The sequence below is a fragment of the Haliotis asinina genome, chromosome 3 (assembly GCF_037392515.1).
Source record: "Haliotis asinina isolate JCU_RB_2024 chromosome 3, JCU_Hal_asi_v2, whole genome shotgun sequence".
In the NCBI taxonomy this organism is placed as follows: Eukaryota; Metazoa; Mollusca; class Gastropoda; order Lepetellida; family Haliotidae; genus Haliotis; species Haliotis asinina.
The window spans coordinates 86,256,343-86,374,192 of record NC_090282.1 but is presented as its reverse complement, the minus strand read 5'-3'; the positions used below and the strand labels follow the sequence as shown (position 1 = coordinate 86,374,192).

Here is a 117,850-nt window from a genome sequence, read left to right as displayed (position 1 = left end):
CTTTCTGGAGACCGCAATAAACCATCATCTTTATATTTTTTGTATTTATTTATTTTATTTATTTATTTTCATTTATTATGTTTTGGGTACTTTTCTTTCTATAATCCATTCTAAAAGAATCAAAAGTACTTCAACTATAAATCGTCTTTAACATTCATAAAATAATAAACAACAGCTGCTAAATTATCTCGACAAAATATGATAAAAGCACCCTTCCTCCACACCTCCACTTGTCCCTGTAGGTCCCAACCGTTGGCCCATGTCACCTTAAACACCCTTCCTCCACACCTCCACCTGTCCCTGTAGTTCCCAACCGTTGGCCTATGTCACCTTAAACACCCTTCCTCCACACTTCCACCTGTCCCTGTAGTCCCCAACCGTTGGCCCATGTCACCTTAAACACCCTTCCTCCACACCTCCACCTGTCCCTGTAGTTCCCAACCGTTGGCCCATGTCACCTTAAACACCCTTCCTCCACACCTCCACTTGTCCCTGTAGTTCCCAACCGTTGGCCTATGTCACCTTAAACACCCTTCCTCTACACCTCCACTTGTCCCTGTAGTTCCCAACCGTTGGCCTATGTCACCTTAAACACCCTTCCTCTACACCTCCACTTGTCCCTGTAGTTCCCAACCGTTGGCCCATGTCACCTTAAACACCCTTCCTCCACACCTCCACTTGTCCCTGTAGTTCCCAACCGTTGGCCTATGTCACCTTAAACACCCTTCCTCCACACCTCCACTTGTCCCTGTAGTTCCCAACCGTTGGCCTATGTCACCTTAAACACCCTTCCTCCACACCTCCACTTGTCCCTGTAGTTCCCAACCGTTGGCCCATGTCACCTTAAACACCCTTCCTCTACACCTCCACTTGTCCCTGTAGTTCCCAACCGTTGGCCTATGTCACCTTAAACACCCTTCTTCCACACTTCCACCTGTCCCTGTAGTCCCCAACCCTTGTTCCGTCACTCCCTCCTTCTACTTTATAGATAATCTCCATATGAACGTTGATGGCCATTGTGACTAATGGACATGTATAACTTTCAGTGGTCTGGTGACGGGGTGAACAATCATGAAAGACCTTTTTCTAATCATGTTAATTATTATCATATAAGAATACATATGTGTTCGGATTCATTCGTTACTTGGGACAAGCATGCAAACAATAGATGCAGCAGTCGTAGGTGGTCTAGGCACTCTACATCACCGTTCACGTCGCAGGTGATTTAACAAGCTACAAGACGAGGTTACAGCAGGAGGGTGACTGCAGGTACAGGGTTATATTTCCAGATAGTGTAATAAAGCCCTGGTACTGACTTACATGAACAGCTTAAGATGACGACCTCGAGAAAGAGCGAGTACAGGTGTAAACACTACCACAGAGGTAGATGAAAGTCATTGTATAGACGACCCACTGATATGAGGTGACTAAGTAGTATTTAAATATTTTGAGCTTAATACGCTGATAAACTTATATGAACACAATTCACGAGCAGTATTAAATTCTCCAACAAATGTTATTAGGCAACACAAATTGGCTTGCGTAGAGAGCTTGTTTGTTCAACAGTTATGTCGCCAAGATGTTTAGGTATTCGCCGGGGCGAAAGATAAAGTTGTAACTAATCTAAATAAATGTATCTCAGGTATGTACAGATACTCGGGAATGCACACAGCCTTAGAAAAAAACGCATAGCAACACAGATATTGACGGTCTGTGTATTCAATTTAGATTATTTTCAAGGCGAAGAGTATAGCCCACGTTAAGCTTCGCAACGCTCCTACTTTCCCATTTCACATTGGGTTTATCTCTTAGGGCACACTCAAGTCGTATACGCCGTAGCCGATGAATTTGTTTTCAAGATTTCCTTTGATATGACATGAGTATCACATTGTGTTGCAGACTGATAAATACACAAACCTGTTTGTTTTGTGTTGACAAAAAATGTCGTTTTCACTTCATAGTTCAGAAGCCTTGGGCAGTGCAAGTAGACACTGAAGAAACAGTACTAGGATACTTTGATGCTCAAGTATTACGAAAAGTATTAATTAGGAAGTTATATCAACTGCGGAATGTCATACCTGTTCGCTCGGGGCAACGAGTGTGGAACATGGATAACACGAGAAAAATGTACGTATCCAAGTTGAACGTGTAGCACGTGTAGAGTAGCGACAGGATTGTTCAAGGCGAACGTGTGGCACGTGTAGAGTACCAACGCAATTGTTGAAGGTGTCCGTATAGCACCTGTAGAGTACCGACACGATTGTTCAAGGTGGATGTGTATCAGGTGTTGAAGAATGACAAATGTGTCCAAGGTGGGCGTGCATATCTCATACATGTGTGTGTAATACAATCAAATCAACAGAACCAACACACTAGTAATCTCCGAAACAGTCAATATAAAGAGGACTGATTTCAGTTCGAAATTCCCCCGAACATTTACAAGCAACGTGACACTTATAACACCTTATTGAAAATATATACTGAAACGCAGATGTATCTCAATGCTATTTTCACGATTTCACGATTTTCCGAGAAAAAATCAGTGAGAAAACAAGAAGATTTGCGAAACAGTCATCAAAAACAGCTGTATTATAGACGTAACTAGGTTCACCAAGCAACACACATTACTGAAACGTAGCGAAATGAGGTGGTACACATAGATCGACAGTACGGAATCCACTGACAATAGAATATGAATTCAGTGATGATAGCGCCAATATCCAGATCACCTGCTCAAAGGTGAGTAACAGTTTCACTTATAGCAACACTTTAGTCATCAGCGAGGCTGAGGTGTCGGGATCGAACCCCCAGTGGCAGGGTATGAAAGACTTGGACTCTTTCCTTGTTGTCACAACCCCCTAGTGTGCAGTTCACAATCCTGTGCACTTAAAAGAACCCACGAATCCGTTGGTATATCACCACATTGTGCCCACATGAATACGTGCAAACACCTAGTTGTGGGTACAGCAACGTGCAGTAAACCTGGACAAAGTGCTGTACCCGAGTCTACCCAGCTGTGAAGTGGGTACCCCGTTAGGATGAGAGAGCCACTTTAATTTCGGTGCGCCTAGCGCCAAGAATTATATACTCCTGATTGAGAAGACGATGTGACGCTGAGATTGACATCCAATGACCGAGGGAAACAAATACCACTGCCTTGAGCAAGCATTAGTTGCACGGATATGTGCGCTAAATTAATATCTTATTATAATATTCTGCTATATTCATCCACATCGTTCAAGGAGAACACTGCACAACTGTCCTCCACTGAATCGTAAAAGAAACAATGTAAAACTGCAATACCTTACACTACCATTAATAACTCTCCCTACTGGGAAGGCGTTAATTCATGCTCCCAAACGTTCAATGTATGGCAAATAATTGCAAATATTATATGGTCTGGTCGAAACGTTCTGGTCAAAACGTGGTTCCAGTACATACTGGTAATACTAGTATTGTGATGAAAGTGCAGTGGGTTGTACACTATTGGTACACGCTGGTGCCTTAATACATCTCACAGAGTAGTGCTGACTATAGAGTATGAGTTTTTCTGTCAAATATTCATCAATAATAACAAACAGGATGTTAAAAATCTGAAACATCGTTTTGCTGTAGAACAGCACCAGCACTTGTGTCATAAGCACCTACTGTCAGTTGGAAATCATCTTCAAAATATGGTCCTTGGGGAGCATTAAAATTCATAGGAATTGACTCTATGTTCTCAAGAGCCGATTGACAGTTCCTCCCTAAACAGATTTCACACTTTTGCCTTGCACATTAGTGACAGTGACTCCTACGTGCTTGACAGCTTGACACATTTAACAAACAAGCCATACACACAGATAAAGCCCGTATTACTAAAGTGCATCTAGAGTCATATATATACCTGAAACTCGCTTGACTCTCTATCAGTGGAATCTGTGCTATCCAATACGTCACAATACGTCACACTATCAGTGGTTCTTGTCTTGGCTGCCTCTGATGAAATCATCAGTTCCTGGTGAACTCCAGAAACAGTGTTCATCCAGTTCATCACTGTCTGATTCTGTATCTACAGGAGAAACAGTGTCAACACACAGGATAATGTCAAATTTATTCACATTCATCTGACAAAGTTTGGTCTTTTACTACAGTCTGGTGTTTGTGAACCACAAAGCTAATTCCGTATCACTCACCTTCATATCAAAAACATGTTGACCAAAGCAACATATGTAGATGGGGTTTTTTTTCTTATCACATCTCGTGAATTCCTTACCTCCGACTTAGAAATATAAGGACTAGAACCAGAGGAAGAGGGAAGGTGAATTAACATTTCCTGATTAATAACTGTGCTAATAACAGCCTGGAAAACCAGTATGAGTGCTTTTAAATCAACGAATATTCATCAACGAAAGTTGCTGCCAGGGGTAACCGATCCACTTTGTGGGAGAATAGCCCTTGACATATTTTGCTTTAATCCTTCAGCAACATTCTCAGAATCTGACCTGTCGATTGACTTCCTTAGAAGTACACCACTTCCTATTAAACAGCGAAAGGAGAACCGCCTTTTCTGTTAGCAGAAACAGCGTTTGGCCTACGAGCATCAGGAACCAGTTCATAAACCCTCAAACCTGTGCTTGAGCAGATTGTTAATCAGAACTGTTATAATGTTGGTAACGGTAAATCACCACGCATGAACAATGTCGATACTCGGAAGGCCATTTTAAACTGTTCTCATCCTTTCCAAAATGTCAAAATTACTATTAATCGTCACGCCCAGAGAAGAGCAGAACAGGTCCAGTCTTCCTCGAAAGAGCATTCTCTGGCGGTTTGTGGTACCGAGAGAGATTCTGTGAACCAGCTGCCTACCTCCAGAACGGCCTATTCTGTATCTCTTCTCCCTCTTGACACAGAATTTGAGTTTTTCTTCTCCCATTCCCACTGTTGGCCACAATACTAATTTCTTTCAAGTCAACACATCAGTTGTTTCATTAGGCATATGTTAAGCAGCTTCATTAGTGAAAATGTCTCCGTCATCCTGGAAAGTGATAAACTTGTTCTTGGTATGATTCCTGTGCATACCTGTTTTGATACCAAAGTATCAATTCGTTCAGATTCTTTTAGCATAGAGATGAGTTTCGAGCGTTATAGCGTATTAACTCAAAATTGTCAGAGCATGTTCCCCTCATACACTAATAGACTCTGGAGTTTTAATCCATAGATTTTGACAAATGTGACAGTTTTGTTATACACATTGTTATCCCTAACCAGAGTCCTATTTCTCTTACGTGTTCCTTTCGATCTCAAACAGAAAATCTTAAAACCTTGGCAAACCACCATTCGACTAAGAAATGTTGTACAAATGACAATTGAATGTATGAATTTACTACTTTTACAGATCAATACAAATTAATGGAAAGTAAGTACAGTAAAATTACAACAGATCGCCGGATGTATAACATATAATAGCAATGTTAATAGCAATAACGCCTGTGATAACGTCACCGTTCAGCCACATTTATATGGGCCTTAGGCTGCATATCCACGGACAAAGTATCATCTCCCTTGGACCGTCAGATCGTGCAGATATCTATTTGTCCATTTCTCTTTACATTCTTCTAAAATGTTCTATATTACACGAGACGAACCTATGCTATTCTAGCAGATTCCAGATTCCACTCCGACAGGGATAGGTTTCCACACCACAGACCTCTAGTGAATCGTAACAAACACAATGTGAAAGAAATACATTAACAATGCAGTCCACATGACCCTGTTTTCCCTTGATCCGTCACGACTTCAAAAAATCAAACATATCACATATTAAATCGTATTGCAGTTTTGTATCGGGCCAGCAAAGATGGCAGGTACACATATTAATAATAAGGCAATTGTTTATCCCCGTTGTTGAGCAGAGATGTTGTATTAAATACATAGCATAATACAAGTACATTGGAGCAGGAATGTCAATTTTCATAGAATTGAATCTACATTGGTTTCAAATAAACTGTGTATCTCGTTACAGACAAACAGTGAGATAACGACAAACGTTACAAGATATCTCCATGATATGTTAAAGCTAAATGTTTTTGTTAAGGATTAGGTGCTGTAAGATGTGCAGGAAACCTTTAGCATATTTTGTCAAGATAGTTATATTTAAAGAAAACTCCACTTTCGTTCGAATTAATTGGATTGAACAAGAACGAAAACATGAAACAAGACTGAGGACATACTTTGCCCTTGATCATAATCTCCCTGTAAGCGGGATTGTCGGTGAAGTCCACGCTGACGATGTGCGACCAAAGCTTTGAGAACTATGATGCCGTATGTGTTTCCATCCCTGGTCCAGAACCAGCAGGACGTCATAGTAAGCCATGGTGCCGTGACAGCTTCAGTCTGAAGCAATGCTCAAAAACCACGCACCCTTTCCCTGTAAGCTTGACAAGACAGACAGCAGATCCTTATCTCTCCCTGAAAAGGTTTTAGACTGTCACGCAGACAGACACAATTTGGTGTTGTTAGGGATGTACTGGGCAGTGGTCAGACGATGAAAAACATGGTTCTGAGGCAGAGCGCGATTAGTGGTGTCCAGCTGGTGGCTGGTGATTGACAATGCGTCATAACTGTCTGCAACGTTGGCCTTTAGACAACCGTGTGATGAAACAAACGTTAGCCGGACTTTACTAGCGTTAATGCCGTTTACTGATGACACGGATAGCTATTCCAGACCCACTGTGGGAAGATGAACGATAGCATTGGTTATTTAACGTAGTCTCCCTCTCACGTGAATGTTACACTGAGGAATATGTTTGTAATGAAGAATATGCCAACTGGCAGGTATAACAAGTGTTTCAGAAGGAAGTGAAATACCATCTCACCATGCCAATAGACACATGTCCGAGTGATTGTTGAGATGACAGCTATGGCACAGCTAGGTGCGTTTGGTAACATTGGATTCGTGCTGCTTCTGTGTCGCTATTCAATATAGGCGATGGTTGCTAGATTTCCCCTTTGTGGACTGAGGTTATTTAATACAAAAATAGTATAATCTAGTGCAGAAAATAATAAAAACTACCACGCACAGTCGTTTGGGGAGGGCATACCTAACAGTATTATCACTGAAGTATTCTACCGACATTTCAGTTCGTTAGGTTAGGTTTCAGCAAATGTAGGTATATCATCTTTGTTACAAGTAAGCTATGAAATCCTGTCCACGCCTAGTGATGAGCTTGTAGCAGTACGTAACGCAGACTAACGACTGGTCTGTGAAATGAACAGACCAGTGTGTTCAACAAAATACCTAATCACAACTGCGTTCATCTTATAGCTACTGTACAGTTTATGTTAAGACAATCACTCAACACCTTGTTTCCTGAACAATAAACTGGCCTTCCCATTGGTTCGATTGACTTTCCAAATATTGCTTTGCTTCAAATAAAACTTTCTCATTCAGATTCTACCAAGTCGTGGCTAAAAGCCTGACATATTCGTCAAGCAGTGTGAAAAGAAGAGAAACTAATTTGATGTGCTACTTATTGTGCCACATAGAACGCGTATCGCAGGTGGATTCTGTTCCTGCTTGACGGGTGATCAGCCTTGGAATCCTGTTCATGCTTGATGGGTGATCGACAATGGTATTCTGTTCATGCTTGACGGGTGATCTGCTACTGTCCAATACTATCTGCAGTGTCATACCATACTGTATAGAATACAAATGGAATCACTTAGGATCAAATCAAATTCAAATCCAGTTACGGGACAAGATCCGACATTAACACCATGGCATGTTCCTAACCTCCTAGTTATCTGGACATCATAGTGTCGACACCGCAGGTCATACAGTTACAGCTATTGTGGCAAACCATGACAGTTTCCTACTGACCCACCCATGCAACACTCAAAGGTACACAAACATATCGACTTGGGTTCACAACGCAGGTTACGTTGGTGGAGATATGAAGTGATGAATGTGTGTAGATATAGACTGTCCGGATGTATTATAACGGCGATATAAAGTGATGACTCTTTAGACGTAGACTCTCAGGGTGTGTTATAACTTGCAACGGATATAAATGAAACGCATAGCAGATGTCGTAGTTGCAGCTAGCTTTGACTTTATTCCATCAAAGAACCCCACTAAATGTTCTGAATTGTTCACTGAGCAACCGCATATTTCGTCGGATCCGACTGACAATAGATGCACCTGCAAGTGTGCACCTGTGTGAATCAGGCAATGTTCAATGTATGCATATTACATATGATATAAACCTAGACATTCCTTTATCCAGAGACTGTGATGGGTCTATACAAATGATGTGACTCATTTCATTTTCAGTGTTACAAAAAATCCAATTATATATTATGTATGTAATCTGGCGAGAAAAGAGGCATGCAACATCGTGAGGTTCAAGATTTCTAGCCAAAGCGAACATGCATTGTTACCATTTCGTAGTTTTGTGTGTAGTGTACTGGGTATCATTTGTATACAGAAAGCATTTCCTTATACATCGATTGTCTCACAGTTGTGATTCTTAGTCTGACTCACAGTCCATGAACCACATTATTTCCCCTACTGCCTAGTCCTCTCTGCAATGTTAAAGCCCAAATGAAGCAAGTCTAGATTCTTTGTGCCGTAATTGCAGAACGCGGACATGAAGCAAACGAGCCTTCAGGACACTGATCGAGGGGACCCGGTGCCTGGCTTGTCGGAAGCTGTTAACCGACTACTAGTCTTTAGGGTGTGATAGAAGGTGGCATACGTCCCTTGGAAAGCGATAACAATTGCGTTCCATTTCTCTGTCACAGCAGCTTTTGACGAAGACTATGTTGTTGAACGAGGGCAGGAAGAGCCTTAAGGATAAAGTTTCCGGGTTCAATTCAGGGTTTAATTCTAACGTACCGGAAGTGCCACTGGAAGGCAGGGTCTAAGGAGGTTGTAAGTTTCAAACTGAACTTTGCACGGGCACTACCCGAAATAGTTGAATACGTTTCGTATCTTGTGCATTAGCAAGGGCTGCTGGGTTAGACACTTGCCGCACATGGAAATCACGTGACGCCACCGTGTGTGTATGGCTGTAACATTGCAGACAGACAAGCATGAGGCACTTCTCTTGCACATGTACATATAGTTTCGTGAACACAAAAAAGGTTATCCCACAAATACGATAATATATTTACCAATGGAAATCGAATGCAGAAACATTGTTTGTTCTCTAAAAACCACACCTGTGAAGTCATCCATATTCTGATATGAACAAAGTACATATTATAACTGGATCACAGCATCATGGCTGAAGGTTTTTAAGGAACAAACTTCAGAATCATCCCAAAAACGGTCATGTATCTTGATTCCGTGAATGTGGCATCGATACACACTGTACACGCCTACTGAAGAAGTGAAGTGTAAACATGAATATTTCACATCCTACTCCCTCGAGGTAAGCTGCACAGAAGTATTGATATGACGCACACTGAGAGACAAAGAAAATAGCATGGTGTCGCACAAGGTCTGGTGTCTCATGATTGGACATAAAGTGAACGGAAGCTACACATGGTATATTATGCGGGACTTGCTGTATGCCGACACAGTGAAACACTTTACAATTGTAGATATTCCATTGTAGTGTACTGTACTGTACAGCACTTCACTGTGCACTGTGACATAGATACAGTACCTGTAACAATACTGTAACAATCCCTTGCCAGTTACGATGTTTCACAGGCCAAGCAGTTATTATTTTGATCCTGGAAGTTACAGTACTGTATTGACCCTGCTAATTACAGTATTATACTGACCCTAGTAGTTACAGTTATATATTTGCCCTAGTATTTACAGTACTGTACTGTGCCCAGTAGTTAGACCTACATTGACCTTGGTAATACCCGCTCTATATTCACACTACCATACTGACCTGGAAAGTTACAGTACCATGCTGACCTATAGCTGATCGTATAGCTATTGTTATATGCTAGCCATCGTCTTCACAGTCCTGCACTAGAACTAGTAGTGACAGTACTGCACTAGCCCTTATAGTTACAGTACTACATATAGCCGTATAGTTACAGTTCTGCACTAGCCCTTATAGTTACAGTTCTGCACTAACCCTTATAGTTACAGTTCTGCACTAACCCTTATAGTCACAGTTCTGCACTAACCCTTATAGTCACAGTTCTGCACTAACCCTTATAGTCACAGTTCTGCACTAACCCTTATAGTCACAGTTCTGCACTGACCCTTATAGTTACAGTTCTGCACTAACCCTTATAGTTACAGTTCTGCACTAACCCTTGTAGTTACAGTTCTGCACTAACCCTTGTAGTTACAGTACTGCACTAACCCTTATAGTTACAGTTCTGCACTAACTCTTATAGTCACAGTTCTGCACTAACCCTTATAGTTACAGTTCTGCACTAACCCTTATAGTTACAGTACTGCACCAGTTCTTGTAATGCCGTGCTGACGCCATAATTTGCAAAACAACAGTCACAGTATTTTGTCTCAGTACACATCTTACCAACCTGAGTGATATCAGTCTGCTTGATATCAATCTGTGTGATATCGATCAGTGTGATATCAGTCTGTGTGATAAGACGAAACTTTTCTACCCTGGAAACATTGAAACATCAAATGAATATTTTGACGCAGTTAAGTTTTTCGGCGAGTTGAAATCATCCGTTTTCTCTTTATCGTACGTTTGTTTGCTGCTCAGCGCGGTAATAATCGAGCTTTATAGCTACTGTCTTTAAATAATCGAGTCTGCACAAGTGATCAACATTATTGGCTTCGATTTTTTCTTTGTGGGGATTTGGTGAAATGTTGACAGTAGTCTAGTGACGGGTCCTCGGCCTTGTGCAGTTATGTATAACATGTTAAATGAAGCTCGGAACTGCATCATGCATCATGCATCAAGCAAACATATATGTGCAGCTGACTGCCCTACAGCCTCTATAATTGCCCGGCTGCAGGTTGTCCATGGCTTCCCAGTGGCCAGGTAATCTCCGACTGACTCTGCTCTGTACAGTGTCAACCAAAGATTGTCTTCTTACCTGACCCCAGAAGAAACATTACACGGTGCTTCCGTTGCTTTTGGTGGATTTCTATAATAAATGACAATACTACATTCTTGTATGTGTCTGTGTGTGTGGTCTGTGTTTCAGGAAAGCCTCCCGGTTCTCGCGGCTTCTCGCGGCTTCTCCATAACAGCTCGTGAATCTTCTAAACATTTGCAAAATGTGTCCAAGATTGACTTTTCAGGACGAAATTTAATTTGGATAAGACAGTGGAGATAGGGGTTTAACAGTTTCCTGTGTAAACCATAGCTATTGAAGGGGAAATACTATTAAAATGCTCTGTTTTATTTCAGAACTCATTGTAAGCTCTCTTGAGGCATTAACTGCAAACACAAGGAGCTGATTGTTTTTCCATGTACAGCTATGGTGAACGTGTTTTTTATGTTCCTTAACGACGGATCTGAAAAACAACGGAGGTCAGGGTAGGTCAGGTTTACACTTGATTCCTGGTGCCGCCATGCCGCAGTTTCCTTAATTTTCCTTAATTCAGAAATAGCTCGGTGAGTTACAACGTTACGTTTGACTGCATGGATTGCTAGCTTTTCACGTGCAAGCTAAAAATTACATTTGGATCGATACACATTAAACTTGGTGATTTCTGGTTCATTTGCAATTTCAACCGACAGGAGAGTTTTTTTCCTACCGACTATAGGAGATGTGGTGGCCCAGTAGTTAACGCGTTCCGTCGCCACGATAAATATCGAGGTTGGATTTCTCTAATGGTGTCCTCAAAGAGGATATTACAAAACAAAAATTCCCTCACGGTCTGCATGTACTTGTAGGGCAACGGAACAGGTTTCGAATCTTCACATTAATGATGTGAATGAAAAAGAGAATTAATGTAAAACATGTCTGTAAGGCCTCGCGACAGCATCTTCTTGTCCAATTTGTCGTAAGCTTCCCTGAAACACAGACCACATACACAGGCACACGTGCGTTAGGTTACATGGACTGTACGGATGATAACGTCACAACGATTGCATAGTTGTGGATACACTGGCACATCCTGGATTCACGTCAGCCTGGTTGTAGCCCGCAGACGTGGACACAAGGAGGGTCACTCTACGTACTTGTTTCCCTGTATCGTTATCACTATCGGTATTATCACTTATGGTTGAGGAGGAAATACATCTAGCTAGGTGGCGGTTTCTGTATTTAACTGAATAATTAGAACCACAGGGAATTGTGAAGAGAATATTTCCATTGACAGAAAGTTGATGGATGGCAGATTTATATTCGATCCTGGACGTAGGGACTTAATATAACCGCGTGGATTATTGAACAAAACATGCAGTTTCAGCTGTGTGTCGAAAGAAAAAAATGTCATGCACACCAGACCTGCCTAGTCCGGAAACTAAACTTACCGGACACCGGGGAACCATTTATCTTGAATACCGACAGCTACGTCCATCTCGGAGACTGGTAAATCCGGACTGGCAATAAAACAATGAGGATGTCACTAAACATATGCTCACTACACTACTCTTTCACCCGATGAGGGACTGGGGTGGAAAGAAAGAGGGATGAAAAGAGGGAGGGGTTGGAAAGAGCTTTAGGGAGGGATAAGGGAAGGATGGAGACGGGTGGGGGAAGGGTGGAGAGAGGGGCAGAGGGAGGGGTTGAGAGAAGGAAGGATGAAAAGAGGGAGGAGGAATGCAGAGAGTAAGGGGGCATTAAACAGAAGTGAAGAATGGAAATGGGGAGAGAGGGATTGTGGATGGGTAGTGTGTGTGTGTTGGGGGGGGGGGGGAGTGTATGTGTGTGTGTGTGCGCGCGCCCGTGCTCGCTCGCTCCCTCTTATGAGGCATAGTCTTCTGACATAAAGTATGTCGTTGTGAATGACCCAAGTTGGAAAAATAGGCGTCGGTTGATCTAAGAGTTTTAGCCGTAAAGGAAATAAGTTGGAGGGATATTAAGGTATGTTGCTATGAAAAACACAGTGACAAACAGAATGTGAAAAGCAAATTTGCATCCTATCGCTTCTGTTGTAACAGAATTCTAATGTAAATTAAGGCGTCATCACCAATGCTATTTGAAAACCTAACGGTTTACCAGAAACACAAAATGCCATGGTACGTCGAAAAAGGACTGGTCTCCCATTGTTCAGAACCCGGCGAAGCTGGTCGATTGAAGAACCCCTGTGACACAATCAGTGCAGTTGCCTCGATCACGTAGGGCGCACTGCAGGACCTGGCAGAACGAAGTCTTAAACCGGTGGAACTTCAAACAGCAGTATGGAATTGGTGCTTGAATAAATGTCCCCATTCATCATCAAATGTGGGACTTTAACTGGATGAGAAGGACAGTTATGAGTTACCAATCGGACCGAGCCCACTGCACAAAGATTCTAAGCGAACCTAGTATTCTATCATTTTTTCACAAAATAATTTCGAAGGCTTCATGTTTTTCATATAAATCAGAGGCGTTAGTTTGTGGGCTTCTGTGAAGATGAAAGATGAAGACCCCGAGGTTCACAAATCATCTTTACACAGGGAAAAAACACCGCGACGGGTTACATAAACATTCATGATGCAAACGAAAACAAGGTATCATCTCAGAGCCGAAGGGGGCTTGAGGGGGGAAGAGACATCAGTGTTTTTTAGTATCTGAACGCCACAGTTCTACACAGGTGTAGAGGATGTAATATCGATATAACATGTGATAGATTTTGTTGCCATTAGTACTGTGCTGGACCAGAGTAGAGTGCTATGAATACTAAAATTATGTCAACGTCTTTGAGCTATGACTGATTGTGATTTTACGCCGCTTTTAGCAATATTCCAGCAAAATAACGGGGAACACCAGAAATGGGCTTCAAAATTTGGACCCATGTGGGGAATCGAACCCGGGCCTTCTGTGTTACGAGCCAACCCTTTAGCCACTAGGCTACTCCGCCTCCCCTCCACAGAACAGCCGGTTCCGATTGTCTTATTTTGTTTGCTTTGAAAAATTAAGATAGCTTTGAAAATTGTATGAAGAATTCACGAAAAATCTCTGATGACACCGGGTGTTTGGATAAGCCACAGAACTATACTGCGAGTTTCATGGGTTCGAATCTAGCATCAGTCCTGATTATGTACCTGTCAGCACCATATCCTGTTTCTAAAGTGTTCTTCGGTAGAAACAAAACGATAAATCCTGCATTATATGAGAGTCTGTTGCCTATGTTTATTGTCAGCTGACACTCATTTGAGTAAATGGATTTCTTCTATTGAGACCACAGACCCAATATGCTCATTAGTTTAAATAAACACATTGAGAGTTAATAAGAGACCGGTATATAGCGCAAACAGTTTAAATGATTCTATTCATTCCAAAGACCATCACGGATTCGTTGAACACAATAGGCATGAGACATTGAACATGTGACGCTCGCCTTATCCATCATTTTACGTTGTACTGGCTAACATGACGTATGGAATTAAATTTGATAAGGCCGGTCTTGTTGTCACGGGGTTACCTTTTCATTACAAGACAATGCTGATTAGTTCAACCCTCTTACTACCTTTCTCCTCAATCATCTTACAAATAATTGACTTACAATTCAACCCTTCCTATCCAGTTTCTAACATTTAGTTTGCCAATTCAGTCACCCTAAATTATCTAGCCCATTGTGACGTCATCAGGCAGATTTCGGAGAGACTGTGACACTTCGATTCCCTAAGGAAATATGTTTATTTCCATTATTCCTTCCGTAAGGGCAGCCCAGCGACAGCTGAGAGTACAATTACACCTGACTTCTGGGGGGCGTCTCAAAAATCGATTGAGGAGAAAAAGTGTAATGTGGTTAGGGAACTGTAAGAGGCCCCAAAATCGATTTGACAAACATATCGCGGTGCATGGGGCTCGGTGCGGTTACGATGGAGTGACTTGGAGGGTAAGCATTAAGAACAGGGTCTAATTCGGTAGCATTAACTTTCCAGTCGCTGACGTTTTGATCCCGTCCCTAAAGATATGGTGGTGTCCGCCATTGATTGTCGATTCAGACATCTTTAGTCTCGAAGATCAATTTCTTATTCATCTTCTTGAGTATTGACATCCGGTCTTCGGCATAAATAAAGCTAACAAGAATCTTAGTTCGCAAACTTTGACAGTCGACCATCAATTGCGATCTCAAAACATGTGGTACACTGGAGACATATGCAAAATCCATATTAATGCTGACAAGTCAAGGTAAATCAACGACTGGCGGGAATCTGCACGTGCGTACATGCAACGTGTTTAAGGCAGGGAAGTGCGTTATTCAGTACAGCTGTTATTTCTAAGGATTGGCGCATGTACATTCATGATATTTGTTTGTTTATTTGGGTTTAGATGGATTATTCCAGTTTAAGGACATGCGTAAGCGCCTTTCGTGCTTTCAGATTCAGCATCCATGCAGAGATGTGATACCCACAAAGAAACCTCCTTATTACAGACTGTGCAGATCCACATGAAACTGCCCGCATTAACGAGTGATTGAGTTAGTTAGTTTTATGCCAAACTTATCGGTAGTCTGTAAGTAATCAAGCCTAGATATGACAATCCAGTGATCAACAGCATGAGCACCGATCTCCACAACTGGGATGCGATGACATGTGTCAACCAAGTGTGTCAACCTGACCATCCGATCCTGTTAATTGCCTCTTTACGACAAGCATAGGTCACGGGTCAGCAGTAATCCGAGGTAGAAGGTTGACGATGTGTGTGACATGTTACCAGGCTCATGTGCTTGTGTATTACACGGAATGTATGTGTGCATGTGCTCTACAGTAATGCATGTGTGCATGTGTGTTACGGAAATGCATGAGTCTTTGTGTGTTGCGGGAATGAATGTGTGCTCGTGTGTTACAGGAATGCATGTGTGCATGTGTGTTGCAAAAATGCTTGTGTACTTTTGTTTTGTTGAAATGCATGGGTGCTTGTTTGTTGCGGGAATGCATGCGTGCTGTGTGAATTCACGAGGGCATTGTTTACTCTATGGCAAACGTTTCAGTTCAAGGTGATCGTTTCTAGAGATCTGGTTCCTTGCATTCTAATGCTTTTGTTTGTCTTTTTTTAAATAAAATAGTTCGTTGGCTGGTCACGACAAAAGGCGAGTTTGTGACACATTTCGCCAAATGATCAACTGATTGTTAATAATAATTTTGTAAGTTAAAACACCAATCGTCAAAGAAGACGGATGTACGTTCTTCAAAAACGTTCAAAATGGTTCATATGTTTTGACAGAAATGGTCATTGAGACAAATGCTATGATTGAATTCCATAAATCAGGTCGTGGCTATTGAGTATTGCGTGGAAACGGATCCAAAACGATACAAGAAAATTACATGTAGAAACTGCTATCTACGTGATGCACGTACAAATGTGTCGTGCACATGAGTAGAGACATGGACTCAAACATATCCAACCCAAAATTTTCATTTCATTACAAAATTTACCATGCAAACGAAGATTTAAAAATAATGCCAAAATTGAATGCACCTGGCAAAATGATGCCATTGGACGTTTAGAAACAGGGAGTCCCCGTCTGCCGATGCAAGATAATTTCAACGTCCACCAAAGCACCATATGTCGATTATGGCTTCGATATACCACTCCTGCTCAGGGCCTATTTATGGGGATGGTTCACCTTCGTCACCCGTTTGCTGCATAAACGAACACTGCAGAATAGGTGCCTGGTCTTCAAAGAATTTCCAACCAAACTATCGGAAATTGCATGAGAGAAGTGTAAATTCTGAACATTTTGTCCTCTCCTGGCACATCACTGCCAACGATAGTGTCCAACAAAACAACAGACGCGTTTTGTTCAACAATTTTGTACAAAGTTTGGATCCGAACTGCGTGGATAAGTTTGGCGAGGGAGCGTCATGGTGTGGGGAGCCATGTCCTACAAGGGTAAATCAGAGCTAATGGTGGTTCAAGGCAATCTTACAGTAAATCCGTATCCTACTTTCCAACCGCTACAGTGAGCTGTTTCAACACAACTACACACTACCCCCACACAGCTCGGGGGTGATTCTAAACCGCCACCAGCTGGCCAAGTTGCGACTAACTAGTGAAGACAATGGACATGTATTATTGTGTTATTTGTCCTGCTCCAGTAAGTATTTCAGCGATACGCGATGACAGATAACTGGCACACATGCTCCGGAGACAAGTAAATATGGGTATATGTATGTGCAAATATGTATGTGAATATATCAGTACCAAATTAATACTGCGTGGTTCTTCCAACGGCCAAATTTCATTATGTGTATATAGATGTATCCCACATGGAAAACGTTTGTCAAAAGGAAGATTAACACCAACTACTGCAGACTACCCCCCGCTAGGTGCCATCCGTGATTACGCCAATAATTGTCCCTGGCAATGTCTTCTGCAATTTCACATAAATCCTCTTCCGAGAAAACTTTCAACCTCGGTCAACGCCAGACACAACCATGAAGACCCTTGACACATCGAGGTTTTTAACAAGCCTAATGTGTCTTGCAGATTCTTTGTGTTTTATGCACATTAATCAGTCTTGTGTCATTGATGTTCGGGCTTTCCCCAGTGCTGAGAATTACGAACATATATGTTTCAAAAACCGAACAATTTCTCTTGGGCGTCATTGTATACGTTACAGCTTTAGGTTTTACATTCTTAGGTGTCACGCAAACATGCAGATATTAAGAAATTTTCGATTCTGGCCATTGCTATATCTGGTGTTTGTAATAGAGTTATGGGGGATGTGTGGGTGATGAGCGAATAAGTACATACAACAGAACACTCAAGAAAAGGTCACGTACTACAGGGGTCAAAGATTCAGTGTGCACTATATCCATACACTCGAGTAATGTGGCATCATGGTACCTATATTACCTGTTCGTCGGTAACACCGTACCTGTCAAAAACATGTCACAGTCGCTAATGTATGACACGTCTAGACATGGAGATGCCTAGCATGTTCTGCCGTTTAATCGGTGTCCCATGAACAGTGTCTCTATCAATACCCTACTGTAAACTTTGCCACAAATATTGGGGACGGTATGTCACCGTCTCTATCAACACCCTACTGTAAACTTTGCCACAGTATTGGGGACGGTATGTCACCGTCTCTATCAACACCCTACTGTAAACTTTGCCACAGTATTGGGGACGGTATGTCACTGTCTCTATCAACACCCTACTGTAAACTTTGCCACAAATATTGGGGACGGTATGTCACTGTCTCTATCAACACCCTACTGTAAACTTTGCCACAAATATTGGGGCCGGTATGTCACTGTCTCTATCAACACCCTACTGTAAATAGAAGCGACAAAACCATTTCCACATTCATAAGAAATGTCATGAGTAGATATTTGTTTCAGAGTTTTTCACAACTGTTGTGTTATTCGTAATCGAGTCTAGACCGAATAATCCACCTCATACGATGACACAGCATGTGTTTATGAATTGCTATGAAGAAGTGATGATAACAGGTGTTCGCGAAAGGGTAAACATGTGCTAAGTGTAGTCATTTGTTCACCTGAAATAATTCGGGAACATATGGTATGCCTGAATCAGTTTAGCGGGAATCCAGGACCCGGCAGAGTGAATAACACAGCGACATGCCAAGTGTTGTACAAATCTCGTTTCCAGTTGATAAAGATTCGTTCGTCAGTGCAATTCATTTGCTCATGTCCGGCAATAATGAAATCATAAATGTGATATTCTTTGCCACGCAATCAATCATGCTGGCGTCTCTTCTCCATCTCTGCGATAAGGCCACAATGTTACATACGTTTGTAAGATGACCCCGCATGGGAGTGAGGATCCGGAGGGGTCATGACAAACCCAGTCCCCTCCAGCTATCCCTGAAGCACGTTAACACAAGCTGGAACAAGCATAACATTCTTTACAATTTCGACAGCGCCATCTGGTGGGTTAATGTACCAGAAATGTATGAAAATACATCAAACTTTCGAACTTTCATATCATTTTTATTTGGTGGTGGGAGGTTGGGTGGCGCACACACTCTATGATAATGTCCTTAAGTGTATACGTTTCGAAACGAATGTAACTAATCGATGATAAATGAATGTTACCGACTCGTGGGACTCACGTACATGCCTATACACATTAATATATGTATATATGACAGTAATAAGTTGTGTAATGTAGCATTATTCTGTATTCCTCGTACTAATGTTCCCTAGAGTCAAGTAGCTCCAAACTGGGGAATCAGAGTGAAATACATACGTACAGACAATTTGATTATTTAAACTTGAGTATACTTTGTATCGTGAACCTGAGATCATTTGTTTGTGTTACTTGTTGTGTGGTTGTGTTACTTGTTGTGTGGTTGTGTTACTTGTGTCGTTGTGTTACTTGCGTATGCGGTGGGGGAAAACAGTCATGTACTGTAGGCAGTGAGTATTCTCATCAACCAACGTGTCCACTCAACAACGTCTTCACCGACTACCAACCTGTAAACTAGAATACCGTCTCTGTCGCTGTCCCACACGTGGGAGTGGACGGTTGTTGCTTCGCAAAGGACAACGCCGTGGAAGTGCGTACATGCGCATGGATGTCTGCTTGCGAGCCTTCTGTAGCCTCACAACTGATCCCAACCAACCTCATCAATGGTGTGAAGTGTTACGTTCTACTAGACTCACCGAACAATATCAAGATTGAGGAGTTTACAGATAGTGTGACTGTCTGCTGGAGGTGATCAGAGACGATTGAGGTGGAATCACACCCAACTCCACAACTGTCCTCTTTCAAGCTGTCAAAGCTGTTCAGAGAATATAATACAGGCAGTCCGATCTCGCCTTTTCCACCAGAGGTTGTTAGTCAACATGTGGACCGTGTCACAGCGGACTGGGGTGAGTGAGTGAGTTTAGTTAAGTTGTAAGCGGCTTTAAGCAATATTCCATCAATATTAGGGCGAGGGACACCAGGAATTGACTTCACAAGTTGTACCCATGTTGGTGCCTGGGTTGAGATGTTTTAATCGGTATTTGTATCTCTGAGTAGGAATGTGTTCCAATTATTGGACAATGGATTACTGCCGTTGTACAGACTTGTTCGAAGATCGATAAATTTCATGTGGTGAGTTGTGTGAATAGATACCCATTTTTAACATTTCCAAACAAATATCGAAACATATAAGTACATATCATAGAAAACTGCAATGTCAGCAAGGTCCAAACGAACCTACATACCACACACCCCTTCCGATCTCATTCCGCCTCATCAACAAAAGTACTCATGTTTTAATCTATTTTTGATGTGCATCTTGGTATTATGAGAAAATCTGTAATTGTTCTGTGTTGTGTGTCTCTTAGTGAACATGACCTAACGCTGAAATATTCTTAAAGTTTAGATACAACCAAAACACAAACATAGTTAAAACACAATTATCATTTATTCATGACGCATAATATACATTGTTGATTATGAAAAGAACGAATAAATAAAATTATACATGTATAATCGCAAATCAATAGTGCAATATTTTGTACTTGGGTTTACTGCATTCAACGAAGCACCCGGGATATCGAACCCAGTCAGAGCGGGTGGGAGAGCACTCAAGTGTAACGAAGACTGTCATTGGTGGTTCATTTGCCGATAGGCTCAACCGGTTCTTTGTTTATGGCGCAGAAGTCTGATAGGTGTTAAGTTCAAATTGCATTTGGTCAGTGATTAAAGCTGTGTATTGCATATTTTCAGAAGCAGACAGGCAGACAGGGTGTTTCGTTATTTTTCATAATCTTCATAAAGTGAATTTGTATTTTTGATAATTTATTACTGTCAGTCCACACCGAAAGGTATCAGAATCTGGCCTTTAATGTTGCACATCATCTTGTTCTCGGTAAGTATATGGAAATGTCAGGTGGCCTGCTACAAGGGCTTGAACCTAAGAGAGATTACTGCCACGTCGTTGTGAGGTGACAGATATACAGGTAACATCCCTCATTGTCTTCAACACCTGCTAAGTTCAAGTCCGATTAGTTTAACGAAAATCTGCCTCTACATAGCGTTACCATCTGTCACATATGATAGCATATGTTATTCATTGGTTACCTTACTGTCTGCAATGCGATAGCTTCTCTTCGTAACGTTTAATAATTAAGCTGGGTTAACATTTGGTTTACGTGGTCCAGAAATCACCCACATTGTCAGTGACCTATTCAAGTACTGAGTCACTGTCTAGTTTCGCCGCTCTGATATTAGCGGTTGTGATGTGATAATTCAAATATTCTTTAAATGTTTTTGCACGTCTATAATAGTGTTGTTAACAACCAGACCAGCAGTCTGTCAATAGAAATGTTATGGTCAAACAAAGGCGAAAAGTTTGTGGACGTCCGTGGACTGGTTGCAGGCCATGTCAGTCCAAACCTCTCCTAGACAGAAGGCAGAATCTGTGCATTAGTGGCTGTGTACACATTGTCAGTGAACGGATAATTGATAGCTTTGTAAACATCATGGAATTAAAGCCTGAGTGAATGCCATTGACTCCACCGTGTACGTCCACAATTAACATCTGGAATTTCGAAATCGGAGATGAACATTTCGTGGAGATCCTGACTAAATGGCTGCAGATAGTTCCCCTTCCAGTACAGGACGTCAGTGAAGCAGGTGACTGTTTCCTTAGATAAACGGACTGTTCCCATAACACAGATTATATTATACTTTTATCAGAAATGTTATTAACATTATAAAACACTAGTGACATTATTTACCTACAGAATGCATTCATGTCTAAATACAGTCACCGTCACATGCAGGTTTAATGGCACTGATATGCATGCAGGTTTAATAGCACTGATATACATGCAGGATTGATAGCACTCATATACATGCAGGTTAAATAAACATTGATATACTTGCAGGTTTAATAGCACTGATACACATGCAAGTTTAATAGCACTGATATACATGCAGGTTTGATAGCACTGATATACATGTAAGTTTAATAGCACTGATACACATGTAGGTTTAATAGCACTGATACACATGTAGGTTTAATAGCACTGGTATACATGCAGGTTAAATAATATTGGTATACATGCAGGTTTAATAGCACCGATATCACATCCCTCAGTCGCGATGATGGTGTGAGTTTCCGATGGAAATGTGCATATTTTACAAACGCTTCGTTCGATATTGCTTTGCGTGCTTCAGTCTCATTTTGCTCAATAAATCAGTTCATTTGATGAGTGAGTGAGTGAATTTAGTTTTACGCCGCACTCAGGAATATCCCAGCTATATGGCGGCGGTCTGTAAATAATCGAGTCTGGACCAGACAATCCAGTGATCAACAACATGAGCATCGATCTGCGTAATTGGGAACCGATGACATGTGTCAACCAAGTCAGCGAGTCTGACCAGCCGATCCCGTTAGTTGCCTCTTACGACAAGCACAATCGCCTTTTATGGCAAGCATGGGTTGTGGAAGGCCTATTCTACCCCGGGGCCTTCACGGGTAGTTCATTTGATGTGTTAACGTAGACTTGTAATGAGTACCGTCTTTCCATGGATATATTAAGAGTTGATTAGTGCAAAAGCCTCGTATCAATTGTCCCAGTTTATAATGTAAACGTCTTGCTGTTCTAGGACCACACTTTCTTACTGTAACGTATCTGTGCAACTGTTCTTGTTTTATATACTGACTGACTTACGGGGTGAAGGTCACAGTGTGTGTCACTAGGCACATACATTGCAGGAGAGTGTTCATGTTATCGCCCCTGCCCGAATATGTACACGCCTCTTTGCTACATCAGCTATAGGGCGACGGTCAGCAAATATTAGAGTCTGGATCAGACAATCCAGTGACCTACGCCACTGGGATAGGAACACATGTATCAATCAAGTTAGCGCGTCTGACCACCCGATCCCGTTAGTGGCATCTTACGACTGGCCTGGGTGGCTGACGATTATTTCTAAACCCGATCTCCCAGGTATGGTACTTCAAGAGATGGTAGCAACTGTACCGTCGAATGTGTGGGTTATGATGGATCACTGATTGCACCATGAAAGATCCGCCAGTATAAATTATAAACTCTTGACGCATTGAAAAATGACATTTGTGATGAATTGAGGCAACGTCACAGTCAACGTCTCATACAGTCAATGGGGGTCGGAGATGTTGCTCCAGGTACATCAGATATTGGAATGGTGCTTGTTTATTGATAAATGGGTCATGTCCTGCGCATCGCATGCCAAACTCGATTCCAACAAAACCAGACCACACGCAACAATGCTTGAATGCAGTACCACAGACAAAGGCACGCACTCACGCACTCACATACGTAGAGACACTCGCGCTTGAACTGAAAACACTCTTATAAACTGTCCATGGACTTGATTTCACGGTGATCATTAATATAACTTACTTCCCCCGAAGTCGCTGATGTGAATCAATATAATGACAACAGAGCAAAGTTCATTTCTGTTATGTTAAATTGCGATGCTTTATGTTTTAAATACACCTACTCAGGGCCATGCTATCTGTCTGACAACCCCAAAGTATGTATTAATGATTGTACGATGTGATTGTTCCGGCGGTGTTACCCCGCTCCATCTGGCTAGTGTACAATGCTTCAGGCTCCCGGATGTCGACCCTCCTCTGAATGAGAGGGACGAGTCACACAAGAACACTCAGTCATGTTAAAGTTACTCTTCACAGAGTGAAAACACACGACCTGACACACTGTGTTCCAATCAGGTTCAGTCTCTGTGTGTACTGACAAGCAAAGGGTAATGCCACTTTAAATGTGGTCAGAGTGGTATCATTGCTAACTTGGATGAGCCGTCATTAAGCAAGATGGCGTCTGTACGTCTGTACGTTGTTGTTCTGCTGTGTTCCATTCCATCACTGTCATGCTTCAAACGAGGTAAGATTCTCTGACGTTACTTCATACAGGTGGTACCTGGTCACTGATCCGTCCTTTGTCAGCCGTGTTATATCCAGTAATACAAGCATCAGGGAATGACATAAAGTCAGACATGGTGCAGTGTCTACTGTGTTATATCCAGTAATACAAGCATCAGGGAATGGCATAAAGTCAGACATGGTGCAGTGTCTACTGTGTTATATCCAGTAATTCAAGCATCAGGGAATGGCATAAAGTCAGACATGGTGCATTGACTACTGTGTTATATCCAGTAATACAAGCATCAGGAAATGGCATAAAGTCAGACATGGTGCAGTGACTACTGTGTTATATCCAGTAATTCAAGCATCAGGGAATGGCATAAAGTCAGACATGGTGCAGTGACTACTGTGTTATATCCAGTAATTCAAGCATCAGGGAATGGCATAAAGTCAGACATGGTGCAGTGACTACTGTGTTATATCCAGTAATACAAGCATCAGGGAATGGCATAAAGTCAGACATGGTGCAGTGTCTACTGTGTTATATCCAGTAATACAAGAATCAGGGAATGACATAAAGTCAGACATGGTGCAGTACCTAGTGTGTTATATCCAGTAATACAAGCATCAGGGAATGGTATAAAGTCAGACCTGGTGCAGTGTCTACTGTGTTATATCCAGTAATACAAGAATCAGGGAATGACATAAAGTCAGACATGGTGCAGTGTCTACTGTGTTATATCCAGTAATTCAAGCATCAGGAAATGGTATAAAGTCAGACATGGTGCAGTGACTACTGTGTTATATCCAGTAATACAAGCATCAGGGAATGGCATAAAGTCAGACATGGTGCAGTGTCTACTGTGTTATATCCAGTAATACAAGCATCAGGGAATGGCATAAAGTCAGACATGGTGCAGTGTCTACTGTGTTATATCCAGTAATACAAGCATCAGGGAATGGCATAAAGTCAGACATGGTGCAGTACCTAGTGTGTTATATCCAGTAATACAAGCATCAGGGAATGACATAAAGTCAGACATGGTGCAGTGACTACTGTGTTATATCCAGTAATACAAGCATCAGGGAATGGCATAAAGTCAGACATGGTGCAGTGTCTACTGTGTTATATCCAGTAATACAAACACCAGGGAATGGTATAAAGTCAGACCTGGTGCAGTGTCTACTGTGTTATATCCAGTAATACAAGAATCAGGGAATGACATAAAGTCAGACATGGTGCAGTACCTAGTGTGTTATATCCAGTAATACAAGCATCAGGGAATGGTATAAAGTCAGACATGGTGCAGTACCTACTGTGTTATATCCAGTAATACAAACATCAGGGAATGGCATAAAGTCAGACATGGTGCAGTGACTACTGTGTTATATCCAGTAATACAAGCATCAGGGAATGGTATAAAGTCAGACATGGTGCAGTGTCTACTGTGTTATATCCAGTAATACAAGCATCAGGGAATGACATAAAGTCAGACATGGTGCAGTACCTAGTGTGTTATATCCAGTAATACAAGAATCAGGGAATGACATAAAGTCAGACATGGTGCAGTACCTACTGTGTTATATCCAGTAATACAAACATCAGGGAATGGCATAAAGTCAGACATGGTGCAGTGACTACTGTGTTATATCCAGTAATACAAGCATCAGGGAATGGTATAAAGTCAGACATGGTGCAGTGTCTACTGTGTTATATCCAGTAATACAAGAATCAGGGAATGGCATAAAGTCAGACATGGTGCAGTGTCTACTATGTTATATCCAGTAATACAAGCATCAGGAAATGGTATAAAGTAAGACCTGGTGCAGTGTCTACTGTGTTATATCCAGTAATACAAGCATCAGGGAATGGTATAAAGTCAGACATGGTGCAGTGTCTACTGTGTTATATCCAGTAATACAAGAATCAGGGAATGACACAAAGTCAGACATGGTGCAGTACCTAGTGTGTTATATCCAGTAATACAAGCATCAGGGAATGGTATAACGTCAGACATGGTGCAGTGTCTACTGTGTTATATCCAGTAATACAAGAATCAGGGAATGACATAAAGTCAGACATGGTGCAGTGTCTACTGTGTTATATCCAGCAATACAAGCATCAGGGAATGGTATAAAGTCAGACATGGTGCAGTGTCTACTGTGTTATATCCAGTAATACAAGCATCAGGGAATGACATAAAGTCAGACATGGTGCAGTGTCTACTGTGTTATATCCAGTAATACAAGGATCAGGGAATAGTATAAAGTCAGACCTGGTGCAGTGTCTACTGTGTTATATCCAGTAATACAAGAATCAGGGAATGACATAAAGTCAGACATGGTGCAGTGACTACTGTGTTATATCCAGTAATACAAGCATCAGGGAATGGTATAAAGTCAGACCTGGTGCAGTGTCTACTGTGTTATATCCAGTAATGCAAGCATCAGGAAATGGTATAAAGTAAGACCTGGTGCAGTGTCTACTGTGTTATATCCAGTAATACAAGCATCAGGAAATGGCATAAAGTCAGACATGGTGCAGTGTCTACTGTGTTATATCCAGTAATACAAGAATCAGGGAATGACATAAAGTCAGACATGGTGCAGTACCTAGTGTGTTATATCCAGTAATACAAGCATCAGGGAATGGTATAAAGTCAGACATGGTGCAGTGTCTACTGTGTTATATCCAGTAATACAAGGATCGGGGAATGGTATAAAGTCAGACATGGTGCAGTGACTACTGTGTTATATCCAGTAATTCAAGCATCAGGGAATGGCATAAAGTCAGACATGGTGCAGTGACTACTGTGTTATATCCAGTAATACAAGCATCAGGGAATGGCATAAAGTCAGACATGGTGCAGTGACTACTGTGTTATATCCAGTAATACAAGGATCGGGGAATGGTATAAAGTCAGACATGGTGCAGTGTCTACTGTGTTATATCCAGTAATACAAGAATCAGGGAATGGCATAAAGTCAGACATGGTGCAGTGTCTACTGTGTTATATCCAGTAATTCAAGCATCAGGGAATGGTATAGATTCAAGCATTGTGCAGTGACTACTGTGCTATATCCAATAATACAATCACCAAGAATGGTATCAAGTCGATCATGGTGCGGTATCCACTGTTGTATCCAATAATACAATCATCAAGGAATGCTATAAAATAAAACGTGGTGCAGTGTCTACTGTGTTATATCCAGTAATACAGTCTCCAAGAATGGAATAAAGTCAAACATGATGTCAAACATGAAGTCAAAAATAGTGCAGTATCATCTATGCCATATCCAGTAATAAAAGCATCGTGCTATATCCAGTAATGCGACCATCAATAATGTCATAAGGTCAAACATGATGCGGTGTCCACTATGATATATCCAATAGTACAAGAATCAGAGAACGGTATAAAGTCAAACATGGTTATACCGGTAGTCATCAATCTTGTCAGTAAAGTTTACATAAATATGTCCCTTGTTACTCTGGGCGATATCATCAGGTAAGGAATCGTCCTACACAACAAGTTGTCACCAGGCACCACATGAACGCAGGCAGCACAGCCAGATGGTTACGTTTCATGAACTGCCCACTCCACGAGATAATTAACGATGCCTTGAATTGTTCTACATCACATGCCACACCAATGATGACAATCGTTCAATGACGTAAAGGTGCATATTTGTCCATGGAAAACCGCAACGTTTCAGATTCTCTGTTTGGAACATGTTTTGGGTGCAGTGAAATCTCATCACAGTGTAAGCACCTCCTTAACAGAACACCCAGTCCTCTAAACATGTATGGAATTGTAAAATATTTAGATTTTAAACGGTTTTGGAGGTGAAACAGCATCACATTAAACAAAATCCACACCGCTTACAATCGTGTGAAAATTATTTAAATATGTACTGAATTGTGAACTAAGTAAATTCTAGAAGGTACATTTTAATTCTGAGTTGTTTGATTGTTGGGTTCACCCCCACGCCCATGTTAGCCTCAGCTTGGGAATCTACACTTTGTCGCCCTGCTACGCTCCTAGATGTGTAGTGTCTGTAGACCTTATAGTACTTTTACCACACGGGAAACGGAAGGTGTACATTTATCTGCCTACCGTTCAAGATACCCGTATACTTCCATAGCTATCAAATATCATCATACATAGCAAACGTATCTCAAAATATAGATACACAGCGATGTGTGTGTTTTTGTGCGTGAGGATGTATCTGTCTGTGTTGTTCGTGTTGGTCATGTGTGTTGTGTTTGTTGTATGTATTGTGTGTGCTGGTCCTGTGTTTTGTGCGTGCAGCACGTGTAGTGTGTATTATGTGTGGTTACTTTGTGTGTTGTATCTGATTTCTATTGTGTTTTGTATGTATTGGGTGGGGTTTTTGGTGTGTTGCCTGTCTGTGTCCTGTGTGTGTGTTGAGTCATATTGTGCGCGTTGTTTGTTGTGTGTGGTGGGATGTGCTCGCACGGTCTTTCCTTTAATAAACGAGTAATTGCAACAGGACCAGATACATTCTTTGATTTGTATTTGGTGTCATGTATATTGTTGACAGTGAAGAATGTGTAATACCAACATTTATCTCGTGTCAAGTGTGTTACTTAATGGAGAGTGGAGTGTTTCCGGGGGTATCAGTCATTGGGAGATGGGTCAATGAGAATAATACCAACATTTATCTCGTGTCAAGTGTGTTACTTAATGGAGAGTAGAGTGTTTCCGGGGGTATCAGTCATTGGGAGATGGGTCAATGAGAATAATACCAACATTTATCTCGTGTCAAGTGTGTTACTTAATGGAGAGTAGAGTGTTTCCGGGGGTATCAGTCATTGGGAGATGGGTCAATGAGAATAATACCAACATTTATCTCGTGTCAAGTGTGTTACTTAATGGAGAGTAGAGTGTTTCCGGGGGTATCAGTCATTGGGAGATGGGTCAATGAGATAATACCAAGCATCAACACAATTATTACTGTCGGCTACATATTTGTACCCAATTCCTCTCAAAATCCATGCAGCATCTCTGACCAAAGCACAATATTATGAATCTCTATCAATGTGGCGAATTATCCTTTACCTTTGACAATAGAATTTTACTTTGCGTGTAGTTAACTGACCTTTACACAGTATTGTAACCCTAATCCAGTCAATAAACCTGACGCTTGCTCATATTTGTTGCTTGATATGGGTGTCAGAACATACAGTGAATCGTCGCTGCTACTAAACGGGACACGTTGTTCATCCATGTATTGTAACCATTCCTTGGCACTAACAATGTCTAGTCCCCTCTGTAACTAACACTGTCTGTGGTCATCTACGACGTCACGCCCTTGCGTCCCCTTACTTCCGAACACATGTCCATGGTTCTCTAGAACACTGTGTGTGTCTCTGGTCCTTTTAACATGTATATACATATATGACTGAGTGTGATTCTCACTGACACGAATTAGATCCTGTCTGAGACAATAAATGTGGCTCTGTGACGGTGTGTTGGTTCTATATGACACTGACTCCCTATGTTGTCTGATACCTAATACCGTGACCTCTGATATGCATATTAACTCTGTAATGCCTGTTTACAACTGCTCTAAACGTTCAGTGACCCTCGACGGCCTGAATAAAAAACACAACAGAAATGCTGTGTCGAGACTATTTAAATTTAATTATCATCCAGAATAACATGCAAGCACAAAAATAGGTAATTCAATCAGTGCCTTACATGTGAAGTCAAACCAAGTGTCAATACACTTGATGTCACTCTCTTACCAAACTGACTGCATCGGCAGAGTGTTTCATGGGTCATTTATCACAACAAAGAATGAAACATTTGTTTTCATAATTGTTATGCTGCCAAGGACTGATATACCTGCAGTTATAACAGCCAGACAGCAGTTATCTCTGGCTACTAGAAGTATTGCCGATATCTCAGTGAGTATTGTTTCGGCGAGTGCTATTTCTGTCCACTTTCTTCTAACCTCGAAATTAAATTTGTCTGAATATTTATGTACTTTAGGTCCCCAAACCTCGTAATTCAAATCACCTCGAAGGCTCTTGTGGTCTCAAACCTCGAAATTTTAGTACCTTGAAAATTTCCCTGCGAACGGTATGACAATACATAAGGGTTAGACTCTGTGGATGTGTGTTTGTTCTACATGACATTAGCTGCATTGTCTGATGTGACAGTACATGGGGTGTGACTCTGTATCTATGTGTTGGTTCTGTATGAGAACAACTACATCTGTTATCCGATATGCAATACATGGGGGTGTGACTCTGCCACTGTGTGCTGGTTCTTTATGAGAACAACTGCATCTGTTGTCCGATATGCAATACATGGGGATGTGGCTCGATAAATTGTGTGTTTGCCCTATATGACACTAACTGATTCTGTTGTCCGATATGACAATACATGGTGGTGTGGCCCTGTGACTGTGTGTGTGCTCTATATGTCACTAACTGCATCTGTTGTCCGATATGACAACACATGGGGGTTGTGGCTCTGTGAATGTGTGTTTGCCCTCTATGACGATGTTTGTTGTGCACTTTCTGACACCGACGGTGGCTCTGGTCTTCTATAACGCTGACTAAATCCCATGCCCCTTTCTCTGAGGTACTCCATTACAATGGCTATGTATGTAATCCATAATATTAAGTACTCCTGTCTTTCCTGTGCAGGTTATGATGAGCCTTTCGCTCTGGTCACGGACTTTGACGGCAAGATCTACAAGTACAGCTTGCGGGACAAAAGCATTGCACGCATCCCCGTGTCGGACTCTGGACAAGGGCCCGAGGCCATAGACTTCGATCCTGTTACTGCTCAGATATTCTGGTCCAACATAAGATCGGACAAAATAAAGCGAGCAGATCTTGACGGTGGGAACGAAAGGATCGTCAGATCAGAAACAGAAAGTAGGTTCTTTCAGAAATAGCTGAGGAATAAAAACATTGAAGTGTGCTTGATGTTCCATTGAGATACTCAGTACTGTGGGTCCTTTAACATCTCATATTAATGACCCTCGCATGTACATGAGCGTGTTGTCACACGCCAAGATTACTGCATCAGGATTTAGCACTGGTATTACGGTGTTTGAGCAAACTGTTGACCTCGGGAATCAAGAGAAACTTGAGGAACTTGCATTGACATGCAGATAAGGGCGTTACACCAAATGATATGTATTGCTGTCCTTTCTATACCCCATTGTAGATGTCGACATAACCAGTGATTTTCGTGAGAACACACTCAAAGGCCATGAACGACTGGCGAGTGACAACGTTATACTGCCGTTGCAGTTGAATGCAAGAGAAAGCTCCTTCCAAACTGGTGTTCCAAAGCTTCCGATATTTGATTTAAAAACACCTAACAAAGAATGTCCGTTGATTGATGTCGGTGGCTTCGTGTAGACTGTAACTACGAATTGTGAAAGCTCAGCAAGGACAAATGAGTCAACGCCACACGGCAATCCTCGAGTGTACCTATCGGCTCCTTGGTTCACTATATTCTCTTGAAGTGGCCAACCTGTGATCTTGAGGACGAGTTGGACAACCAGCAGAAGAACTCATGCCAACCATGGATGAAAGAAGCCAAATGTCGCTGGCAAATATGCACCAGAGCGGAAATGGACTATGTTGAAACAGAAACCATTTGTGTCTCTGTGTGTTTCCATGTGAGGCTCACATTGTATCAAAAGATTCCAAACCCACTGTCAGTTCCTCTTCAATCGATAAAGATAGTAATTTCTGTGAACTAGCATTATGTAATGAAGAACGTTTTCCTGCGAATGACAAGTTTTTTTAATCTGTATCCAAAACCTTTCAACTACATCATTTGTCAGATGGTGTGTTCTGAAATGATGATTATCTGTAAACACATGCTATACACCTGTAAGAGGTTCAAATACTGTGTATTCCCGACAGCGCCAAGAGGCATTGCCGTCGACTACATCAACCGTCTGATGTTCTACACTGAAGAAAAAGTAGACATCGTTGCCATGCTAAACCTCTCCAACTCAGACCACAAGATCCTTGTCCGTACCGGCATGGATCGACCTTTGGCCATAACTCTAAACATGAAGACGAGGTACGTTTAAACTTATTTATTGTCATGTATTATTTACGTGTCCTGGTATATGCACCCTTCCGACTATTAGAACAAAAGTGTCGACAAGTAGGACAAACCAGCTGCAGTGACGCTGCCAATAACAAGTGTACTTGTTGACAGAGTCATTTACTGGAGTGATATCGGGTCACCAGCGAAGATAGAGACGGCTAACTATGACGGGACTGGCAGAAAAGTGTTGAAGTCTGACGACCTGAGGTGGCCTATAGCATTGTCTCTTGATGAGACTGGTAAGGCTGCATTTTATGTTTCTTCTGACGTCACTGTCCAGCATTAGTTTGATGTTTCATAATATGGTTTCTCAGTAAGGGTACAGGACCTCCTTTCACAAACCTCTAAGGTGACAGTAAATCAGTAAGAAAATCTTAGTGCAATGTTACAGAATGGGAGTTAACTTTAGCAAAGACTGCTTCGTAAAGGGAACTACTTGATGATATTCTACACTGTAGATAGGGGTGAGTGTTCGGGTACGAGGGTCCATGTGAGTAAACGTCGAGGGTCCAATTCGTATGCGAAATGGATATTTCATAAGTGCAGAGTGGGTTTATTTTATGTTGGGAATGTTAAGTTCAGTGTCTACTGAGTCTATTCATACAATCAGGGTGCGCTTAGTTTGCCACCCAGTGGCGGTCTATTCTATCTATCTTCACTTTGTGAATATAGACAGGGACCATTGTATCTTCAGTGAGGGTCCATTGTATCTTCAGTGAGGGTCCATTGTATCTTCAGTGAGGGACCATTGTATCTTCAGTGAGGGTCCATTGTATCTTCAGTGAGGGACCATTGTATCTTCAGTGAGGGTCCATTGTATCTTCAGTGAGGGTCCATTGTATCTTCAGTGAGGGTCCATTGTATCTTGAATCGATCCAAACATTTCCACCTTCAGTCCGTGAATTCATACAAAGGTCCATTGTACCGTTAGCCTGCCATACAGTGAGGGTCCATTGTACCGTTAGCCTGCCATACAGTGAGGGTTCATTGTACCGTTAGCCTGCCATACAGTGAGGGTTCATTGTACCGTTAGCCTGCCATACAGTGAGGGTCCATTGTACCGTTAGCCTGCCATACAGAGAGGGTCCATTGTACCGTTAGCCTGCCATACAGTGAGGGTCCATTGTACCGTTAGCCTGCCATACAGTGAGGGTTCATTGTATGTTCGGTCTGCCATACAACTAGGACCCGTGTTTGTAGGCTCCAGATCACATTACATATCCTCAAAACACGTTGAAGGAACCAGGGCGTAATCTTGCGATTGGTTTTCTGTTGTGTTTTTCTACTGCAACTCTTGCTTTGACCCTGATTGCAATATATCCGCGCGCTTGGGGTAAAGATTCTGTTTTCATTTACAGCTACCAAACTGTTCTGGTGCGATGGGAGTAAGAAGAAGATTCAGTATTTAGATTTAAATACGTTGAAATCCACTGTGGTACTGTACAACTACAACAGCCACTACTATGATGTCCAATACGTAGACGGAACACTGTACTTCGTCGATCTCCTAAAAAGGTACTTCTGTCACTTCCTGCAGTGAGTTGAGGCATCTGAGCAGTATTTCAGTTATGTCAATACGTCTCCGTTCAGCCTTGGTGGATGGAAAGTCATGCAATTCAAAGACTTGTACACTTTAGTGGAAGCCAGAAGTTTTTTTGACAAACGCGTACACTTGGTGGTAGCCAGGAGCATGTGGGACATAGCACAGAGACCATAAGACGCTTAGGTTCAAACCATAGCCCTTGTAGACATGGGTGTAAGGTAGGTAATTTCGTTCACAAAGTTATCAAAGTAGGATGCATTTACTGTTAGCGCAGAACATCTACATCGTAGGTTTTATGTTGGTGGTATCAGACCAGTGATGTGACAAATGTTTTGCATGATTTTCCTGCAGAAACGTTTTTCAGTCAGTTGCGGCGACAGGCGGGAAAGTTACAACCTACCCCTTGGGGAAAACAATGTCCAAGTGGCGAAAGATAAGGCTGATCACCATCAGAGGTAAGCTGTCGTCGCGTATTTTATCACTTTCATTTCTGAACCCTCAACGTTCAACCCTCAACGTTCAACCCTCAACGTTCAACCCTCAGGTTCAATCCTCACTATCCTTTCACAATAAACAACTCGTTCGTCGTCCCTACAGCCTCACCCTTCACTCCTGATCACTCCCCCACCCGCCCCAACCCTGAACACTAAGTCCTAACACTCCACACACCTAACATCCCCTTGTAACTCATTTCTCATATTTGTAGGAGTACTGAAGTTTGTTTGTTTCGAAGCAACTGTCAATAAGTTGACGTCAAATCATTCCAGGAACTATTGTGAAAAAGGTCTCATGAATGTCAAATCGCCTCCTAGTAACCATCTGTCCTTAACAGACAAAATCATACAGATCGATCTATTGCTCATGAACAAGTGATTATGTTATCCTGTCCGTGTCACAAAAACGTCAGCACGGATCGCGGCAACATTGATGATCTCAGGGGTAAGTGACTGAGTATAGTTTTACGCCGCTGTTACCACTATTCTAGCAATATCACGGCGGGACACCAGAAATGGACTTCACACAGTGTACCCATGCGGGGAACTGAACACGAGTCTTCAGCGCTTTAACCAGTAGGCCTCCCCATGGCTCCTATAATCTCAGGGAATCGTCCTGTTACAGCTGATGGGTATCTACTGTTGTGGAAATTATGTGATTTGCCGAGTGTTCCAGTCGTCATTGACTAAAACCACCTAACACGCTGATTACTGTTATTATTAGTGTGTCAGGACATGACATGGGGGGAGAACTGCAGCCACAACTGTGGGAACTGCCAGCACGATGCGGTGTGCAACAAGGCTAACGGATATTGCCCAGGGAAGTGTAAAGCCGGATTCGCCTTGCCCACATGTCAGAAGGGTATGTAAGTTCATCATTACTGGAGGAGTCTTAATATTGCACTTTTATGGCCATGGGTGTGAGAGGTAGTTGGTACTACTGCCATCCTAGACCAATGTACATGAGCGTGCGTGAGAGGTAGTTGAAAGTAGTTCCGTCCTCGACCAATGTACATGAGCGTGTGTGAGTGGCAGCTAGAATTAGTTCCGTCCTACATCAGAATGTATGAGCGTGTGTGAGAGGTAGCTAGAACTAGGTCCAACAGAGACCAATGTTGGTTTGATAGTGATAGTCGATTGGCATACCGGAGTGTAATACGAACATCTCACTCAGACAGGACACTCTCACTAAGAGCCGTTCTTGCTTTGTCCCCTGATCGTCAGACAGGGTGACTACAAGTGCCATCTTTTAGTGTGGCATGACGTCATGTCGTGGCCTTGATCAAACCACTTCTCTGGGTTGTAGTTCTATCTATTTCACCATTTCACTATTTCTCCTTTCAGAATGCCCTGTTGGCTTCTTTGGTGTTGACTGTAGCTCTCTTTGTGGACACTGTCATAACCTGGAAACCTGTGACCACCTGACCGGCGCCTGCTTGTATGGATGTGCTGCAGGTTGGGACGGGAGAAACTGTTCGCGAGGTACGTACACATTGTACACTCTACATTAAATGCACACTGTACACGTAATAGATACACGCGTAATAGATACAAACTGTACACATAATAGATACACACTGTCCGCAATAATAGTTATAGACTATGCCCGTAATAGATACACATTGTGCACGTGATAGATATAAATTGTACACATAATAGGTACACACTGTACACGTAATAGATATACATTGTACACGTAATAGGTACACACTGTACACGTAATAGATATACCCTATACATGAAATAGATATACACTGTACACGTAATAGAAGCACACTGTACTATAGATATACACTGTACACTATATAACACACTATAGTAATAGATACACACTGCACACACAACAGACATACACTGTACACATGATACATATACACTGTACGCGTAATAGATATACACTGTACAGGATAGGCATGTACTATAAACAAAGGCGATATGCACTGTACAAAAGGTAAACTTAATGTTGTGCATAAGGCAGGCATATGCACAAGAGATAGGTATGCACTACACTAGGCACATGTACATGCACAAGCGGTAGGTATACACTACGCCAGGTAGATATTATATATGCAGCAAAGGGTGGACATATACAGTTCAACGGTTGACACGGCAGTACGTATTATGAACGTTTACATTGATTATATCTACTGCACATAAGAGCTGATTTGCAGAATGCCCAAAAGGAAAGCATGGTCTGAAGTGCTCCTCCAACTGTGGCCATTGCAAAGGTGGATCTCCCTGTATGACGTCCAGCGGAAACTGCACAAAAGGATGTGAGCCGGGATGGGACGGAGCCCAGTGCAAGGATGGTGAGTATCTGCAGTGACCTCAGGATGCACAGGGGTAACATCTCATGTAAGTACGGTGCGAAGAGGTTAAAGCTCAAAGACACGGGTTGTGTGACCAGGTTGTCGTACTCACTGAATTAATAGTGCGTGTGTGTGTGTGTGTGTGTGTGTGTGTGTGTGTGTGTGTGTGTGTGTGTGTGTGTGTGTGTGTGTGTGTGTGTGATTGATTGTGTGTGTTAGTGCGTGCGTAAGCCCTACTTATTTAAATATTTATGGTGCTTTTACGTTTTTCCAAACTATTCTCTAAAATAATTAAAATATACATCAGAATGCTTAAACGGGACCTTTGGTGAGGACTGCAAGTACAAGTGCCAGTGCTGCGATGGGTCAGTATGCAACAAGGTGACAGGACAGTGCCCGTATGAGAACGTCACAGTGAGAGGTATGTAGCCGTGGTATGACCGGGTCAAGGTCAGAGTACCCACAGTATCCGTCTTTCCTTAAGTACCAATGTATATGTACATACAAGGAAGCCAAAATATGTTTGACATTATGTCCCCAAGAGACAGCATCTGAAACGTTAACTGTTGTGATCAAGTGATGTGAAGACAATAGTTGGTAATCTGGGCTATTTGGGGGACGCTAAACACTGTTTCCATCAACTATGAGCAGGACACCTCATTGTGTTGACAAACAAATGCAATGCTGTGTATACCCTTGTGTATTAAATCCTGAGAGGTTAGAATGTTTAGTTCACTTGCTCCTTTAGTGATGAAACAAGCACATATTGTGACTGCAAATGGAGAGTATGATAAATGTGCAAAGTCACCCTCAAACCACAAGCACCTGCAGGTCACACTCAACTGATTAAGCACATCCCATTCTTAATCATCTTTCCAAAAGCAAATAAATATGAGTCTGGTTTTCTTTGAATGACACTTGACATAGTGCGCCTGTGATAGGTGTACACTAACGCATTGATAGGCTGGTCCAGTGAATTATTCTATAGGGGTGGACAAAGACACTATATTTGATCAAATTTTCTTGATTTTAAACGTTGTCAAATCTCCAGCTGATTCTATGTTGTTCTGACAGAATGTCCCGCCGACCGTTACGGGTTCAACTGTAGTACCCCATGTGGACATTGTATGGATGGCCAGCCGTGCAATGAGACTACCGGCAGATGTCCCACAGGGTGTGACTTCGGGTGGATGGGAGACGTCTGTAAAACGGGTAGGTGTCGACAGTCAGCGACTAGTTGAGTACGTCTGTAGGTGTACGTAAACATACATGCATGACTCTTCTACTTGTATAGTCTACGTTTTGAAGGAATGCTGTGTTCCACTGGGGTTACATCTGATGCTGGTATAGGGCAGTAAATACAGCTCTAGGCAAATTTGTACCTCTGTGGAATCTATGCCGAAGATCCCCATGGACCATGACATGAAAGTTGTAATAACGGTAAATTGAGCTGATTAAACGAGCGCTTCAGCCGAAATCAGAAATAAAACGCTGCCAGTTCCGTCAGCTATCTACACCTCTTCTCGGCGCAGTGCTGTATATAGATATTTCTAACTTGCAGAATGCATCAGCGGCAGGTACGGGGCTGACTGCGCCCAAATGTGCAGATGTTTCGGCAGCAACGTGTGCGACCCAATCAGCGGCCGATGCTACACAGGAAACGCCGGGGCGGCAAGACAAGTCAGCAACGTCCACATCACCGGTACAATAAATCGCCAAATACCCGCGTATACATATACTATTCAACTTTTAATAGGAAATATTCCTACCTTTACATTTATATCTTTTTTCAAATCATTATCCCCAATACATATCTGAATTTCGATTTAAACATATCTGATTATCCCTGTGTAAAGTTATACAGTATGTAGTGCAGCATAGGATATGGTTATCATGACGTTGTCACTTACAGTGGAAGAGCCACACTTTCCGCTCTGTAGCCATGGAGTGTATTCATGTCCCGAAACTTTGTAAAAATATATAAGGAACATTGTTCATACACATCATGACTGTAACCTTGAGATATGTTCATCTCTGCCGTTATTCCGCGCCTCTGCTTCCACATCTGCCACACCAGACTCGAGAAAGGCTTTAATTAGGGAACCAGGACTGCGTTTCACAAAAGCCTCCTAAATTTAGGAGGTCGTAGCCCATACGACCTTGTTTACGACCCTCTTCCGACCTCCTTTACGACCGTTTCACAAAGGCATCGTACTCATGTCGTACCACGGGGTCCTAAATCCATGTCGTACATCGTTTAAAAGGTACGCAACGCATACCACGAGACCAAACAGGCACCTACGTATCTTGTTATTCCCAAAGTATTTCAAAATAGAAACACGGTTTCTGTAACAATGTAAATATCATGTTTTTAATTGAAAGTACAGGTTATTTTATCGTAAAAATTGGATTCTCCCACTAAATTCTATTGAAAATTACAAGATAAATTGTATAAATAAGTTCCATTAATACTATCAGTTTACGTATAAGGTTTGAATTAATCGCTGTCCAATAACCTGTTCATGTAAAACTGCTTTGATCATGCATACAGGTATAGAGCCATTCAAAGCAATGAAAAGCTGGTTGGATGTCGGAATTTGTTTATAAAGTGCTACACACTGTAAAATCGGAATTTCTGTTTGTTTATATTTCATACTAGCGCAGTCTTTGTTTTCAAACGCAATATGTTTCGTTTCATTTTATCTAGACTGTTGGTATTGGTGACATATGTTATATCATGTTAACATGTATGGAAAATTCAGTGATGCATTTGTCACAGCTGACTATGGAATATTCGTGATGTAATAGGAGTAGTCAATACGAGATTTTGTAAACACTATCCAATATGCCGGAAAGCGCACTTAGGCGTTCGTGTGGGTATATTTTCGAAAGCATTCCAACCGATACTAGGTTCATCGGCAGATTTATCATTGGTAATATCTTGAAAACTGATTTCAGTTATCGTTAGCATGTTATCTTTTAAATTAAATTATCATAGTAATTATCCGATTTTCACATTTGAAATCATACTGTACACCAAAAAATGTTGTGAATCATGATTTCGTATTGTGTCAAACATGGTGTGTCTCTAACGTCAAGATCATCCACAGTATCCAACACGTTCGGCCTGTCTCAAAAATTTCTCAGGCCTTATTAATAAGCGTATTTAATTACTTGCAGTACATAACCGTTGACGCCATCTTTGTACTAGTAATGTTAACGACCTCCTAAAGTATTTACAACAGGTGAATCGGGGGTCTTACATGTGGGCTGTTTACGACAGGTCAATCGGGGGTCTTACATGTTGGTTGTTTACGACAGGTCAATCGGGGGTCTTACATGTGGGCTGTTTACGACAGGTCAATCGGGGGTCTTACATGTTGGTTGTTTACGACAGGTCAATCGGGGGTCTTACATGTGGGCTGTTTACGACTGGTCAATCGGGGGTCTTACATGTGGGCTGTTTACGACACAGTGTAAATGTACGAGGAAACGGGGTAAAAAGATAAGATGTGGTCTACGACCTGCTTTAAGAGGTCGGACCGGTAGGAGGGCTTTGTGAAACGGGCCCCAGGTAAGCTAGGTACAATGGAAAAACAGAATCCAGAAGGTGATAAACTTTCTTAAATAAGTGTTGATCCGTGTCCATGTTTCCAGATACCCCACTGACTACCGGCCTGTGTGTGATGATCGTCGTCCTGGCCATTCTCCTGGCTATCGCCATCTTTGTCATATACAGGCGGAACAGGTACTCCTCAACCACAACATTCGCGACGTTTACAGCACACTGCGACTTCTACAACTAATATCGAAGCAGCATGAAAGTGTATTGCAGTTAATTAAATCGCCATGTCACATACGAGTGTGCAGGTTGGATGTGTGAGGTATAAGAGAGGGTGTGATTATGGATCGCAAGTACTGTTTATGTTTTTATGGTTATATATCAAGACATGTTGACGCCAATTCATGTTGTTCAGCCAAATGACTTGGCGGTGATTTAATGTATCATGGATTTGCAGGTCATTTCAAGGACGGCCATATCAACTACAGTCAAAACATATTAACGAAGTTAGCGCAATAACCAGTTCCACGTGTCCCTTATAGCTCAGGCCATTTGTTTCATTCTGTGTACATTTCAGACATCAAAGATTCGAGGATGAACCGGAGACGCCCGGGAAGGGCACAACGATGGCTTTCACCAACAACCACTGTGACCCTCTAGTGACGATGTAACGACAGACGCGTCAGTTGAATCATCTCCATAATGGCGACTTGTACATACTGACCAAGTGCTTGAACTCTGCCCTCCCAGCTGAACGTTATCATTGACGTCTTCTGTGGTACCATCGTCATCACCGGCATGTTGTCCTGTAACGCTTTTGTAACATAGATATACAACAACCCGTCAGCTGCAAATATGCACATGTTCATCCGAGCTCTGGTTCTCCGCATCCGGCGAGCCACCTTGTAATATATCACACATCGCTTACCACAGAACATTGCAAATGTCTCTTGTTTTCTCGTTTCTGGCTTCCCCTTGTCCGACCGGATCCCAAACTGCCCTAGTCGCCAAACATCCCTTCTGATATTCACGTAGTAAAAGTGGCAGTGTGGCATCCGTCACAGCTGCCGGTTTTCTTAAATCTACATACTTATATAACATTATTTACATAGAAAGTTAAAAACAATTCATGCAACGTTGCATTATTGAACCCTCGCTCTCTCCACCACCAATTTTCAGTTTCAGGCAGCTCGGAGGGGATAATAAGTCTTGTATTGCATCAACAGGAAGCTGAAGGTAGTGCCTAAATATGTGCAATATAGTCCAAAACGATGTGAATATGTGCCTCTAACGAGAAATACTGTCTCCAGTGGGCCATTCAAATAAACTTGTTTTTTATATGCTATGTGTTATTCCTAGTTGGTGTCGTTATCACGCGGTAGATGATGTGAATGTCAGCAATATTTACTTATCCTATTCCTAGCCCTTAACATCAGAATTGTTATATTATGAATTTGTATAGTCGACTTTCAGACAGATGACTTGGGACATCCGTTTACACAATTATTGCCACGACCATTTTATCGGTGTGTACTCGGGTTTAGAAGATTAGCGAAGTGCATAATATGTGACTATTATATATAGTATATTAGGTGTCTCCCAATACCGTCATGTGTTGAAACTTATAGTGCACTAACCTTGTTACTCCGGACTGACACACACCCAGCTTACTCAACTGCCTGACTAAACAAATATAGGGGTAACTATTGAACTTATATAGTGCCATATCGGTATACAGTCGCTTAAGTATCGCAAGCGTCAGGTGCAAAAATGCATCGTGGATACAGAGAGGGGAGATTTTAACAGATTAACAGACATCTTTACAACTATACCTAAATGCATTAAAGGTCACATGTAACGTAAAACACAACTTTGCAGATTCTGGTACCTTTGGGTATGCATTTACCGAAACAAATCATAAAAAATGCCAATTCAACCTATACGCGACCTAAAAAAATCGGAGTTCAAACGTTTCACTAAATTCCCCCCAGCGCTGGGGGCAAAAATGGTTTCAACAGCTGTGCTGCGCTGCGTCCATACGCATGCGCAGTGAATAGATTCGCGGAGCTCGAAACAGTATGCGTGTGAGGTTGTGAGCAGTAGTCTAATCTTGGTTGTGTACACAAACAAGTAAATACTCTACTCGTTACGTAAAACAACTTGTTGATTGTGGTAAGCAGTCTCTGTCACAGAGAAAGCTCAGTGTCTGGTTTATTCACACCTATATGTCTGCCTGCCTGTCTGCTAAAGACAATATGCAATACACAGCTTCAATCATTGACCACGTGCAATTTGAACTTAACACCTATCAGACTATACGACATAAAGAAAACAAGTTGATTTATGACGCGTGCACCCGAGTCCCGTGTCTGCCACATTATGTAATTAGGCACGTGTGATACACATGACAGGTTTTTATGTCTGTGGGTTGCAAACATACTACATTCATTTTTTTCGGATGACTGGATCTGACGGAAACTGGTGCAAACTCTTGTCAGTTTCAAGTCCTGCTTTGTACTTGGACGAATGACAGATTCCAGGCACGCAGTAATTGACCATCTCTACTGACATGATTTTTAATTGGATCGAGCGCAAATTCAGAGAACATGTATTTTCCAAACCCAACATCACTCTGTACATTCTTCATGGATAACGACTTCTTTTAGTGTATATGATTTTGTTTGACAACAGTATATGAATCCACACTGAAACGACGCATCAAGTACACAAAAAGAAGTTGTTATCCATACAGAATCTTACTGTCTTGGGACTCGCCATACTTCTAAAATGCCCATCAAACAGATCATCTTTCTGTGCACACAATGAACCCTCAGCATATCAGCAATGAAACAGCCAATCGGAAACCGTCGTTACACTTGAGTGCATATCCACCCGGTATGACTGGGTTCGGTCTCCCGCAGGCTTCGTTTCGGAGGAAGTAAGCTCAAGTACAAAATATTGCACTTTTGAATCGCGATTGTACGCTTATAATTTTGTTTATTTGTTTTTTTAAAGCAGCAGTGTATATTATATGTCATGAACAAGTGATAAATGTGTTTTAATTATGTTTGATTTTTTGGTTGCATGTGACCTTTAAGGAAAATAGTTACAATAGGTTTTCTGAAAATTCGATGTAATCTGTGTTTATGAATGTTTGACACAATGACACAATCCTTGATGTCAGTGGGTGCCAGACACACCAGCATTCAACATACAGGTGTCTGTGGACGGCTAAGGATGGCGGTATGTGTTGTAAAATGAGTAATTGCCAACACCAGACCATCGTAGTCGGCCTGTTAGCCATTTAAAATTGTAATATTCCCCGCGTACAGTGTATGTTTGAAGCTTGCTACGAACAGTCAGAATGTGATGGTGTTATGCATGACAGTTGCATCCACATGCATGTTTACTGAACACAATGAAAATACTTCCAAAGGCCTAAGAGTTTCAAGGAGGGAAGAAGTGGTCAGTTAACTCGAGAATACCCCATCCATCCACGTCTACTTATACCTATTGAAATGTTGTACTTGGTCCGGAGGTTGATGAGGAGGGGGCGGAGGTTGATGAGGAGGGGGGCGGAGGATGAGGAGGAGGAGGGCGGAGGATGATGAGGGGGAGGGCGGAGGAAGGAATTGTTGACACTAATGTGTGTGTATTATTAATAGACTATTAGTAATGTCGAATGGCGTCAGTGTCCTTTCCCAGAGCCAGTTTGTTACATATGGAGTACTGTAGGTGACATCTCGGGTTCCCACTATCGCGACCTTTGGAACCAAGGTACATAAGCCACAATTGTGAAAATGTAGCCTCGTGAGAACATAAGAACTTACGGGAACACGAAAATACGACACTGGGACAAGTTGTGAAATCTCGTAATATCGATACCGATCACAGCACACAATCATTCAGAACATAGTCATACTGTACCATGTGTCATATTGGGAATTGCACAGTTTGATGTTGACTTCCATCTGAGATTCGAACCCATACTCTCGCAGCCGGGCAGCACACACATTCATCAATCTCACCTACTCAGTCAACGCGTCTGTCAGAAACAAATGGGAGTCTGACAACTGGTGGTCATCTACTTTATGTTCCCTTCTGTCAGGTGTAAACTGACCGTGATCCCATGCCTGAAAGCTATGATAGTACTATGAGGCTCATAAGGGCTGGCTCATAAAAAATCGACAAGTATTCTGAATGGTCTCATATTCCCGTGACGCTGAGCTTGAAATTAAGCTGGTGTTCTGGGTATCACAATGGCTCTATACCAGGCCAGTCAAAACGATTTTAAGCCGTCTTGTTAAACGAACATCGGTGTGGAAGCCTCTCCGTTGTCAACAAACCTAGTGACGTGAACAGATGAAGTTTTGTGATTCTGGGAAGCGTGGTACTCTCACTGTTGTCACTCGTGGTCACTCGTGGTCAGCCTGAACACTAGTTTAACGGTTATTGTTTTGCTGCTGTTTTCTGGCAAATCCACTGATAGTCAACGAACATCACGTTCATAGCCAGCATTTCATATGACATCTTCCAGCAATCATCAACAACGAAAGCAATTTTCCAAATCGAGCTGTGAGAGCAATTTAATGAAACTGTATATTTACAGTTACGCGTACACGTACTGTACGTGACTCACGCCTTAGATCGAAGCACGTACTTATCTAACATCAATGTATGGTGCACCTGAACGGTCCAATATATCAGTGTAAGCTAGCATAGACTGTACAGCGGGATAATTTGGAGTTACGAATTCCCTAGGCAGCAAAGTCTCAGCATACAAATTACGGATTTCCTCCATCTGACAACCAACAGTGCAATGAGTATGAACACGGCAGTGTAGCTGACAACCAATACCACGATGGGTATAAACAAGCTACAGACGGCAGTGTAGCTGACAAAAAATACCATGATTGGTATGAACAAGCTACAGACGGCAGTGTAGCTACAACACCAATATCACGATGGGCATAAACAAGCTACAGATGGCAGTGTAGATGACAACCAATACCACGATGAGTATAAACAAGCTACAGATGGCAGTGTAGCTGACACCCAATACCACGATGGGTATAAACAAGCTACAGACGGCAATGTAGCTGACAAAAAATGCCATGATTGGTATGAACAAGCTACAGACGGTAGTGTAGCTGACACCCAATACCACGATGGGTATAAACAAGCTACAGACGACAGTGTAGCTGACACCCAATACCACGATGGGTATAAACAAGCTACAGACGGCAATGTAGCTGACAAAAAATACCATGATTGGTATGAACAAGCTACAGACGGCAGTGTAGCTGACAACACCAATACCACGATGGACATAAACAAGCTACAAACGGCAGTGTAGCTGACAACACCAATATCACGGTGAGTATGAACAAGCTACAGACGGCAGTGTAGCCGACGACCTTTGCCCCGACGGCATCTGACTAAAGGTGTGTGCCGTGCAATTGTGAATTACAAGCAGATTGGTTATTTTGGAATTTCAGTTGGTGTCACGATGAACCCTGACTAAAGACTGAATAAGCCATACTTATGTACTTAAGTACTAAATATAGCTCAACAGACATTTGTTTGCTTAAGTATTTTTTTAATTCATCCTTTCAGGAACAAAACCATGTACTATCAAATGAGAAAAAGACATAAACCATGTACATCAAATGAGACAAAGACATAAACCATGTACATCAAATGAGACAAAGACATAAACCATGTACATCAAATGAGACAAAGACATAAACCATGTACATCAAATGGGACAAAGACATAAACCATGCGTTTGTATGCAGGGTCTGGTGGTATTTCACACTGACAAGCATATAACAAAAGACATTGTAGGAATATAGGGAAGTTATACGATAATATCAATCAAAGAGATGATACTATTCAGACCATAATCCAACAAATTTTATAAAATGACACTATAGACATTTGGCTACAAAAGCACGGGTGCGAGAGACCGACACTGGTGAAGTATACACCATCTGGCGTTCTTGTATACTCACGCTTTTAACATATTTCCACATAGTAATGAACTACATTTACAGAAACGCATGAACAAGTGCCCTGATGAAATCACATTTGTTTACAAGATATGTAGGTCATGGAACATTTGTTCACACGAGATGTAGGTCATGTCACATCTCTTTACAGTAAATGTAGGTCATGTCACATTTGCTTAAGAAAATGTAGGTCATGTCACATCTATTTACAGTATCCTGTAGAAATAGGTCATGTCACATCTGTTTACAGAAGTTTTTAGGTCATGTAACATATGTTTACAAGAAGGGTAGGCAATGTCAAATCTCTGTACAGGAACGTGTAGATGTACGGATATCACGTCTGTTTTCAGGAAATGTAGGCTATGTCACATCTGTTTAGAAGCAAGGTAGGTTATGTCACATCTGCTTAGAAGAAAGGTAGGTTATGTCACATCTGTTTAGAAGAGAGTTAGGTTATGTCACATCTGTTTAGAAGAAGGGTAGGTTATGTCACATCTGTTTAGAATAAAGGTAGGTTATGTCACATCTGTTTAGAAGAAGGGTAGGCTATGTCACATCTGTTTAGAATAAAGGTAGGTTATGTCACATCTGTTTAGAAGAAGGGCAGGCTATGTCACATCTGTTTAGAATAAAGGTAGGTTATGTCACGTCTGTTTAGAAGAAAGGTAGGCTATGCCACATCTGTTTAGAAGAAAGGTAGGTTATGTCACATCTGTTTAGAAGAAAGGTAGGTTATGTCACATCTGTTTAGAAGAAAGGTAGGCTATGCCACATCTGTTTAGAAGAAAGGTAGGTTATGTCACATCTGTTTAGAAGAAGGGTAGGCTATGTCACATCTGTTTAGAAGAAAGGTAGGCTATGCCACATCTGTTTAGAAGAAAGATAGGTTATGTCACATCTGTTTAGAAGAAGGGTAGGCTATGTCACATCTGTTTAGAATAAAGGTAGGTTATGTCACATCTGTTTAGAAGAAGGGTAGGCTATGTCACATCTGTTTAGAATAAAGGTAGGTTATGTCACGTCTGTTTAGAAGAAAGGTAGGCTATGCCACATCTGTTTAGAAGAAAGGTAGGTTATGTCACATCTGTTTAGAAGAAGGGTAGGCTATATCACATCTGTTTAGAAGAAAGGTAGGCTATGCCACATCTGTTTAGAAGAAAGATAGGCTATGTCACATCTGTTTAGAAGAAGGGCAGGCTATGTCACATCTGTTTAGAAGAAAGGTAGGTTATGTCACATCTGTTTAGAAGAGAGGTAGGCTATGTCACATCTGTTTAAAAGAAAGGTAGGTTATGTCACATCTGTTTAGAAGAAAGGTAGGTTAAGTCACATCTGTTTAGAAAAGAGGTAGGCTATGTCACATCTGTTTAGAAGAAAGGTAGGCTATGCCACATCCTTTTAGAAGAAAAGTAGTCTATGTCACATCTGTTTAGAAGAAAGATAGGCTATGTCACATCTGTTTAGAAGAAAGGTAGGTCATGTCGCATGTGTTTGCAGAAAATGCAGGCCATGTCACATCTGCAAACGTTTCATACGTTGAGCGACACCTGATCTGTCTGTCACTCAGCCTGTCAGAGTTCAGCCAAAATGTCCGGCCTCCAACCGAAGCATGGCACTCTCTGTTCTGCTGTTGGACGGGACATGTAAATGTTGATTTCCGTATGCACTGACAAATGCTGGAAGCTTTTTTATGTTCCACTGTACATCGTGATAAGACAGATTCGAATCTTGAATGGGAATCAACCCAACTAATTGCGAGAATAGCTTCTTTACTGAATAAGACAAATTCAAAACATACCAGGCATCACATCTGACCACTTCACCAAAGTGTGATCTGTGATGTCATATACGATTAGCTCTGGTATACTTTATTTTGTGTGTCAGTGTTTCCAATGTGTCACATATTACATGAACAGAGTCCCAACAGTCCCATCAGTTAGAGTGTCTATGTCCCGTTGAGTGTGACGTCAAAACAGACACACTGAAATACTTGAACTTACAGTGTATACACTGAGTAGGAGACAAGATGGCATCGGCATTTCTGGTCACTGTGTCAGCGTTGTTTGCTGCAAATCTCCAATGGCACCTTGTCCAAGGTAAGATAAGTTCGCGTTGTGCTTGATGGCTCCAATATGTCATTAATTCTAGTAACTTATGTTGAAGTGACCATGTCACATTTGAACAGGCGCTACTGACGTGTAGTAGCTTGGGGTTTAATTTCAGTGCCTAGGAGTAAATGAATAACACTACATGAATGGGAATATATACAATGATACCATATACAGTAACTGACAGACGGGATACTTGTACAGGGATCGATTACATAATTGCCTCAAGGCAATCGTAGGACTACGACATTCGTACGTCTATGATGAACTATACCTACGACTCCTCCTATTGCTAAGAATGTTTCATGAATCGGGGCAGGTCCTCTTTGGTTTTCATCGGTCATGTTAGGGATGGTGATGGACTCATAACAGTAAGCTTTCTATCTCAGTGATTTATCACAGATGAAAGGCTCATCTCATTAATAAAAGTGTATATATATGTGTGTGCCACCGTTATAAAATGTGCTTTTCTGCAGATAATGCAACGTTTCAGTGCAATACGTGTACGTTGTAATACATCTTATATTTGGGGTTACAGATTATATCATGTTACTACGATATTGTCATGACATTACATGTTACATGTGACCACTGTCCTCATAGTGTTGTGTATAGAGGTATCGGTTGTGTTATATGGCTATATATGACACGGGATACACCAGCTACACATTGACACATGGTGTTGTGTATCCAGGTATCGGTTGTGTTATATGGCTATATATGACACGGGATACACCAGCTACACATTGACACATGGTGTTGTGTATCCAGGTATCGGTTGTGTTATATGGCTATATATGACACGGGATACACCAGCTACACATTGACACATGGTGTTGTGTATCCAGGTATCGGTTGTGTTATATGGCTACATAGGACACGGGATACACCAGCTACACATTGACACATGGTGTTGTGTATCCAGGTATCGGTTTTGTTATATGGCTATATATGACACGGGATACACCAGCTACACATTGACACATGGTGTTGTGTATCCAGGTATTGGTTTTGTTATATGGCTATATATGACACATGATACACCAGCTACACATTGACACATTGTGTTGTGTATCCAGGTATTGGTTTTGTTATATGGCTATATATGACACATGATACACCAGCTACACATTGACACATGGTCACAAAGATCACATATAAGTGGGTACCAGACTTATATTGCCATATCAAAAGTCGGTAACTCATATATATCGTATTTAGCGTACAAGCTTGATGGAACTGATCTTGAAATACTCACACATGTTGAACCGAGTGCCACTGTATGACATATATCAAGCATGAACCACACGAATATAGTTGCATGGTGATATATCTAGCATTTCATTTCTGGTGGTTTCCAGTCACCTCCAATGAAGGAATGGTCCTGTTTAAACATAGTTTCTATGTGAGCTGCTGAAACAACTCATGTGTTGATGTATTTGCATCTTTGTCAATGATCTAAATGTTAAGAATGTAGTTTTCTTAGCTCAACTATATCTGTGGACCCTTTTACCCAGCAGTTTGTCTGGAAAGAGTGTGAAGGGATCCATCTGACTGGTGCTTTTTAACAGAACAGTTAAGTATAGCTGTAATATATGAAACTGATGAAAATATGTGAGGAAACGTTACGGCTGTTCTGTTTATCTTCATTCATAATCAGTGCCTACTTTTTTTACAGGCTACAGAAATGGCAGTGAATAAGCAGACATTGTCTTAGTTGTGGATGGGACAGTCAATTGCAATGCTAACAACGACTTCCTTGACAGAGCAGAACAAGGCTATTTACAGAATTCCGTTGTTTTATTTTATATGAATAATATAACACGTATGGCCTCTTTTTTAACAAATAACAGAGAAAAATAACATCCCTTTTATTTTAGGCGAGATCCCGATACCAAAGTTCCTGACGACAGTCACTAATGTGACTGTCAACAAAGGCTCACACGCCGTGCTGCCCTGCGCTGTGCAAAACATCGGCACGCTACAGGTTAGATTCGCATCCTAGCATTTACAACTTCTAAAGTGCTCAAAGAGGTCAAATTGCAACCTGCATGGAAATCAATAAGACTTTGTTATGTTTCCGCTTGTACTGCACTCGTGAAGATCGGCATCAGGGAACATACATATCGCGAATACATCAACCCATGCCCCCCTCGTGACCAGTGAACAACTAACACGTATAATGTAGGTTTCTAGGCTATCGGGTACGTGTCGTCATGTAGGATTCTATGGCATAAAGAACATTAAACCATGTAGGGTTCCGAGGCAACAGAAATATGACATTATGTAGGGTTCTATGGCATCAAGAACATGACATCATGTAAGGTTCTATGGCATCAAGAACATGACATCATGTAAGGTTCTATGGCATCAAGAACATGACATCATGTAAGGTTCTATGGCATCAAGAACATGACATCATGTAGGGTTCTATGGCATCAAGAACATGACATCATACAGGGTTCTATGGCATAAAGAACATGAAATCCTGTAAGGTTCTATGGCATCAAGAACATGGCATCATGCAGAGGTCAGAAACATGTCATCATGTAGAGTTTCCTTTGTCAACAACCCCATGGCATCGTGTATGGGTCAAAGGCATCAAGAACATGAAATCATGTAGGGTTCTAAGACAACAGAAACATGTCATTATGTAGGATTCTAAGGCATCAGGAAAGTGTCACCAGGTAGGATTCTAAGGCATCAGGAACATGGCATCATGTAGGGTTCCTTGGCATTAGGAAAGTGCCATCACGTAGGGTTCTAGGGTATCAGGAACATGTCATCACGTAGGGTTCTAAGGTACCAGGAACATGTCATCATGTCGGGTTCTAGGGCATCAAGAATATGGCATCATGTAGGGTTCCAAGACTTCAGAATAGCTACACCCCACGTTCCCCGCCTTCATAAGAACATGTCATTATCGAATCAGAGACGTCTGATTTTGTTGAACGATCTGTAAACATGGTCAGGTCTTGGGCTCTCAACTTCATCTAGAAAGTAAAAATACTCGGTACATCTATCTAAGGTCTTCTTGGAAGGAGGCTAAACGTGTCATTTAGTGGCAGGGCGTTTTCGGGGACATCGACAGAAATACTCAGTCTGTTAGAATACCTCCCGAAATACCAAACCATTACTAGTCAGCTGTTAAATATCTGATAACGCAACTGCGTGAGAATAGCAAGGCCAATCGTCCTGTAAACTCAGAAGGAAAAGTCGGATGTGCACAAATCAGTTGTCGTCATTCTTGTTTTAAATGAATGTCACTCGATGGCTTACAACTTTGAGGGAAAACGAAATATACTGGACAAAATAAGTTAAGGATGTGTACTTTAATAACTGATACTTTATCAGTGTTTCAATGAATAAATAGATCACTATTCTTAATTTCAAAATTTACAAACATCCGTAACTATTTTGGTCCAGAATAGATAAGATAATAACGTTTGCAGGACACCGTCTATGCCGAATACTGTAACACAACACCTTTGAGACAGAATGCTTCCACGTGTAAATTAGTTTTGATTCGCATTTCCCTCGAAATAGGTAATCTGGCGTCGTGACTCTTCCGTCAGTCCCTTGACTGTTGGTTCTTTGATATTCGTCGATGACGGCCGTATAAATGTACATTCTAAATCACCGGCCTGGAACCTCCATATCAGACAAGTGTCGATCGAGGACGCCGGTGTTTATACGTGTGCATTGTCCGGAAGAAGTGGCTTGAAACACGCAGTGTCCCTGACGGTGCAAGATACTGCTGGTATGAGAAATGTCGCATCAAAAGCAGGTAATATATCCCAGCCTTATCACCCATACCGCAGATCTTCACTATGTTGAAGATCAGTGCTTGTCACCATCCATTACATTGATAGTGGAGTAAACCGTGTTGCTTTTAGTGACCTGATACATTCAGTAGCTAGTCATACTGAAACACGAGTCTCATTAACTAAATCAGACAATGACTTACTTTTCAGCCGATCCGAATTTTCTCCTGCGGAAGTGAAAATAGACATCACCAACAACTATGGTTACACTGCATTTCAATTCCTTTTCCATAGAAAACTGGCATTTACAAATGAATTATACTTTCAGACTTTTGTATTTAATGGCGAGGTGTAGGCAGCATGGCTTTAACTAAGGAATCACAGACTGACCCTGTTAGATGAGGTCGTAAAATGATTCACAATGCATCTGGCTCACCAGTTACACGTGTTATGTGTTTTTGCGCTCATTCAGTGTAGTTCTGTAAAGCACAGTGAGACTGATGTAGCATCAATTCCGTAGCAGACCGCCCAAACCTTCTAGTGGCAGAGCTTCGTTTCGATATTTCCACGATTTTTCAGGTTTCCGTTTGTCAGAGCTCGCTGTACGACAGCACGCTGTGCGACGTGTTTGTAAGGATTAGAAAGAGTGTAGTTCTGCAATATACAAGTGCCTAGACGTATCTAATCGCCTGATTAATATGTATGTATCCACTTAAATGAATTAGTCTAAAACTTCTTGGCTTGTTATAGCACTAAGTTGCGCAGTAGGACGGAATCCAGTAAATAGGAAACGAGACTTTCTGCAATCAATGTTTTGACTTGCCGTGTAAAAAGAATTTCTGCATGGTGGTGTTGGATAACACTTATGTTTTCGCTCCTGAGAGCATTTGGCCCAGGACCTGTAGATTTTATTTCTTGCAAGAGTAATCAGATCCAACATTCAAAAGAAAGTCTACCCTTTAAAGCTACATTTGAATCAAACATCGCAAATGTCACCTAAATATTACCCCTCCTTCCTGACGCTGAACTGAACGCTTTCAGAAGAAGTTCTAACTTCAGTAGGCTGTATTAGAAAATTTAATAGCTGTCGGGAACATATTATTCAAAAGTGATAAGAGCGGTAGAACGTGTTTTATTGGGGGGGTTTTCTGTTGTGTTTTCTTTTCTTTTTGTTTTGTTTTGTTTTGGTTTTTTTTGTTTTTTTCTTTGTTTTTTTTTTTTTTCGTTTTTTTAATTCTATTTTTTACTTAAAAAAGTGACACGGAGGAACATATTCTTATTTTTATTTTCTCAGAAAAACAGTTAGGGACGTAGCAGATTCAGTCACACTCGTTCTTACAGACACTCATTCTTATGGTGGACAAATGGATGATCGGGACTGGGCCAAGTCAAAATGGTTTTTTTTCTAAATGGCAAATTGAATGAAAAATTGTTACGGGCACAAATAAAAGTGACGCGCTGATGCCCAAGAAAAATTTCCAATTTTTTTATTCAGCCTTATATATGGTCAGTTCAGTTCATACACTGAAACGTTTAAGGTATAAAATGTTATCTACTTTAATTTCGGTGATGCAGCATATGCCAGATGTACCTTCTGTTCAGTCTTTTGACGATGGAGTAGCATAATGATTAAAGCGTACGCTCGTCACGCTAATGAGCCAGGTTCGATTCCCCACACTGGTACAGTAAAAGTTGCCCAATTCTTGTGTCGCCTGCCGTGATATTACTGGAATGTTACTAAAACGCTGTGTAATGACCTTTTCAGTGCGATTAATAAAATAGATATTATTCACGCTATATTCAGGGTTACGGTATATGTAAGGAATTGTGTATTTTACGAAATGGGACCGAGAAATACATTATTTGTCGACAGGGAAATAAAGGTCTACAAACCGTTCTATGGAAATCGCATCTTTTTCAAGACGTGTATAGATAATTCTCTGAACGTGTTTGATGAACAGTTTAAGGAGTAAGTTATTTTCCAGGAGACATGATACTTTAAAAGAGTCGTCAGTTCAAAGAGCCGTGTCACCGCTGCAGTGTTTGATTATATGTCCCAGCACACACGTAATCCTAAATGAGATTAGTAATCAGGTAGGAGATTTGTGATCCCGATCGTTCTGGAACATGTTTGCTTATTAGTTCCAGGAGATTGTGATCCCGATCGTTGTGGAACATGTTTGGTAATCAGTTCCTGATCCCGATCCAGAACACTTGTTTTCTTAGCAGTGTTTAGTTCCAGGTATAACGATATCCGGTGGGCAATACGTGGAAGAGGGACATGCAGTGCGCCTTGTTTGTACCGCCACTGGAGTTCACTCTCCTCCAAAAGATATTGACTGGTTCAAGGATGGCGACAAGATCAACCGGCATGTCCGATATCTGGTCACAAAAACAATCTCCATGGCGAGGAGAACCTTAAACAGTACCCTGAACATCAACAGTGCCAAGATGGCCGATGCTGGATCGTACATTTGCAGAGCATCGGATCTTCAAATCGCCAGTACCAAAGTAAATATCATCAAAGGAAGTAAGTCGTTCTTTCTTCGTGGGTGGTGATCATGCTAAATCAGTCCCCTTCCATTTTGGATATCTGTTTTCTGATTGCTGGTGTACATCCGCCGACCTTTGAAAATCATGTTTTTGAATGAACAATGATTATATGTTGTTGCAGTTTCATTCACAAATATTTAATTCCATTGCATACTTTCATCGAATTCACATTTTCATTCTTTCACTTCATTTCAGCATCTTTATCTCACTCTTGTTGTATTACACATGTGACGTTTTCAGGGCACGTATTCTAACACGTGAATATGAATAACCCAATATGACACGCGATGTTGCTTCTCGATAAGTCCAGCACTGCTGGAAACTCAGCCATGCATGAACCACTGAACGTATTCCAGAGGGAGAGATCTTATAAAACACAGCACGGGGAAGCATCAGGCTGTCATCTTGGTGTGTATTACTACAGGTATTAACAGCGGTATGTTGAAAGATGGTATATTCTCAAAATATAGTCTTTTCGTGGTATAACAGACAATATACATATGCATCACCATCCTCGATCATATCCCCCACACTACCCCCTTGACCCATCACCATTCTCAATCACATCCTCCATCACAACATTATTGATCACATCCTCCACACCACCCTCTTGATCCATCACCGTCTTCGATCACATCCCCCACACCACATCCTTGATCCATACCAGTCCTCCGTCACACTTCCCTTATCACCTCCTTGACCCTTCACTGTCCTCGATCAGACCCTCCACACCCTTGACCCGTCACTACCCTCGGTCACATCATCCTTGCCACCCTCTTGACCCTTCACCGCCCTCGATCACATCCCCCTTACCACCCCATTGAATCACATCCTCCACACCACACCCTTGATCCGTCACCGTGCTCGATCACATAACCCCTTATCGCCTCCTTGACCCGTCACCATTCTCTATCCCATCCTCCTCAACACATCTTTGACCCACCACATTTCTCCATCACATCCGTCTTATCACCTCTTTGATCTATCACCGTCCTCAGTCACATCCTCCTTAACCCGTCATCATCTTCTACCATAGCCACCTTACCACATCCTTGACCCGCCACCCCTCTCGATGACATCCCCATATCACACCCTTGACACGTAACCATCCTGGACCACAGCCCCCTTACCACCTCCTTGACCCATCACCGTCCTCGAACACGTCCCCCATACTATCCCCTTACTTCAAACGGTCAAGAATACCGGTTCCGACATACATGTTTTAGCAAACTTCAGTCTGAAGAAGAACAAATAATTTGTAACTTTTATCCTTGCTTTTTTCTCCCCAGTTCATGGTTTCTGTGTCCACTGAATATTGCTGCGTCCACTTTGAATATTATGCCTTCAGTCTGAATCACCTGGTCGCAAACTGGACCGTAAAAGCACGGATACTAATGGAATTATTATACTGTTACGAGGCAATCTACGCTAAGAGCTTTTTGACACGAACAAAGGATCATGGGCTAATTAAGATGAAAGATAACATGACATGGCTAGTACCGTTTGAGGCGTTTTGTCTTTAAAGGTACTTTAAAAGAAGATCGTATGCCCCTGCCTTCTATCTACAGTTAGGACGGTATGTGTAGTTACTGGGGTTTTGTATGTAAATGAGATGAATCTTATGCCGGACAGAATGAATTATGTTATTGCAAAGCTACTCTTGAACGTTGAGAGCTTCTCATTTCGTTCCAGGTTTCCTAATTCACAGTTTTGTATCCTCTTTTTATCATTTCAGGAATGGGAGATTACCAACAAAAAGGGATGTACTACATCACTCATAGCACATATCCTTTCTTTACCGTGGAAGGGACCATTGCCATTTGTTTGATACTTCAAGTCACCATGGTTACATATTCACTCCATGTAAAAGTAGGGCTTGGAATGAAACATGTTTACCTTCCTCATTGGTTGTGTCATGAATAAACGTACTGACGAATAGTGCAGAACCCTGTGGCCACTACACCCCAGCAGTACATCACAGGTGGTATTACTGTGTTATGTTATATATATCAGAAGATGTACTAGTCTTCAAAGCTAGTTGTGGTCTTCTCTGTTTCGCTTAAATGTGAAACTCATGATTAACAAGACAGTGGTGCATTTTCAGAAATGGCTTTGACTAGTCACACCATGTATAAATTCAGAGGTCATGTTGATATTGGCGTATTTTTCTCAAAACACAACACATGTCACTCGTCCTTACGCCAACATCGCCGATAAATAATGTGTCTTTCCTAATGAGCGAGCTACTTAAACGCCAATATAGCAAAAAAATCGGATTTTGATTTTAGATTCCATTAGCCATCGACAGCAAAAGATTTTCAGTATAGTAATTAGCTATTCCAGTGTGGCCAGCACAAAGGAACCTCACACGAAGATGTAAGAGGGAGTCACACTCTTCTAATGGAGCTCGTACAGTTCCTTAAGGGCGGCGGTTGTGCTTTGATACAATCATACAGTGATATCATCCCAATGAAGACTTGACGTGAGTTATGATTTTACGTCTCATCGACAATATGTCAGCCATATCATGACGTGAAGATTTGCAGTATATGCAAGAAATGGATATCACAATGATCAGTACAACATTGGCAAGTTATCACATTTTCTGTCTAAAACAATTAATTCCACACATTAAAATACTTTATTCAATGAAATTTCAAAAGTGGGTCTGTTACTACTAATGTACTGTTGCGAGTGAAGGTGTGATATAAGGGGTATATAACAAACTCACTCGCACAAGGAAATGGATCACACAACAATAAAGGAGACGATTTATTCATACTAATAGAATGGAGGCTGATTCTGTCTAGTAAGCGTAAAGGGCAAACTCTTAGCAATCATGTTGTGGGCAAAGCAATACCTCATAGTTACCTCATTATTAAACCCTTCCAAAACTGTATACATCATGACTTCCTGGTTTCACATTGTCCATCCTTGTCACAGTCCCGACGTGGGTACAAGTTCATGAATCAACGCTGAACCTTCACATCATGGGTATAATATCAACTGGCAATAATGTCTAGTCCTCGGACAACTTCCCAACCAGTCTACCGCAAAACTGAGCTTCTCCCTATAAGCTGGCTGGCCACATTCAATCAACAGACAAAAGCTTACTTCATCACACCCCAAACTGTACCTCAAGTTCCATAAGTGAAAGGCCCCTCACCTCAAGCTAAATCTAATTACATCAGGTGTACTCATCACAATTTAAACTGTACATTATATTGGTATAATATGTTTCATTACTCATAACAGTGCGAGCTATAGACCATCCGAAAACAAAGTCAACCCAACTTGGAATCATGGTTGCTCACAATACTTCCTGCATAGATCCCAAACGCCGTCATCAGAGGGTAATCTTTTAACAATACTTCCTGCATAGACCCCAACTCCGTCATCAGAGGGTAATCTTTGAACAATACTTGTACTGTCGTAATAGTGAGTGTGCGAGTTAAAATTTAGAGTGACATCGACAGTATTTCAGCATACTGCAACTAGACAAGTGTTGCATACATCGTAGACACATATTGTTATTTCAAAATCTAGACATTAAAGAACTGTAAAACATACATCTAGTTTTTCACAGCTGTTGATTAGAACCAGTATGTAAATATATAAATATATTGCCATATTTAACAAAGCAATATAAAACGAGCTAAGGATCACCAGCAACTAAATGGAGATCACCACACTAGGGACCATGAGAACAGCATGGTCTCGAGCATGTCGTACATTATCCCCCCAGCAACTGGCTGTTATCAACAAATCGAGCTACATTTATAATAGTAACAATTCTACGAATGACGTGGTCTGTAAACTCCCTGTCTTCTCTGTAGCAGTCACTTGAGGTGCAGCATCTGGGTGCAACCACTTGTGGTGCAACATGAGGATGTAAGCACCTGTGGAACACTATAAGGATCAATCCCTCCTGGATTCCGCGATTCCGCGGTTGCAGAAAAAATCGGGGAATTTACCTTGCCATGCAGAAAAAAACACACTTGAGTGCAGAATCCGTGCAGAATGTGTGTATGTATGTATGTATGTATGTATGTATGTATGTATGTATGTATGTATGTATGTATGTATGTATGTATGTATGTATGTATGTATGTATACATTTAATCTAACACGTTTGTAACTATGATGATTGTGATAATGTATCACGTGCAAATTGCACAATCCTTACCACATTAGATATCCATTCCTGTGTTATGGATGGTCTCACATTCCTGTGTTATGGATGGTCTCACGGCAATGTTGAATTAACACACATTTTATGCAAGGGTTGAACATGTTCAAATTGGTTATCATTCAGTTTACTTGTACAACACGACTACTGTTGGTGAAACAGTCAGTTAGTGGAATTTACATAAACCGGACATGTCAGCCAACAAATGACCTCTCGGTGGACATACCGTGAAACATGTTGGAGAACGATTAGCCGTGTTTGTGTTATCTCTGTGTGTCATTTCATTATTACTAGCCTGAAGATGTAACCCATCCACAATGTGGAACTGACTGACTAAAGTGAAATGATCATCAGTACAATAATAGACATAAGTCACAAGATACATGTTGATACGAGGCACTAGAGACTGTTTAAAGACAATGGAGGATGTTTGCATGCTAATCAGCATGCATCAAGTTTAGTGTTCGTGCATTTTCCAATATCAGTTTTGTCACGGTGCAATGTGGAATTGTCTCAGACAAAGCCCATGTATTCCTCGCGCCGTTGTCCCAGTAGACTGTCCTTCTGGTACAGAAGGGTTGCTTCCTGGCGCATCAGCGACAGCTGTAATACAGCAATAAACATACTAATACTAAGACAAGGCGACATAATTCACACAACATAACTAAACATGCGGTATATATGGATCATCTAGCAATGTCACAAATAGTGCCGTGATCTTAAGTATGTAACAGATATAAACATATAACATATAACATATAACCGGATGCAGTAATCACTGATTAGTCATCGATACACAAACGTGCTTTGCAGCCATACGCACCTGCTGTGGATGGAGTTGGTTTCTTGGAATATGTTTCAGTTGCTGGATCTGCCTCAGTTTGTTTTTGATGTCTATCAGATGACCCACGTCTGTATGTAGGGCTGGCTGTACACATCTGACAGTCGACATCACATGCTGTTGAGGTTCCAGGTTCTGTGCAGGAGTGACAGCTCCGCGGTTGCCTGAATCTGTTTGTACGTCGCATGCCTTTGGACCTGACCAACCAAACCCAATCACGAAACTAACGTGCTTGTTTCGTAGAGACTGGCGTGATTCTCTTGTGTGGAGAGGTATGGTGAAAGCTGGTAATTTGTTACCGCCTTCCGTCTCCCATCGAACGCTGACATTCCATCCGTTTCCTGACAGCAAGCCTTCAAACCTTTGTAACAGATCCTGATTTTCTCTTATGTTTAAAAGTCTCTGAAGTTTGTAATTCCTAGACGCTTTGTTGTAATTCCTCAACTGATAAACATGTACAACACTTTCAATACCTTCCTTTTTCGTAAGAAAGAAAAACGGCCTTTCAGTTCCATGAGGACTTCTTTGTTGTCTGGGGTATTTCCTTTCATATGCATCCTTCCATTTGCTCAGTGCTTCAGCAAGTTTGACTGGTTTGGCAAGTTGATGACGCTTCCTGTTTGGGGTTGGCCAATGAAGCAGCAGCAAGAAGAGGTAAGGTTCAAGGTCAATGTATTTATCCTCATTGTTCACATCATACAGACGAGAGCTAGCCTCTAACAAAACAGCAAACGACGGTAGATCTGATTCTGATTGAGCGACATGAAGCAGGGCCAGTGCTGATCCAATTGCAATGCGACAATCAAATGGCAAAGGGTTTGACAAGTTCATATGAGTCAACCTGCAAATGGTCAACAAGATGTCTCTTGAATTTTCTTCCTTCAGCAGCTGAAGTAAATGGCGCAGCGAGTAAACCCCAAAATTTGTAACTTGGCGGCGACGTTTATCTGGAGTTAATTTTTCAGCTCCAGACAATGTGGGAGCATCCTCATCACCAAAGTACCGGCTGACTGTTTGCCTCAATCTGTCAATATTTCTTCTCTGAAAGAAGAAGTAATTCCGAGACTGGGCACCATTACCTTCCAGCTTGTATTTGTCAGCCTCGTCATCCAGTTTTCTCAGTGTCGTGAAAACATTTTTTTGAAGGGATTGCAACCACAAGTGTTGTTCCTCTGTTACTAGACAGAGCTCTGTTGGTGTTGGTGATTCGCCTTGCAGAAACATCCTCAGATTTGCTTTGTTCTTGAAATCCGGAATGAGGGACAGAGTATCCAGGAGAGAACTGCAAATGTCAACTTGCCCAAAATAGCCAGCTGCGTTACGATCGGTGGTGGTTTCCAAGCTGCTGAGTTGTTGGACCGTGATGAATCTTTTAGTGCCTTCATAAGCACATTCTACAGCTTCTTTCATAAGCCTCTTAGTGTCTTCAGAGTCTGTTGCCAACCCTGTCTCGAACAGTTTAGAAAGCCTGACTTTATAGATCTGTCCGTGAGTGTCCCACAAATACGAGTTGTTTGGCTGTTTATCTGTAGCTACAGATGCATATTTGATTGCCTGATCCCAATTCTCACATACAATGAACAGACGTGCTATCTGCTGAGCTATGAAGATGTCTGAAGTTTTCTCAAAAGTTTTTTTTAGGATCTCTGCAGCTGAATCAACATCCTTTGAGTCATAAAGCTCCTGAATCAGACGTGAAAAGGTTGATGGTTTTCCAGATGCAGTAGGTTCCCTCAGTTTCATAATATCCCTCAGGATGTTGAAAAGGTTTCTGCCTGCTACATCACTCCGCCATTTGCAAAATTCTGAATATAGGAATTCTAACATGACATCACTGAGTGTCTGGCCATCCCCTTTCATAAGAATTGTCAGAATCCACTTACAAAGTAACGGATTTATGACACGTAGAGATTTTGGTTGATCTTTCGTACTGGTTATTAGCATCCTCAATGGGGCGCTTAAACATTTCTCCCATTGCTGTCCTGTTATGCGCTTTCTCTCTGACATGAGAAGGTCAAAGCACGGAACTGGTACACCACGGTAACGGTGGTCATAGGCATTCAGGAGTGCTACATATTTCAGCAGAGATTTCTCCTGGAGTGACCTCATACTCAGTATGATCTCTTTTACAGTGTTTTCAATGTACGTTTGGCTGAAATTTTCCTTCATAATGTTTAGTGACAAAAGATTCTTTGGATTGGGACCCTTTTGTTTTTTGAAACTTTCTGTTAATTCTGAGTATTTCAACTGAAACCAGTTCTTTTCTTCAGCACTTAATTCTTGAGTCAGCATAAACATCATTCTTTCTCTGTTTGCAGGAAGACACGTTTGTCGATGGCATATGAGCAAAACACATAAAACACCAGGAAATCCTTGGAAGTGACTGCTTGCTTCAACTTTCAACAATTCAACCAGAGTTTGGAGTTTATCTTCTTCAAGATTATCAATCATCACAAGCACTGGATTGCCTTTCTCTTCCCCGTACTCCCATAAGGATACAATTTGTTTGTGAGATTCCTTGGAATATTTGTGAAGAATGCAACACCTGTACCTTTCCTTCAGGTCCCACAGAAGACGTTTTGCTGTTGTGGTGCCACCCGATCCTGGCTGGTGGTATAATGTCACTCGGCCAATATTTTCGTTATCTGAAACATTTCCTTTCAGTGTATCTTTCACATTCTCCAGAATACTGTCATGAATCTTTCGTGTAAGAACATGAGCAGAGTAGAAATTCACCCATGATGGAGGGTGACCTTCGTAGAAGTGTTTTTCTTCCTCCTTTTGGATTTTGTATTTTTCTTCTTCATCCATTGTTTCCATCTCACTACATGCTGTGGCACTTAATATCTCAAGATCACACATTTCATTCTGCATGTTCTTTGGAAGTACCGTACATCTACCAGTGGTTGTGGTCAACTGACATTCAGTTTTTGTCAGTGGGTCATCTGGACCTGTTATCTCCTTCATACATACATTGACTTCTTCCCACTTTACCGGAGTTAGACATCGGGTGTTCAGAGAAACTCTGTCTTCAACTTGCCTGTTAAATAGCTGTTCCTTCCAGTGCGCAGCTACAGAATCCGATTCTGCCAACATCATCCACTGATTCTGGAATCTCTGGATCAGTTCCTCTGCGGCTTCAAGCATAACATCATATTCTTTGGAAAGCAGAAGGTAAACAAGTATGGCCCTGTCCTTTGGTACCAGATGAGAAAAGTATCTCACTGCCTCTTTAAATCCCTCACTTCTCTTTCTCTTCCATTCCAAAACTCCCAAACCTGGTTTATCCAAAGGTTCAAAGCCATTACAGAAAATCCACGGTTTAAGATGCGATGATTCCAAGTCATCATTTAGTTTGTCATCTCTGGACATTTCACATTCTCTCTGGTCAAAATCGTCTGTAAGCCTCAGCTTAAAAGCCATCTTCCGTTCTTCTGTGAGGTATTCATATATACCTCTTTTTTGCCCGTCGGGATCAAAGTCAAAGATGCACACCCACTCGATGTCCGCAATGAAGGAAAAGCGAGCATGTATTTCCTGTTTTGACATGCTTTTGTCAAGAGGACTGATTACAAGAATAGGATATATATCTCCCATTTGTGCATCCCCGTCACAAAGAAACATGCGGAGTTGCTGAAGCATGTTCATGCCCTGTGCTGTTTTGGCCGCATATATTCTCTCAGCTTCTTTCCTGTTTTCATCAAGCTTTGACTTTGTATGCATAAACTGATAAACACCATCTGCACTCTCGTGATCTGGTGTACCCGATTTCAACCTGAACAGTTGTTGTTCAGATCCTTTCTGATGTGGTTTTATATACTGATCTTTTATGAAATATGCTTGATCCTTCACAAGGCGTTCTTGGGGTTCGACATCTATCTCTAGAACGTAGCCACAGATTTCTTTGTGGTCAATAACGTCTACATATTTGACAGGATGAATGCATGCCGAGGCAGTGCTTCGTTGATCTGAAGGAAAACAGTTCTGAATTGATTTGGCAATAGTGTCTTCACAATCCTTCCGTTCCAGTGTTATACCCAATACTTCGCCATGTGAGTGATTGGTATCCGAGCCATCATAGACGCCAAAGTGTATCGTACCATTAGTGCGGTCATTCATACATGCTGAGGCAAATTTCATGGTTTCCCATCCAATTGTCTCAAGAGCAGAGTCTTCATCTAAACCGTCAAGTGTGATACAGTGGTGGGTGGGGTCAATCATGTTGCCGGGACGTGTCTGGAGGTTTTCCAGAATCTTTCCTTTCTTGTACTTTTCTGTGCAGCCTGTTTGGGCATCAAACCTTCTTGCATATTCTCTTTCCTGCTGACAAGGCTCTATGGACACAACATTCCCCTGTAGTCCAGTCAGCAGCTCAGCACTCTCAATGAATTCATCCCTTTCCATTAAGATCTTCACTCTTTCTCCAAATTTCAAGTCAGGGAATACCTCCTTCATTGAGCTTCTGTCCATGGTCAAAAATACTCTGCCATCAATTTCCTCCTGTTTAAATATTTTAAGAACATGCTCATCAATATTGTTCTTCTTGAGCAATGGGGCTAGAAACTCACAAAGCTGGCCTGTGTCCATGTTCTGGATATAATCCACATGTCTCCCTTTGCTTGACTCTGTTGCTGGATGGAAAAGAATAACAGATAAAATAGACCCACAGCATAGGTTCACATTGGACTGCAGTTTACTAACAAAACAAAACAGAAAATGAGAAATGATATCATCTCATATGAACTTGAAGTATCACTAAGGGCTGTGCAGTTTCATATAGTACAGTATGTATAAATGCTAGCTGCCATGTTGTCGATGGACACTGCCACACACATTTACTGGAGTAGCATCATCAATCTCCGTCAACGCTTGATCTACATACCCGCTGCCTGACTGCTAGCTGGGTTACAGTCTGCATAACTGTTTCTCACTCTCTGGGTAAATCAAGACTTTGGTGAGTTTGCTATATATTTTGTGACCCATTGCCTCAGATTTTGTCTCACTTGTATTGTATTTGAAATCGTAATTGTGAAATTGACTTGTGACTTTGTATAACTTGCTCTCTTTGCTTAAATAATACAAAATGTGAATGTTTTAGACTTGTCTTTGTTCCGTTTTGCTGGTTCACAGAGGATTTCTTACATCATTTGTCTCGGCAAATTCTTAACCGTAACAAAATTGGGGGCTCGTCAGGGATAGAATTCATTTGACATTTGAAACCATTTGTGAAGTTCATTTTAAATTTGTGCAATTTTGCAGCAAGTAAATTGAGGAACCAGCAAAATGGTGTTTGAACTCGAGAAGTTCGTATTGTCCCCTGACTCTGAGACAATTAGTCAGTTGAGGAAATCAGATTTATTGCAGTTTTCTTCACATCTCAAACTTGATGCCAAACCTGCAATGAGGAAATTTCAGATTTTGAAAATTGTGTTGAATCACTATAATGATAATCGACACACAGAACTAGGAGAGAGTCAAGAACACCAACTTTCACCTCACCTGAAATCAGATCTGAAGTCAAATTCACAAAATGGAGAGGAGCAGAAGAATTGCCACCTATACCCTGAAGCAAAACATCTGAGTTAGCTGAAGACTCATCAGAAAAAGGCAAAATATCCTTCAAAATCAGAGATTGAAGTGTCCAGTATCCCTCAAGATAATACCGGGCCGTGGGGTAGAATTATCTCCCATAAGTGACACAGAACCCTTAGACACAAAGGGCAAAAACTCCTTCCCAACTACAGAATCTGGAGACTTACTCTCACAAACAAAACTCTCCCCAGAACCGCCTGGAAAGAAAGGCTTAGCTGCGATGGACACAAAAGTCAATTCTAATTCCTTTCTATTTCTGTCTCTTTCTAAATTCATGGAAAAATTTAAGGGAATGCATGAAATAGCTGTGACTTTTAATCTTTGAAACAGTAAGAGAAAAGTTCATACAGATGAAAAGGTTTATGTCAAGTGGTGAAAATCAATATCGGGTGTGTCCCCCATGTCTCTGGAGAACTGCTTGGCATCGTCGTGGCATGCTGCGAATGAGTGTATGAATGGTATCAATCGGAATTCTACGCCATTCTTCCTGGAGAGCCATGAAAAGTTCATCCAAATTGTTGGGTTGAACAGGTCTTTCACGAACATTGCGGCCAAGAACATCCCAAAGATGTTCGATGGGGTTAAGCTCAGGACTTTTAGCCAGCCATTGCAACACCTGGGCACCTGCAGCCCTCAGTCTGTCCCAACAAACATGAGCGATGTGAGGGCGGGCGTTGTCATGCTGAAACTCGAACATTCGACCTGTACACGCAAAGGGGATCACAGTCGGGTTCAAGATCTCGTTATGATATCGTACACCTGTTATCCTGCCATCAACACGCACAAGATCTGTTTTGTAGTTAAAGGTAAACCTGCCCCACACCATAACAGAGCCCCCTCCATAACGATCATGTTGTTTGATGGTGCAGGCACTGTGACGTTCCCCAAAGCGTCTCCAAACTCGAATTCGACCGTCATTATGGTCTAGTGTGTACCTGCTCTCATCACTAACCATGGTGTTTCTCCATTGACGTACGGTTTATCCTCCATGGTTCCGTGCCTACTGCAGTCTCAAGCGCTTGTGTTGCACAGTCATGTTGATTCCAACCAATGGAAGGCGGCTCTTTAGACCAGACGATTACGCACTGTATGTGAACAAATTCTGACGTTTGTTCTTCGCCTGAATTCCGTATTGATTTTGGAGGATGATTTGAACCTGTCTTTCAGGGGTGGTTTTCTTTTCCCTCCACGACCACGCCTCATTTTGACGTCACCAGTCTATCTCTATAGAGATTCCAAAGTCTGGATATCACGCTAACAGACTTGTGAAAAGTTGTTGCAACCTGTCGTAATGAGCTTCCATCATTAACCATGCCAGTTGCCTCCCATTTCTGTGCCAAAGTTAAGTACTGTCTCGCCATGTTAACAATGTTTTTAACCGTTGTGTTTGACAGTGCACATTCATGTCACGTATTAATCTAAGTGCATGTAACTTTAGGAGCATGTAGTGGACGTGCATGGAAAGCATTATGGTGAGTTTGAGTGAACTGCTCTTCACGAAAACGACAATACACGGCGCTGAATTTAGTAAACAGAAATTTTGAATTGCCCTACGAAACATACGTTCCCTTAAATTTTCACAATCCCTTGACTTTTCTTCACAAAATGAAGAACAAGAACCAAAGACTTATGAGGTGGAGTTTGACCTTGCAAGGGTTCAATCTTGTGATCAAACACATTAAAGGCAAAGACAATGTTTGTACTGATGCACTTACCCGGGTGTAAATGTATGAGGACTTATGATGCTGTATGTATGTATCTGCATTTTGTCATAGCAGTTCTGCAATAAATTTCTCATATTACTCATATTATTACATGTCATGTTATTGTGTTATTATTGCTATGATTGCTACAGGGGGAGAGTGTACGAGTGTATCTTCTGTATACTGTGTTATTAATTAATAATAATAATAACAAACCTGATCTTGTTCTTTTTGATAAAGCCAATGAAATTATTTATATCATTGAATTTTCTGTCCCTTTTGACAGCAACGTGATTGGCAAGATTCAGGAAAAGCATGATAAATATGCGGACCCCGCCTTTGAAATGTCTCGCTTGCATCCCAAGTACACTGTCGTCAGGATCCCCATTGTTCTAAGTGCCCTTGGTTTGGTACCTCCTGATCTCTTGGCGCAGATCAGGAGAGTGCCTCGATTCTCCACCGGGAGCACAGCCCTTCTGACATTCTGGCTAATGCAGAAGGCTGCAGTGTTGGGGAGCCTCCATATTCTCCGGAAAGTTCTTGGTGGGTTCGACTAGGCAGTGTTTCCTGGGAGAAGTCCCATTCGCTGTCTGGGCTGCGTGTAGAGGGGGTGAGAGCCCTGAGCTGATGATGAGCTTTACCGGCCTGACTGTGCCAGGATCACCCGAACCCTCTCTGCTGCATATCAATCTTAATCTGTGAAACATAATAATACGCATACAGGTGATGTTCCTCCGTGGTTTTGCAAAGGTCGCACAATACTTCTCCCCAAAAAAGGAGACTTGACTGATCCCCAAAACTTCCGCCCTATCACATGTCTAAATACTCAATACAAATTATTCACAGGGTGTTTGACGAACCTCGTGTCATCTTATTGCTCGTCCAATGAGATAATTTACAGAGAGCAGAGGGGGCGAGGAAGGGATGTTGGGGGTGCAAGAATCAACTTCTTGTACAGAAAATGATTTTGGAAGAGGCTAAAACGTTTCATCTCAACCTCTCCATGTGCTGGATAGACTACAAAAAGGCATATGACTCTGTCCCTCACGAATGGATTCTGAAGTCTCTTCAGTGTATTGACCTCCCTGAGCGACTACTTCATTTACTCAAGTCTTTAATGAGTTGCTGGTCGACTCAACTTGAGATGTATTGGCAAGGAGAGGTGCAGACTTCAGAATCTATTCCAATCAGAAGGGGAATTTTCCAGGGGGACTCCTTTAGTCCTTTGCTTTTTTGTCTGTCTCTAAATCCTTTGAGTTTTCTCCTCAATAGGAAGGAGGGTTACCATCCCGGGCCTCCTCAGCACAGACCCCCAACACCTCTTACTCATCTCCTATACATGGATGACATCGAGCTCCTTGCCAAAGGAGAGACCAATTTGAAAGAACAGGTTCTCCTTGTCGAGTCCTTCTCTAATGATATTGGCATGACATTTGGACTCGACAAATGTAATACTCTTCATCTGAGACGTGGCAAGGTAACTAATGATGCATCGGTCAGGTTACAAGGGGGAGGAGTTATTGAGCATCATGTGGAAGATCAGGCCTACACCTATCTTTGAATGCAAGTTCGAGACAAGCTCCAGAATGCCCAAATTCAAGATAAACTTCGGGCCGAGAATAAATCTCTTTTGAAGAAAATCTGGAGCTCCCAGCTAAATGCTCGAAACAAGGTCAAAGCCACCAATACTTTTGCTGTGCCAGTCCTCTCCTATTCCTTTGGAGTAGTTGATTGGACAAAACAAGACATCCAGGGTCTTGACCGCCTGACTAGAAGGATCATGTCTGATAACAGAGCACACCACCCTCGTTCCTCTCTTAATCGTTTACATATGTCAATCAATTCGGGAGGTCGGGGTTTGATTAATGTGGAAGCTCTTCATGATAGAATTCTATTGTGCACTTTCGCACATATTTATTTATCAGATGATCCTCTGGTGATGCATGTCAAGACTCACGATGAAAGCAAGGAATTCCACAGCTATTTTAAGCGTGCCAAGGTTGTTGGACACAATTTGAAATTTGAAATTGATTTTGTTGATGGCGATGTACTGCTGGATGGTACAGTGATGGGAGTAAACCAGGTGAAGTCCTTCACCAAGTCTGCTCAGAGTCGGTCCTTTGTGGAGAAGCTGTCTGAGAAGCCATTGCACCGAGTGTACATGCAGTGTGTGGAACAGAACAGCAATCCAACCGACTCCTTCGCCTGGATGAAGTCGGCTGGTCTCAAATGTGAAACTGAGTGCTTCCTTTTTGCTGCTCAGGACCAGTCACTTCCCACTCGCAATCGCCAGAATGTGATTCTTAAAGAAAATATCAATATGAAATGTCGTCTTTGCAATGAATTTACAGAGACTGTCCAACACCTTGTCAGTGGATGCCCTTCCTTGGCGCAAACAGCTTATCTTAAAAGACATGATGGCATGGCTCGCTGCTTTTACTATCGTCTCTGCCATGCCTGTGACTTTGACCCCAAGGTCCATCCATGGTACGACCCTGAACATGTCCAGGGCGTCCTGGAAAATGACAGCTATAAACTTCTCTGGAATAGGCCAATATACAGCCTGAGACGAATTCCAGCTAACAAACCTGATCTTGTCCTCTTTGATAAAACCAATGAAATTATTTATATCATAGAATTTTCTGTCCCTTTTGACAGCAACGTGATTGGCAAGATTTAGGAAAAGCATGATAAATATGCGGACCCCGCCTTTGAAATGTCTCGCTTGCATCCCAAGTACACTGTCGTCAGGATCCCCATTGTTCTCGGTGCCCTTGGTTTGGTACCTCCTGATCTCTTGGCATAGATCAGGAGAGTGCCTGGATTCTCCACCGGGAGCACAGCCCTTCTGACAATCTGGCTAATGCAGAAGGCTGCAGTGTTGGGGAGCCTCCATATTCTCCGGAAAGTTCTTGGTGGGTTCGACTAGGCAGTGTTTCCTGGGAGAAGTCCCATTCGCTGTCTGGGCTGCGTGTAGAGGGGATCACCCAAACACTCTCTGCTGCATATCAATCTTAGTCTGTAATAAAAAAAAATAATTATTACTGGGTCACAACGTTTGGGAGATTTCAGAACATGACACGTAGGGTAAGGGTGGTATTTAGGCTTTCCAGTAAGGACACCATGACGGTCAAAGATTTAGACTTCACACAACTCGAAAATAGAAATAGGTGTATTGGGGACCATTGATTAAAACATATATCCTAGATTCCATTCCAACTTGGAATAAATGGAAATAAACATTTCAGGTTTTAGTATGGTCGGCTTATCCAGGAGTAACAGATGTCAAACAAGGCTAAAAGGGACACCCCTGTTCAGCACTGCATCCACATTTCATCACATATGTTGAGCAAATGACGAAGTGGCAGCCATAAAAATGTTTTTCAGTGTGGCCAGACACCATTCCGGATGGGCCACAGCCATTTTGGTAAGCATAACTTCATGTAAAGTGCTACACACATAACACATTATTACTTGATCATTGCTTAATGGCGACAACAGTATACGAGGAACCGACGTATATAATCATTGGCTGCACTATGACACACTGCGTTTATCCGCCACAGTTAGGAATTTACATCTGAGAGGCTGCGCAATACTCTATGCGCATTTGTTAAGAGCGTTCCTGGTACACTCGGCCTTCAAAAGACCACATCACAAATAAGGTTATCATTGCACCTCAGTAACAATTCTAAAAGTCAAACATGAAACATACACGACTAATTGGATAATGAGAGCAGCAGCTAAACATTATCTTCCTCCGAAAAACACACATAAGGGAGCTTACTTAGTGTTATCCTCATTGCTCTGTCTCCCATGAGCACAAATACCTTCCTCTACACCCTATCCAAGACATTCGAAGACTCGTCACCCTATGATATGTGCTAATACAACAACCCAATCAGAATGCGCGTACTCTGATAAAAATATGTTCGACTACTTAATTAAGTCGGTTAGGGCTATTTATGTTACTGTTTCAAATATCGTGAAAAATATTTATCGGCATTTTAACATTACAGAGAACACAGTGAAGAGAATCGTGTTACAAAATCTGAAGACCTTTTAGGGCAGCAAACTGTTTGAGAGATCCAAACCAACATCGTCTGTTCACACAATGGCAACATTGTTTCACATTGGCCGTTTATGCTGATGATCTTGCGTGTGTACTTGAGATTTTACGTGCGCTTATAGGCATGACGCGTATACCCTCTGAAGATTCATTTGGTTTCCAGGTGTTTTTCATTTGTACATCGATTTTGACTTTTGTTAACTGGTGACAAACTAGTATAATCTAGAATGGTTACGAGTTTCAAAGCAATATGTGTATGAACCTACTGTGCTTACATTTCACCACAGAGGGCTTATTTTGACATGACGTCATAACATTTTCAGTGGATTTCATTGAACATAGGATACGGTGGACGGTGATGCGAATTCTTCATATTGAGATCTATTTGAAATCAATTTTTGAGTATCCGTATTGGAACTCATTACAGCTGACAGAAACATTTTAGAGCCGATTAAGTAGAACAATCAACTGTATTAATAAACAACAACTAAACGTTAGCATGTTTCAAGCACATATCTTTCTTTCTTTTAGTTGCCACAAATATGTTGAATTCTTTAGAGTGAGTGAGTGAGTTCAGAATTTCCACCGCTTTTAGGTCCGGGTTACAACAGACCTTCAGCAACACATGCTTGCCATAAAAGGCTTGCCCTACAAGGCGACTATGCTTGCCGTAAGAGGCGACCAACGGAATCGGGTGGTCAGACTCGCTGACTTGGTTAACGCATGTCATCCGTTCCCAACTGCTCTGATCGATGCTCATGCCCTTCATCACTGGAATGTCTGGTCCAAACTCGATTATTTACAGACCGTCGCCATATAGCTTGAATATTGCTGAGAGCGGCGTAAAACTAAAATCACTCAATCCACAGGCTTTGTTGTCAACATTTAAGTGTTTCCATGCAGGTTTTAAACAGTGTTATACCAATATAAACGTGAGTTCAGGCCACAGTCATGAAAGCTTTCAAAAGTCTTAATGGTGGACACGTGGAGCCCATGTACCTATTAACTAAACTGATCTGTTGATTTCATCTGTCTTTTGGCGACATATTATGAATGAAGAAAAATAAACAAATCGTTATCCACTTACCCGCTGTTTTTTGTCTTCTAGCTGTCCCTGGTGGTTTCAACATATCCGCCAAGTGAGGCTGGGTGCGCCTCAGCTGGGCCAGAAACACCTTATAAACATCGCCCTCTTGCAGCTCCTTGTTCCGAAGTATGTCTAGGAGTTTAATTGCTCTGTCTTTGCGAGTTGCCTCGTGCATGATTCGTTCCTTGTCATCGTCTGTGAAAACACGCTGCTCATACAGGTGCTCCACCAGGTCCTTGGCCTCCAGTTCATCGTGAAGCTCACTCAGTTTTTCCTTGATCTTGTTCCAGTCGGAAACCCGCATTATCCTATAAAGAAACATGTACGCAATAAGTCTCTGGAAACCTCAACGACTCCGGATCCGCGGTATGGTTTAGCCTATTCTGAAAATAACACTGCGATACTGGAATCTCATAACATAAAATACCCGAACAGAAGCGGGGATCCCTTCCGGTCTGACCTTGGAAAGAGAAGGGTTTCTTTTGTCTAAGTAATAAAATAAGAACAATTTATAAGCATTTTCAGGCATTTCAAACCTGCTATTTCAGCTTTAATTACAATCAAGAAATGTTCCACAATCTTTTAAATCTGTAAATCTGTTGTACGTATACTCAGTATTGTGTGGCACGTGTTAAATTAAAGATTGTGTCTACATTCACGATTACAACTGAGAACGTGCATTGCCTTAGTGTCTAAAATAGGGTTTTTGGTTTGTATTTCCTCATATCACGTTTCAGTTTCCTTGCTAGTAAGACAGGATATTTTTCCTTTCTCAAAAATACATAGAAATATTATACCATTTACGTTTCACAAGTGGTGTATTAAAAACCACTACCTCTTCCTTTGGAAAGATCTTTTTGCTCAAAACAATATTTGATCCTATATATTTGATCCTATCTAATGGTGATCGATCACCGCAAATGTTTGTGAGAGGGTGAGTTTTGTAGCCACTTTCTGGCTGCTTGCCGGGAACCAGTTCATGTGAAAAAAAACTAACAATAGCATCACTGTCTGTCTGAATCTGACGAGCTCGTTACCAATAACATGTGTACTGGACCAGCAAAATATGTATTTCCTTTACCGAACCTTTTCGACCAGCCGAGACAATCGTTCGTGGATTCAAGTCACAGAGACCTACCTCCAGAAACAGCATTCCTTATAGACTTCGACATTGTGGACTGATGTCAGTGTATCTATTTATGTATGTACATCTGTGGCACTTGACACATGTCAAGTTCTCTAGAAATGTTTTGACGGGGAAATGTCAGTACAGGTTACCAGGGAGAACAGCCATGACACACAAAACAGGTGCCTATTGTTCTGAATACAGTATTACACAAAGCACGATTTATAACCGTTTCTTGCATATCGTAATAGCTGTAGCGGGTGGTATCTCATCAGAGTTACACCCTGTGATCACTACCTCCATGTGCAGCTGATGGAGTAAATTGTAAATGTAAGACACATTCACAAATGTTTGCATACTTACGGTTCCCAGCGGTATGTCCTGTCAGCTTTACAACCTAATTACGTGAAAGTCTTACGCAACTGTGATCGGTCAGCCGCCATCTTGTCTGCTGATTTCAGTCGAACATTCGATACTTCTGAGAAATGAACAGGGGAATTCCCGGAATTTTAGCTAAGCAGCCAACCCGTGATCACTAACTGCATAAAAGGGGCACTGATCCGAGGCGAACCCGACATTGCAGTTAGACATTTCCCTACATATCGAGTGCACTGTATATCCTGTGAATACAATGACGAAAGTGTGTGTTATTTCCGGCATAGTGACCCTTGATACAAGATAGCCCAGACCACACCCAAACTGTGGGGGCGTTGGGGGTGGGGGTGGGGGGTGTCTCTGCTTCCTCTCAGTCTGTAATTCATTTGAAGTTAATCGTAGTGAAGAATAAAGCGGGTGCTCAAATTTTTAACTGTATGTGTCTACAATTGCTTGTGACAATTGAGTTTTGTTACGAATATTTTACACATTAGTATTATGTTGTTTTCTTTAGTACTGTTAGCGAAGCCATGAAACGTCACATCATGGATAGAGGGAACCCGGATAATCTACCGCTCTTACTCCAATAGGTTCCGTGAGTTTAAATTAACACAGTAGGGGAGGTAACCGCACATGATGCAGATTAAAAGATCTGCCTCAAAACGTGAGACGTGCATCAGTCGAACACAATGCAACCTGCGCCGACCATCCACAAAGTAGTCTTAGCGCAACGATCTAAAGGCTATGTTGGAAAATGGGAATTACAATCATTGTCGCTCTGAGATCGATTTGTGCAAGTGAGCCCAGCTATTTCTTCTGAGTGGGTCTGTATTGACGTAATATACTAAGTCAACATTCTTTGTCACGGTAACTCTTTAACATTTATATATATACTTCAGTCGTAGCTGGCAATATGAGGGCGGTCACTACTCGGATAGCTAATGTGAATATATATATATGTGTGTGTGTGTGTGTGTGTGTGTGTGTGTGTGTGTGTGTGTGTGTGTGTGTAGATATGTGGGTAGGTAGGTAGAGAGATAGAGAGAGAGAGAGAGAGAGACATAGATATATAATACTACGTCTCAAGATATATATAATAGCATAATAGCCTTCGTATGTACCACAACGAGAGTTAGCATATTCACTTCCGACAATATCTCTAAATCAAAACCTTGAGTGTTAACGAATGTATTACTATCTAATACTTACTTTTGGAGTCAAATGTAAACCTGATATGTTTTTGTAGAATATGGCCAAATCCAGCATACCGTGGAAGAATTTGTGGTATTTGTACTATAAGGGGAGAAGCGCATGTTTTTCAGGCACCGCACATTACACGTTTTATGTCAAGATCATTAATAGTTTTGCAAAATATTCTTTGGACTTGTAGACTTATTTTATTCTGATACACAATTTAACACCATGACATTTATTTGACGATGGTTTGTTTGCACACGGTCTTTGCGTATATTGTTCTTGGTTAACGTATTGTTTCAACTTGGCAGTTGACAAGAAACACAAGCAGGTGCCATACTTGTGAATGTGTACATGTTGTTGAGTGTGATGGATGAAATTGCCTGCCAAACGTGTGAATGTGTGTCGGTGTTAAATGTGATGAGTTGCTGTGCTCAGCATCCGATGGATGAATCTCATCCAACAAGCTTAGCCCCAGAGTAACACTTCTCAATATCTGCACACTGGAACTGATATGAGAACAGATCTAAGTCCATGCCCTGTTGTCTGCAGGACCCGTAGATCTGGTGTGTCCCGGCCTGCGTCAGGACCCGGATCTCACGCCATCGGCCCAGCCAACTGAGAGAACAAGAACAAATCAGCTTGTTTTCTTGCAGGTTGAGTGCTGTCAGACGTCCAAGGTGGCAGACGACGGAGTAGTTCAGGCTCTCGAGGGAGTTGAAGCTAAGGTCAATGAATCCAATATTACTTGAGTTTACGAATGTTTTCGTTTCAATTTCAGTCAAATTGTTATTACGCAGGAAAAGTAAATCCAGTTTCGGTAGATTGACAAACGTTCCATTTCGGAGTATGGACATCCGGTTGTGAGAGAGACTCAACGTTGTCAGAGACTGGAGATCGGAGAATGCTCCTGGTGCCATGGAATCGATGTTGTTGTAATCAAGACGGAGCTCGAGGAGGTGCAACAGATCCCGGAAAGCAAACTGGTGGACGTATGTGAGAGACGGGTTGTGCTGGATCTCTATTGCCATTGTGTTGACCTGGGAAAAAGCATCAGCAGGAACGTCGGTAATGTTGTTGTACGACAGCGTGAGCTCCCGGTACAGTTTAGGAGAAGAAGTGAAGGTGGGTATCTGAAAGAGTAGCATATCGAGATATGAATTCAAGCTGGATATTTCACTGTTAATATCGTAAGTGATCATGGTCGTCATGTGGACTACTAGAGCTGATGAGACGCACCAAACAGGATGCATCACTTGGTGACAAGGCAGTCCTTATTTATATAACGTCAACGAAAGAGGATATCCCGACTCGGGCAAACATATTAAGTCAAAATAGCGGAGAAACGAATAGAAACGGATGCTTGTACATCAGCTATGGTTTCAGGCATTACGGGTGACTATTGAGAGGGAAACAACAGTTGCGACAGCGATAGTCTATTGCAGCATACTAGCGACAGCGATAGTCTATTGCAGCATACTAGCGACAGCGATAGTCTTCTGCGACCAACAGTTGCAATAGTGTTGCAATAGGATATTTCTCTCCTTGAATAATTCTTATTGTCTCGTATGAAATAATTTCCCAGATGAATGTATAGTTTATATGAAATAAAACACGATGACGTAGTTTCAGTCTCTAATAACTGACGAGAAACGTGAAACCCAGATCAAGTAAACAGTCATGTTTGTTCAAGAGGTAGCAGGGGTGGATAACTCTAAATCAAAGTGAACGAATCTGGTAATACCTGCATTTCGCATATCAACAGTTAATTACTAAACTATCGATAGTCACATATACTATCGATGAATCCATGGCATTTTGTTTCTTCCATTGATTATTTGCTATTGGGTGACTCAACAACTGCGATCCACCGATAGTTCGACACAGCGTTAATGAAAATGAATGGAAAGTACGTTTGGCTCATACCGGTACCACCTGCCCCTCATACTTGGAACAAGTGCTCATCACGACAGGACAGTCAAGAAACGGATTCCATCCAGTGACACGATATCATTATGACACCTATTTACATTATTGGCTACGGTTATCTTGAAATGCTTAGTACGGCTTGCGTGCTAAATAATGTCATGGTTTTTTGTTTGTTTGTTTGTTTGTTTTGGGGTTTTTTGTTACAGTTGACTGAAAGTTCTTTTTCAGTATTTACACGAAAGGTAGAGAGGTGTTTGTTGACAGTAACTAGACATATGATACGTGACAAGTGGCATTCTTGCACAGTGCCAACCGATGTCATGGTCACATGCACGTCACTTCTAGTGCCACATATCATTTTCATCGCCACGTAAGAGCGTCACGAGATGTCCGGAAGGTCTAGGTGAATCTGCTCCTCGAAGTGTCATCAGAAAGCGCTCAAACAACGAATGGCACTCTCCTGTCACTCCCAGAAACGCCAACAGTCGACGTTTCATGTGGCACTCAGAACGAGCTATCGTCATGCAGGTGAATTTGAGGTATGCGTTTACAATATCTGGGAATAGTTTTACGAAACTTCTAAGCATACACACATATGATGTAAAACTTTAAAACACGAAACTGAATCTTTATCTTCAGGCACAGCCGGTGCACTGACGATACAAGATATCATCAGATAATTAAGGGTCACAGCTTGACCTAACCGTCCTGTCCACTATTGGATTGCTGCAATCTCAGTTCCACTATAAATTAGGAGATTAGGATGGCATGAATGTCCATCAAGTCAAAGTCAGTATATTCATGTTCATTCAAGTAAAATTGTTGCTTATTAATTGTATGCACTGCAACCACTAATTCTGATAGCTTAAATTATCACCAAGTAGAAAACGTTGTGCTGGAATTAAACGTCGATGCCAACCAGTGTCCGTGAAATAAAGTCAGTACCTACAGTAACATGGGATCCAACAAAGAATGGAGTCGGGGGACGACCCTTGAAAATGACTTAAAACCACATTGTTGCCATGCCAGAGGGGGGGAGGGGGAGTGTGTTCTCCCACCTACCTAGGGGCTGGCCCCACCCCCCTCAAAATAGCTGGTCCCGCTCATGTATAAGTCGTGACTTGTGTTCGGCCCCGTTTGTTGAATCTGTGACTGTGCCAGTACTGACTAGACCATCAGTCGTCATTTATTTATGTGCACAAGACCTGGATAGACCTGGAATTCGTAATTTCCCGTGTTCGCTAGACGTGTGAGGAAATCACGACAGTCTGTTGAGTTGAACTTGCATTACACGCAGATAGCCAACAGACCTACCTTGTTGAGGTTCTTCCCGTCACACCTGATGACAGCGTCGTCGCACGTGCATGGTGCTGGTGCTGGACATAGGTCAGATGCAGACACCAAAAACCATGGAAACAAAACAAAGCCCCAAACGCTCATGACTGGTAGCTACTCCAGGTTCCAGAAGTATGTTCTCGTGCAGGTTATCAGCTGTTGCCACCTGAAACAGACAGCTGACAGTGCAATCTTGACTGGAAACGTCACATGACCGACCATGTGATGTCATGGCGTGTGTCTGCATTGGTTGGCCGGAGATCTACCAGACAGGCCGTGATGCAGGAACCCACACTCTACCAGACAGGCCGTGATGCAGGAACGATGATGATGTGCCAAAGACGTTTGGAATAAAGCTGATAATTCCCACATAACTGGATTGGGCTCTGGGGTTTACTTACTAACGTACTCACTTACTTACTTACTTACTTACTTACTTACTTACTTACTTGTGTACTATTGGCTGTGTACTATTGCTGTCAGCACAAATTGTGGAAACCTTAACCTCATTATAACTCCATTTATTGTTGCTTAGTAACTTCCACAAAATCATATTCCCTTTAATGCAAGAAGCGCATTACAGACAGACATTGAGACAGTTTATTCCAGCAAAGGCCATAGGCCCAAAATGCATTCAAAATTGAAATCAATTGTTATAGTCGGGAGCACAGTGAAGTGTCTTTATAATAATCCTTTTAACACAAAATAGCTACAATGCAACATATTTTACAGTGTGTACATTAGTATTCTTGAGAAGATTTGCTAAAGAATATACAGTATAAGGCCTTTTTAACTATTTTTGGAATAAACATCTCTCTTAGTTGTGAATAGGAATCACATATAAACAATACAAATACAAATTCATCTTCAATACAGGATAGACCTTTAGATTAACATGATAAACAAAACCTTTGATTATAGTAAGTGTTGTTATAACGCCCAGTTTCTACAGCCACTTAAAACTTACTACACACGAATTGTGCTAAAACAGCTCTTCAGTGTTTAGAAAGGTTAACCGATAAATAACATTCGACATTTAACATCGATTTAAAATGCTGATAATAGTTACATGTAGGCGAATTACTCAAGGTAGAGTATCAGCACTGTTTTGAATTATCTGATAATCTCTATTTATATAAACTTATAAACCTCTTTACATCACCAACATCTTGGCTCAACGAGACATATCCAGTACCAAAATTAGAAAGACTTTTAACTTTTGATGCCCACGTTGTCTCATCATACAATGATATAAGCATAAGGCAACTTTGAAAAGGTAATCTGTCACGAGGAATATGCAGCATTCTGCACCAATATCTGATTACACGGGTCTCATAAATACGCCGCAGGGGCAGTCTGCCACGTTCACCTGGGCCATGGAATCACACGATGACCTATTTATTTTAAGATACGTTTTACAAACACCAAGCCGAACCGATTCAATGACTTTGTAATAAGACGTTCCCCGTGTTTCTGGGCCATATCATTATATTGATGTGATCAGTGCATCAAAGGTTTTGAATAAATCTGTACAGTTAATGTTTCCAGATTTCTTTTGAAAGTGATTGACTGATATCTTTGCCTTTCTAGCTTGACATGCTGAACATAATTGTGCCCTAATTATGAACAAGTTTCGGTATAAATCTAAACTGTTTCTTGCCTGAATATTTCTGTATGGCAGCCTGAAGTGCAAATATGTGGTCTGTTGTAGAATAGTTTTCCTTGAAACCAGCCTGATATTCACATATGATATTATTTAGATCGCACAAGGTTTTTATTTTTTAATTTAGAATTGATGCAAATAATTAACAAAGGGAGTCAATGAGGGATATACCACGATATGTATCTGGGTCGTTTTTGTCGCCAGAATTCAACAAAGGGCAAATACTGCCCTTAGCCTAACAAGGGGACAATAGCCAGAATCATTATTGGATTTGAAGAGCAGTGAGAGTAGCTATAGTAGAGAGACAGCAATTCCAACTGGACCAGAGGCTTTACTGGTTGACAGAGAAAGGATATTTGGAGATATTTCTCTTTCGGAAAATGTTGGTTCAAGAAAGAATCGGTGTTGCTTGTACAAGCTGTAGACTGTAGAAGAGAAAGTAAATGCTCTGGTGAGTTTTGTGGAGTACTAAGGAATGACAGATTTGAGAATTGGTCTGTCCACTGTTGGCATGTGATCTTAGTTGAACATCGTCCGGATGATCTGCAATTTAGTTTTCGAAAATAATTTAGGATTGACGCTTGCTGCTACTAGTTTACCTTCCTATGTGTTTTGGCACTGTCATCTTGTTTGTTTGAATGTGCATTTGAAGAGAGTTCGTTGCTGTCTGAAGATACTGAAGTCTGCATTATGACCTCTATGGGCTCGGAGTGCTTTATGTTTGCCATGCTTCAAGTTTTCAAACTCCTGATCCCATTAAGATGGTTGTGTTCTAGGTTGCAAAGGAAAAAAGCCATTATCTATGGGTTTTTTGTGTGATCGCCTGCTTTCAGAATAGCAATACCAATACATCCTCGATATCTCCAGGGTATACGTTCCGATAAGCCTCCACTTTACCCTCGACGCATCTACGGCTCTGCCAGATACATTTATCACCTCCCTTGGCTGTCTTTTTATCCAATCAGGTGTCTACGCTAGGAGGTTGAGCCATATGGTCTCTGGTTGAGCGAACCAATCACAGCTCACTTTCGTTTTGTACATTATCTAACCGATTAAACTTGGCAACAGAAACTATGCAGAGGTTCTCTGGAAGAGTGAGTGAGTTTAGTTTTACGCCGCACTCAGCAATATTCCAGTGGCGGTCTGTAAATAATCGAGTCTGGACCAGACAATCCAGTGATCAACAATATCTGCGCAATTGGGAACCGATGACATGTGTCAACCAAGTCAGCGAGCCTGACCACCCGATCCCGTTAGCCGCCTCTTACGACAAGCATAGTCGCCCTTTACGGCAAGCATGGGTTGCTGAAGGCCTATTCTACCCCGGGACCTTCACGGGTTTCTCTGGAAGAGGTAGTTCTTGCATATGTTGTTTTAAAGTTTCGGACCTGTCAAATTGAGCAAACCTTCGCAGTTGTGACCGCTACCTTTGTTGACACTGGCAAGCTCTGTTATAACAGCGGCCTAGCTGATTGGCTACTGTGAGAAGGCGGAGCCAGCAAAGGGAGGTAATAAAATTATCAGGCAAAGCCGTACAGGCGTCCAGGGTATAGTGGAGACTTATCGGAACGTATACCCTGGAGATATCGAGGCTGTACTAATAATGCTATAATGCTAATACAATGAAAGGCTGCTTGGCACCATCCCCTTTCAGCTTCACTGATCCAGTAATTTCACATTTGTTGAATATGTTGAAGACTTAATCTTTTCAGAGAATGTACAACATAAAAATAATGTTTATGGGCCGATTACCATCTAAATGCATAGCAAAACTAAATTCAGTTTGACTTAAAATGACTGAACTCTGTCACCGGTTCGATTTGCCTCGATAGAGAGCGGTCATATTGTGGGCCGCGGTGTCCAGTTGATTGGTCTGTTGTTTATTCAGGCTACATGACGGCGGTCTGAGAGAAGTCGACTAGTCGATCCAGTGATCAGCATCATGAACATCCATCTACGTAGTTTTGGATGCTTGAACCATGTCAGCGAGAGTGATCACCCGACCCGTTGGTCGCCTGACTTGCTGAAAATTAACCCGGACCTTCAATGGTCGACTGTCTCTAAAGGTGCCAAATCCTAACACATATGGTCAAAATGTGTAAGGTCAGTTAAGGACCCTATCGAAACCAAACAAGGGGTTTCGATGGTCAAAACAGGACCAAAGCATTTCTAAGAAAGACATGTAATTTCTGCCATTATTCCATGAGTCCGTGTATGTATGGTGTAACGGAGTTTCAGTAAGTAAACATATGTTGAATTCTTTTGGTCTTCAACTGCTTAACAAACGGGTTCCCGCACCCTGTGATCCCATGTGGAGCAAATAGGAATGTCATCTTGAGTGCGATATAGCAGGAGAATCTACAGTTTAAAATATGTTCAGTGTGTTCTGTGAGTATACGGTCACAAAAGGCGACACTGGCATGGTACTGATCACGGGCCAAGGTGCGGTTCAGCTTCGTCGGTAGTAATCCATGCTTGTCAGAGAGATCATTCTATCGTACTTGGTTGATGCGCGTTCGAAAGTCTTTCAACCTCAATCATTACTGATTGAACAGTTAAGTATAGTCCAGTAAATGTCCTTGTGGGAGACACATAAACGAATACTGACAGAGTATGGGTGACATATCCTAATAGCAAACAGAACCTATCAGGCGACGCAGTACTCGTGTGGAGGATGACATACTACTCATTACTGTCAATCACAAGTGCAGTCCATGTCAATCTTTGACCAACAAGTGCAGTTGTGGTCAATCTCTGACCAAGTGCAGTCCATGTCAATCTCTGACCGACAAGTCCACAGTCCATGTCATTATCTGGCCAACAAGCACACAGTCTATGTCAGTCTCTGACTAACTAGTCCACTGTCCATGTCAACACCTGCCAACAAGAAAACGGCCCATGTCAACCTCAGACCAACAAGCAATGACATCAGCACAATACACTTTTAGGCGGCCTTGTCAATAAAAACTCTCAAATGTTTTTTCTTTGTGTTTTATTAAAAATATTAGCTGACAGCTTTCAGCTCCACTTCAAAGACCAAGGTGCTGTTTGGTGGAATGGGTCCCTGTCGCTGCTTCCCATATCTGAAACACAGACGTTACCATGGTAATATCCAGCTGATGATCCCTGGCGACCAGGTTTTAAACAATATGATCTGAATTCTGTGAGGTTGTCTTTCTGATTCATCTATCGTGAGTTTTGATGGCAGTTTTGATGACACAAGAAACACATGGGTATATGAATGTTCAAGGGGGAACCTTGGTTGTGTGCTGTAGTGAAGAATATAAAGAGTGCACTCACCCCATTGAAGGAGGTATCACTAGTTTCCTCTTGCCTCCAACCTTCATACCTGAAACATAATTGTGTAATACATCAATTAAAACCTAACTGTTTTTTTCTGGGGGTACTAAATGAATGGATATATTCCACAAGTTAAACTGGATCTTCTGTGAAAGGGCTCTTCCTACGATTATGATGAATGTATACATAGAGTGTTATATCCCTGCATCCTGAGGGTGCTACTACTCACCACTGACTCCAACATCCCAGCCACGTATCACTTCACCTTTGCCCAGTTTGAACTTGAATGGCTTTCCACCTTTACAGGAGTCAAACTGTTTGCCATCTTGTAGCGTTCCAACATAATACATCTGGGCCTGAACATTGAACAATCTCACAATGAACTGTAATGCATGGTCAATGTTTCATTGCAAGAAATATTGCCTTGACATTTCAAGAAAGGAACCTTTCAAAATTTCCCATTAGACCACAGGACCAACGAGTGAACAATAATTAGTGGTGCCATCTGTACTTCTCTAGTCCAAAATAAGACATAATTTTTCACTGCCCACAAGGACAACTGCAAACTTATTATTTAATGGTATTTGTGCATTACTACTATCCAGGGACCAAAGGACAACCGTAAATGTCACACAGGCACCAGAGTGCATGACAACATGACATGGGCACCTGTGACAACTGCAACCTGATATACAGAACTCTGAATATAAATATTCTGACTCTCAATTATCCCATGTACATGTTGAGGGGGAAAGAAACAATACACCTCCACCAAGCACATGACAATACACCACCACCACACAAACATGCTAAAAAACACATGACAATACACCACCACCACACAAACATGCTAAAAAACACATGACAATACACCACCACCACACAAACATGCTAAAAAAACACGTGACAATACACCTCCACCACATAAACATGCTAAAAAACACATGACAATACACCTCCACCACATAAACATGCTAAAAAACACATGACAATACACCTCCACCACATAAACATGCTAAAAAAACACATGAAAATACACCTCCACCACACAAACATGCTAAAAAACACATGACAATACAACTCCACCACATAAACATGCTAAAAAACACATGACAATACACCTCCACCACACAAACATGCTAAAAAACACATGACAATACAACTCCACCACACAAACATGCTAAAAAACACATGACAATACACCACCACCACACAAACATGCTAAAAAACACGTGACAATACACCTCCACCACATAAACATGCTAAAAAACACATGACAATACACCTCCACCACATAAACATGCTAAAAAACACATGACAATACACCACCACCACATAAACATGCTAAAAAACACATGACAATACACCTCCACCACACAAACATGCTAAAAAACACATGACAATACAACTCCACCACATAAACATGACACAATACATCACCACACAGACACGATACGACTAACACACAAGACACATAACACATACATCTGCACAACACACATGACACAATACATCACCACACAGACACGATACGACAAATACACAACACACATAACACATACATCTGCACAACACACATGACACAATACATCACCACACAGACACGATACGACAAATACACAACACACATAACACATACATCTGCACAACACACATGACACAATACATCACCACACAGACACGATACGATAAATACACAACACACATAACACATACATCTGCACAACACACATGACACAATACATCACCACACAGACACGATACGACAAATACACAACACACATGACACATACATCTGCACAACACACATGACACATACATCTGCACAACACACATGACACATACATCTGCACATCACACTTGACACATACATCTGCACAACACACATGACACATACATCTGCACAACACACATGACACAATACATCACCACACAGACACGATACGACTAACACACAAGACACATAACACATACATCTGCACAACACACATGACACATACATCTGCACAACACACATAACACATACATCTGCACAACACACATAACACATACATCTGCACAACACACATGACACATACATCTGCACAACACACATAACACATACATCTGCACATCACACATGACACATACATCTGCACAAAACACATAACACATACATCTGCACAACACACATGACACATACATCTGCACAACACACATGACACAATACATCACCACACAGACACGATACGACAAATACACAACACACATACATCTGCACAACACACATAACACATACATCTGCACAACACACATGACACATACATCTGCACAACATACATGACACATACATCTGCACAACACACATGACACATACATCTGCACAATACACATGACACAATACATCACCACACAGACACGATACGACAAATACACAAGACACATACATCTGCACAACACACATGACACAATACATCTGCACAACACACATGACACAATACATCACCACACAGACACGATACGACAAATACACAACACACATAACACATACATCTGCACAACACACATGACACAATACATCACCACACAGACACGATACGACAAATACACAACACACATGACACATACATCTGCACAACACACATGACACATACATCTGCACAACACACATGACACATACATCTGCACAACACACATGACACAACACCCCTCCAGAACTCAGATAAAACACTGTGCCTCCACTACCTACCATACATTGTACCACACCTCTGAACTAAAAGCGAACAAGATCCACCGTATAATTATTCCTTACGTATTCCTTGTTTCCTCAAATCCTTGTTTCCTGACTCACACTTTAAAATGCTTTAAGATCACTGCATTTCACAAGTATACTGGTAGTATCAAGTGAGACAGTATTTACCACTACAAGTTATCTCGCTGCTACATCAGAAAAACAAGATTCACATGTTGGCAAACAGGTACAAGAAGCAATCGTCTCTCTGGACAGTAACAAAGAATACTAGGAGATGTTTGTTTCTTGTTTTTATTTTGTCAACAGGTGAAACATATTCTAAAATACGACAGATGTAGCTACAACATAACCAATAGTGGCAAATACAGCCACCACTGAACATACTATGAGTATACTTGTGATGAACAACCTAGAAATCAGTGATTACTCCACTGTCTCAAGGCAGGTTGAGACAATGTTTGTGTAACAAGCTGATCTGAACAAGTGACTGTTTTGCCTTACCTGTTTCCCAGACTTGGCTTCTGGACCATGCCCCACTTTGATATCTTCAACAATCACACCACCAGAAACCACGCGCTTCTTTGGTGTCTCTTTCGGGGTCTGGCTGGCTGAGGGTTTGGGAGTGTCTTTTTTGGGTTGATTTGGTGTTGACTTGGGTGTGTCTTTTGTGAGCTTAGGGACTGATGATTTCTGAAACAGTGGATGAGCGAGTTTAGTTTCACGCCACTTTTAGCAATATTCCAGCTGGTGTGAGGGGGAAAGACACCAGAAATAGTCTCCACACATTGTACCAATGTGGGGGAATGACACTCATGTCGATTCTTCTAGGAACATATTATACCAAGGACAGTTTCTTCCCTGGAACTTAAGGCACCAAGGACAGTTTCTTCCTTGGAACACAGGGTATTAAAGACATTGGGACATGAGGTTTTCCCTTTGAATCTAATGATGAGGGACAACACAGATTTGCTTACCTCAGGTGTATTCTGTTGTGTTTCTGCTCCCTCCTTGTTTTTGTTTTTCTTCTTCTTCTTTTTCTTTTTCTTCTTCTTTTCTTCAGTGCCTGGAGTATTTGCTACACCATTTTGTCCAGGACTCTGAAACAACACAAGCGTAATGTTATGATGCTATAAATCAAAACCATCAGAACCAGAGGTAAGTGTATTGACCTACTTCTCAAGGCAATTCTTGAACAAGGACAATGGCATAGACTGATGCTCATGCTTTTGATCACTGGATTGTCTGGTCCTGACTCAATTATTTACATGCTGCTGCTATATAGCGGCCATTCACTCACAAGGAATTCGGACATACATTGAAGATAAAATAACATTGGACTATCACATAAATCTTCTTAGGACATTGATTAATTTGAAGAAGCAACAATTCTTGAAGGAAGGTGAAAAAAAATTACTAAAGGCTGTCACCTTTTCTTTTGAGGCACTGTCTGCAGCTGCCTGCTTTGTAGGTTGTTTCTTCTTCTCTTGTTTTTTGGCTTTGGGTGATTTAGCTGGCACTTGTTGGTCCTCTGCTTCCCCATCCGATTCATCATCTGTATGGGATACACAATCAGATGATACACAATTCATACATAATCGGTTGCATCCCACTAGAGGTACACAGTCAGCTGACTCAAACATGGGATACACAATCAGATGACTCTCAAAAGGGATAGGCAATCAGCTGACTAAAACAAGGGATATACAACTAGTCAAATCAAACAAGGGAAACACAATCAACTGACTCGCACAAGGGATACGCAATCAGTTGACTCACACAAGGGATACACAATCAGTTGACTCACACTAGGGTAACACAATCAGTTGACTCACATATGGGATTCACAATCAACCAGCAAATCACAAAATCAATCAATTAACATGTCAGTCAGGTACGAGTCATTCTCAAAAGATGCAGCTTTTTCACGTATCAGGATTCAAACTTCAATATAACCGTCAAATTTTATCAGTTATGTTAAAAATCTGACTTCTCCTTCATTAGGTATATCTAATCTATCTTGGGAATTTTTTATGACAAACAAAATGAAGAAATACTTTTTATTTTATTCCTTTATGCGACAAAAGATATGCACTTTGTCATGTATCTGGGTGCAAAAACCTAACATAAGGTGTCTGTTGTGCTATAAATTTCATTGATGAAAAGAACAGACCTTTTCCCCATTCCCGGCAGATGTTTGAGATTTCGAAGCTGAATTTTGAAGTAAAAAACAATCTTTTTCTCTTGTATACAAGAAGATGTCTTTCCTGTAACAGTTCAATATACGTATCAAATCATCAGTGATCTGTCATCTTGTGAAGGTGGAACTCCCATTAACAACTTCTGGTTGAGAGTGATAAACATGTGGCGTTAAGCTCAAGACAGAACTTTTAAAGAAAATCAAGTAGAATAGGTAAACATTTGCAAGTACTTTGTATGGGTGTCTTTTAAGTAACATCAATTAACAAAAGAAACAAACAATTTTCCAAAAATATGTGTTTCTCTTTGCATTTGGAACCATAATTACAACACAAGGATGTTGTCTGAAAAGGGAAAGGGAATAGTCATTATTTTTTTCTGAATTTACTTTTGCAATCTGTCTCTCAAATAACAGTCTTTTCTTTAACAGCCATTTTGTTATTGGAAAGGCCATCAGTGTTACTTCAAAGAAAAACATCTTAGTTTAGTCACATATTCTTTTTATTTTACATCATTAACAGCTTAATTGTGATAAAGATCTAAGGTGTATATATGCAGAAACTGAAACATGTTTTACGCTTTCTTTTCTGAATGCAGCTATCCTTATTTTTGTAAAAGGTTGTTACTAGAGAGAAGTTATGTGACTGCAAAGACAATTCAATACAAATTTGAAAATACCCAATATATCTAGAAGGTCTTTGTTCATCTAGATTTGCTAAGTCCTTACATTAGGACCATTAAGTTTATATTTGAAGTAACAATTGATATTTTCCTTAACAATTTGTATGTTTCACACCTTTCAAAAATACCTGTTATTTAAAGGACTTATGTTGTTACTGCAAAGACAGTTTAATATACATGATCTTTCATTTTTGTTTTTCTTTCCTGATTTATTCAGATGTGCATTAAGATATGAGACAAAATTACCTTATGCTTAACACAGAAGTCTGTTCTTGAAACTTTGCATGCTTATATCCATCTTAAAGACTGTTATTTGAAAGACAGTGTGTGACTGATCATACTAGTTATGGCACTGTAATAATCAGTCTGCAAAAACAATCAAAATGTTGAACATCCAATTTCCTGAAAAAAGTTAATTGGTGATCATCTAAATTAAAAAGTCAGTGAAACATTCATTTCTGTATGTTTTTCAGAACTGGCAAAATGGGTATGACAACTACAGAGATTAATTTTGTTGATTTATTTGTTACTTTGACAGCTTGAGGCAGATGATCTAAACTTGATACTTTTGTTAGTTGTAAACCTGTTCAACAGTTTCAGGATGGTGATCCAAACTTTGATACATTTGTTACTTGTAAACCAGTTTGACAGTTTCATAAATTCATTACAAATATGATGTAGGCTATTTAATACTGTCAAACTTGTCATTAAATTGTTTTTCTGACTTCCCAAAAGAAACAAATTTCAAGATGGTAACTGCTACTTTAATTGGTGTTTATATAAAGCACAAAATCTATAGTTTTTTTAATTCTTCCTGGTCTTCCATTAACTTGTTCTGAAATGTCTTTCCAGTAACACTGACATGCCTATAGGCTAACAAAGAGGCAAAGTTCTAACATACAGACTATATATTTTGGTCTACAAGTATGGAAAAAACAATACTTTTTAGTGAGTGAGTGAGTTTAGTTTTACGTCGCACTTAGCAATATTCCAGCTATATGGCGACGGTCTGTAAATAATCAAGTCTGGACCAGACAATCCAGTGATCAACAACATGAGCATCGATCTGCACAATGGGGAACCGATGACATGTGTCAACCAAGTCAGCTAGTCTGACCACCCGATCCCGTTATTTTATTTTATGGCAAGCATGGGTTGCTGAAGGCCTATTCTACCCCGGGACCTTCACGGGTCCAATACTTTTTAGACACTGATTGATATGAACCTAGCTTATCATCAATGTCACTGATGTATTCTTATCCTAACTAAATATACAATCGAATTGTCTTTGTTTATGTCATTGTTAGTCACCTTATTTGGAGATATGGATATAACATGTAACACTTATTATATTTCCGAGGGTAACACACAAAGAACTCTTTCTTTCATTACAGATAGATCAAAGATTTTTGTTACAAATAAATAGCTTTTCTAATTTATTTCACATATTTTCTTTCCAATAACATAGAGTGTCTTTGGCATAACGATACTGTCTTTCATATAACACTACTTGAAAGTAAATGTTTTATGATCTTATGAGTAAGACATTGTCAGAAATCAATCAGAAATATTAAAATATTCTCTTCAAATCGCCTTCAGTGCAATATTTTTGTATGACAGACAGCTGAGGGGATATCAAGAACATTGAAAAGTACCAGCAGATTTCACTATTTCATCTGACACAGTGTAGATCAGGTTTATTTCATAAACATGCAATCATGGAACTGAATTTTTAGGTGTGTGTAACAAAATAACAGGTAAGGTAGAATTTACAATGCAATATCTTTAGGCATCAATGTATTTTTTAAAAAAAAAATATAAGTACTAATGTTCTTACAGGAAAGACAATATGGCTGTGACCTAATTAGTTTAATTAGTCTTCATGACAATACTGAACATAATTAAGCCTCAAATATTATTGACATGTGAATCTTAACAATGTTGTTTCCCATATGTGAAAATAGTGATTGATTATTATGTCTTTGAATTATGTTGCCTTTGTACACCAAACAGCTGCAACTTTTGAGAATGACTCGTATAACGGTGGAAGAGTGCTCATGGTAACAATGGAAGAAGTTCTGTACACTGCAGTCATTATTATAGTGAGGGACAGTAGAGGTGTACTCCAGACATTATAGTGAGGGACAGTAGAGGTGTACTCCAGTCATTATAGTGAGGGACAGTAGAGGTGTACTCCAGTCATTATTACAGTGAGGGACAGTAGAGGTGTACTCCAGTCATTATAGTGAGGGACAGTAGAGGTGTACTCCAGTCATTATAGTGAGGGACAGTAGAGGTGTACTCCAGACATTATAGTGAGGGACAGTAGAGGTGTACTCCAGTCATTATAGTGAGGGACAGTAGAGGTATACTCCAGTCATTATAGTGAGGGACAGTAGAGGTGTACTCCAGTCATTATAGTGAGGGACAGTAGAGGTGTACTCCAGACATTATAGTGAGGGACAGTAGAGGTGTACTCCAGACATTATAGTGAGGGACAGTAGAGGTGTACTCCAGTCACTATAGTGAGGGACAGTAGAGGTATACTCCAGTCATTATAGTGAGGGACAGTAGAGGTGTACTCCAGTCATTATAGTGAGGGACAGTAGAGGTGTACTCCAGTCATTATAGTGAGGAACAGTAGAGGTGTACTCCAGTCATTATAGTGAGGGACAGTAGGGATGGACTCCAGTCGTTATAGTGAGGGACAGTAGAGGTGTACTCCAGACATTATAGTGAGGGACAGTAGAGGTGTACTCCAGTCATTATAGTGAGGGACAGTAGAGGTGTACTCCAGTCATTATAGTGAGGGACAGTAGAGGTGTACTCCAGTCATTATAGTGAGGGACAGTAGAGGTATACTCCAGTCATTATAGTGAGGGACAGTAGGGGTGTACTCCAGACATTATAGTGAGGGACAGTAGAGGTGTACTCCAGTCATTATAGTGAGGGACAGTAGAGGTGTACTCCAGTCATTATAGTGAGGGACAGTAGAGGTGTACTCCAGTCATTATAGTGAGGGACAGTAGAGGTGTACTCCAGACATTATAGTAAGGGACAGTAGAGGTGTACTCCTGTCATTATAGTGAGGGACAGTAGAGGTGTACTCCAGTCATTAAAGTGAGGGACAGTAGAGGTGTACTCCAGTCATTATAGTGAGGGACAGTAAAGGTGTACTCCAGTCATTATAGTGAGGGACAGTAGAGGTATACTCCAGTCATAGTGAGGGACAGTAGGGGTGTACTCCAGTCATTATAGTGAGGGACAGTAGGGGTGTACTCCAGTCATTATAGTGAGGGACAGTAGAGGTATACTCCAGTCATTAGAGTGAGGGACAGTAGAGGTATACTCCAGTCATTATTATAGTGAGGGACAGTAGAGGTGTACTCCAGTCATTATAGTGAGGAACAGTAGGGGTGTACTCCAGTCATTATTATAGTGAGGGACAGTAGGGGTGTACTCCAGTCATTATTATAGTGAGGGACAGTAGAGGTGTACTCCAGTCATTATAGTGACGGACAGTAGAGGTGTACTCCAGTCATTATAGTGAGGGACAGTAGAGGTGTACTCCAGTCATTATAGTGAGGGACAGTAGAGGTGTACTCCAGTCATTATAGTGAGGGACAGTAGAGGTGTACTCCAGACATTATAGTGAGGGACAGTAGAGGTGTACTCCTGTCATTATAGTGAGGGACAGTAGAGGTGTACTCCAGTCATTATTGTAGTGAGGGACAGTAGAGGTGTACTCCAGTCATTATAGTGAGGGACAGTAGAGGTGTACTCCAGTCATTATAGTGAGGGACAGTAGAGGTGTACTCCAGTCATTATAGTGAGGGACAGTAGAGGTGTACTCCAGTCATTATAGTGAGGGACAGTAGAGGTGTACTCCAGACATTATAGTGAGGGACAGTAGAGGTGTACTCCTGTCATTATAGTGAGGGACAGTAGAGGTGTACTCCAGTCATTATTGTAGTGAGGGACAGTAGAGGTGTACTCCAGTCATTATAGTGAGGGACAGTAGGGGTGTACTCCAGTCATTATAGTGAGGGACAGTAGAGGTGTACTCCAGACATTATAGTGAGGGACAGTAGAGGTGTACTCCAGTCATTAAAGTGAGGGACAGTAGAGGTGTACTCCAGTCATTATAGTGAGGGACAGTAGGGGTGTACTCCAGTCATTATTATAGTGAGGGACAGTAGAGGTGTACTCCAGTCATTATAGTGAGGGACAGTAGGGGTGTACTCCAGTCATTATAGTGAGGGACAGTAGAGGTATACTCCAGTCATTATAGTGAGGGACAGTAGAGGTATACTCCAGTCATTATTATAGTGAGGGACAGTAGAGGTGTACTCCAGTCATTATAGTGAGGGACAGTAGGGGTGTACTCCAGTCATTATTATAGTGAGGGACAGTAGGGGTGTACTCCAGTCATTATTATAGTGAGGGACAGTAGAGGTGTACTCCAGTCATTATACTGAGGGACAGTAGAGGTGTACTCCAGTCATTATAGTGAGGGACAGTAAAGGTGTACTCCAGTCATTATAGTGAGGGACAGTAGAGGTATACTCCAGTCATAGTGAGGGACAGTAGGGGTGTACTCCAGTCATTATAGTGAGGGACAGTAGGGGTGTACTCCAGTCATTATTATAGTGAGGGACAGTAGGGGTGTACTCCAGTCATTATTATAGTGAGGGACAGTAGAGGTGTACTCCAGTCATTATAGTGAGGGACAGTAGAGGTGTACTCCAGTCATTATAGTGAGGGACAGTAGAGGTGTACTCCAGACATTATAGTGAGGGACAGTAGAGGTGTACTCCTGTCATTATAGTGAGGGACAGTAGAGGTGTACTCCAGTCATTAAAGTGAGGGACAGTAGAGGTGTACTCCAGTCATTATAGTGAGGGACAGTAGAGGTGTACTCCAGTCATTATAGTGAGGGACAGTAGGGGTGTACTCCAGTCATTATTATAGTGAGGGACAGTAGAGGTGTACTCCAGTCATTATAGTGAGGGACAGTAGGGGTGTACTCCAGTCATTATAGTGAGGGACAGTAGAGGTATACTCCAGTCATTATAGTGAGGGACAGTAGAGGTATACTCCAGTCATTATTATAGTGAGGGACAGTAGAGGTGTACTCCAGTCATTATAGTGAGGGACAGTAGGGGTGTACTCCAGTCATTATTATAGTGAGGGACAGTAGGGGTGTACTCCAGTCATTATTATAGTGAGGGACAGTAGAGGTGTACTCCAGTCATTATACTGAGGGACAGTAGAGGTGTACTCCAGTCATTATAGTGAGGGACAGTAAAGGTGTACTCCAGTCATTATAGTGAGGGACAGTAGAGGTATACTCCAGTCATAGTGAGGGACAGTAGGGGTGTACTCCAGTCATTATAGTGAGGGACAGTAGGGGTGTACTCCAGTCATTATTATAGTGAGGGACAGTAGGGGTGTACTCCAGTCATTATTATAGTGAGGGACAGTAGAGGTGTACTCCAGTCATTATAGTGAGGGACAGTAGAGGTGTACTCCAGTCATTATAGTGAGGGACAGTAGAGGTGTACTCCAGTCATTAAAGTGAGGGACAGTAGAGGTGTACTCCAGTCATTATAGTGAGGGACAGTAGAGGTGTACACCAGTCATTATAGTGAGGGACAGTAGGGGTGTACTCCAGTCATTATTATAGTGAGGGACAGTAGAGGTGTACTCCAGTCATTATAGTGAGGGACAGTAGGGGTGTACTCCAGTCATTATAGTGAGGGACAGTAGAGGTATACTCCAGTCATTATAGTGAGGGACAGTAGAGGTATACTCCAGTCATTATTATAGTGAGGGACAGTAGAGGTGTACTCCAGTCATTATAGTGAGGGACAGTAGGGGTGTACTCCAGTCATTATTATAGTGAGGGACAGTAGGGGTGTACTCCAGTCATTATTATAGTGAGGGACAGTAGAGGTGTACTCCAGTCATTATACTGAGGGACAGTAGAGGTGTACTCCAGTCATTATAGTGAGGGACAGTAAAGGTGTACTCCAGTCATTATAGTGAGGGACAGTAGAGGTATACTCCAGTCATAGTGAGGGACAGTAGGGGTGTACTCCAGTCATTATAGTGAGGGACAGTAGGGGTGTACTCCAGTCATTATTATAGTGAGGGACAGTAGGGGTGTACTCCAGTCATTATTATAGTGAGGGACAGTAGAGGTGTACTCCAGTCATTATAGTGAGGGACAGTAGAGGTGTACTCCAGTCATTATAGTGAGGGACAGTAAAGGTGTACTCCAGTCATTATAGTGAGGGACAGTAGAGGTATACTCCAGTCATAGTGAGGGACAGTAGGGGTGTACTCCAGTCATTATAGTGAGGGACAGTAGGGGTGTACTCCAGTCATTATAGTGAGGGACAGTAGGGGTGTACTCCAGTCGTTATAGTGAGGGACAGTAGAGGTGTATTCCAGTCGTTATAGTGAGGGACAGTAGGGGTGTACTCCAGTCATTATAGTGAGGGACAGTAGAGGTGTACTCCAGTCATTATAGTGAGGGACAGTAGAGGTGTACTCCAGTCATTATAGTGAGGGACAGTAGAGGTGTACTCCAGTCGTTATAGTGAGGGACAGTAGGGGTGTACTCCAGTCATTATAGTGAGGGACAGTAGGGGTGTACTCCAGTCATTATAGTGAGGGACAGTAGAGGTGTATTCCAGTCATTAATATAGTGAGGGACAGTAGAGGTGTACTCCAGTCATAGTGAGGGACAGTAGGGGTGTACTCCAGTCATTATAGTGAGGGACAGTAGGGGTGTACTCCAGTCGTTATAGTGAGGGACAGTAGAGGTGTACTCCAGTCATTATAGTGAGGGACAGTAGGGGTGTACTCCAGTCATTATAGTGAGGGACAGTAGGGATGTACTCCAGTCATTATTATAGTGAGGGACAGTAGAGGTGTACTCCAGTCATTATAGTGAGGGACAGTAGGGGTGTACTCCAGTCATTATTATAGTGAGGGACAGTAGGGGTGTACTCCAGTCATTATTATAGTGAGGGACAGTAGAGGTGTACTCCAGTCATTATACTGAGGGACAGTAGAGGTGTACTCCAGTCATTATAGTGAGGGACAGTAAAGGTGTACTCCAGTCATTATAGTGAGGGACAGTAGAGGTGTACTCCAGTCATTATAGTGAGAGACAGTAGGGGTGTACTCCAGTCATTATAGTGAGGGACAGTAGGGGTGTACTCCAGTCATTATAGTGAGGGACAGTAGGGGTGTACTCCAGTCATTATAGTGAGGGACAGTAGGGGTGTACTCCAGTCATTATAGTGAGGGACAGTAGGGGTGTACTCCAGTCATTATAGTGAGGGACAGTAGGGATGTACTCCAGTCGTTATAGTGAGGGACAGTAGGGGTGTACTCCAGTCATTATAGTGAGGGACAGTAGGGGTGTACTCCAGTCATTATAGTGAGGGACAGTAGAGGTGTACTTGTAACAATGGAAGAGGTTCTGTACACTGCAGGTATTACTATAGTGAGGCTATTGACATTAAGACACATGCACATCATCTTGCTACTAGTTGCGCTATATTCAGTTGGAATGACTTCCATTCAACAAACCTTCCTCCTCCTGCTCCTCTTCCATACTGTCTTCCATGTCTTCCCCCATCATCAACTAACAAACACATACAAACATTCATGTTTCATAGTGCTTCTCAATTTTACAAATTAGCAAAAGGTTTCAAAAATATTAATGCAACATAAATTGAAAGAATGAACTGTCTGTTCAGTCATTTCTGTGATAAAACTGTTGACTGTACGGATCATTTCTTGAGACAGTTCATTCTACTAGCTCATTTTAGCAAGGGAGTAAGTATCGGGATCGAAAGCTGACATCTGTGATCAAATACACACATGGCACACAACGTCTAATCATAACCTAGTTCTGCTTGAAGCCAATCCAGAAAGATTCTTGCAGTCATATGTGTGAGCATGAAGGAACAAACCTAGAGAGTGCATATCTGGTATTCTGCCGACACAGCAACTGTCACTTCAAACACCTCAGCAGGGCAAGTTTTGGATCACCAAACACCTACTGGCATGCCATAACATTTGCTCGTGACGCCACCGATCCATGTTAGATATCCCACATAGGTACACTGAGGAGTGAAGCCTATATCTGGTGTCCCCTGTCCCCATGCCACAGCCATGATATTGCTGGAAAGTTACTAAAACTGGTGTGAAATCATACTCACTCATTCAACTCACAATCATCCTTATAATTCTAACAGCACTGACTATACATAAAAAAAAAGCATTTACCTCTTCATCATCATCATCATCCTCTTCATCATCATCATCATCATCATCATCGCTGTCATCACAATCAAGGTCTTCACAGTCATCATTCATGCATAACAACTTAGATTTCTTTTGTTGGACAGCTCCAGTGTCTTTGGCTTTTCTTTTCTTTGCATCTACAAAATCAAGATCTCTGTGACATACACTTGAATTTAACCCTGAAGATCCAGTGTAGAAAAGGTTTTTAGCAACCAATGCTTGTCACAAAAGGCAACAATGCTTGTCGTAAGAGGTGACTAAAGGGATTGGGTGGTCAGACTCGAGGACATGATCCACATGTCATCTGTTCCCAAATGCGAGTATTGATGTGAATGCTGTTGATCATCGGTTGTCTGGTCCAGATTCGATCATTTACAGAACGCCGCCATATAGCTGGAATACTGCAGTGTGTGGCTTAAAACTAATCAGACTCACTCACTCACTACACTTTAATTATTCCAGCTACATGTTTGCTGCCAGTACAAAGCCCAGGACAGAAAGTCCAGTAGCCGACATGATCGGCAACAACCTACAAAGACTGGAGTTGACTATAATCAAGTCTCAAAACATGAAACATGAAGTTGCCAAATTTGGGCCTGTATCTTCAATCAGGTGCCAGAATCCCTAGGGGGCACAGTGTATCATATCAATCTGCAGCAAACTTTCAAAAACTGAGCATGCTATAGTACACCAGCTGAATACTTGATCTCATCGTACAATATGGTACATGTCTATAATTATGGCTCATGGCATTGCAGCAATATTCTGGTGAGTCAGTACTGTACTATGGTGGCATACACTTATGCACTGTATGAACCAGAGCCATTGATAGTGTCAGGATTGCCCTCAGCTGTACACATGTCCCACCTTTCTTCAAGGCCATCTCTATAGCAAAATCTTCATCATCACTGTCATCATCACTGTCATCCTCACTGTCTTCTTCTGCCATACCCAGCAGCTCAGGTGCCTCGTCTGTAACCATAGCAACAAATACTGGTGATTACAAGACAGGAATGTAAGATCACTTCCAGAAGAAAGCAGCAGGTTGCTTATAATAGTTCAGCAGCAGCAACAGCAGCAACAGCAGCACTAACACAAGTTAACCCACTAGGACATAATTTAACTTCACTTCCAAAGGCTACTAACTTTAATTATACTCACACTGCATCTAATCTATGATTTCCCACATCCTTCTTCAATATTTCACAGCCAGACTAGGGTGTCATGGCTGCATCAAAGCAACATGAGGAAATACTCACCAGCACTGTTGGGAACACTGAACCCCTGGTGTAACATGACTCGGCTACTTACAAGACAAACACTTTTGGGCAATACTGACCTTACTAGACACTCAAACATATATCTTCACATGTTCAGTTACAAATAAGCAGAGCACAGCTTCCCAACCACACAGAGTCCTCATAGTCATGTCACTCACCATCTGACTCCGAGGAATCTCCGCTGAGCCCCATCTCGTCATTGTACTGCCCCTCATCCAGCAGGTAACCAGTGAGATGCACAATACCTACAGCAAACATCAACATGGTCATTAGCTGTACATTTGTTTCAATAAACATAATGTGTCATTGTCTGAGAAGAGTGCAGTTTGGTACATATGTCACAGTCAGACGCGTAATCTGAAACTTTCAGTCTTTTCATCAAATGACTGTTTTGATCAGTCAGATAATGAAATCACTGAAATCTCTAGTCATTTTACGAAATGACTGCAACTTAGCCCTGAGAGTTACACTATCTGACTGAAATGGCTGTTCGTTGGTCATAAATGCACTTAATATGCGACATAACAAAATATACATAGTACATTTTTCACTTCATATACATGCAATCAGGTAAATATCATTATTCCTAGCCCACACACAGAAGGGCAGGACTTGGCACATACAATTACTACTTGTTGCAACAGTTTAAGCTATTATGGCAACCACTGTTACATCTCAGTTCGGCCCTAAAACACTTGCACCTATTTGTCTGTCACCTTTTAAGTCCTGAACAGCCACATTTGACAAAACCCTGCCCAACTGATATGGATGACATGGAAACTGCCTCTCTCTTCGAAACACATGTGTCTTTGTTAACGTCTGTGATGTCTAAAGATGCTCAGGGCAAATGTCAAACTGATTTTGGGAGTAGAGTCCTTTGAGAATACCACTTTTGGTATCAATTGTGTACATGTCATTCTCATTCTCATCACACCAAATATAGTGCACCGATCTCCTCTACCATGACCAACCATAGGAACTGGCACAGCTACATTATCACCAGGTTCCCCAGCACTTCTGCTGCCTCTTTGATGACAGGGGACGAAGGATGCAGAATTTGGTATACCATAATCTACTTCAAACTACCATGGCTCATGGACTGCATGTCAATGAGGTCAACTTGTCGCTAGGATGCAAATTCACTGGTAAGAACAGATTTGACTACTCAATCCAAACCTTGGTCATCGGTCTATTTCTCTTTTTCTGTCACTCTTGACACTGTGATTTAAAAACCTCAACACTGTCATGCAAGATACTGGCGTATCAGTTGTTTCATCTTCAACATGATCATTGCTCACATGTTCAATGCTAACAAAGCACACAGGTGTATCATCTGGGGTCTGGTGCTTCTTTATCAACATGTAGACGTCACCCACAAAGATAGTACACATGACGGCTCTTTCACTTGTTGATTCACTAGCCTGCCTAACCTCCTCTGCCAACATGAAGAACTCTTCCCTGGGAATCATGTACTTCGAGCACTTGGCATATCCCTCTTGTAGTTTATTAAGAAACCGTTGCTCAGTACTGTTACCCATACTGAAAGCTGGCTGCAAATGTCTGTTGGTGGCAGTGTTCGGGGCAATTTAAATGATTCAGGTGGTGTTGCAGGTGATGTTTTCACCTACATATTCCTAGCGCTTGAATCTTCTCCAGGACAGAATTAATCCTTGAGAAGCCAACTAACGGAGAGCAGATAAGGTTGTTGTTGCAGCTATGTCTCTTCATAGTACACACCCTGTGAACTCCTTGTCAGATTAAGCTAATTAGGATGTCTTCATAACAATCAAAAAACTGAAAACTAGATATGAGAAGCAGTATCACCAATGAACCATTTCAGTCAGACAGCGTTACACCCAGGGCCAATCTTCAGTCATCTCATGATATGACAAAGAGATTGCAGTCATTTCCCAAAATGACTGATTATAGTATACAGTCTGACAGTCTTGTAACATATGCAGCAAGATCAGTAAGGGAGCTAACTCAGGACAGTTTCCTAAATTATTCACATATGAAAGAACACAATGTAGTATTTCCCAGGGTTTTCCTTTGTATTAGGTATGCAGGATCCCAGAATATGTTAGTATATGGTATTATGAAATCCTTCATTCATGATTCTCAACCACTGTTCATCACGTTCATTCAGAACAATTCACAAACAACTCGGACAAATTTCACCTTACGTAGTCAAAACGTGTGACAGTGTTTGATTTAGCAGTGTATAATGTCCATCACATAGTGAAACACCTTCCTCACTCTGCCGCAGCACAAGCAGAGCAACATCACTGTGATGAGCTTTGTGGATCTCTCAGTGGCACCACAGGTTATCAGAATTACCCAACCTTGTGACTGTGCCAACGAGAATGAATACTGAGACCTAGCAGGGCTGCACATTGTCCAGTAAAGGAATCTGTATTGTGGTAAATAGGGAGCTATATTGTGCATGCAGTTCTTATTGTTTACATACTGGAGAAGGTGACAAATTCCTCCCTTAAACAAGAGAAAATAGCTGTCAAGTTTCATGATATTTGCAATCAATTCAAAAATTCATTTTAGAATGGATTTTGTAATTCAACAACATAAGTGATAATGAAATTGTTAAAAGAATTTCACCCACTACACCGGAACGCAGATCACAGTCTGACATTAATTCTGTGAAGTCCTATTTCTCTCACACCTACCTGTACCATTGAGAAAGAATGTCACCTCCTCTCCCTCAGTGAAGTTCAGGTCCAGTGGCTGTTGGTAGAGGCGCCCAAACTCCAGTGTGCACATAACAAACTCTGCTTTCTCATGCTGAATCATCACAGACACATGCTTCTCCTTTGTTTTGGGGGCATCTGTCAGTACCACATATACACCTTACCACCAATGGCAAACAATAGCAATTACAATTTCCTTAAACCACAAGCCTTGTATTTACTGTATTAGTGAAATACCCCTTAGAAACTAACAGACCTACCTGAAAATGCTTTTTAAGAATCATAAACACTCAGAACAATCAATACCAAGCTTACACATGTACATAACAGTCTGTAATATCCTGTGCATAATCCAGAGTTGAAGATGAGCTTGGTACAATGATTCTTTCAGTTGTATTGACGATAGCCTGTTCTCCACTTCCCAATAAGCATGTAAACAAATAGTAAGAAGCTTCATTTTGACAGATAACAAACCTGTACCAGACTCCAAGGCTGCCATTGAAATGTGGAAGGAGCGCTCCACAGTCTGTGTGTAGCGTTTACCGCCATCTAGAGTCACACCTGAAATAGCAATTAGTCTCAATGAACCTGCATCTGTGTCAAGACAATGCCTACATTACCACACATACTTGGCTACCACCAGCTGCTTGGCCAAGGCAAAGCAACTGTAAATATGTTTTATATCTCATTATCGCTTTCCTAACCCTGATATTGGTACAGCATTATTCTGCATATACTAGGGAAAGTTGATCACTGTCACTTGCACTGAGGTTGTATGTATGTTTGTGGTGATTAAGGAAAGGTAGTAGGAATGAGTCATGGATCAATAATCAATATCACAAAGATTTACATGCCATCCTAAACACCCCCGTGTACCGCGAAAAGTTGATAGGGGACCATACAATTCATAGTATGAAATAAATTGCTGAAAGTTTCTTGTCAACACATGGTCTATAGCTGTGTACTCAAGGCACTTTTTTGGATACGAAGGAATGTAGTCGAACCAAAATAAACACATTCTTCAAACCCAAACTTGTTCAAGATTACAAGATCATAGAATTACAGTATATACAAGACTGTTTCTTTGTTCTGTGTGACGTCCAGTACAGGACTGTATTCAGCAGTTTAACAGTGCCAGATGAAATAAAGGAGATGAAGACAGATTGCCCCTTTAACAAGATGAAATGAGGCAAGCATACTAACACACTGGCTTCTACTATTCTGGCACTCACAGGGAATTCAGAGAACCAGATTAGATTAGACCATTCCAAGGGTATTCATCAGTGTTCTCATTTTCATTAGAGTATATTTCTGTACCAAAAGCTATCTGGCTAACATATCTGCAGTATACATACTACTACCAGTAAAGAGTGGAGTTGTTTCGATTCTTTTTCGACATTGATGGAACAAAAGACACTGAAACAATCTTCATGTTTCACATCAGCTAGAGCAAATTTACCTGTACATTCCCCAAATTGATCAAGGATATTTCACCAACACACTGATAAACAAACATTTCATGATTTACAGGTGAAATTTCTACTGTACATAAACGTCTTCCAGTGTGATGGTGTGCAAATGTTCCTACTTGTAATTTTTATTATAAGTAATAAAACTATTTAATTTCAGCTAATGTTTAATTTAACAAACATAATTGATACATTTTCATTTGAAATCTCATATGTGTATATTCGTCATACATTTGAACCAATGTTTCTTCCAATGACCCAAGAAAAGCCTTCACATTTCAAACTAACAATAGGTGTCCACGTGTTCTAGACACCCATACACCTATCCGACACATATACTGTAGATCTACCAAACACTTTAAGGTTAAACATTATAGAACTTCTCAGTTAAGATATACTTACTGTGTCCAAAGGCAAAGTGAGAATGAGATCAACAATTAAACCAGACATCACGTGGAAAATCAGCATTTCTACCAGTTGTGTATTGACTCGTAGACCCACGTGGTCTACTCATCATAAACATCGACACTCCTCAACACACTAAAACATTGACAAGCATATGTCTCGCATGGAAAACGACAATTCTTGACAACTTGACAGAAACATAAATAAACCATTCGATATTTATCACGATCTTACCCCAAAACATGTTCTGAACGTCTCTTAACTTCACCATTAGATTTAAACTTGTTTCTTCCCCTGACCGCAAACTGGTCTGTATGTACTTCCGGCTAATGTCGTAAAGGTGGACGCGCGGATGTTCTGGCAGTATCAGCCCGGCGCAGTGATACCCAAGCTGTACTGAAGGCTACGCCCACGGGCGTTTAGTAATTTCAGTCATGTCAAGATGGACGAACACTACCAATTTATTGGAGATTACACTTATCATTTACACTGTAATTATTACCTTGGAGAGCATTGCTTTTAAACTCGATTTATTAAAAAGTGTGTTATGTTTTCCGATCAATACTTTATGGTAAAAAGATGTTTCAGCTATGTTATAAAACTAAAGGAAAATATCTGTCATTGTTTATATTCAGAGATGTTATACTGTTTCAGACTGAATTAATCACGAGCCGACGTCTTCTTGAACGTTGCCGCGCAACGCGTCAACCAGCGAACTGATACCGGCGTGAAGAACATAAGCATACTACCCTAGCTACACAGTGATTTAACTGTTGCGAGGAGACCGGTAATGAACAGGCATAGCTCTACTCCGTACAGTGTTTTACAAGTTCAAAAATATTTATTTTCTGAAGTCAAACAGTGAGAGCAATGTGATAGTCGGTATCAGGAGTCGAATTTTTCATATGCAGATATGTAATTTATCAGATGTTGAATAATTTCAAAGATTTCAAATTTAACAAGCATAACAAGCAGGGGTTCCTTTGATGTCGCCACGGGAAGGCTAAAATATATTTTTGCAGATATCCCGAAGGCTAAAATATATGTTTCTTATTTCCGGGGAGAGTTAATTTCCAAGGGAGTAAGGGGAGTAAGCCATCTTTGAAGCTATAGACACGGTGCCGGGAAGTATAGTCCATGTCGGGAGTACATAGACTTCTTTCAGAACATTGTTCTTTTTGGTCGAGGTTTGTGGCCAGAAGAATCTGTTTGTGAATGAATGGTGCTGGACATGGGCAGACACACTAAAATGTTAGCGCAAAAACAATTTCCATTTCACAGGGTTCATATTGTACCATGCAGACTATCAGTTAAGATTTCTTTATGAATCGCTACAGAATAGTGGCGATAGCAACGTTTTTGCCAACGGTCATCTGAGGAGACGATTTCCAAGTGAAAACATTTCCTGTTGACAGGCTTCCGTTCCATTGCGCAACTTAGTGCAGTAACCAGTCCAGAATTTTGAACTAATTCATTTATCTTGATATACAAATATTAATTAGTATGATATGATACATCTAAGCACCTGTATATTGCAACACTACGCTCCTAATCCTTGCAAACACGTTCTACAGCGTGCTCTGTCGTACAGCGAGCTCTGATAAACGAAGACCTGGAAATCGTCGAAATCTCAAAACGAGGCTCTGCCGCGAGGAAGTTTGGTGGTCTGTTACGGAATTGATATCATCTCAGTCTCATTGTGCGTTGCAGAACTACAATGAATAAGCGCACGAAACACATGATAGGTGTAACCAGTGAGCCAGATGCATTGTGAATCATTTTTCGGCCTCATCAAACAGGGATAGTCTTTGACGTCTTCGTTATATCTTGCCGCCTGCACCTCGACAAAAATATAGAAATGCGGTATTATTAAATTTTAAAATTAAAATTCATTTGTACAAACTTTTATCTTATGAAACAAAAAATTGGAATTCAGTGTAACCAGAGGTTTTTTTTGTTTTGTTTTGTTTTGTTTTTGTCTTTGGTGTCTATTTTCACATTCACACGGGAAAATTCGGATTAGCTGAAATGTTGGTCATTGTCTAAATAAGTTACAATGAGATTCATGTTTTTGTTCGTAGTTTCGGCTTCATTGGCTGCATTATTATGGCGTCAACAGAGTCGATCGCTGGGAAGACCCCGTAAAATCACCCCAAATCCACACTTTTTATGTGATAGTTGAAGGTGATCATGTGTGTCGCCTTTAGAGTAAATTATTACCAGATGAGCACAAGAGTCAGTCGGGATCGAACCTCTTCTATACAGAACAGGAAAACAAAACTTCCGAGGGTAATATGTAAACAAAAAGGATATTTAAAGTGAGGCCGGGGTAAAATATGTCCCCTCGGCGAAACATAATCTGCCCGTGGTAATTCACCTGGCCTCATAACGTGTTCAGACCTGAGGAGGTATACTTCAATCGAAGTCGATAATAGCCGCATACAACGCTATCAGATATATGTATACGGAAGTAATACTGTAGATAAGCTGTATCAAGTGAACTACTTCAGGCGCTGATCAACATCGCACTTCTCACGAAACTACCGTGAGAGTTGCGTCCCCTTGACCGCTTGTCGTAAGAGGCGACTAACGGGATCGGGTGGTCTGGCTCGCTGACTTGGTTGACACATGTCATCGGTTCCCAATTGATGCTCATATTGTTGATCACTGGATTGTCTGGTCCAGACTCGATTATTTACAGACCGACGCCATATAGCTGGAATACTGCTGAGTGCGGCGTAAAACTAAACTCACTCACTCACTGTACTAAGTGACTGGATAAATACGATCTATTTATCTTGCCAGATGTTGTAAGTGCGATTAACGAGATCGGGCCGTCTCAGCTAACTCAGCTCGCTAACTTGGTTGACACATGTCCCAGTTGTGTAGATCGATGCTCATGCTGTTGATAACTGGATTGTCTGGTCCTGACTCGATTACGTACAGACCGCTGCCACATGGCTGGAACATTGCTGATAATAAAGGTCACATGCTATGCAAAACACAACTTCTGCAGATTCTAGACTTACAGAAACAAATTATCATAAATGCAAATTCAGCATATAATGCTGAAAAAATAATTTGCTGAAAAAAGCCCGCGAAATGACAGTTTATACACGTTTATAATTTTCTATATTTCTTTCTTTTAACAATCAACAATGTATATCGCATATGTATAGATGAATATGTGATAATTCTGTTGTAATTATGTTTGAGTTTTTGGTTGCATGTGACTTCTAGACCCACTCTAGTCAGGTAGGTTTACGAGATGGCGATATGTTACATGATTGCACCTAACTTTGTAATGTTTTCACAACTATTGTGTAAAGGCCAAGGGTTTAGAAACCATCATTCAACAGTTGACAACATATTCACCCCTGTGTCTATTGTCATAATGCGTATGACGTGAAGAAAAGGCAGATTCTGTGCTTTCATGGATTTCATGAAAGCGTTCGACATGGTTAACCGAAGTAAGTTACTTTAAATGGCACTTTAAGTTATTTGAGTCTGTGGTCGTTTGTTAAACATATTTTATCCGAAGTTGAATAAAATTATGAGACTTAAATTTCCAAATGGCGGGGTGGAATTATGAGGATTCGCAATCTTAATTTCACTTTATTCGATTTACTCTTTTGCTTAAAGTGAAAGTTACAGTTTTCACTGCAAACAGACTAATGTTTATAGTTACAAGCCGGATACTCGTACACATGGACACGTATACTTAACACCACAAGAAACGTGACCCTCCTTCCTTAGTGACGGAGGTACCTGTGGTGCGTGGACGTCTACTTCTTGGTCTGTCTACGGTAACCACCCTCCTTTTTGCGCTGAGTGTGTCGTAAAACCTTGATGCGAAGGCATCTGCGGGTGTTGGCAACATCAGTATGTCGACCTCCACCTTCACCATCCCAATGGATCGCTCTCTCACTTCAGCTGTTTATCGCGGCATATTCCTCGTGCGTATGTCTGATATCATGCAATCTAGTCTCACTTTATACCCTGTAGAATTCCTCTACATATGAAATGGTTGCAAATGCTGCTCCAATATTGCTACGTTTTGGCGATTGATATTGCTGTGTGTAATCATAAAATGGAAACATGTTACTTAGCGAGCAAAAGTGTTAACAAAGGTAACTTTAGATGTTCCTAAAGACTTTTCACAATATTAAAGACACGTTAAAAGGTTGAAATCATACGAATGATTCTTCTACAATTTGTCACACTCTACAACAATCGTTTCTTGTCTTAATAGCTGAAAATGGTGACCATAATGGTATATCTTTGTCAGAAAGCTGAATTTTATTTCAACCTTTCTTTTGGACATCTACCTCTCTGTAATTGGTTTATTTCGGCGTGGTAGAAAATAGGGCAATATAATTCTACTGAGAAAGATGCATTTCACTTAAATATGAATGCATATGAGAATTTTTTGTCGTGATTGGCATAAAACTTTGTTGTTTGACTTGTAAATTCGCAATGTCAGTCCCGATTGTGTAACGAGCGTTTTGAGAAACGTGGTAAAGATAAAAGAATACCTTTTCCACAGTGTGTAGATATCGTTATTTCAAGTAATCATTCAGCTTTTTTAGTAAATATAGGACAATAGCTCAATGAATTTTATGGCGGACACAACGTTAATTTTTACTTGTTTAGCTCTCAAATGATTATTCTTACTTCAGTGCAAAGTCTGATACACGAGTCTTGCTCTTCCACTCCTGTTAACCAGTCTTAAATTTATCTTCTACGACCAGGTGTAACTCTTCCACCCTGACATCCGAGTCCCGCTCCTCCTGTAAAGTGCAAAAGTCTTGCATCTGTCCTCCAACGATGACCGAGTCTCACTATTTCGCTCAGATCTCCGAGTCGTATTCTTCCTTACATGTGCTCCATTTTGGTTGTTGGGATTTTGTTGTTGTTGGGTTTTGTTTTGGTTTGGTTTGGTCTGTGTTTTTTTTCCAATACCCGAGTCTGCATAACATGGTCTCTCCATTAATGCACCTTGCAGCCATGGCTTCTCAAACTGCGGATGTTGCGCAGCGTTAACTCGCTACATACACCATGTTCCGGTAAACCGACCATGCCCCTGTCTTCTTCTCAAGTCAACGAAGAGGTGGCATAGTCAAGTATTGTATAGACACCTTTCTCCTACCTCCATGTAATCAGATCCCGTTGTACTCAATCCGCGATGACTTCAAATCATTCACTTATTACCTACTATTTATGTAACTCAGTGAATAAACTATGTTTAAAAACACTGGACGCGAATTAGAACGAGAGACGATATTTCAATTAAATTATTTATTCCTTTGTTCTCGAGCTGGCGGTAGTTATCATTCTTTGACTGAAGTTGCCGGAATTATGTCCATTCTGCTCGGCCGTTGTGAAGCCCCTAACATGTATTCGGTAACAGATCGTCGCACATATTCCTCTTGTAAACGGTGTTCCCTAAATATTTCTTTACGATCCCCCTCGCCACCATGAATATCCAGCGTTTTTATCCCCAGGTTCGCGTGACCAAGTTTGTTTTTGCAGGCTTGTCTACCGCGTTGATCGTCTTAGTTAACTGTCGTATCATTCTATAAATACCATTATTCCTGCTTGTCGCTGATATTGATCCCGATAAGTGTCACTAATTAATGTAAACAAAAACCTGCCGACGAAGACAGGGAGATAACTCGATATAAAAACGATCAAAAACAACATGGTCGCATGCTCAATCCGCAAGCAAATAGTGAGAAAAAACAAAATGGCGTCGTAATCGTCGTCTGTCAAGATCAAGATTCAAACGTAGGCTACGACAAGTCACGTGAGCGTTAAACAAACAAATCTGTGCCCACATAAGCCGTTAATTATGCAGAAATGATGCAGCACAGCGGAGTGAGAAAATGTTTTATTTCATTTGTGAAGCAATCAGCGTTCCTCATTGACGTCTATTAACTTAACTATGAAGAATAAACAGATAAAGATGAAACGCAGAGTTTGCCAGACATGCTCACGGCCCCATGAGAGTTAAAAGGCCAGCAGAAGAGGGCAGAGAGGCAGAGCAGTTTTCATTTTACATTTTTCTATTCTTACGCAAATACCACGGGAGGAGAGGCTGAATCAATTTGAGACTAGTCTGTCCCCTGTGAGAGGACCAAGCAATGTCAGTCTGTTGTTGGACCCCGCGTGTGGGGTCCCAGGGGAACCCCGGCTTTAATCAATTCTCGTCCCCAGCATCTGCCCTGGGACCATATGGACGCAAGAAGCACATGTTCCCAATGACGTGTTATATCTAATAGCCCCAGAAATAACACTCTTCCTAGAATGTGTCGTTTGAATTATACTTGTGAATTATGTCATGAAATTTGGAAAATATTAGATCTGTAAAAATGGTTGTTGCAATGTATGTACATATCAGCAAGCGATGAGTATTGGATATATATGTATTGTTGGATGGCATGAAGATCAAGGAGTTTGTGTACCAAGAACATTGTGTACACCGTGTTAGGTTAGGGTTGCTAGATTTTGTTGTTTGCTGATTTGTCTTTAAATCGAAATGCCCTTCACAACATGGAAATATTGCTGTGCTGTTGTTTTCCTAGAACAGGACAAAGTGTATTCTTCGACGAAAAGATATAATAAAATGAGCTTACAATTCCTTGTACCCTGGTGAAATGTTGAGTGATTTGTTTCTTGAGGAATTTACATCCGCAACTTTGTTTGGTTACTGTGTATGATTGTACAGAATCTCACCTAAGTGTCACCATATGCCATACATAAGCATAGTTCAAAGTAAAACCTGTCTTGGCTTCGAGTAAGGTATTTCATACTTGAACTCATTGTTATGCGAACAGTGAAAATGAAACAAAAAAAAAAAAACACACAAAAAAACAGTCAGTGAAAAGACAACGTCACGACAACCTTGTGTTAAAATGATTTAACATATGTATTTAAATTGTGACGTCAACAACCCATCACTTCTCAACAATGAATAGTGTGACGTCATAAGGCTACAATGGCCCAATCAAACTCGTGAGACAAGTCATATTTCTACGAGGCTACTTATGCTTTTCACTACAGGACTGTATGATCCACATCCGGCTATGGTGATCAGCTGATGGCAACAGGCTCGCATCCTTACTGTATCTGTGCGATACAAAGTCATATTGAAACTTATTTTCAGAATATTTCGAAACTTAATGTGAAATTTAGATAATTTGTAAGTAATTCTAATTGGTTGTAACTTGTAATATGCACAAGTAATAGACTGCCGAACACATACATACACCAGTTTTTGACGATAGCTCAGAACAAACCAATTAAGGCGTGGTCAGTCGAAGGAGATGTGTCTGTTGGGGTATCACAGGTATGCTTAGCGACTTCTGTTGGGGCATCACTGGTATGTTACAGTTTCAGGACAGGTGCCTGCACTCTTGCACGCTCGAACACACGCGCACACAAACACACACACACTCACTCACCCTCATCCTCAAACCTCACTCTCACCTTCACCTTCACCCTCACCCTCACCCTCACCCTCACCCTCACCCTCACCCAAACCCAAACCCCTGGATCCGCCTATGATTACGGTGTATCTGCTGCAGGTTTCAGCATTGTATCATGTTGATAGCGCATGCAACTGATTTTGGAACATTGAAATTATTTTGGAATGTATTCTTCAGCTCAACATTTCAGAAGCCGGTTAGGGTCTCCTCTGTAGCTGCTGGAGACCTTGGTGACGGGAACTCACAGCGAGTGACAGACTTACAGCTTAACACGATGACAGTCTTTCTCACTGAACCAAATACAACGGTGGAAACAGTTGAAGTAGTGTTGGTCATATCTTTCTGAGTCAATGAACTAAAATCCCCACGGTTCAGACAGTGGCACTGAACCAGGGTCACAACGATTCAGACAGGGGCATTGAACCAGGGTCACAACGGTTGAGACAGTGTCAATAAACCAGGGACACAACGGTTCAGATAGTGACAATAAACAAGGGCACAACGGTTCAGATAGTGGCATTGAACCAGGGTCACAACGATTCAGACAGTGGCATTGAACCAGGGTCACAACGGTTCAGATAGTGGCAAAAACAAGGTCACAACGGTTCAGATAGTGGCATTGAACCAGGGTCACAACGGTTCAGATAGTGGCGTTGAACCAGGGTCACAACGGTTCAGATAGTGGCATTGAACCAGGGTCACAACGGTTCAGATAGTGGCAATAAACCAGGGACACAACGGTTCAGACCGTGTCAGGGAACCATCGCCTACATGTTCGAAGCCCTCTTAGCCCCGAGACCTATAAATGTCATACATGAACATTAACTTATGACAATCTATGCACTAAGAGAGCTTCGAAAATCAAGACCAAGGGTCACAATGGTTCAGACAGTGATGACGTGGTCATATTTCCCCGAGCTTTGTCAGAGCTCGTGATCTGTTCATCCCACTGTTTTCAGATGAAAATGTCTGATATTCTGTTATCATCCGTAGTTATGGCAGAAGGAATATTTACGCAAACTGACTATACCACAAGAAACATCTGTCATTTAAATGTTTCCTGCAAAGTATCTCCTTTCTGAATATGAAAATGTAAAAATTAGTTTTTGTCACACGCCATAATTACAGTATTTTACAAAGCGGGTCACATTGATCGGTTTTCACTCTTCAAGATTAATCTTTAATTACAACAAGGAATAGGCGTTTCAGGACGTATCCGGTGATTACCAAGGGACATAACTCCGTCGATGATTGAATGTGAAACCGTTGGACCATATATCAAGCAATGTAAATCAATGACGATGTCTCACCGAGACTATCATGTTACATAGACAATTGTCGGAGTCAAAACTAACCACCGTGGAAGCGATGACCTCCAAGGATTGAGCCAGACAATGTGTGACTCTTAGCTGCTTGGAACACCGTTCTGACGCCGGGATGGAAAGATCTGAAACAATTTAACAGCTCCCCTGAAAAGTAAAACCGATGATTTCATTAACCATTTGTCTTTCTAATTTTGTTTTTTGTTGGCTTTTTTATGACATGTGTTTTTCAGGTTTTGTCGTTAATGCATTTCTCCAGGGGGCTATGTGTATCGTATCGTGCATTTATCGAAAGCAAAAGTGTATAACATGGTTGGTCTATATGACATTTCAGTAGAAACACTTGGGTCTATCTTTGAAATGTGGCAAATTTGTCGACGCTGCTTGGGGCATACGCTGCTCTCTCATGTATAATATCTGTCAGTCGCTCCCTGGGCACCTTCATGTCTGATGCATCGACGCCTTCTGCTGCTCAGTTGGAGAATCACGCTTCTCTTCAACGACATTGTTAATTGCACACAGCCCTGTCACAAAACAACATCATATTACCATCCCCAAACTCAGGAGCAGAAACACAGGGGGAGATAGCAAACGCCGCGACAATCCTGATTCTGTGCTAAACCTACATTTGATCAGTTGATGTAGTTGACGCTCTTTGAAGGTTTCGTGTGACGGGTCTCCCAAGATATACTGTGGCCACTCATCTGACCTTTGACTCTTTACTCGTTACCTATAGTTCAACCGAAGTATAAAGAAAATACGTTTCTACCGAAGACTTGTTATTCCGAAGATGTGCCCGTTTCTTTCCTGCAAATAGACACAAAACCCTTTTACCCGTCTTCATTTTCTTCTATTTTACATACATTACATAAATATTGGAATTATCTGAAATTCAATGCACAATGTGCCTCTCTGGAGGATGGGGAGTCTGCTTGGATATTGCCTCTCTGATGTAGCAGCTAGAACTTCTGTCATCCTTAGTCTAGTTGTTAGGAAGTCTGTAGATCCCCTCTTCGGTCTAATGAAGTCTATCCAGAGATCTCCTACTTGGTTTAGTGGTTAGAGAGTCTGTACGGAGATCCATCCTTGGTCTAATGGATAGAGTCTGTACGGAGATCCCCTCTTTGGTCTAGTGGATAGTCTGTAGGACATCCCTCCAGTGTTTAGAGTGTACGTACGGAGATCCTTTCTTGGTCTGGGGGATAGAAAATCTGTGTGGAGATCCCCTTCTTGGTCTAGAGGTTAGAGAGCTTGCACAGATATCCCGTTCTTGGTCTAGTGGATGGAATCTGTAGGACATCCCTCCTTTGTCTAGTGTTTAGAGAGACTGTACGGAGATCGCTTCTTGGTCTAGTGGGTAGAGTGTCTGTACGGAGATCCCTCATTGGTCTAGAGGTTAGTCTGCAGGGAGGTCCCCTCCTTTAGTCTAATGGTTAGTGTCTGTGCGGAGATCCCCTTCTTGGTCTAGTGGATAGAGAGTCCGTATGGAGATATCTTGCTTGGTCTAATGGGTAAAGCGTATGTACAAAGGTCGCCTCCTGTATCTAGTGGAGCGTCTGTCCTGGGATCAGTACAGAGGTCGCCTATTTAGTTTAGTGGTTAGAGTCTCTGTACGGAGGTCTCATGTTTGGTCCAGTAGTTAGAGCGCATACAGAGGTCGCCTAATTGTTCTAGTGTTAGAGTGTCTGTACAGAGGTCGCCTCCGGTCTAGTGGAGAGAGGTCGCCTGTTTGGTGAAGTGGTTAGAGCGTCTGTCTGGAGGTCGCCTCTTTGGTGAAGTGGTTAGAGCATCTGTCTGGTCGCCTGTTTGGTGAAGTGGTTAGAGCGTCTGTCTGGAGGTCACCTGTTTGGTGAAGTGGTTAGAGCGTCTGTCTGAAGGTGGCCTATTTGGTGAAGTGGCTACAGCATCTGTCTGGTCGCCTGTTTGGTGAAGTGGTTAGAGCGTCTGTCTGGAGGTGGCCTATTTGGTGAAGTGGTTACAGCATCTGTCTGGTCGCCTGTTTAGTGAGGTGGTTAGAGCGTCTGTCTGGAGGTCGCCTGTTTGGTGAAGTGGTTAGAGCGTCTGTCTGGAGGTGGCCTATTTGGTGAAGTGGTTACAGCATCTGTCTGGTCGCCTGTTTGGTGAAGTGGTTAGAGCGTCTGTCTGGAGGTGTCCTATTTGGTGAAGTGGTTACAGCATCTGTCTGGTCGCCTGTTTGGTGAAGTGGTTATAGCATCTGTCTGGATTTCGCCTGTTTGGTGAAGTGGTTAGAGCATCTGTCTGGAGGTGGCCTATTTGGTGAAGTGGTTAGAGCGTCTGTCTGGAGGTCGCCTATTTGGTGAAGTGGTTAGAGCATCTGTCTGGTCGCCTGTTTAGTGAAGTGGTTAGAGCGTCTGTCTGGAGGTGGCCTATTTGGTGAAGTGGTTAGAGCATCTGTCTGGTCGCCTGTTTGGTGAAGTGGTTAGAGCGTCTTTTTGGAGGTCGCCTGTTTGGTGAAGTGGTTACAGCGTCTGTCTGGAGGTGGCCTATTTGGTGAAGTTGTTAGAGCATCTGTCTGGTCGCCTGTTTGGTGAAGTGGTTAGAGCGTCTTTCTGGAGGTCGCCTGTTTGGTGAAGTGGTTAGAGCATCTGTCTGGAGGTCGCCTGTTTGGTGAAGTGGTTAGAGCGTCTGTCTGGAGGTCGCCTGTTTGGTGAAGTGGTTAGAGCGTCTGTCTGGAGGTCGCCTGTTTAGTGAAGTGGTTAGAGCGTCTGTCTGGAGGTCGTGTCATTCATGAAGTGGATACAACGTCAGTACTGAGACCGCCTCCGTGGTGTAGTTGATAAACTTGTTTACTGACCGCAATCATGTTGAAGCGCACAGAACGTCTGTCCGAAGACCACCTGAAAACTGTGAATTACATTGAGTCCATACGTCTAATTTCACTCTGACAACACTTGTGAAACAGTTGTACCTTGCATTGCACTGTTTTGGATGAAATTCGGTTGTGCGTCAAAAAATTGTATACTAACAAATTTAGGTGTCGGGAATGTTTTACTACCCATTGCTTGCAGCAGTGAGGAAGTTTCTACATTCAAGCTTAAACTGTAATCATCTAGAACAGCACAAACACACACGTATATTATGGAACATCCTGGAATGTTGTGTAAAGATAGTTTTGTTTACACCATGAACAGCTCGTCCAGGCTGTATTTTGGAAAATGCCACTTGGATATTGTAAACCTTGAATATACTCCTATTATAACTGGTGTTTTGTACTGTCAGTCGTTTGTTTATTGCCATGGTATTTACCTTGCAGTTGGTTATATTGATTAGTAAATCCAGTAATTTACGTGCTACAATTATTAATAGTGTTACAATTTTGGAATATTTATTTATGTAAACTCTGTCAAAAAGAAACGCAACCCCTGTCCTCAGATATTAGAAATTCGTTTGAATAAAGCTATTGCTTCCAATCCAAATTTGATTCAAATGTATTGAACTTATACACGTATTTAATGAAGACGCCATCCAAACAACTACATCTTCACACGTAAGTGTATTTTATTGCTAATTCCGTCACTTCGCACAAAAAAACTAATGCACGTACAAACCATGAAAATGGCAGTTAATGTATCACAGCCCATGTGCTTTCGTATTTTATCTATTGATTTGTGTGAAAAATGCCACGAGTGAGTGCTGCAGACCGAAATATCGCCATTTGTCGTCTTCAAGCTGGAGAAAGTTTGGAACTGTTGCACGGCACCTCAATGTTCACAAAACAACGATAAAATGCTGTGTCGTCCTAAAACTAAAGATTAAATTCTCCAAAATACAGAGTTCATTCATTCATTCATTCATTCATTCATTCATTTGTCAGTGGCTTAAATTCATTTACGACCGAAATTTTGGATTAACGTGTTTGGAAAATGCTACTACCCAACATTCTGACATCGGAGATTAACATTTTATGTGTTCGTAACTCGTTGTTCTTCGATTTTGAAAATGAAAATTCTAAATTCTTTGCAAACATACCCGTCAAATGTGTAGACTCACTCAAAACACTCGCAATACACACACACACACACACACACACACACACACACACACACACACACACACACACACACACACATATATATATATATATATATATATATATATATATATATCGTGTGCAACGTTTCGAATTTGTTTACAATACATCTGTTCATATGTAAACGGTATCTTTAAACAATATTGAATATTTTGCAAAATCTAGTTTAGAAGAGTTACCGAAGTAAGTGGCCATATTTAGACAAGTGAGTCGAAACTTTTGACGGGAAGTGGATATACTCTATTACTCTTTACAGTCATCAAGTAAACATGCATTACTCGTTTTCGGTGCCAAGCTCGAGGTTCTTTAGATGTTATCATCCAAAAATGTGCCTTTATATTTTAAGTACAAAACTTATTTTGACGTTTTGGTGTTGTTTATCCATATACATGTTATTCTGTGGCTGGAACTCACATATAATGGATTCTTGAGATTTGCATTGCACCCCAAGATCTTCGAAAGCAGTACACACCGATTCCTTTGACCACCCATAGTTCTGAGATACACGACCTGACTGTCGACTATCTCTGATCCTTCAGTTGTACACCCCGACACCATCACCACCATTGATATTAACTAACTCTCAAAGACACCACCTGACTGTCGACCATCTCTGATCATCCAGTTGTACATTCCGACACTATCAGTGCAAATAGGATAGTTTTGATTCGCCTGCATGTAGGATAACTTCCGGAAACCTTGTGACTTTTGAGGAATGAGGTCAGTAACCTGTACAGTGAGTGAGTGAGTGAGTATGGTTTTACGCCGCTTTTAGCAATATTCCAACGATATCACGACGGGGGCACCAGAAAATGGGCCTCACACATTGTACCCATGTGGGGATTCGAACCCGGGTCTTCGGCGTGACGAGCGAACGCTTTAACCACTAGGCTACCCCACCGCCCCCAGTAACCTGTACACGATCCTTTGAAAGAAAGCACCTATATAACTAAACATCTCAAGCTTTGTGAATCACTACGTCTTGTTACATAGTCATGTCAGCAGGGCCGTTGCTTGACTACAAATAGAAACGACAACATTCACGTTTATAAGAAATCTCTGCTAGAAGTAAAAGATTGTACAGTTGTGACTATGTTATGAGTTTGTATTGATTCAGCTGTATTACAGCTGTACAATATTCGTTTGTAAATTTCGGAGTGTCTACCTTCACAATTCTGAAACATTCCCCGAGGCCTTGAATGTTTTACCCATGATCTAATAACTTCTGAGCAAGAGTAGCACGACGCCCTTCGAAATCTTGGTAAAACAAACTTGCTCAATTGTATTTCAAAAGGCATGATCGTCAGTCACACCTTTTCCAACATTAACATTTCTAGCATGTTGGAGTCAAGAGTACATCATACGTGACTAAGCTTAGACATTATTATAGGGGAAACACCAGTTTTCAAACTTGACATATACATATTTAAGTCAACGTGATACATACATACACTCAATACACTCAATGTATCACGGATAAGGAAACGTATCGTTAATGTCATATTGGTTCCTTTACGGAAGCTATCTTGTTATGTGCATGGAACTTCAAACATACACACGTCGATCATCTGGGTTAAATACAATGTCTTGCAATGTATTATGCGACTGATTGTATATTCTTATCCTTTCACATACTATCGTCCTAAAACATGTTATGGTTTTGATAACAGGAATCTCAAAATTAGGTTGGGTAGTTAGGGGTTCTTTCATATTTCTGCAAGTTTTAGTATGTAAACTTTGCCGTTTCGTGGAGTTAATCACACGTTGAGATTGAAAGTTTGTTTAGAATTTAATTTCTATATTGTTTTTGTGTGTCTTTCTGTGTGTGTAAGGAAGGTACTGGTAGATTACAACACCGTTCATGAACATTATACTGAAATGGGAGAAAATTAATACTGAAAATGATAAATAGCTGCAATCAAAATAATATTAAAATTGAAATTAAAATTTGGAATCATGGTCTTTATCTAAAAAGCCACTCCCTACTTGTCGGGCCATGAGTTGAAGGAGCATAAACTCGGCACAATACGTTCTGGTGTCTGAGCTCTTGGTACATCCATCCAAGTTTTGCATCTTATTGATCGTACCAAGAATTACATCAGTCTTCTTCAGAACAGTCAAACACATAACAGATAGCATTCAGTAACAGTCAGCAGTACCTTACAGCGTTTACAGAGAAGAATCTCAGGAACACTCAATCTCAATATCTTAATGCCAGGCTAACAGATCCAGTAAATCATTCATATCGCCCAAACAATGCATGACACAGTAAGTAAGGAGAGTTTTCCTATAGATGTCAGATAGGTGTCAGGCATCTTCTCTATTCTGCAAGACCGTAGTCCTCTTGGATGTTCCAGTCAGGGAATGGTGGTTGATTGATCAGTAACTGGATGTGTAAGTGTACCATCTATACGAGGCAAGCACTGTACAATGGGGCAAACTAATATCAAAAGCTGACAGTACTTTAA

General features: G+C 41.4%; 5 protein-coding genes across 6 annotated transcripts; 2 read left to right on the top strand and 3 right to left on the bottom strand.

Annotated features, from left to right (window-relative positions):
• The first annotated feature begins 23,620 nt into the window (after positions 1-23,620).
• Positions 23,621-41,234, top strand: LOC137278670 (multiple epidermal growth factor-like domains protein 10). Its single transcript, XM_067811177.1, has 14 exons — positions 23,621-23,894; positions 30,555-30,788; positions 31,794-31,956; positions 32,098-32,225; positions 33,345-33,501; positions 33,881-33,984; positions 34,748-34,885; positions 35,368-35,505; positions 36,195-36,332; positions 36,640-36,753; positions 37,407-37,544; positions 37,894-38,034; positions 39,990-40,080; positions 40,472-41,234. The coding sequence occupies exons 1-14, from the start codon at positions 23,825-23,827 to the stop codon at positions 40,563-40,565; spliced, it is 1,848 nt and encodes a 615-aa protein (XP_067667278.1). The 5' UTR covers positions 23,621-23,824; the 3' UTR covers positions 40,566-41,234.
• Positions 41,235-47,860: 6,626 nt separating this feature from the next.
• LOC137278667 (zwei Ig domain protein zig-8-like) lies at positions 47,861-56,292 on the top strand. Of its 2 annotated transcripts, none has more exons than XM_067811173.1 (4): positions 47,861-48,001; positions 49,894-50,000; positions 51,560-51,800; positions 54,020-56,292. In XM_067811173.1, exons 1-4 carry the CDS (start codon positions 47,932-47,934, stop codon positions 54,334-54,336), a joined length of 735 nt encoding a protein of 244 aa, XP_067667274.1. In that variant the 5' UTR covers positions 47,861-47,931; the 3' UTR covers positions 54,337-56,292. The 2 variants fall into 2 exon arrangements, with proteins under 2 accessions (XP_067667274.1, XP_067667273.1); XM_067811172.1 differs by having other exon boundaries at positions 54,014-56,292.
• Positions 56,293-56,952: 660 nt separating this feature from the next.
• LOC137278666 (sterile alpha motif domain-containing protein 9-like) lies at positions 56,953-73,583 on the bottom strand. The gene is made up of 4 exons (XM_067811171.1): positions 73,301-73,583; positions 71,812-72,119; positions 59,343-63,991; positions 56,953-59,122 (listed from the first exon to the last, which is right to left on the bottom strand). Exons 2-4 carry the CDS (start codon positions 72,113-72,115, stop codon positions 59,033-59,035), a joined length of 5,043 nt encoding a protein of 1,680 aa, XP_067667272.1. The 5' UTR covers positions 72,116-72,119; positions 73,301-73,583; the 3' UTR covers positions 56,953-59,032.
• A 1,106-nt stretch (positions 73,584-74,689) lies between these two features.
• LOC137277172 (leucine-rich repeat-containing protein 24-like) lies at positions 74,690-77,975 on the bottom strand. Its single transcript, XM_067808845.1, has 2 exons — positions 77,750-77,975; positions 74,690-75,639 (listed from the first exon to the last, which is right to left on the bottom strand). Exons 1-2 carry the CDS (start codon positions 77,873-77,875, stop codon positions 74,962-74,964), a joined length of 804 nt encoding a protein of 267 aa, XP_067664946.1. The 5' UTR covers positions 77,876-77,975; the 3' UTR covers positions 74,690-74,961.
• Positions 77,976-82,408: 4,433 nt separating this feature from the next.
• LOC137278672 (46 kDa FK506-binding nuclear protein-like) lies at positions 82,409-102,853 on the bottom strand. The gene is made up of 13 exons (XM_067811179.1): positions 102,757-102,853; positions 101,123-101,209; positions 100,628-100,786; positions 98,105-98,191; positions 97,534-97,638; positions 96,649-96,803; positions 95,947-96,001; positions 86,892-87,016; positions 86,439-86,561; positions 85,966-86,154; positions 82,963-83,089; positions 82,734-82,782; positions 82,409-82,516 (listed from the first exon to the last, which is right to left on the bottom strand). The coding sequence occupies exons 1-13, from the start codon at positions 102,791-102,793 to the stop codon at positions 82,438-82,440; spliced, it is 1,377 nt and encodes a 458-aa protein (XP_067667280.1). The 5' UTR covers positions 102,794-102,853; the 3' UTR covers positions 82,409-82,437.
• Between the last annotated feature and the right edge of the window lie 14,997 nt (positions 102,854-117,850).

Coding starts and splice junctions, on each gene's coding strand:
- LOC137278670 (XM_067811177.1), top strand. CDS start 23,825: ATGGCGTCTGTACGTCTGTACGTTGTTGTTCTGCTGTGTTCCATTCCA. Junction 34,886..35,367: donor CTTGCCCACATGTCAGAAGG/GTATGTAAGTTC, acceptor TTCTCCTTTCAG/AATGCCCTGTTGGCTTCTTT. Junction 36,333..36,639: donor CGGAGCCCAGTGCAAGGATG/GTGAGTATCTGC, acceptor AATATACATCAG/AATGCTTAAACGGGACCTTT.
- LOC137278667 (XM_067811172.1), top strand. CDS start 47,932: ATGGCATCGGCATTTCTGGTCACTGTGTCAGCGTTGTTTGCTGCAAAT. Junction 50,001..51,559: donor AAAACATCGGCACGCTACAG/GTTAGATTCGCA, acceptor CCCTCGAAATAG/GTAATCTGGCGTCGTGACTC. Junction 51,801..54,013: donor AAATGTCGCATCAAAAGCAG/GTAATATATCCC, acceptor AGCAGTGTTTAG/TTCCAGGTATAACGATATCC.
- LOC137278666 (XM_067811171.1), bottom strand. CDS start 72,115: ATGCGGGTTTCCGACTGGAACAAGATCAAGGAAAAACTGAGTGAGCTT. Junction 63,992..71,811: donor TAGAAGACAAAAAACAGCGG/GTAAGTGGATAA, acceptor TTTTCCATCCAG/CAACAGAGTCAAGCAAAGGG. Junction 59,123..59,342: donor ACCAACTCCATCCACAGCAG/GTGCGTATGGCT, acceptor GCTGTATTACAG/CTGTCGCTGATGCGCCAGGA.
- LOC137277172 (XM_067808845.1), bottom strand. CDS start 77,875: ATGAGCGTTTGGGGCTTTGTTTTGTTTCCATGGTTTTTGGTGTCTGCA. Junction 75,640..77,749: donor ACGGGAAGAACCTCAACAAG/GTAGGTCTGTTG, acceptor CTACTCTTTCAG/ATACCCACCTTCACTTCTTC.
- LOC137278672 (XM_067811179.1), bottom strand. CDS start 102,793: ATGGTGAAGTTAAGAGACGTTCAGAACATGTTTTGGG. Junction 97,639..98,104: donor AGATTCCTCGGAGTCAGATG/GTGAGTGACATG, acceptor CTATGGTTACAG/ACGAGGCACCTGAGCTGCTG. Junction 82,783..82,962: donor CTGGGATGTTGGAGTCAGTG/GTGAGTAGTAGC, acceptor ATTATGTTTCAG/GTATGAAGGTTGGAGGCAAG.